The 112,716-nt window shown below is 39.0% G+C and overlaps 4 protein-coding genes across 19 annotated transcripts; 2 read left to right on the top strand and 2 right to left on the bottom strand.

Annotated features, from left to right (window-relative positions):
- Window positions 1–23,803: 23,803 nt before the first annotated feature.
- cybrd1 (cytochrome b reductase 1) lies at window positions 23,804–31,700 on the bottom strand. Of its 3 annotated transcripts, none has more exons than XR_014030340.1 (5): window positions 31,191–31,700; window positions 30,000–30,208; window positions 25,201–25,355; window positions 24,674–25,067; window positions 23,804–24,239 (listed from the first exon to the last, which is right to left on the bottom strand). XR_014030340.1 is itself a non-coding variant. In XM_081368425.1 (4 exons), the coding sequence occupies exons 1-4, from the start codon at window positions 31,375–31,377 to the stop codon at window positions 24,806–24,808; spliced, it is 813 nt and encodes a 270-aa protein (XP_081224551.1). In that variant the 5' UTR covers window positions 31,378–31,700; the 3' UTR covers window positions 24,454–24,805. The 3 variants fall into 3 exon arrangements, 1 of the variants encoding a protein (XP_081224551.1); XR_014030341.1 differs by having other exon boundaries at window positions 23,805–24,265; window positions 24,657–25,067; XM_081368425.1 differs by lacking the exon at window positions 23,804–24,239 and having other exon boundaries at window positions 24,454–25,067.
- A 70-nt stretch (window positions 31,701–31,770) lies between these two features.
- Window positions 31,771–43,062, bottom strand: dcaf17 (ddb1 and cul4 associated factor 17). Of its 4 annotated transcripts, none has more exons than XM_081368420.1 (14): window positions 42,412–43,044; window positions 41,398–41,501; window positions 41,207–41,297; window positions 40,990–41,126; window positions 40,766–40,844; window positions 39,086–39,175; window positions 38,632–38,739; window positions 38,436–38,541; window positions 34,789–34,931; window positions 34,354–34,463; window positions 34,094–34,181; window positions 33,797–33,877; window positions 32,190–32,345; window positions 31,771–32,106 (listed from the first exon to the last, which is right to left on the bottom strand). In XM_081368420.1, the coding sequence occupies exons 1-14, from the start codon at window positions 42,556–42,558 to the stop codon at window positions 31,987–31,989; spliced, it is 1,560 nt and encodes a 519-aa protein (XP_081224546.1). In that variant the 5' UTR covers window positions 42,559–43,044; the 3' UTR covers window positions 31,771–31,986. The 4 variants fall into 4 exon arrangements, 3 of the variants coding, with proteins under 3 accessions (XP_081224546.1, XP_081224548.1, XP_081224547.1); XR_014030339.1 differs by having other exon boundaries at window positions 31,772–32,106; window positions 34,081–34,181; window positions 42,412–43,062; XM_081368422.1 differs by lacking the exon at window positions 32,190–32,345 and having other exon boundaries at window positions 31,772–32,106; window positions 34,081–34,181; window positions 42,412–43,062.
- mettl8 (methyltransferase 8, methylcytidine) lies at window positions 42,463–51,472 on the top strand. 2 transcript variants are annotated; one of them, XM_081368423.1, is made up of 10 exons: window positions 42,463–42,653; window positions 43,440–43,575; window positions 45,125–45,216; window positions 45,294–45,547; window positions 46,145–46,194; window positions 47,066–47,126; window positions 48,157–48,296; window positions 49,953–50,059; window positions 50,632–50,697; window positions 50,800–51,472. In XM_081368423.1, the coding sequence occupies exons 2-10, from the start codon at window positions 43,454–43,456 to the stop codon at window positions 50,955–50,957; spliced, it is 1,050 nt and encodes a 349-aa protein (XP_081224549.1). In that variant the 5' UTR covers window positions 42,463–42,653; window positions 43,440–43,453; the 3' UTR covers window positions 50,958–51,472. The 2 variants fall into 2 exon arrangements, with proteins under 2 accessions (XP_081224549.1, XP_081224550.1); XM_081368424.1 differs by having other exon boundaries at window positions 42,546–42,664.
- Window positions 51,473–52,098: 626 nt separating this feature from the next.
- tlk1a (tousled-like kinase 1a) lies at window positions 52,099–103,341 on the top strand. Of its 10 annotated transcripts, XM_081368410.1 has the most exons (24): window positions 52,291–52,623; window positions 75,401–75,522; window positions 77,379–77,450; window positions 81,432–81,470; window positions 82,323–82,401; window positions 82,702–82,745; window positions 83,862–83,887; window positions 84,279–84,345; window positions 84,468–84,563; window positions 90,369–90,455; window positions 90,994–91,086; window positions 91,276–91,386; window positions 91,650–91,786; window positions 93,182–93,370; window positions 93,889–93,955; window positions 94,780–94,877; window positions 95,134–95,215; window positions 95,307–95,398; window positions 96,862–96,951; window positions 97,045–97,214; window positions 97,562–97,697; window positions 97,779–97,890; window positions 98,045–98,152; window positions 101,786–103,335. In XM_081368410.1, exons 1-24 carry the CDS (start codon window positions 52,491–52,493, stop codon window positions 101,924–101,926), a joined length of 2,391 nt encoding a protein of 796 aa, XP_081224536.1. In that variant the 5' UTR covers window positions 52,291–52,490; the 3' UTR covers window positions 101,927–103,335. The 10 variants fall into 10 exon arrangements, with proteins under 10 accessions (XP_081224542.1, XP_081224545.1, XP_081224539.1 ...); XM_081368414.1 differs by lacking the exons at window positions 83,862–83,887; window positions 84,279–84,345 and having other exon boundaries at window positions 52,291–52,334; window positions 52,484–52,623; window positions 101,786–103,341; XM_081368411.1 differs by lacking the exon at window positions 83,862–83,887.
- Window positions 103,342–112,716: the final 9,375 nt, after the last annotated feature.

Raw genomic sequence — 112,716 nt, 5'->3', positions numbered from 1 at the left:
ATTTTCCCACCTAATGACACACACACACACACACATACACGATTTTCTGTCACATTCACAACACACTCTGTATGCCTTGCTGCAAGAGCGCATTGTGAGTGATGGCTCAGCTAGCTCAATGGACTATACTTGCATAATTCAATTCAATTCACATTTATTTGTTTAGCGCTTTCTTCAATACACATTGTTTCAAAGTAGCTTTACGGAAAATGTATGAGTCCACATTAAAATTTTGAGTGATCTGTTCTCAGAGGTAACTGTCTAAGTTATGTATTTCAGAAATGTACATATACAAAATCACAGTTATCTAAAAATGTATTAAGTTCACCCAAAAATTAACATTAGCCCATGATTTACTCATCTTCAAACCATCCTAGAGTTATTTTAAAAAATGTCTTGTTCAAAGATGAAACCTTGTGCAATTCACACACAGATGTATTTTACTGAATGTCCTGAAGTTCTCCCTTGAAAAAAAACTTTTAAAACAAAATGGCCTGTGCTTCCCTCATAGCTGTTCTCGTGTTCTGTTTCTCTGTCGGCTCTACAAACGAGAAAATACGACATTTTTAAAATAATTTTTATTATCCATATATTTATTTCTTTTTATATATTTAAAATACCCACTGCATAGTAAATTAAACCATCTTACACAAACATTGATTCACAGTCATTTTTTATATTTATTAATAATGTATGTCTCACCAGTAGTCATAATTGATAAATGTATTCACAGGAACTCATAAGCAATTCTATCATCTTTTAAAGGGGTCATGAACTGGATTGTTTTATTATTTTATAATGTTGCCTGGGGTGCCCTTATAATGTTAGTATGATTTTTACATCAAAAATTGTCATAATTTATAAATAAAAGCCATTTTTCCAAGCCTGATTTCTGCCTCAGATTTGAACGCTCCGTTTTAAGGGGCGTGTCTGCTGTGAGACTGCAGTGCAATCGCCCACTGCTGTGATTGGCTGACATGCTTGCATATGAAATAGCTAGTATTACATGAACTCTCTCGAAAACTTTTACTTCGTTTTTACTATTACAGCTATCGAGATAACAAATCGTGAAAAGTATCGTTTAAAGCATTATATTTAAATCTATTCCATCACATGAAAGGTTGCAGCATGATGAGCACTGAGCAGATGACAGACAGTCTGTTGATCGCGTGAATAAAGATCTTATCATTGCAACGCAATTTTTGCACTCTCACAAATGCTTACACCAAATCACAATGCAAACACGATGTGAATACACAGTAAGAGCTTCGTTGTGTAGTGTAACAGTGTCATTATTTCATCACGAGTTTGGTAAGTGTCCAGATAAGCTCTCGCGGCTCGCGCTGTGCTGTTTGATTGACAGCTTGGGCGAATGGAAAGGGATCGTTCTTTGATCGCTTTCTGTACGTTAATTTAATAACAGTTTAAAAAAGATTATTTTCATAATACTACGAGAAATTATGTGAAGTTGATCGTTTAGTCACTGATGCATAAACAGTATTGAACGATTTTAAGAGAAAGATATCTGAACTTGAATAATTACACATCAGAAATCACTGATCGCAGATCAGGCATTAGAGTACACATGGTTACTTACATGTTGCTGGCAGATCCGTGTCGGGAAATTGTGATCGACTCACTGATTTAATAAAGTTTAACCATGCTGGAATCCTAAGGAAGCTTAATGCAGACTGTCTTCTTCCACAAACAGGCGCTGCACAATATTTTGTAAACCGCATGTTTATTGCTTGGAAGTAGCTCGATCCGGTTTAGCAATCATCATGTCGTCCTATGTTATTTAGCATGTTTGGGCGAATCGGTGGGCGGGGCTAAACAGGCCGTGTTGAAGTAGGCGTTGATCTTCTTTTGTGGAGGCGGTGTTTTATCCTCTTTGACGTCATTGTTCCCCACTTTGAAAAATGAGTCGTTTGCTGAGCCTGATGTCTATAAAAGCTTTTATTGGACTAACAAGGTAGTTTTCAGTTCTGAAACTTACAGGATATTATTATAGTATGATGATCTCTTATATGTCAAAAGCTCAAGGAAAATTTGATTTCTCAGTTCATCACCCCTTTAATTATATAGTCTTCTAACATGTATATTGATAACTGATCTATATAAATGACAGGATTGCTCATGAAATCATAAAAACTGAAGCCGCCATATTGGTATTCCCTAATTTGAGGGCCGGAGGAGAATCCTTTGTTTAGTTTTCTTTCTGTTCCGTCACTGGACCCACAGCTAGCGGTGCCCAAATGTGTATTCTTCTTCCCTGTCGGCAAGCCTGTGTCTTTCCCTGAGCAGAGTCCACTCTGCCATCTCTTGAATCCCCCTAATCTCCACATGTTACCTCCCTGCGGGCAGATGTGTTCTCTGTAACTTTCCTTTCTGCTTGGAAAAGGCAGGCTTTCCCAGTGTTATCCAATAGTCTCAGAGGAGCAGCAGTGATCGATCTTCTCTGCGTAAAGCCCTGGCCCATCCCCCCCCCAGTAGGTACGGGGGGATCAGGTGGCTTATGCAGAGCACTGGAAGAGGCAGCAATAGTGGTGCTTTAGTAGGGATCCCAATTCGTCAGTCGTTCTGACATAACGTCAAACGTGACTGACTGAAAGGGAACATCTAGGTTACTATTGTAACCCTCGTTCCCTGAAGGAGGGAACGGAGACATTACGTCCCGTCGCCACAATTGCTGTACCACCGCTGAACGGCCAGGACACACCGTCTCCTCAGCGGAAAACTTGAAGTGGGATCGCAGGGCAGAGTGGGTGATGCAAATCTCGCACACCAGTGTGCATCGGCTAGATCCCAATTCATCAGTCGCTCTGACATAACGTCTCCGTTCCCTCTTTCAGAAATTAGACATTTCTTCAATTGCATGCAATGGTATCACATTTCACAGTGGCTGTTTCCAAACAAAAATACAAAATTAAACTTCCAAAAATGCAAACGTGTGTGCTTTATGGAAATGTGTATCGGGAGAGACTTCTCCGCTAACCTCAAGGGGCTAAAGAAAGTTTTTAAAGAAGGTTAGCCTTCACAAGTGTAGTGGGTTAAACCCCTGAACTGGTAAGGAGAAGGTTACTGGTTCGATCTTCGCAGCCACCACCACCAGTGTGTTACGGATACAGACACAGGAGATGATGGTGAATAGTGAGTTTATTGACAATAAAGGTGCAGGGATGAGGTGAGCAGGTAGGGAAAGTCCAAAGGGTGATCGCTGGAGACAGGGAGATGAGTCCACATAACACAAACGAACAAGGTCGGAAAAGGAGCTGTGGTGAGGATTGTGCCTTTACAGTGGGAGTGATAAGGGTGATGATGAGGTGCAGGTGTGTGTGATGATAGATGATGTGCAGGTGGGGATCAGGAGGGATGCTGGAAAGTGTAGTGAAGAGGATGGTGGCTAGGGTGATCTGTGACACAATGTGTCCTTGAGCAAGGCACTTTTTCTCCAGGTTGCTCCGGAGGGTCATCAATCTAATAAGTGCATTTTGGATAAAAGCATCTGCCAAATCCGTAAATGCAAAAGTGTCTGGGAGGGGGGGGGGGCGTCCTGGAGGCTAATGAGGTCATGGCCCATATGGAGCATGAAGCCTCCAGGGCGGTGCTGGTTCAGGCGGCCATGGCGGAGCAGGACCTTCAGGCGGCCATGGCGGAGCAGGACCTTCAGGCGGCCATGGCGGAGCAGGACCTTCAGGCGGCCATGGCCTGCAGCCTCCTCACTGTTCTGAGCTTTATGTGGACACGCCATCCTTTTATCGCCCACATCTCCACACTCAAAACACTTCATACTTCCAGAGTTTGCATACACCATGTACGCCTTTCCTTCATGCCATACTCTGAAAGAAATATCCAATTCCGGCTCATTCAAAAACATGAACGTCTGCCTCCTAAACGACATTTTATATGTGATGATTTAAGACTTCCCAGTGAAGTCTGTCTCTCGATGTGTTGCACGTTGTCCCTGGGCCGAACAGATGGGGCAGTGCAGGCGGTGTGTGGTGGTGTTGTGCACGCCACCTGTGTGGTGGTAGCAACATTGGAGGTGGATGTATGTCCGCCCAATGTTACTATTTCCGCACAAGTCGGTGCGAGTGTAACTTCAACCACCTGTGCTGTTGAAGTACTCTGCATTTCTGCCGTGTTTAAAGCTTCTGCCTGCTCGATTGCCTCCGTACTAATTTGGCTCTGAAAATTTCTACCCACCCAACCAGCAGCTATCTCAAAGGCCTTGGGCCATTCTGTGTGATTGTTTTGTTTGCGGATGTTCTGCAAAGCCTCCTCTATCAGGGTTTCATAGTGCTGTTCTAGAATCAGTTGAGTGGTGAACGACCAGTTTTTGGCATTGCCTTCGAGCATCAAGCCAACCTGCTCTCCGGGGAATGCTTGCCTAACCGTGTTTGTGAGCAGCGTGAGTCTCTAGAAAGTGATTGGTTGGTTGTTGGTCACTTTTGGGGTCACTTTACTCAAATGATGCACTAATCTGATGATATCGTAAAATGATTTGATCGTGCTTTTGAGTGCTGGTTTTGCGGGTATGTAGTCATTACTCTGTGTGAACCTACGGGAGTTGAGCCTTCCCTCGAATCTGTCTTTTTCCCGAGGGAATTAGCGAGGGGTCCTGTCGCTTTTCATCTTTTGTATTGGTGTTTCCCTGTCTATAGAGATGTTTATGTCTCTAAATCTACCTCCATGGTTTATAAAGGAAACCTTTTTGTTTCCCTGGTTAGAAGTTGTTGAGGAGGAGGACCCAACAACGTCCTCAAAAAATTCACACTCTGTGTGGTTGTGGAGATTGTGGTCAAAATAAGGAGTTCTATTGTGTTGTTCTCCCCCTCGTTTCTTCTTATTTCGTTTCCCCCTATTTTTTGTGGGAGGCCTGTATGGGCCTGCGACCACTGCACGATGGTCAAAACCACTGGAGATCTGTTTGGACCTCTGACCAGTCTGAATTGATCATTGTGGAAAGCAGCGAGTCTATGAGAGGAACCAGGCCTGGGCCCTCTAGATCTGCTTGTGAACTCATGCATGTCATGACCATCTCTTCGGTCATACATGTGTGTAGCCTTGACTCTCTCTCTTCTCCTTTCTCTTGAGCTCTCTTCTGGCTCACTAGCCAGGTGTATTTGGGTTAAAAGGTAAATAATTATTTCTGTTGAAAACTGGAGAACTACTGGAGAGTCTGAGTCTATTTAGTGGAGTGTTTATTTGTCTCACACAGCCTCTAAAGACATCCATGCTCTAGGCCTAAGTGCACTGAGAAAATAATAATGTGAATGAAAAATAAATTACAAATAAAATGATCAAACAAGCCTTTCGCAACGTTTCGGTATTTATAATAGCCTATCTTCTTCAGGCAGGCTTTATATAAAAAGATAAAGAAAATGTAATATATATTTATTAATAAGATAGTATTTTATAATATATGTAATATTTTTATGTTATTATATTTTTATAGTGTTTCTTGGGTTTGTAATACAGCAGAGTGATTTCCGTGTGCCAGCACATTCTCCAAAGTTAAGTGTGAGTGAGCGCGCGACCCACTTAAGTGAACTGTGCTGAAAAAAAAAATGTTTTTCTGAAGTGGCCAAACCAGTCAAATCCAACAATATTAATCAGCGAATTGTAAGTAGGCCTATATGATCAGTAACAGATGTATAAAAGATGTTTGATGAAAATGAATTTATGAGTTACGTACACGAAGTTTTTGTGTAAGTAGGTCACTCCCCAGCAAACACAGAACGTTGGCGCAACGTAGCCAACCTTCTAACAACGTTTTAACAACATGGCCAAAAGGTTGCTATAACTACGTTGTGTAGTGAAGGTTGTTACAGCGTTGTCACAATGTTGACATTAAACCACCGTTCAGGGCCATTGCTTAAGGTTGTGCCTAGGGTGTCAGGACAACCACTGGACTACATAATGTACTCGTCACTGCCCTGAAGCGCGAAAATCAGCCTTTTTAATTCCAACCACCTGTTGTTGGGCTCATTGTGTTCTCATTCATCATCGAGCAAGGATACGTGAGTATTGCGTTTAGCCTACCTCAGCTATCAAACACAATCTACAACTTTAATTTCTAATGTGATTAATGTAGCCTCGCTCGCACTGTTTAGTTTGTCATTTGATTTTTCCGCTATTTAGTCTCATTTGTTTCTTTACTCCTCTGGATTTGTGGATGTTTCCCCGGTGACACCGCCTTTCGCCCTCTGTCTGCCAAACAGACCCGGTTATGTTCATTAAATGTTCTGATCTGCCTTTGCTTTTTATGTTTTATTTATTATACTTAAAATAAATTTGTATATTCGTTTATTTCTTTTTTTTTTCTTTTTTTCACAAATGTATGACTTTTGGAAGTGCAATTTGATTAAATGCAGTTTTAATAAAGTTGAATTAACGAAACTTTGTGTCATTTTTACTCTTCAAAGTGTAGGCTACACTTGCAGGTGTTGATAGCCCTATTAAATAAAAATATAAACAATAAACGATAAAAGTATATAATTATCTAACAAAATGCACCATATAAAAATATTGTCAGAACGTCGTCTCTCAGTTGCTGAATGTCGCGCAGCAACGTTGCTACAGCCCTGTCGCGTCTTACAATTCTACGTTGTTACAATGTTGCGAGCACGTAGACAGCGACGTTGCCATAGCAGAAATGCAACGTGCCAGAGACGTTGCCACAACGTAAATGTGTTTGCTGGGGGTGCTTCTCAATATCCCTCCTCGTCTCCTCTCTCCTCCGTCCTCCATCCTATGACCCGGAAACCGATCGAGCTCAGCCATCTTAAAGGACATCTCAATTCTCTAATTGCACCGCGAGGAGTCGAGGATCGAGGAGTGAGGAGGCTTCCTGAGGAGTCATGAGCGAGGATACACAGGTGCATCCTATGCGGAAGAGTTTTATCGACTAAAACGTGACGCACGTATAAATTCTCCTTCCCCTTCACATTGGTCACAATAATTTTGATTTATACTTTACTTTTGCAGTTTATATAAACCACACATCTCACATATTTCAACAGGGTATCTTTCTTTATTATTATTTATTATGAATTTCTTAAATAAACAAATTTCAACACCATGAGGGCAGATCCTCTGAGCGCTGCTGATGACGCGGTGAAGTGACGCTCGAGTGATCAAGTATTCCAATGTATAAAAAAAAGCTTTCATTCGATCCCTCCGTCCTCGCGTCTTTTCCTTGCAGCCTTCCCTCGCATCCTACAGGGGGCGGAGCTGAGACGCGAGGAAAGGAAGCGAGGAGAGGAAACGAGGATGCACAAATAAGAATTGAGAAGCACCCTGGGTCTCTCCTCGTGCACTGGAAAAGCGACGACTGGAGAGACCATGAAACAACATATTTCACGAGGGAAAATGGTAATATAAAATCGATTTCTGGTTACAATTGTGAAATAGTAACTTGAACATGTAGGCCTACCCATGATCGTGTTTAACAATGTTAGTGTGAGAAAAAGTGTATTTAATTTTAAATACTGTTTTGAATTTGATATGTAGGCTACCTACTTTTTTTTTTTTTTTTTTTTATAGGCTACTTCCCTCGAGGCGACGATATCGGATGACGTCACGGCCATCGATCGTCGTGTGGAATGTTGTTTTCCGATGGAAGTGCCTCAAGAGGGAAAATTATGATGTAAAAATAAATTACTGGGTATAAATGTATATAATCAGCCTGAATATGAAACCAAGATCGTATGTGAGTGTTATAAATCAATTATATTTTACATTTTATAAGAATAAAATGTGTTTCCCTGGTGGGGGACGATATCGATAACGTCACGTCCATCGATCGTCGTGTGGAATGTTGTTTGAATAGCCTGATCCTTTTTAATAAGAAACTGAAGAAATATACCAATGTGAATGTAAGGAGCACAAACAGTTCATTTAATCCATGATTAGGCTACTCTAGGCTACTAAACAACATTGTAGGCTATTGAATGATATGAGGTTGACATGAATATAAAATAAAATATACAATTCATCAAATATACTTCATCAATCTATCATGAGTGTTAACTTAATAAAGTTTTTATGAATATTTGTTGTTAAGACCACATGTATTGGATGGTATATGAACATAAATGTATAATATATGTAGGCCTACTTTTTTATTTATTTAGTGCACCAAATAAGCTTTGGGTTAGGCTATATCATTTCTATGTTAGTCCATCTATTGCACATGTCAGAAAATAACCAAATTATGTTTTATTTTGTCTGTCTTTTTACATTTCCAGAGTGAAAATGTAATTGTAATGTAGTTATGATTTTTTATTTGTATATATATATATGGCAAGAACCAGACCAAGGTTACGGACGCACGCCTCCCCACACTCCACTCCTTTTTTTTTATTAGAACCCCTCTCCACTTCTGCCCTCCCCTGCCCCCGCCGTCAGTTGTTGTCCTACTGACGGGCCAGCTCATCTACACACCCCACTATCCCTGTGTTATGTCTTCTAGGGTCTAAATGAAGTCTAAGTGCATTAAAAGAGGTGCGGCGCAGGGGGTAGAACTTATTCAGGACCACCTCAAGCACCACCCATTTCCCTACCTATTGATTGATTATCTGATTGAATGTGTGATATGAGATGTATTAAGAAGAGGTGGGGGGCAACAGTGCAGGACCTCTGCAGGCCCTCCACACAGCACACCTTAATTCTTAAATAGGAATGTGAATGTTGGCCATCTAGCATGAGGAGCATTAAAAAGTGAGGTGTACAGAGTAGAGCCGGCCCCAGCAGTTGCAGTGGAGGAGGAGGTCCGTGGAGGCGCGGTGAAAGGGGAGGCATGTTCTCCCTCAAGGTAAACGCCTCCCCACACTCCTGAACTTTTCCTTGACCCGACCCCCTGATAACCATTTCACGAGTTCACACTTACAAATAAGTCATATAGCCTACTGTAGAATAAATGTTATGCATATTTGGCGTGCTGTCCGAGGAGAGGGCTCCGGGCTCGGTTGTTCAGGTCAGTGCAGCGATTACCAGACTCAGAGTTAGTCAAACAGTGATACAGTTCAGGATCTGCAGTGAGTATGATGTCTGCACACTTCCCAGTGAATGAGGAGATCTGCAGTGCAGTGTTGGAGGAGCTGCTGGGTGGCACTGTTGAGGAGAGAAACACAGCAGAGGAGTGTGAAGCTCCTGCTCCCCCTAGAGTCGCGTGGGGGAACAACACCTCAGGTGCACAGCACACACACACACACACACACACACACACACACACACACACACACACACACACACACACACACACACACACACACACACACACACACACACACACACACACACACACACACACACACACACACACACACACACACACACACACACACACACACACACACACCACAGGAGGGTGAAGCTCCTGCTCCCCCTAGAGTTGCGTGGGGGAACAACACCTCAGGTGCACAGCACACACACACTCTCTCTCTCTCTCTCTCTCTCTCTCTCTCTCTCTCAGTAGTTTTTTTAAAATCGGGGGGAAGCTTTCCTGCCACAGGCTGTAAAATGCTTCAATGAATGATAGTGTTTTTTTCTTCTTCTTTTTTGTAGAGTTTAATGAGCGGCTCTCAGTGACGAGTGTGGGGGAATTGCTTCTGCTTTTGTCATTGAGTTTGTGATTTTTAAAATGTGTTTTTGTGTTTTCATATTTATGTACATTATTAGTTTTTTTCTGTGTACGCATGTTGAAACTCATTACAACTAAATTTCCCCATGGGATAGTAAAAGTCAACAAGAACACATAAATATGCAAATTAGATACAGTGTACAGGTACACTGTATTGAATGGGAATGACATTTATGGCCATTTTACCCTCATATTACATAAAGTAAAATGGCATATCAATTCATTCCGTTATATCTTCCATAACAGTTGAGAATCATCTTTATACAAAGTTTGGTTAAAAAAAAATCCTGAAACCTAAAAATTGATTGGTGAATGAAAAATAAATAAATTCTAATGTCATTTCATGTAATTTTATTACAGTCCTGGTGTCCACTACAGAGGACATAGCATAACATATGAATAAAATATATTTTTCCCCCAAATGTTTTCCCCCATTTGTTTTGAACTAGCAAAACAGCTGTACATGAGGACAATCATTCAGTTGTAATCTGTGCTAAGAAATTATAAATACTAAATAATAGTAAATAAAACATAATAAAACATGTTTCTAAACAATTTTGTTGTTTGCAGAAAAGCCTTCAAAATGGAGGAGTGCCTGTGCTGGCATCTTGAGAGTGTGGAAGGCTGGGAAGCATCTCTTCCAAACCAACGAAACCCAAGTGTGTGCTTTTGTGCCGTCGCAGGACCTGCCACACACACCCAGTGTCGAGCCGACAGACCCGCTCGAGTCCAGGCCAACAGCTCCGCTCGAGTCCAGGCCGACAGACCCGCTCGAGTCCAGGCCGACAGACCCGCTCGAGTCCAGGCCAACAGCTCCGCTCGAGTCCAGGCCGACAGACCCGCTCGAGTCCAGGCCAACAGCTCCGCTCGAGTCCAGGCCGACAGACCCGCTCGAGTCCAGGCCGACAGACGAGTGTCTATTATTATCATCACTCTGATTCATCTCCATTTCAGCCTGATGCTTCTGGCTTTAGTTTAATCACTACTCCTGTCGGTTTCTCACCTGATCTCAGGTGTGTTTGCTGCTGGAGTTCAGTCTCATGCTGTTTACTAACATGCTAACGTGTGTTTTTCAGGATCCTTTGAATGTCTTTATGAAGTGGTAAAGAAACTGAATTCCAGAGGTGATCGGAGTGATTATATGGGATTTCGAAACTCGGATAGCCTACCAAAGGAGTTTGTTGCTTAAACTTTTCCCCTCTTGTTTCCTTCTATCTTTAGTCTTTCAGTCCTGACATAAACATCAGTGTTTACAGTTTTGATCAGAAATGTAAAGATTGTAGATGACCATACACACAAACAAAAATGGATCAGATTTCTTACGTTTGCAACAATTTTCTTAATTTTGTAGGTGATCATCAGTTTTATTAAGAAGAGTTGGCCTGAGAAGCTGGTGGAATTGGTAAGTTGACAACTTTATTCTTCATGAAATTCTCCAAGAATCGTTTTTATTAAATTCTAATTTAGTAATTGATAAACCTGTATGTAGACAGTATAAGATATAGTTGAAAGCCTAGAAACATCAGTTGTAAAAGTACATTGCTTTAATTTTTAATTAACTCTTTAAGCCCTCTTTGTGTGGTTTAGACACATTAAATACAATAACTAACTACCAATCTTTATCTCCGGAGGGCCTATTGCCCCCGAGAGACAACCAAACATACTCCACAAGTCACCACCTCCGACCCGCTACCTCTTGTTCGCGCCTCTTTTTAAAGTCCCTTTGTCCGCTACATCCACAGGTCAATGCCATCAAAGCAGTCATGTGATCACCGAAGACAACACACTACACTATTCCCCTTCTAATTCGGAAGAACTTGTCCTCGAGTCAAGGTAGCTAAGGTCCCTTAGCCCAAACTAGTAACTTCCTCTGCAGTGGAGGTCAAGCCATCTCTGCAGAAGGGGTTATGGCATTTCACATAGAAGCTCCAGCATTGTCCACAGATTCAGATGCTAACCCAGAGCTAATTTCCAAAATTGACTGAAGGCACTGACGAACCCTGATGAAGCTGTCAATCCTTCTCTCCCAAGGTAAAGCCAGTACCCAGCAAGCAATAGCCGTCATTTCACTGTCTCGGTTAACTATAGACCAGTCCAGCAATGAGTAACCCACTTCTTGACAAAATAACCTTGAATTGGGTACATGTCATTTTTGCCAAAATAACTTGCGAGCTGAATGACATTCCATCATGTAAGAAACGTCAACAGTGATTACAAGGTGTTTGGTTTAATTTCTTTGACATGTTCTATGCTATTTGTAGCCCACTTGTGGTTGATATCCCATCATGTTACCAATGTCAATAACATCTACAAGATGTAAGTGTCGATTCATGACATGGTCAATCTGTAGTCACGATTTAGCTATTAAATGGCCATTAGACGTCTTTTAAACGCAAAATTGATTGCTGGGTAGTGGCATGGACACTACTACGATACACCATCATCACATAAGGTAACAATGAATCCCAATTCTGTTGGTTCTTATACACAAAAAGTGACAGCATAGAGAGCAAAGTCCTATTAAAACGCTCAATGAGCCCATCTGACTGAGGATGGTAGAGGGAAGTATATGCGTGTTATTAATCTCCAATAGCCGGCATAGTTCCTGAAAAAGAGAAGACTCAAAATTGTGGCCCTGATAAGAATGGAGGCTCAGAGGAACCCCATAACAATAAAACCCACTCCTCAACTAAAACTTTGGCAACTGATCGTGCTTCTTGATTGGACAAAGTACCAAAATATAACGTAAATATTTATAAAAAAATGTATCCATGCTTTCGGGGAGAAGACCCAAGATATCCACAGCAACATGCTCATAAGGGTGAGACATTACAGAAGGACACTGAGGGTTGCGAGCGGGAAGCTTCTGTGAGGCGCAGTCCGAGGACTCCTGGTCTACTTCTTCTACCCCTTCACCCACCTCTATATTTGTGGACAAAATCCCAAATTTTATTCCATCACATAGAGTATGGGCTTCCTCGGTTACATTAATAACACGAACTGGCATAATGTCAGTGGTTACTGCATGTGCCATCGGCACATCACAATGGCTAGACAGAGAAGAACCAGGCTCCAACATACTATTTTTCCTGGTGGAGCTCCCTCAACGGACACCAAAATTATCACTTCCATGCGTGTGGGTACTTTTATCTGCACTGGAACCTATAACAGCTATATAGCTGCACCGAACCTATCAGGGTGTGTCCCGCCACCAGCGAGCTGAGCCTGCCAAAATGGGTGGAGCTACTGACTATATAAGTGGCCCATTTTGCCAATAGACATCAGATTTATTCTCCTTCAGCAAAGACTCACCTTGTCGCTGATCTTCTCCAGCTTTGAAAGCCTTCTCGCTGTCAAACAAGCCCAGCAGCGGAGCGCAGTGTTGTTTCAAATGCCGCGCTCCAACTGTGTTACAGGCAGAGCCCCACTGCATCTCACAGATGAGCACCATGGGTGCGTTTCCTACCTGGGTAAAAACAATGCAGAAACTGCACTCACACAGGGCGGTAGCACTCATTGCGAGAACATGCCACTCTCCTCTCTGTGCTCGCGGCTAGCTTTCTTTTTAGAGAGTGACCCCGCCCCTCGCGCCCTTCCATTTCCCGCCTCCCAGGAACCTTGGAGGAAGAAACGGCGGGGTCAGAGGACACACAAGAGCACAGAGATGAGTGAGCTCACGCAGGCTCAGACCCCGCGTGCCTCACTCTCTCCACATAGAGAGATTTCGCCGGTGCTCTTCACCAAAGCAGACCAGCGCCCCTCCTTTGAAGCGGCTTGCCTCATCTCGTTTGGTGGATCGGAGGAAGACCTCCACGATGACAGCCTGTCATTGGCAGCCTCTGGCCGGACCAACCCTGGAAAGAGCTCACGTGCTTCTCCTAGCCCCCTTTTCAGTTCAGGCAGCTGGAAATTTTCTGATCGCAACCAAAGGGCCCGTTTCGACTCACGCACCCTGGAAACAAATGCTGTTTCAACAGCGACAAAAATAAAGCACAAAAATTCTCAGAAAAAGAGCACTTTTCCTCTTCAAAACACCTGGGCGGCCGGGTCCCAGACACACGGCAGCCCGCCCACAGACTTTATTCAGCCCCTAGTCACTCAGGCCAAGGCCTGGGAAGCCATCCCCGATATTTCAAAATGGGTGCTGAACACAATACAACGAGGTTACTCGCTCCAATTCGCTCCCAGACATGCCGTGGTCAACACATCGGTAAGGAGCAACGTGGCTCATGTCCTCTGCACCGAAGTGTTAAACCTGCAAGAGAAAAGGGCTATCGAAACAGTTCCCCCTTCACAGAGCGAGTCAGGCTTCTACAGCCGTTACTTCCTCGTCCCGAAAAAGGATGGCGGCCTCAGGCCTATTTTGGATCTCAGACACCTGAACAAGGCCCTCATGAGATGGCCATTCAGGATGCTAACAACCAAACAAATCTTTTTGCAGATTCGCCCAGGGGATTGATTTTTGTCAGTGGATCTGAAAGATGCTTACTTTCACATCCAGATAACACCCCATCACAGACCATTCTTGAAATTCACGTTCGGGGGGGGTGGCTAACCAGTACACAGTCCTGCCATTCGGGCTGTCACTGGCACCTCGTACATATACGAAATGCATGGATGCAGCTCTCTCCCCCCTGAGACAGCAGGGAATGCGCATTCTGAACTACCTCGATGACTGGCTCATTCTGGCCCAGTCAGAGGCTGAGTAACAAACTCACAAATCCTGGCTCCTCAGCCATCTAGAATGCCTTGGGCTCAGGATCAACTTATCCAAGAGTGTACTGTCCCCCAGCCAGCGTATAACCTTCCTGGGAACTGTTCTCGACACTGTTCAGATGGGAGCTTGGCTCACGCCAGATCGCGCTCTCTCCATTCAACAGCTAGCTGCTTCGTTCAAAGTGGGTTCTTTCCTCCCCCTCAGAATGTTTCAAAGGGCACTGGGCCTTATGGCCTCTGCATCGTCAGTACTCCAATTAGGCTTACTGCATGTGCTCCTTGCAGCGCTGGCTGAAGCCTCGAGTCCCGGCTCATGCTTGGCGGTCCGGTCACCTACGGATCAGGGTAAACCACGACTGTACCAAAGCCCTGGCCCCTTGGAAAAACACCAGCTAGTACCAGTCTGGTGTAAGCATGGGTCTAGTCTCGAGGAGGTAAGTTGTTTCGACAGACGATCTCAAACCTAGGTTGGGAGGCTCTGTGCAAGGGCAGGCCAACCTCCGACCTCTGGTTGAGCTCGGAGAAAACAACGTTCCCCCCAGGGAATGGTCTCTCCACCCCCTAATGGTTCAACTAATCTGGAGTATCTTCGTGAGGGTAGAGGTAGACCTCTTCAGCTCCCTCAGGCCATCGAACAAATCAGGGAGAACAAGCGTGCAGTCCTTCTAATAACCCCTCTCTGGCGGACCCCCTTTCGAGCCGCTTCAGTTGGCTGACTTAAAGCCATTTTCGCTCAAGACCGCACTCCTGCTAGCCCTAGCATTGGTCAAGCAAGTGGGCGATTAACAAGCGCTCTCCATGAACGCTTCCTGCCTTGAGTTTGGGCCCAATGACTCCAAAGTCGTCCTCAAACCAAGACATGGCTATGTACCCAAGGTGTTCTCAATTCCATTCAGAGCCCAGGTCATTTCGCTATCTGCTCTTCCCCTGTCGGAAGATGATAGAGAATTAAGTCTACTCTGCCCGTTTTATATAGAGCGTTCTGCCCCGTTCAGGCAGTCGAACAGCTCTTTGTATGCTTCGGCGGCCAAACCAAAGGGCTCCTGGTCACGAAGCAAAGATTATCACGTTGGTTAGTAGATGCTATCTCTTTGGCCTATGCCTCAACGGGCCTTCAATGCCCCATAGGCATCAGGGCTCATTCCACAAGGGGCATGGCCTCTTCATAAGCATGGTCCAGTGGTGTACCAATTGAAGACATTTATGTGCCGGCCGGCTGGTCTTCGCCGTCCACATTTGTGAGGTTTTACAACTTGGAGGTGCCAGCTCTGCAGGCACGAGTCCTTTCTATCTAAGTGGGAGTTGGCCTCTAAAGAGCCCAAACCACTAGGTATCCCTTCTGTGGGCTCCGACATCTGTCTGGGCCCCGTTGGACTTCTGACTTAAAGTTCTGCTCTAAGCCTCAGGCCTTGCAGCCTCAGGTGGGAGTTCAGAGCGAAGTCGTCAGCTAAAATAGCACGGCGTGATTGAATTGGGTTCCCATAGCGTCTAGCGATGTAATACGAGTGAACCGGTTTCGAAAGTCAAGTCAAGTCAACTTTATTTATATAGCGCTTTTCACAATACAGATTGTATCAAAGCAGCTTCACAGAATTAAAGGTCCCGTATTATGCATTCATTCATTCATTCAAGTTTCAGCTCAAAATACCCAACAGATCATTTTTTACAGCATGTTTAAATTGTAATTTTTTGGGGCACAGAAAAACGCGCTGTTTTAGTGTGTGCCCTTTAAATGCAAATAAGCTGCTGCTGCACGACCCAGGGGGCAGAGCTTCATGAGCTCACGCTCAGTCTGTCAGGACAATTTCATCTCAAGGATTGATGATAATATCAGAAACTCTCAGTAACGGTGTTCATTTCGAGTCGGACAATAATGCCTACAGAGTCAGAGTGCTGTATAGAGATGAAAGAGGTATAGTTTAGTAGTTTAATTACGGTTATTATAACGTATTTGTCATCTGCTTGTATGTATCCATTATTTATTAATAGCCTACAAGTCTTCTGTCTGAATGATGATCAAACATATACTGATGAGTTTAATAAAGTTTATTGTACATCACACAAAAGATGAAGCGTCAGTTTTACTTCAGAAAATCACCGTAAGAGCTGAGTAAACACAATAAGTTATAAGAAGTGCGCAAGTACATAAACGAATTTCGGTAGAGTTGAGGGAGCATTCCTGTGGGCGGAGGTTAGTCAAAAAACTGTTCTAGTGACGTCATTAAAGAAAGAAGTAGAGGGATGTAGTCCAAACGGGCCGTTCGATGTAGGCGACTTCTGTTAAATAAAATATCTCGCTTGGCATTGAACTTTAAGCTTTATAATTTTACAGATATTATTTATGCTCTAACAGCAACATTACACACTAACTAAAGTTTGAAACATGGGATCACGAAGAACGGGACCTTTAAATAAAATAGTACATCAGTGTTTGTTTCTAGTGTAAAACGTCCACGTTTGGAAAGTCAAGTCAAGTCAAGTCAAGTCATCTTCATTTATATAGCGCTTTTAACAATGTAGATTGTCTCAAAGCAGCTTTACAGAGATAAGCGTATAATTTAAGGTAACAGAGATTGTTTCGGCTTTACAGCAGAGTTAAGTTATTTCCATCTAAAGTTAGTTTTAATTGATTTGGTTCCGTCGCAATGATCATTTGTTATTAAATTAGGGGCCGCTAAGACGACACCATTCTCTCTACACAGACTTTAAACGCGAACCTGTGAGAAACGCTGATGGCGGTCACATGCGCATTTAGAATGGGTTCTATAGTTATGTGCGTTAGAATATACGCAGGTTTGGAATTCCCTACAAGCCAAGCCTAAACAAAATACTTGTCTTTCCTTATAAATTTTGATAAGGAATTTTATTTTATTTGTTGCTTTGGGGTAGGACCGCAAGACGAATTTTCCCGACAACGCCTTATCTGTAGAGTGGTAGTGGGATCCTCCATAGGGAGAGACTAGTTGGCACTTCAGCACTGCGTTGTCATCGGTCCAGGCGAAGGTCCTTCGTCAGATCTGGATACGGCCTGGATCCGGCAGGCTGCAGGAAAAACCTTGGGATAAACACAGACACTAAAATTAGCGTAGATGCCATTCTTCTCATGATGTAACGAGTACATCAGGATTTTTGGGAAGTGTTCCCGGTTCCGGCTGACCTAATCTATGCAGCATAACATTAAATTATAGAAGTCTATAATGTATTATGTGAAAGCTAGGTCAAAGAGATGTGTCTTTAATCTGGCTTTGAACTGACAGAGTGTGTCTGCTTCCCGGACAATGGTAGGAAGACTGTTCCAGAGTTTTGGTGCTAAATAGGAAAAGGATCTACCGCCAGCAGTGGATTTTGATATTCTAGGTATAATCAACTGGCCGGAATTTTGAGATCGTAATAGACGTGACGGACTATAATGCGTTAAGAGCTCGCTCAAGTACTGCGGAGCTAAACCATTCAGTGCTTTGTAAGTAATCAGCAATATTTTAAAATTTATGCGATGTTTAATAGGGAGCCAGTGCAGTTTTGACAGAACTGGGCTAATATGGTCATACTTCCTGGTTCTGGTAAGAACTCGAGCTGCTGCGTTTTGGACCAGCTGTAGTTTGTTTATTAAGCGTGCAGGGCAACCACCCAGTAGAGCATTACAATAATCTAGCCTTGAGGTCATGAACGCATGAACTAATTGTTCCGCATTTGTCAATGAGAGCATATGACGTAATTTAGATATATTTTTAAGATGGAAAAATGCAGTTTTACAGATACTAGACACGTGACTTTCAAATGAAAGATTGGTATCAAAGAGCACACCCAGGTTCCTAACCAACGACGAAGACTTAACAGAGCAGCCATCAAGTGTTAGACAGTATTCTAGATTATTACGTGAGGAAGTTTTTTGTCCAATAATTAGAAACTCTGTTTTTTCAGAATTTAGAAGTAGGAAATTACAAGTCATCCAATTTTTTATATCCGCTATGCATTCCGTTAATTTTGTGAATTGATAAGTTTCGTTAGGTTTTGAAGAAATATAGAGCTGAGTATCGTCAGCATAACAGTGAAAGCTAATTCCATGTTTCCTAATGATATCTCCTAATGGTAGCATGTACAGAGTGAACAGCAGCGGTCCTAATACTGAGCCTTGTGGTACGCCATACTTAACCTGTGATCGATGAGACATCTCATCATTTACTGCTACAAACTGATAACAGTCAGATAAGTATGATTTAAACCATGCTAGTGCATTTCCTGTAATGCCAACATAATGTTCTAATCTATTTAAAAGAACGTTGTGGTCGATGGTGTCAAATGCAGCACTAAGATCGAGTAACACTAATAGAGAGATACAACCACGATCGGATGATAAGAGCAAATCATTTGTGACTCTAACGAGAGCTGTTTCGGTACTATGGTACGGTCTAAATCCGGACTGGAAACCCTCGCAGATATCATTTCTTTCAAGAAAGGAACACAGTTGTGAGGATACTGCCTTTTCTAATATCTTTGACAGAAAAGGTAGATTCGAGATCGGCCTGTAATTGACTAATTCTGAAGGATCAAGTTGCGTTTTTTTAACAAGCGGTTTAATCAAAGCCAGCTTAAAGTTTTTTGGTACGTATCCTAGAGACAAAGACGAATTAATGATATTAAGAAGAGGATCTATGACCTCTGGAAGTATTTCTTTCAGTAGCTTAGTCGGTATAGGGTCTAACATACATGTTGTAGATTTAGATGATTTAATGAGTTTAGTAAATTCTTCCTCTCCTATAGCAACGAATGAATCAAATTTTTCCTCAGGGAGACTACAATGCACTGCCTGATGCGATACTGTAGTAGACGGTTGCATAGTTATAATTTTGTCCCTGATATTATCAATCTTATAAGTGAAGAAGTTCATAAAGTCATTACTGCTGTGTTGCTTGGAAACTTCGGTGCTTGAAGCTTTATTTTTCGTTAGTTTAGCCACCGTTTCAAATAAATACCTAGGATTATGTTTATTTTCTTCTAATAGGGTTGAAAAATAAGCAGATCTAGCAGCTTTTAAAGCCTCTCTGTAAGTAATTGAGCTCTCTTTCCATGAAATGTGAAATACCTCTAGTTTTGTTTTCTTCCAGTTGCGCTCCATTTTTCTGGCTGCTCTCTTAAGGGCCCGAGTGTGCTCGTTGTACCACGGCGTTGGACTATTTTCTTTAATCTTCTTTAAGCGCAACGGAGCAACTGTGTCTAAAGTGCTGGAAAAGAGAGAGTTAAACGTTTCTGTTGTAATATCTAGTTCTTCTAAGCTATCTGAGATGCTGAGATGATGAAACTGATTAGGAAGATTATTAATAAAGCAATCTTTAGTAGCAGAAGTGATAGGTCTCACATATTTGAAACACGGAGTCGGCTTTGCAGCCTTGGCTAAATGCAAATTACACGAGACTAGATAATGATCTGAGATGTCATCGCTCTGCTGCAGAATTTCAACGGCATCCACATCTATTCCGCGTGATAATATTAGATCTAGAGTATGATTACGACGATGAGTAGGTCCTGACACGTGTTGTCTAACTCCAATTGAATTTACAATGTCTTTAAATGCCAATCCCAATGCATCTTTTTCATTATCGATGTGTATATTAAAATCACCAACAATTAGTACTTTATCTGCAGTCAATATTAATTCTGATAGAAAGTACGCAAATTCTTTGATAAAGTCTGTATGGTGCCCTGGTGGCCTGTATACAGTAGCCAGCACAAATCTCAAACGTGATTTATCGTTTACACTATATATTTTTACATTAAGCACCAATGCTTCAAAAGAATTATATTTAAAACTTGATTTCTTAGTGGTTTTGAAACTATTACTATAGATTACAGCAACACCACCCCCTTTGCGTTTCAGACGAGGCTCATGTTTATAACAGTAATCTTGCGGGGTTGATTCATTTAAAGTAATGTAATCGTTTGGTTTTAGCCAGGTTTCTGTCAAACACAGCACATCTAGGTTATTATCTGAAATCATATCATTAACAATGAGTGCTTTTGAAGTAAGCGATCGAATATTCAGCAACCCAAGCTTTAGCATTTGCTCATCTGTATTATAGCTGTTTTTTATTTGTTGAACATCAATTAAATTTTTAACCTTAGTTGGGTTTAAACGTTTTTTGGATTTCCAAATTCGGGGAACAGACACAGTCTCTATATGATGATATCTAGGTGAAAGAGGTTCTATGTGATGGGATTTATCTGACCTTGGTGACGAGAGGCCGCTAGCAGACGGTCGGTTAAGCCAGTCTGTCTGCTTCCTGACCTGAGCCCCAGATTGTCATGTTTGAGCTCTAAGACTATGAGCCATATTACTAGAGAGAAGAGCAGCACCATCCCAGGAGGGATGAATACCATCTCTTTTCAACAGGTCAGGTTTGCCCCAAAAACTTTTCCAATTGTCTATGAATTCTATATTATTAAGCGGACACCACTTAGACAGCCAACCGTTAAGCGAACACAATCTACTAACTATCTCATCACTCCTGCGAACAGGAAGGGGGCCAGAGCAAATTACAGTCCTTGACATCGTACTTGCAAGTTCACACACCTCTTTAATATTAATTTTGGTGATCTCCGACTGGCGGAGTCGAACATCATTAGTGCCGACATGAATAATGATCTTAGAGAATTTACGATTAGCATTAGCCAGCACTTTTAAATTTGCTTTGATGTCAGGCGCTCTGGCTCCCGGCAAACATGTGACTATGGTGGTTGGTGTCTCTATTTTCACGTTCCGTGTGATAGAATCGCCAATAACTAGGGCACAATCATTCTCAGTGGGTGTTTCACTGAGCGGGGCAAATCGATTTGTTATGGTAATCGGAACGGAAGAGTGGTTTTTAGATCCGCGACTAGAGCGATCCCTCACTGTCACCCATTTGCCCGGCTGCACAGGCTCTACTTCAGCCAGAACCGACTCATGTAAAGTGTGCACTATTCTATGCGCATCCAAAACATCTAAAGCACTAGCACTCTTACTATCCTCAATTAAAGTTTGGATGCGTGTTTCTAATTCTGAAATCTTCTCTGTCAACCTAACTGTCTCCTTACATTTATCACATATAAATCCTATATTGTCGACAGAGAAGCCTATACTAAACATGTGACATGAAGTGCAAGTGACAATAACAGGACAAGACATTACTCACCGTGTTTGTTGAGTGATTCTTACTCACCTGAGCTTTTTATGAACTCAAAGGCGCGGACGCGCGAGAGAAAAATAAATAAATAAAATAGCTGAGCGCACGGGTGGCGCGTTAACAGGCTAGCGAATTACTAGCGTTTTGAGCTAGTAGTACTAATAACAAAAGCTAGCGATGTCAGGTTAATCTGAGATGTTGGATAAAATGTAGTAGTATAAACAACTAGAAATGGTAGTAAAATGATGGTTCAAAACAAAGAAATATATGGCTAAGACGGAGCTTATCGCACCGAATCAAACAAACACACTCACAGCAGGCAGCGAGGCAGACAGGAAAGTGAACGTACACGGTTACTCACGTAACCTCGATTCCGAGAATTACTGTGTAGACGGCCGTGCTATTAAGCTTCACGTCCAGGTATTGTCGCTTCAGTCGAATTGTTGAATTCAGTCGAAACCTGATGTCTATGGCGAAATGGGCCGCTTATAGTCAGTAGCTCCGCCCATTTTGGCGGGCTCAGCTCGCTGGTGGCGGGACGCGCCCTGATAGGTTCGCACAGCCACGCTGCCTCACCATAGGTTCGTGCAGTTCCCGCAGCTCAGCCAATCAGCACGCATATAGCTCTGCACTGTGCTGGCTGTGCAGCTGCACTGCATTTAAATATAAAGGCTTCAATATTCTGGAGTTTTCCCATAGCGTCTGGTGACGTAATACTCGTTGGCCTGTGTGACGCAGTGATGTGTTCTATTACATCATTTAAGCTACTGTCAACGTTCTATGCTCGCGCTCATCAGCTAAAGACGAGCAGAATGTTTTTATTTGAATTAGATGCTTCACATGATCAGGTAGAGAACACTTATGGTGGTACTTTCACAGTCTCTTTTGGAGGTAATTAGGGCCCGAGCACCGATGGTGAGAGGACCCTATTGTTTTTGCTCCATTTATTAGGGCCCGAGCACCGATGGTGAGAGGACCCTATTGTTTTCTTCTTCTTGAGAACAATAAAAAAGTGAATCGCTTTTTAAAGGGCCTAAACATGCTCGAAAACTCATGAAATTTTGCACACGCTTCAGAAGTGGTGAAAATTTACGTGTGATATTGGTTTCAGAATTGGGTGGGGCAAAATGGCTCAATTATTGCCCCTACATTTTGCCCTGGCTCTACGTTTCACATACAGGTATGAAATTTGGTACATACATGTAATGACCCAATACCTACAAAAAAGTCTCTTGGAGCATAGCCCTAAACACAACAGGAAGTCAGCTATTTTGAACTTCCTCTCAGATTTTGTGCAGTTTTTGCCATTTCCTGATGTTGTACTTTAACGAACTCCTCCTACAGTTTTGATCTGATCCTCTTCAAATTTGGTGAGTGTAATCTTAAGGCCTTTGTGGCGTTAAATTGCGAAGATCTTGAGTTTTCGTCAAAGGGTGTGCCCTCAGCGGCCTGACGAACGTACACCTAATTTCGGCCTTTTGGTGATATGCATGATAAGATAAGTTCAATATTAATGTTGCTTGCAGTTCCGATGTTGCTAGGCAACCACAAACAGCCTGCAGTAACTCAGGCAAACGATGTACAAACTACCCCAAACTTCACATGTTTGATAAGAGTCCTGTCCTGAACACATGACCATGCTCATATTTGGTTATAGCAATAGCGCCACCTGCTGGTAGCAGGAAGTGTGGCAAATACAAATTACTTTGACAAGGAAGTGTGGCAAATACAAATTACTTTGACATAGTCCTCCTATATTTACATACTGCTCACCCTCCTAAAAAACAGAGTGCCGGGTGGCGGCGGCACGGGTGCGAGGGCCCTTTTCATTGCTGCTTGCAGCTTTAATTTTGTTTTTATTATTGTGCTTATGCAGACCACGGGCCCCCAGTGAAGAATAAATTCTTGTCTGATGGTGGAGATCATATCAACATGACTATTTTTTTCAATATATATCAGCCGTTTATTACAACAAGCGATGCCAAATTCGCGAATGAATCTCTCTTTTGAACTAATCGATCAAACGGGTTTGCAAGGACTAAACTGAATATGAATTATTTGTAGTTGTTTCTCACACCTCAACGATGATGCAGCTCTTTATTGCTTATGGACTGCTCAGTACTGCAGGTAAAGACAATATGATCATTCATAGACATGTTTTGCAGATAATTAATTGGTCACTCATCTAACTATTCTTTTGGCTTCCTAAATAAGGCAGGTTTTATTGTTTTATTGTATGAAGTTTCTCTCATACTTAAATTTCAGAGGGGGAAAAAAACGTCAAATATGCTAAAATATTTAATGATTTTGAGTGTTTCATACAAAAACATCCATCAAATGATACTTTTGATAATAAAAAAATACAAATCTTGGTTTTGTTATGTCCTAACAATTATACAGAAATGTTATTGTAAGTTTTACTTGTTTTTATGTCTATACCAATAGCATATTGCTATCTTAAAACAGAACATTTCAAGCACAATCTTTAAAATATACAAATGGGCCAATCAGGATTAATATAAACACAATGACTGTAATAATGCAGTATAATGTCATTGAACTTAACTAATGTATAGTGTGTTGAATGTTAATATAGTAGGCAACGTACTTTAAAATATCAAAAAAAAAAAAAAAAAACTTTTTAAAGCAGCAGGCAGGGACAGTAGGCTACATGCATCTCTTTTCATACACAGAAGAGATATTACAGCACAATAGGGCTGTGAAATGATTAATCGCATCCAAACTAAATGTTTGTGTTTACATATTATGTGTGTACACTTTGTATAATTATTTTGTATAAATGCACATACATGCATATATATATATATATATATATATATATATATATATATATATATATACACATATATATATACATATATATATATATACACATATATATACATATATATATATATTTTTTTTTTTTTTAAGGAAAATGTTTGAGTTTTAATGTGTTTATAAAATATTTATTTTTAATATAAATTATATATATACATACATATACACACACAGTATATACATGCAGATATTTTGTACATGCATGTGTGTGTATTTATATATACAAAATATTTATACACAGTACACACAAACTTTTATTGTGGATGTGATTAATCGCGATAAATCGTTTTCACAGCCCTACAGCACAAACAGAGTTGTCAGTTTAAAATGTCCTTCAAAGACTTCCACAACAGCAGAGATTTCAGCATTTTGTTTGCTTTGAGATTATATTAAAGGGATAGTAAAATCCAAACTTGTTTCTAAACTCTTCCTTAGAAAAGCTTCATCCAGACTCTTCTGCTTTTCCGTTACGTCTGCGTGTCTCGAGGTCTAGGTGTGTTCTTGTGGTCACGGCTGTGTCCGTTTTGAAGTCCTCTTGGCTTGTGCTGCTACTGCCCACAGATCGTGCGATTCCTTCTGCTGGCCTCTTCCAAGAGGGGCGAGTTGTAATCCAGAGAACAAGACCACCAAATGCAATAACAAGCAGCCCAATAACATTTACTAAAACGGCTTCTGGTGGAGAGTCTTTATAAGCTGGGCTTTTCCTGGAAGACATTACAAACAACACTTAGAAAGAGACCTCTACTAAATGCAAATTTGCTTCGTCTTTCAAAATGCACATGACACAATGTGCATTTGCATTTGTATGGTTTGTGTTGTGTGTGAAGCTGTACTTACAAGCCAAAGATGAGTTTCTCAGTGAAGCCCATGAGAGCTGTGGCAATTACACTGGTGAAGATGAACAAGCCACTGTAGACGTGCACAGGCATGAGAGCTGCACGCACGTACACTGGAGTTGCAGGTATCAGATAGACGGCGATGCCCATAACTATCTAATTCATGAGAGAGAAGAACACATCACACCTCAGAGAGCTCTGACAACATAAATGTTACAAAGACTTATTAAAATATAAAATATTGATACATCGCTATGTGATTAACAAACAATTAAGTTTCTATTTAACCCTTTGAAGGGCTGTATAAAGAACAGGATCTTCTGTCCTTTTGAAGTAAAAGAGTTTGCTGTGTTCTGTAGACATAAGATTCACAATACAAAACTCCCTCCCAAGGCCATCCAGAACATTTACAGAAAAAAAATTGTCCTGATGAACATTCAAATTGGGGATCCCAAGTGGGCCACAAGGGTGGCATGTGCTGGCGGTTTCATGAATGTTAACAACAGCAGAGTCCCTCATTGGATTTCAGCCTGACCTTTGTTGTACATACAATGCATTGGCCAGTGCTGCTGCAACTACAGGGCCAAATCTAAAATAAATCGTCTTTTGAAAAACGAACACTTTGACAAATAAGTTGTTCCAGAGACTCTTCAGAGACCAGAAACAATATAATTTAATTTATATTCTTAAATATAATATAATTGTATTATAACTCGAATTATAATATACATCATATTATAATCGCCAAGCAGGGCATTAAAGGCAGGGTAGGTAGGATTTTTCTAAAAAAAAACATTCCAAATTTGTTTAAACATTCTTTATATACCAATACATAATTAAAATGTAAGTACTCTGAAAAAGAGAGTATAAAAATCGAGTGTCTGTAGACCTCTCACGACTGTAGTAAACACAGCTAATTATTTCCATTCACTCCACCCCCTCCCTTCTGGGCTCCTTCCAAAGCCACGCCCCCAAAACACATGAACGCGCGACGCCAAACGCTCAGGCTCAGCTGGAAGACGCATTTATTTACCTGAGACGAGTGGAGAGGAAGGAGTGCAGTGCATGCAGTGACATCATGTCAGAATCACATGTCATAAAATACCTAACTTTATCACTATAAATATAAACAAATAAGATGGCTTTTAGTACTCACTATCAAGCTAGCATATCGATACTGGTAAAGTTTAAAATATACTTTGTTTGATTCGGTAACAAGCTATATTTATAGGTAACGAGCTATATTTATAAGGCAAAGCTAAAAACAGGTTGCATTGATACACGTTTTTCCATTACCATCAGTTAAACTGTGATGAAGGTGAGTTTCGTGTAAGATTCATAACATATACGGTGTTTTGCATGTAAGAGTTTCCATGATGAAAACATTGTTGATTCTGATGAGGACTACACTCCAGAGACAAGTACCGCATTGTCGGTTCGAGGACAGGTCCGGGGTCGAGGGCGAAGCAGAGGAGGTCGTTCAAGAGTGCGGGCAACCAGGGTCCGAGGAAGTAGTTTTTGCCTTGTTTGCCTTCGCTGACTGCATATGCAGGTGCTTTGAATTTTGAATGCTCTTTCTCTGCCATAATTTTACTCTTCGTAGGTTTCGCGCCTCTCTTGCACTCCTCAAATCAAACGGGTGCGCGCGCATATGGGCAGATCTAGCAACAGGGGTGGTAGCCATGGTTGCGAGAGTGAGTGACAGTCGCCTAAACCAATCAATTGTTTCGTCCCGAATGGAAATAATGAGCTGTGTTTATTGCAGATTAAAACGTCTACAGTCACTCGATTTTTATACAAACTTTTTCAGAGCACTTACATTTTAATTATGTATTGGTATATAAAGACAGTTTAAACAAATTTGAAAAAAAGTTTTTTTTATAAAAATCCTACCTACCCTACCTTTAAATGGAGAAGTGTGACATTTGGTGTGCTACCCAGTGCAAAAAGGGGAGGGGTGTGCTTTTATTTTGTGCCTTTAAAAAAACACAGCTAGGAGTGTCCAGAAGTGTGGCACAGGTAATCACAAACCAAATCATCCTTGACTGGGGTGCACCAACTAAAATTTAATCTGATCAGAGAAGTAAATTTACAAGGAGGGTGTGAAATGATAAACATCAGACAGAAGTACCACAGCCTTTTGCAGGTCACAAGAGATCTGCACTAACTAAATGTGTGAACGACACCATAAAACAGCAAATGCTAAGCAGGCAACCCACAGATCTGGCTGTAATGACAGCAACTTGAAGTAAAGCCATGAGCATTGACCAATTGGAACTCATGACACTACGAGTGATAAAAACTAATGAAAAACACTACGATAAAAACACTACGAGAGATTAATCTCTAATGCTCATATGACACAGCAGACTGTGAAGGCTGAACTGCAAGAGCAGCTTCAGGTGTCACACAATGCACTGAAACAACAGCAATAATTCAGACTTGGTCAATGAAACTTGGTTTCATGTGACAACTGGAATTAAAATTGCAATGGACATGATAATGGAACAAGTAAAAGAATTCCACATGTCTGAATTTGAAGTTGTTGAAAATATCAGAATTAACTGTGGTTCTCTCTGCATTTGTTTCTGTCTCAGGTTTACTTCTGCAAATTCCTCGGAGGACGGATGCCAGGACGGGCCGGACCCAACCTGGATCAAAGCCAGGACAGCAGAATTGTTAGAACCTCGGGAGATGGGTGAAAAGACACCAGCATCATGAGAATTCAGCATCATGTATTTTAATGTTGGGTTCGCATCTCTTCTCTTTAATCCAGAGCTTTTGATGTTTTGTATTGATTATCTTTGAATTGATTATGTAATTGGCATGATACATTTATCTGACATAATAAATTGTTACATTTGATTATTCTAACTGACTTTGACATTATTTTCATTAAAGAGTTAGTCAAACATTCGCTCACATTTAATGATGCAAAGTTATCATTAAAACCTTTTCATTTATGAAGTCAGATGAAATAACGAGAAAATACATATTCAAATGTATTGCATTTAATCAAAAAATACTTTGCCTCGAGAAAAGAGTAGAGACCTTCCGCGCTGGTTGGATGCCGGACTTTGGGCCGATCGAGTGCGAGCTTACAAGGGAGTGCTAGGGAATTCCTGGCAAAGTTTAGAGAAAAAAAATTGAGTTCCCACACCTTGCTTAACCTCAAATTCAAAGGACCTTTCAAGGACTTTCCAGGTCCAATACCCTCAAATTCAAGGACTTGTGGGGAGACATTTCAAGTGAGAGCAAGGTTACACCGTGTTACCTAGTAAGATACATTGTTACAGACATGTGTCAAACACAACTACGCAAAAAAGCATTTTTTTTTTTTTTTTGCATTTTTTTGCCATATGACAGAGATCTGATATTATATTTGTCGTATTTCTGTTTTGCATAAAACTGAAGAATATTCTGTACATCCTAGACTGTATTCTAAAATGATCTGATATTAACTTTTGCATGTTTTTTTATTGAAAAGAGCTTAGGCCCGTGTAACAAGAAGTTTTAAGATATATGAATATGCTTTTAAGTTTTTCTTGCCTCATGGGTTTACATTATTTTAACAAGCAAAGCAATTCAACATTACATTCAATAAAATATTTGGGTTACAGATTCACAAATGTTTTTATGTTTATTGAACACAAAATACAGTCACTGACTGAACATATTTGGGTTTGGTGTAAGCACTGAAAACATAGCCTATCACAACATAGTGCCGAACATTATAAAATATTCCAAAATGGGACATTACCATAAGGCTATGAATGGATAAACAATATTAAAAATTGCATTTTCCAGGCATTATGTTACAGCGGTTTCAGACTGTTTTTGCAATGTTTCACGGTGTGTCTGTGAAAAGTTGAGGTACTATTGTAGTAACGTCATGGCAACGTACAACACAAAGTACCTCACTCAGGAAACAATTAACATAACGTGTAAATGCGCATAACTAACGTTAATCAAGCAAGCTAGTATGCATAGGCCACAAAGTGTTGGCGTAATAACACATTAGCGGACCAGAGGGAATAATAATGGAATTTTTTCCAGAAAACTTCTTGCACAAAATAAATTCAAGCACTTTCAAGGACCTGTATCTACCGGTATGTATGTTTATTTTAAAAAACTTTCCAGGGCCTTGATTTTTTATTTATTTTTTCAGATTCACAAACGTTCAAGGATTTCAAGGACCCGTGGGAACCCAAAATAATAACTAATAATAATAATAATAAATAAAAAACAAGAGTAAATAAAATAAATTAATTGATATAATCTAAAATTTTAATAAATACACACATACATTCAAACATAATACATCTAACATCTAATCATAGCGTAATGCAAAATAAACTCTTTTTTCCTCAAATAATATTTTACAAATTTTTATTATGTAATAAATCACAGTATAAACTTGGACTTTATATATGAAAATATATAGCTGCCTTTTAGGTTGGGGTTCCCTCGCACAAGGATGATCATATTTAGGACATCTAAACGATTGAAAACCCTTGATCTATGCTGATATACGGGGGTCAGCCAATCATAACAAATGTAATTTACATACTGTTAATAAAGTCTCAAAGACACTGTAGCAAAAACAGCCTGTCTCATTTTATTTTACCAGTCAGAGAGTGGGTGGAAAAAGAGTGAAAAAAGGGTGGAAAATGGTCTAAATTAAACTAAATTGCGTAATTGTGACTGTTTTTGATGTAAGTTGACTGGATGCTGCAAATGTGTGTGAGCCCCCTTTGGTTGAAACAGAAGATGCACCAGTGTGTGTGTGTGAAACCATACCTGTGCTGGGTAGAGTATGACAGCAGCCAGGCCGACCCAGCTGTGCAGGCTGTACATATTGGGAATATTCTTTGCATTGTGGAAATCAAACACAGCCACCACAGAAATGACAGCTAAGATGAAGGTGAGAACATGCAGCCCTGCGTGGATAAACTTCATCATCTGCTTGCTGCACCTCCAGGTCCATGGCAGTCGGTACACAACAATTGCTGAAAAAAAGAAAGAAAAAGAAACAAGTGAGCTACATTACGTCCTGTAGGTAGGCAGTTCAGTACGTTTTGTGGTCACGAAGATGAAACATTAACCAATTTTTGGATCCCAGAACGACGTTACTTTCAGGTTCCCAGAACAAAAATGTTTTTTTTTTTTTTTTTTTTTTTTACATTAATAGAACGTTCCCTTTAGGTTAGGGGAACGTTCCCGGAACTTTATTTTGTTTGGCAAATTTTTCATCCATAAACAGATCTTTATTGGCTCACTTCCTACTCTCTCTCTCAAAAACATTTTTTTTTTTTTTTTTTTGATTGAGGTAGACTCATGCTTAAATCTTTTTGTATAACTTGCAATAAAAATATTGATAAATTCCTGAAACAATACTGACGATTCCTAAGGAATCCTTTGTAACGGCTTCTCTCATATTGACTGAATATTTATTTTCTATTCATTTGCCTCTTGTTAGTTGCTTCCCTATAAAACATGTATCGTACTTATGTTCCTCTTTATTGGCCTTGTCTTTTATCTGTCCTCTTCATATAAATATCCTTCATTTAGGCTAGATATGTGACTTATGCTACCAATGTTTTTTTTTTTTTTTAAAGCTCAATGTGTTTGTATTTGCATCTGTTTCTAGAATTTAAAACAAAAGTTCAGTATGTTTTGAGACACAGTCTCGATCGTTCTCAAATCTGTCCAAAAAGTTGCATTATTTTCACTTCTTCTTTTTACCACATAGCGAATGTTGCGCGAACATAACGCAATTTCTATTAGTCGAAAGTCGTCTGTCTGTATCACTAAATCCTCAGAGAAAAAGCATCTCTTTTAAGATAACTAAAATTGTTACTTTGGTTATTTTTTTTGTGGATTAACACATGACTAATTTATGTAGGCTACTGTTTCTTTAAATCGATATTAAAGACTCAGGAATGTGAACCTCTGGTTGCTGAATGAAATGTAAACATTCAAACTCCTTACCGATTCCCTGAAGAAAAATAAACCCGATCACCATTAACAACGGGTGCCAGTTAAACTCAGCCGCTCCTCCGTCCCACCCGAGCCCCTCTCTGAAGTGCAAAACCCATGTTAAAACGAAGGCAATCGACCCAAAACCGACCGCCAACGCCAGAAGGAAGAAAATAAGAAACTGCTTGTAGTTGTCCATCCTCCTCGCAGTGTGAAGAACAGCAGAGCAACGACACGAGGCACTTCGGGCGGGGGGCTGGATCACTTTTGACTTTCTCACCCAAACAAGAGGCTGTGTCTCAAATACTAGGAAGCTGCCTGTCTGGGCAACATTGCCGGGAGTCAAAACGCTGCTTTGGATTGTGCCTGTGATGCCTAAAAATGCTGTCTAGGTAGGAAGCTCACTGCAATCCCAAAAAAGACTTTAGCCTATCCATGCTCAAAATGACTATGATGCTGTCCTGATAGGCAGCTCACTAGGTTTTTGGACACAGACAGGATTATTTCCCACCCCCTTTTTACACACTTTTTTTGTGTAACTCACATTAAAAAGTTATGCAACTTCAAGTTTCATAATGATGACAAGAGCATATCTGTCACAAACTGGTCTTTAATTATAAAGTTACAAGTAAATGTTTTAAGAAAATAACTGAATAGAAAAGTGTAGAAAAGTATATTTTTTTCAGTCCAAATGATAGTGTGCAATATCCATCTATTTAAAAACAAACGTTTTCAGTTCATAAGATGTCAAAAGTGCACAAAATTACAGTCCATTAATAATCAACATATACAGGAATATGAAATGTGCTTATGGTTCATCTGAAGGTCTTCTCTTCATTTTATAAACATGGCAGCAGAAGGTGTTATTTTTCTCCTGGACAATATGAATAATCGTGTCTCTATCAAAGTACACTTCATGACTGTAGGTCTGAAAAACAAACACAGAGGATGTTAGGTTATGACAAATGGAGTGAATGATATCTAAAAAAAAAAAAACATTAAATGTCATACCACATCCCATGGCTCTTTTAGAGTAACTCTCTTCATTAAAATCCCTGTCTTATTGTCATGTAGACGAAGATGGGCTTGTCCTTCATCTTCAGCGTGAGTGGTGTCTATCACAGCCAACAGATCAAGTTCATCTTCGTACTTCACCATCCTGAAAGTCTAGATAAGCCCTCCAAGTTATGTCAAAGCACAAACAATAACAGACTGTCTCAGAGACAAATCACACACTAGACTAGAGTGAGTGAACTCTGCTCCACCGTCTGGGAGAACGGTTCTAAGTACGGTAAGGAACGGTTCCAGTTATATTTCCCAAAAGAGCACAGCATGATTAGAAATTTAATTATAAAATTAAAATGTCATCCTCCGTAACGCGTTCGCTACTTACATCTCACAAGTCTCTACATGCTCCGTTATCACTATCAGCCACACAGTGGAAAATTAATCCATATCTGTACTGGCTGGGCTGGATTGGCACACTTAAACAAAAAAAAACAACTATTTGGCCCGATGGTGGAAAAGTGGCTTATGTTTGAAGGCCTTACATCAGTACACCAGACCCATCAGTACACCAGACCCATCAGTACACCAGACCCATCTGTATCACATGACAATAAAACTTACCGTATATCAGCATTCATTCTTCCACTATATTATTTAACAATTAAGTTTCCAATCAGATGATTGAGAATTCTGTCATCATTTAGCCTACTCCCCATCATGTTTCAAACCCTTATACACTCTTAAAAATAAAGGGGGGTTTCATATTGATGCCACACAAGAACAATGTTGGGTTCCCCAAGAAACTTTCAGTGAACTGTTCTTAAAATAACCGTTTTTTACTAAGGCTCTGTTTACTCCTGGTATTAAGATGCGTTTTGGTCAATCGGACGACACTAAATTCAGGTGTAAATGGGGTCTAAAACGTTTGAGCTTGTCCACTTTCAACCACTTCCACACATTTGACCGGATTGCTTTCGTAGTGTAAACACTCATGAGGTTGAATGTGTTCAAACAGCCACAAAACACCATCTGCTCTCCATCTACTGATCTAATTAGTGAACACTATGTGAAGATCTCTAGCCAGACGGGATTTAAACTTTGTCGACCTGAAGACCCAAGTTTGGTTTGAAGATGAAAAACATACCAAGCACAATGTTCTCTTACCATTTCTGATTTCTAACACACACTTATAGCGTTCGGCTGGTCTTGCGACTCTGAGCAGAAATTAAAACTAGTTCCCTCCGTATGTTTATCCGTCGTCTCCAGATGCATTCATATGTAAATTACGTGAGCTTATTTTGCCCATTAGATCGAAAGATCTGGAAAAAACAACAACATACATTTACCCGTCATAGACCCAAGTGGTTGAAAGTGGACAAAAGAGACGGATTAAAACACCAGGTGTAAACGGGAATGAGTCTCCCTCGTCTAATTGTGACCCGATCAACTTAAACTTAAAAGTGGTTGAAAGTGGACAAGCTCAAACGTTTAAGTCCCCATTTACACCTGTATTTAGCATTGTCCACTTGTGATCCGATAGACCAAAACGCATCTTAATGCCAGGAGTAAACAGGGTCTTAGAGTGTGTGTGGGCTGGTGGACGGCTGTACCTCTTGTGCAGGGTCATCATCTAACACCTGGAATCTCCTTTTCACTGTACGACCAGAAGAGGTCACGATCACCTGAGGTGCCTGTGGGCATGAAGAACCATGTTTACAAATCATCCAAAAAATAGCCTTTTATGCAGTATTGATCTTCTTTTACAATAAATATCAGCTGGTATTTCTGCTGAGTGAGTCTGATGGTGACAAAATCCTACGATTGTCGTTTAAAAAACTATAGAATCAAAATTTCAATAATATTCTGTTGCAACTACAGCTGGTAATGAACCCACAGACAACAATTACACTATTGTCACGAGCAGCGGTGATGGAGAAGTCCGTGACTATCTCACACTTCCGGTCACATCCAGTTTCAGCCATGATCTTCAGAACACTGTAACAGAGAAAATTAAAAACAGCAATTATAGAGAAAAGTGAAACTGGAGAAAAGTGGTTCATCCACACTGTTCCTATGGTACTGTTTATAATAAGATTCCTGTTACACACGCATATTTAATGTGCAACTTTGTTTCTCTTTTGCCATATATAATAATAATCATGCTCACTTTATTGCACTGGGTCCTGCATGAACAATTCGGCCCGAATCATCTGGGTGAAAAAAGATCCAGTCTGCTTCCAGAGAGTCACATTTCATGTCCTGAACACCGCTCTTAGCCTGATGACAGATCATTGGATTATACAGACACATAACAAAGAAAAACAGCTTAAATTAAAAGACACTTGTGTCAATTATTGAACATAAGTGTTCTTTTTCTTAGAACCAAAGTCTTAATTTACTGTGTAATTCTATAAGTAATGTAATTATCAGATAAAGCTAATAATATTTGTCTTGTCTTGCCCTAAAAGTTTAATATGTCCACCATAATAGATAATAATTTCAACCTAAATGCAATATAGAGGTTACACACATTCACTCTCACTGCACGTACAGGATTGTTTTGCATAGGACTATGAACATGTGTATGAATCAGAGTAATCACCAGCTCTCCGTCAGTGATGGAGCAGATATGATGGGTTCCTCGGTGTCTCTTGTGGTTGGGGGTGTAGATGTAGTGCCAGGGATGACCTCCGATCTGAACCCCGTTGTCAAAGTATGACATCTCAAACAATACGGGAGGACACTCTGTAGAGAGAAGTATTAACAACTGGTGTTCATTTTGTAAGCAAATGTTTTTTTATTTAGTCTTAAGGCCCTTTCACACTGAGAGCGATGCTATAAAGTGAAGCGAATCACGGGCGAACAGTGCTTTCACATCTAACTCGAAACAATTGATCGCTTTCGGCTAATTCACACCTGTACGATAGGTGGCGCTGAACGAGAATACATTTTTCCTCATGATTGTATCTCTAAGTCTTTCCATTTCACACATTCATTTACTCTACAAGTTTCCTGATTTACAATATTATCATATAAGTAAGGGATAATGTAGAGCGAGGCGGTTGTTATAGCGAATACAACCCCGACAGGCTGATCAGGACACCAACGTGAAGCGGAGGGGTCTTGAATCAGCCTGAAGGGGTTGTATTCGCTATAACGACCGCCCCTCTCTATACATTATCCCGCTTATTACATGGCTACCTACCAAATAAATCAATAATTTGACACAAAATATTGATTCAAAAAGGAGTTTATTGATTTAAAAACGATTGTATTGCTTCCGCTAAAGAAAATAGTCCGTTCCGTCTCTACGGTTAGAATCCTGCGTCCATAGCAGCACTCTGTTTTTCATGGCAACGGTGTGTTATCCTCAGCAGTAATTTATTACAGAAAGTTTCTTAATTTATTACATGGCTTGGTTGAATTCTAATGTAGAATGCGGTCTGTTATTTCTTGATAACAGACTGCATTCTACATTAGAATTCAACCAAGCTATGTAATAAATTAAGATACTTTCTACACTATGAAAACTGGTAAAACTAAAAAGCTTCTCTCAAAAGCTACAACTGTGAAATTCTTCAGAGTAATTCCAATAATTCTAAATGATGCTAATATAAATTACATTTATATCACAATTGGTGTTTAATGATGTCGGTGTCGTCAAACATTTTTCATCACAGTTTACGTTAACGAAATTAACACTATTGACAACTCATAAGAAATAATAACATTGTACTTTAATTGTACTTTAACAACATAACTTTAATTGGCACATTGTACCTGGCAATTTTTCTCAACTTAATTAAAGAGAGAGGGAGTCAATTATCAGTGATTCAATTGATTCCCTCAGAAACTCTTACACACTTCAACTGTCTGCAAATTTTTTCAGTAACGTTTCATAGTTATTATAGAGGTGGCTAATGAAAAATAAGTAGAAAAATCATTGGATATTTTGAAAAATGAAGAACAGCCTTTTCAAGCAGAATTCTATTTCAGAATTGCAATGACCATGATTGGTCACCAAAAAGCCTAAGAAAGTAATTGGATCATTTTACTGCAAAATATTCCATATAAAAAAGTGATCTATGCCTGGTTTCAAGGCTTAAGCCTGTAGTCCCAGACTAAAAAAACATGTTTGTGTTGTCTTAACTGAAAGCAGCTTGCACTGACTTATCTTGTCAGTGAATTTGTGAAAATATGTCAGTGCCATTGTTTTGTCTCGAGATTCACACCAGTAATGTTTTTTCTAAGGCGTGTTTATAAAAGCTACTTTAATGTCCTAATTGAACTGAAGCCTAATCCTGGCTTAATCTAAGCCCTGTCTGTGAAACCAGGCCATAAAGTAATGTTTTACACAGGCTCAGTTTTTTCATATACAGTCATGTGAAAAAGAAAGGACACCCTATTGAATTATATGGTTTTACGTATCAGGACATAATAAAAAAATCATCTGGTCTTAAAATTAGGTAAATACAACCTCAGATGAACAACAACACATGACATATTACACTGTGTCGTTATTTATTTAACAAAAACTAGGCCAAAATCGAAAAGCCATGTGTGACAAACTAAGTACACCCATACTGCTTCCATAGGAATTAAGAGGGTAAGTAGCAGTCAGACGCTGCTTATCAAATATCTCTGATCATTAATTGATCATCAGCAAGCATGACCACCTCTATAAAAGCAGAAGTTTTGGCAGTTTGCTGGTCTGGAGCATTCAGGTGTGTGTTAACACAATGCCAAAGACGGAAAGACATCAGCAATGATCTTAGTAAAGCAATTGTTGCTGCCATCAATCTGACAAGGGTTATACGGCCATTTCCAAACAATTTGAAGTCCATCATTCAACAGCGAGGAAGATTATTCATAAGTGGAAAACATTCAAGACAGTTGCCAATCTTCCCAGGAGTGGACGTCCCAGCAAATTCACCCCAAGGTCAGAGCGTGCACTGCTCAGAGAAATCGCAAAAAACACACAAGAGCCACATCTCAAACTCTACAGGCCTCAGTTAACATGTTAAATGTTAAAGTTAATGACAATACAATTAGAAAAACACAGGGCAAGTATGGCATGTTTTGAAGGGTTGCAAGGAGAAAGCTTCTTCTCTCTAAAAAGAACATGGCAGAATGGTTTAGGTTTGCAAAGTTGCATCTGAACAAACAACAAGACTTCTGGAACAATGTCCTTCTTTCCAACGGTCAAGAATGGTGGTGGAGAGCTGATGACTTGGGCTTGTTTTGCAGCCACCTGACCTGGGCATCTTGCAGTCATTGAGTAAGCCATGAACTCCTCTGCATACCAAAGTATTCTAGAGACAGATGTGAGGCCATCTGTCCGACAGCTGAATCAGGCCGATATTGGGTCATGCAACAGGACAATGACACCAAACACACCAGCAAATCTACAACAGAATGCACCGGTCCAGTCAAAACCCAGACCTCAACCCGAAAGAAATGTTGCGGCGGGATCTTAAAGGGTTAGTTCACCCAAAAATGAAAATTCTGTCAGTAATTACTCTCCCTCACGTTGTTCCAACCCTGTAAGACTTTCGTTCATCTTTGGAACACAAATTAAGATATTTTTGATGAAATCTGAGAGCTGGCTCACTCCTCCATAGGCTGCTAGGTAATTTCATTCTGCCGGCCCAGAAAAGTTAGTCAAGACATTGTTAAAATAGTCCAAGTGACTACAGTGGCTCAACCTTAAGTTTATCAAGCGACAAGGATCCTTTTTGTGCGCAAACCCCCCCCAAAAATAACGACTTTATTCAACTATTCATTTTCTTCTGTGTGGGCCTCTGATGTGAGTTCACAAAAGCGCCGCGACGCACGCGCGAGAACTGAGAAGATGACGCAGATGGGTCTCGATGTTATGAGCTCAGTGGTAAGAAAGGGTGTTTTGTAGGCTCATGTTATGACCCTGGACTGTCAGAGTGAGAGATTGCACTGTGTTTTCAACATAATGGGAACAAAATATTCCATCACACATGAGGAACGAGGTCCTGAATGTAAAATAGCTAATGGTGAACATAACTGCACAACTTTGACAGTTTCACCTAAATAGATTATGCCATTTTAATTGACACATTTTTAAACATTTGTCTGAATCTCACAATGTCAAGAATGTCATCTCAAAATCTACAGAGACAAAATTAATGAATCAACACTTTATCCATTCCTTTTCAAGACTTTTTAGAGCAAAAACGTTTCTTTTTTTTTACTGTATATAAAAGATCAGTCACCCACCATGAATGTGAATGTTGACCGGGATACCATATGGAGCCTCTCCCACAATTCCTTTTCCACCATTAATCTCACACTGCTGTCCCAGAGCCAATTTCTCAATTCTATACTGAAGAGAAAAGAACACATATGGAATGACAATAAACCAAACAGGGCCAATAAACCAAACAATCACAAAAAGGAATTATGTTTCAATTACCTTATTAACTATGTACTCAAAACTGTAAAGTTTGACATGTTTTGAGCTGTGTGATACAGCTAAGACTCCCTGTGACAGCAGCACATCCACCACCGTCTTACCAAAGACCTGAACATAACATAACATACAGTAACATAACGTAACATAACATGACGTAACACAACATGACGTAACACAACACGACGTAACATAAAAACATAATGTAACATAACATCTTTTATACTGACTCATTCATTTGACAATGCTCATTTGAATATATTTCAATAATAAAAATAGACAATAGAAAATACTACTTATCGAAACTAATATCTCGAAATCCACAGGTTTCACTAAAATATGTAGCATAAGTGGAGCTACACTGAAATAAATTAATTAAAAAGATAGTTTATAAAAATGTATGACATTCCATTACAACAAAAATAGATTTATATGAATGTACTTATGCTGAAATTACTTTTTTATTTATCTCCAGCATTCCTACAAGCTCCAGAGGAAAGACCTGAAATACGGCCACACGCATGAGGATGTTATTATCAACACCAGCCTGAGAGAGAGAGAGAGAGAGAGAGAGAGAGAGACATGAAATAACCATTGAAAAAAGTACCCTCATTCAGATGGTCTTGAAGCTGCAAACAACAGAAAACAGAAAAACAAAGTAAACTTGAATGTTATTTGGCTCCAAGCCCTTATACTACACTTAAAACCATGCAAATATAGCAGGTAGCATATATTGTCAGAACACCGGATCTGCCCATACTGTAGCCAAGAAGATGTTGAGACAGAGCAACACTTTCTCACCAGCTGCCCTATCTATGAGGAAAACTAGGAGGAAATGATATCCAAAATTTGAAATAATTACTATATAGTAGGCGAAAAACAGTATGTGACAAAAGTATGTTCGAATTCACAGTACTCATAAAAGAGTGGGGGTGGGAGACACAGGGTACCTCGCGATACGATACACCATACATGGCTCACGATACCAATAATATCACGATAAAGCAATTCTGCGATAATCAATATATCGCTAGACAATCCTATAATGATACATCACGATATCTGTCTACCTATGAAAACAAAATGCCAGTGAAAAAGTTAAGTGCAGGTTCTCCAGACTTTGCACTTAAACGTGGCTGGGGTATCTATTATTTTTAGGGATGCACGATATATCGCCCACCATATCGGTATCGGCCGATATATGTTCATTTGTAACATTATCGTTATCCGCCCGATAAGAATATTTGGCCAATATATTTAAGCTGATAAATAATGTATTATTTCCTTCAGCTGAGACACTTCAGATGCGCTCTGTTCGCCAAGATGATTCTGAATTGCTTGAAATATGATTGGAATCACTTCAAAAAAGGAAAATTCAGTTAAGTGCAAAATGTCCTGTCATATGCTACATAAAATTATAATGAGAATGATGGCTTTTAAATTTGGGGGACTTTTGTTTTTGTAATCAGGCTCTCAAAAATAATTTTACTCACACTGCTGTCCGCCATCCCATTAAAAACCTCTCTTTCTTAGGCTAGTTAACTTATGTTTACATTTTCCTTATTCATGAGTTGAGCGCCACTTCGAGGAGCCATGAAGTAGTGATGCTGGGAGGAGGGAAATCTATTTAGAGTGCCTTATTTTATTCATTAAAATATCTGGCGCCAGTGAATGAACTCTCATATCGCATGGAGAAGGACATCGATATGTTGTCCCCTATTAAAGAGTTGGCAAACATTCCCCGGATCACCTACAACCTACAAAGAGGATTTATGAATGGCTGTGAAGCGGCATAATTGATGCTGATAATGACAACATGGCAAATGTAGTATATCCGAATTACATTCATACAACACACATTTATACTATATAGAACATACTTTTTAGAGGTTGCAAAGTAATTACTAATTCAAAATAAGTACCTACTCAAGAGAGTATGTGATTTCAGACACATTCATTGTACCTTACTACACACACTTCACTGTAAACAATAGGAATGCTATGGCAATACATTGTAACAATTTTCATGGCAATAAAGCACATTTAAATGGAAAAAATAATTAAACTGAAATAAGAGAGTGACCCAACTGCATATGAAACACATGCAACACAGATATGAGCCTCAGTGGAGCCTGACCTGACGCTGCAGAGTCGTCTGTTTGCTCTGAATGGATTTGACATAAAATGTCTCCTGCGAGGAGTCCCAACCTAAAGATCTGTTAACAAACTCATATTAGTACAACAAAAACACTTCATTTCAGATGTTACGTTAATGAGATTGCTACTTTTGCCAGAAAATGTACTGTAACATGCAGCTAGTTATTATTTCCAAATTATTAGCACTCAAAGAAATGTCGGCACCTGAATTTGAAACGCGAGGAGAGGTAGACCCGCTGTAGCGTTCCTCCAGTGTCAGCCGAGAGCCGAAGTAACCAGTTATGAGCTGTCAGAGCCAACAGACAGGATTTCTGCTCTGAGGCATTTGGTAGAACATTGTCCTGCAAAAAAAAAAAAAAAAAATCAATTACACAGAAAGTAATATGCAAATGAATGATGTTCAGCAGATGATCAGACTTACTAGAGGACACTGGCACAACAATGCGTCTTCAATCTTCTCAGTTTTGGGAGTTTTGGGGAGCTCGTACAGCTGTTCTGGCTCGGGCAAAAGGCTGTGATTTGTAATACATTTGAGCCATATTAAAAGATGTCATATTTTGGGAAAACATACTTTTCCTAAGTATCTTAACCTAATAAAATCAGACAGTTTACCTGCTGTAACACCACCTGTAATTCTCAAAGTATATCCGTCCACTTTCATAAGCGATGAGGGACTTGGAAGTCTTGCTCCAAACCTTTACAAATTCTGTGTCATCCTATAAAGTCATCACATACTTTAATGAAGTAAAATCTATTAAAAAATAGCTAAAAAGTTTGGAAATATTACATTTTTTTTTTAAAGTAGTCTCTAATGCTCATCATGCCTGCATTTATTTGATCAAAAATACAGAAAAACAGTAATATTGTGAATTATTCTTACAATTTAAAATAAAGGTTTTCTATTTGAAAATACTTTTAAATATAATTTATTCCTGTGATCAAAGCTGAATTTTCAGCATCATTCCTCCAGTCTTCAGTGTCACATGATCCTTTAGAAATCATTCTAATATGATGATTTGCTTAAAGAAACATTTCTTATTATTATCAATGTTGGAAACAGTTGGGCTGCTTATTTTTTTTCAGGATTCATTGATGAATAAAAAGTAAAATTACATTTATTTTAAAATTTAATTTGTTTTTTTTTTTTAAAATAAATTCATACTTTTATTCAACAAGGATGTGTTAAATTGATCAAAAGTGATAGTAAAGCTTTATATTGTTAGAAAAGATTTCTATTTTGAATAAATGCTGCTCTTTTTAACTTTTTATTCTTCAATGAATCCTGAAAGAAGTACCACATGTTCCAAAAAATATTAAGCAGCACCAACCAGTTTTCCACTTTCCAACATTGATACTAAATCATCATTAGAATGATTTCTGAAGGATCATGTGACACTGAAGACTTGCTGAAAATTCAGCTTTGATCATAGAAATAAATTATATTTTAAAATATATTACAATTGAAAACCATTATTTTACACTGTAAAACAATTTCACAATATTATTATTATTTTATTTTTTAATCAAATTAATGCAGGCTTGACGAGCATAAGAGACTGGCTGGCACTGTACATTTTAATCAGACTAATAAGAAAATAAAAACCCCAGTATCAAACACAGCATTACTTGGAGAATGATGTTCCTCAGGATCTTAAGGTTTGCTCCCAGTAATCTGCCAGAGTCATTGGATCCACGAGATCGGGATCTTGAAGTCAGGGCAGCACAGCTGTTCTTACTAGTGCGGGGCGCGCACGGGGACGGGAGCGCGCACATGGGGAACGACGAGCGACGACTCTACTCACACCATTCAAATAAAATGCACTGACTACCACAAAACTAAGCGGAATAATCTTCAGAATTGCATCTAAGTGAGTGCTGGGTAAAGTCAACTCTCTGTCTTTTTTTAATACGCAGACTCTGCGTGCTATATAATTATAGCGTTGCTGAAAGTTATATCCAAACCACAACAGTTAATGTTAGCTAATATACCGAAGAGCATCTGCCTCCTATGACTTAAATAGTGAAATATGCGCAAATACATTTCCTCATTTTGCTATTGTTAAAGTTAAAGGTGTATTTTCGTGAGACATTTCTAACATTGCAATTATTTACAGAAATCCTCATATCGGCCGTTTCCAAAACGTTGCAAAATCATAGAATACATTCGTATAAAATCTTACAGTTGTCTGCTTCTAGTGGACATTTTTTGGTTGCTTGAAATTGTAATCAGCCTACACTCTGCTGCTCACATGTGTTTACAAAAGCTTCCGGGTGTACGTCATCTGAAGGCGCATCGTCGCTGTTGCTGGCTGGGAAATGTAGTTTAATGCTTCACATCAGATTCAGTATAGTAGATAAAGGCCTGGTTTCACAGACAGGGTTTAGATTGAGCCAGGATTAGGCCTTAGTTCAATTGGGACATTTAAGTAACTTTTATAAATTTGCCTTAGAAAAAAACATTACTGGTGTGCATCTTGAGACAAAACAATGGCACTGACATATTAAGATATAGGCTATCAGTGTAAGTTGCTTTCAGTTAAAACAGCTCAAAGTCAAACATGCATTTTAGTCTGGGACTAGGCTTAAGCCTCGTCTGTGAAACCAGGTGACAGTGTGTTTGGTTGGTAATGACTGTCATTAATTGCTGTTCTCAGATGAGCATGGAGAAATGAGGAGGATTGTGAAGCTGACCGTCTGTGCTGTGAGGCTGTACAGTGGAGGAAGACCACCTGTCCCGTTAGGAGGAAGAATCCTCACTGACCCCGATGACATCTTTCAGCATAACATGTGGTACAGTCTACAGATGCTTGAGTCTTGTGAACGTGAGAACTGGCATGGTACTCATTTAGTACCATGGTATTGTGATCTGACCTGGTACCAGAAAGGTATTTTACCAAGGAAGACATAAGATGGTTGACATAAAATGAAGTAAATATATATAACATATATATACCAGTCAAAAGTTTGGAAGCATTCATATTTTTTATGTTTTTGAAAGAAGTCTCTTCTGCTCATCAAGCCTGCATTTATTTGATCAAAAAATACAGAAAAAAAAAAAACGTAATATTGTGAAATGTTATTACAATTTCTATTTGAATATACTTTAAAATATAATTAATTTATGTGATGCAAAGCTGAATTTTCATCTGCCATTACTCCAGACTTCAGTGTCACATGATCTTCAGAAATCATTTTAATATGCTGATTTGTTGTCAGTGTTGGAAACATTATATACTACCTTTAAAAATGTTGGGGTCAGTAATTTTTTTTCTTTCTTTTTTTGAAAGAAATTAATTGATGTTTTTTTTACCAACACCAACACAGCTTTATAGAAATGTAGAAAAAAAAAAAGATACAGCTCCCCAGTGATCAAGCCAATGATAACACTGGCACATAAATACATAAATAAACCTGAAACCTTGAGAGCAGAAGCTCAACCGAACCTTCTTGCTGAAGCTCAAATGTTCTGCGTAACGTGAGAATGAACCTCGTTGGTTCTTGAGAAAGTTCAAACATGATGCGTAACACGAGAATGAAGCTCATTGGTTCTTGCAGAAGCTCAAACATGATGCGTAGCACGAGAATGAACCTCATTGGTTCTTGATGAAGCTCAAACATGATGCGTAACACGAGAATGAACCTCATTGGTTCTTGCAGAAGCTCAAACGTGATGCGTAACACGAGAATGAACCTCATTGGTTCTTGATGAAGCTCAAACATGATGCGTAACACGAGAATGAACCTCATTGGTTCTTGCAGAAGCTCAAACATGATGCGTAGCACGAGAATGAACCTCATAGGTTCTTGATGAAGCTCAAACATGATGCGTAACACGAGAATGAACCTCATTGGTTCTTGATGAAGCTCAAACGTGATGCGTAACACGAGAATGAACCTCATTGGTTCTCACACGTCAAGTAAACATGCTTGAGCTTCCGTTTACCAGATCTGATGTGGTGTTGAATGTTTAAATGTGGGTAAAAGCCTAAATTAAATCTGTTCATCATATAAAGTGATCGAGTCTCTTAAGAAAATCTGGACTAAACCGCTCAATTCATTTGGATTATTTTTAAGATCTCTTTATGAACGTGTTGAAGCGTCAAAGTGGTAGATGTGTAGCTGTCAATGGAGGGACAGAAAGCTCTCAGATTTCATTAAAAAGATCTTCATTTGTGTTCTGAAGATGAACGGAAGTCTTAGGGGTTTGGAATGAGTAAATGATGACAGAATTTTCATTTTTGGGGGAACTAACCCTTTAATGAAATTTTAATCATATTTGCAAGAACTGAAAAAGAACAGTTGGGTGAAATGAATGTTCATACTGTGTGCTGTGCCTCAGGGATCATGTGCAGTGGACTGAAGAAGAGAGAGAGAAAGCCCAGCAGAAAGCAGAGGAGAACTCGAAAGAGAAGATTCCTGTAGAAGAGCAATGTAAGTATTCAAAACTCATTAGTGGTTGCCAGCTAGTTTTTCTAGTTTTGTTTCCTTATTGTTTTCTCTCCCATCAGCAAAATATGACAGAGAAGCTCATAAATATTGGGACCGATTTTATGAGATGCACCAGAGCAAGTTCTTCAGAAACCGGAATTGGCTCTTCACTGAGTTCCCAGAGCTTCTCCCTCCAGACGCTGCAGGGATGTGTATGGGAAGTCTGGGAACAGAGTCTGGGAAGGGAGAAAAGCACCAGCCCTGCGGTTCCAGCACATTAACCAGTGAAACGGACACATTCCCTGGACAACATGCTGCTTTTAGGATACTAGAGGTGTTACCGCCATTCAGACACACAAAAAACTAGCTCTTTATTACCAAATAATCATTTCTGATGTTTTAAATCATTTAGGAAGGCTCACTCACACCAAGGGCCATAACGATAACTAGTTGTGATGTTCTGTTTAACAGTTGATAGAGTTTTATAAGGCTAATAAAAAGCTGGCCGAATGTGTTTGTCATTTGTGGTGCCAGCATCACTTTGTCTTATGGTCAGTTTAATAAAACGCAATGTTTCTGAATGTTTAGCATAGCCCTAATGTTTCTGTAATTTTGCACAATTTCTTCAAGCTGTAACAGAATATTTGCGGGTGTGGGCGGGAGAGGAACACACACATTGCGGAGCGGGCGGTAATGGTCAGAGATTCAGCTCGAGTGAGAAACCGTATCATTAAAATCACTTTCAGAACTATTTTTATTCAGATGATAAATGTTAAAAACATTGACAGCCAATCAGAATCCATCCTGCTTTATAGAGCATTTAAACAGCAGACAGCATGCTTAGAATAACAGAACGATAACAGGACTAGTTATCGTTCTTCGTGTGAATCGGCGTTAAGTTTAGGTGATTTTGATGTGTGTGTTTATGCAGGTGGGCTGTGGTGTTGGTAACAGTGTGTTTCCCATCATCAGCACCATCAGGTAAGAGCATCCGCTTTATGTTTCTCATTTTTATTACTTGGAGAAATTATGTAGAAGTTTGTCTTTCAGTTGCACAACAAGCACTGTGAAATACACTACCATTTAAAGGTTTGGGGTCAGTAAGATGTTGTTGGAAACGTTTTTGAAAGAAGTCTCTTATGTTCGCCAAGGCTGCATTTATTTGATTAAAAATATAGTAAAAACTGTAACATTGTGAATTATTATTATTATAAAGCTGAATTTTCAGCATCATTACTCCATACTCTTCATTGTCACGTGATCCTTCAGAAATCATTCTAATATGATGATTTGCTGATTTGTGCATTTATTATTATTATTACAGTTGTGCTGTATAATGATTTTTGGTGAAAACCATGATACATTTTTTCTTGATTATTTGATAAATAGAAACTTCCAAAGAACAGGGTTTATTTTGAAGTAGACATCTTTTGTAACATTATAAATGGTTTTACTGTCACTTTTAATCAATTTAATCCAAATTTTAATAAAATCTCACTGACCCAAACATTTGAACAGTTGTGTAAGTCTTCTGAAGCCGTACAATAGTTTTGTGTGAGGAACTGTATCTTGAGTATTTAAGTTGTTCTTGTGTAATGTAATCTGTATTGTATGTCAATGTTTTCCATGTAATAAGTGTAGTAACCATGTAATAAGCGGAATATTGTACAGTCAGTAATGTTCAGGTCATTATCATTTGCAAAATAGACCCTATTTGGGTGACCTCAAAGCAAAAGCTGACTGCATTATCCCATACTTATTAAGTTATCAGATAAGGAGATGAAAATCAAAAAGTAATAGAAACACTAATTGGCAGTAGCAAGTAAAAGCAGGCATATTTGTGTATTTTTAGGGGCAGCAAGGCGTTTCTGTACTGCTGTGACTTCTCATCTCGAGCTGTTGAGCTCATCCAGGTAAATCACAGTGACATGTCTCTGCTTCTCAGCACATAATTACACCTGCCACCTTTCCATCAAGCAGAGCCCACACACACATCCCAGATACACATTAGCGAAAGCCTCTGAGAATGGATAAAGATGGGGAGGGCAACATATCCTGTTCTCCATCCATATAAGTGACGGCTGATCAGTGGTGTGGGAGTTTGGCTCTGTCTCCTGGTGCTTGATGCTCTTTGGTATGCAGAGACCTTCATCGAATGCCAGCAGCGGAACATATTGAATGGCGGGGGAAGTGACATCCAGCATGCAGCGGCAGTGCTGCATATATGCTTTGATTTTTATTCTAATATAAAAACTAATATCTTTACATTTTGTGAAGAAAATTTGAGTTTGCCTGTGCAAAAGTCACAGCCGTGTTGCTTGGGTGTCGGTCCAAGTAGAGCCTCAGAGTAGAGGTGGTGTGGTGTTCTGGACCCTCAATATGACTTAAAATCATAAATGTTTCTTGAGCAGCAAATCAGCATATTAGAATGATTTCTGAAGGATCATGTGACACTGAAGACTGGAGAATAATGAGGCTGAAAATTTGTTTGAAATAATTACATTTTACATTACGTTTTCAAATAGAAAGCAGTTATTGTATGTGCTAAACCAAGAGGAATTCATGGAACTTAAAATAAATATATGGAAATTTACTTCAATATTTTAATAATTAATTTTGCATTAAAAAAATATGTAGCTTTAATATATAAAATATATAAAGTACAGTTGTATATATCATTGTAGTACTGAATTTAATTTATGCTAGTGTTATTTTTAATACAAGTTTAATTTTTCTGCTTTTTTTCCCCCTTTTGATTCCGGGTTGAAATATGACCTGAACATTTCATTATGAGATTCACCCTAAAAGTAATTTTATTTAGTCTATTTGAAATGTGATTAAAGCGATTCCCAAAGTGTCAACAGCTTTCATATTCAGATAAATGAAACTCATAATGTTTGTTAATTGTATTAGTATACAATTAGTGTACGTTTTCCCTTGCAGGAGCACCCAGACTATGACCCTGCGGTGTGTCATGCATTCGTGCGGGACATTTGTGACCCAACGTCCCCATTTCCCTTCCCCCCTGAGAGTTTGGACATTATTCTGGTGGTCTTTGTGCTCTCTGCCATCCACCCAGCACGGTAATAAAGGTCACACACACACACACACACACACACACACACACACACACACACACACACACACACACACACACACACACACACACACACACACACACACACACACACACACACACACACACACACACACACACACACACACACATACATACACACACACACATTCATTATGTTAACACTGTAACGCACTTGCCCAGCATGCATCTGACATTAGAGTGTTTATATGCCCAGTATCCACAGTGTCCATTACTGCTGTCTCACTTATAGCAGCCATTTCCAGTTTACCTCACTGTTATACCCTTCAAGCAAATCCACCTATCACATGTATTTAATATCTGTAAAACATGAGAACAGCATTAGAAGCACGTTTTTATTTTATCATTAAACCACCTTAATTTTTTTTAGTATTTAGAAGCGTTAATATACAAACTTAACATTTACCAGTCCATAGATTTATGTGGCAGGTTAAGTCAAAAAACATGATTATTTATTTATGTTAAAGCCAGTGTTTTAGCTTTAGAAGTTATCTATGATATCTTCAAACATAAACTTGACAGCAATGATATAGAAACTCTCAACTCTTGAGCAATGTTATGGAAAATTGAGTGTTTGAGATTGTCAGTTTACATATTTCACCACAGCTCTGTAGTATCTATGGCTTTTTGCAAAGGGAATTGAGTGCAGACATGAAACACTTACATATGAAGCTGGAATTGGAAGCTCGCAGAACCATAGACTAGTATATTTTCTCTTTTGTTTGCATTAGCAAAGTGTTTCACGTTTGCTTTGCACTCAGAGATGTTGAACTAATAATTCGACTTGTTCCCTTGTCAGATTCACAGATAAATTACAGAGTTTTTAATACATTCCCTCAAATATAGTTACACAATATTGAGTCTGAGTTATTTATACAGTGCACTTATTACAGGTTCAATCCTTCTAGACTAGAAGAACCATGAGCTGAAGTGTCTTCATCAAGGTTACATGGTGATATAGCTTATAGATAAACCCTGATAGGATTTAAGTCTACAACCTTACTGTTAGAAACTCAGATTTTCAGCCCCTCAATCAGATCCGTCATTTCAGGGAATTGAACACAGTACACACAATTGCCAGGGAATCCCTGTTTTTACATGAGCATTTGCATAAAAATCATTAAAAAATACTATTTGAAATAAAAACTAATAAAAATGACAAAAAACACAGCAAAATATATAAAAACTTTAAAATAAAAATGAATTCAAAATATTAATAATAGCATCCCAGTGATTCTAATACATGTGTTGGTGAGTTTGTAAATGAATTTTCTATAGCAAATTATAATTACACCTTAAATCTGTTTTTAAGTTCTAAATTTTATATAATTGTAAAAACAAAATGCAAATTCTGTCATCATTTATTCACCCTCTTGTCATTCCAAATTCATTATTTAGCAGAATTTCTGAGTTTTTTCCACATACAACAGCAACTCAGGCTGTCGAGATTCATAAAGGATAAAAAAAGCACCATAAAAATGTCGCTATGCAAATTATATGGAGAAATTGCCATTCTATTCAAACTCATGTGATGCCATTTGGAAGCCTAATAGCATCTCTGTTATTATCTAAATATGAATGTGCGTAAAACACCTTTAACCCCTCTGCTTTGCTCCAGCAGAGCTCCAGGAGTGGTGAAGAGTTTGGCTGGACAGCTGAAGCATGGAGGAATCATGCTGTTTAGAGACTACGGCAGATATGATCTGTCACAACTGCGATTTAAAAAAGGTGATTGTCTCTGTTGGCTCATTAAACCCCGACTCAGTCTTTTCATTACCTAATATGTCATGTGTTAGCTGTGAATGTTGAAAACACTGACACAGAGACCCCTCTTTGTATTCTATTTAAAATGCACATTAAACCAGTTTCATTGTATGGAGGTGTGCACATACACACACTAAATACACACACTTTTTCTCTCATGCTCAGTCACATTGGCATTATCTCGTGAACCCTTTTATCTACACTATATCAGAAACATGTTCATTTTAACCCACAGTGGATATAATTTAGCATTGTAATTAATATTATTACAAAGTTCATTACTGCAGTGATTCAGTTTTAATTGATATCCAAATCGTCAATACAATATACAACACAGTCAATGTACAACACATTATGTTTTCTTTCCTTAAAAAACAACTGAATGTGTTAAGCCTCTAATTGTGAAAAAAATACAAGATTAATATTTTGACAAAAATATTAATTTCTTTTCTCGTAGATTTAACAAAACAGCATCAAAACTTGATTGTGATCGATTCTTGAATAACCGTGCATGACCACTGATCCACTTTCCACAGGTCAGTGTTTGTCTGAAAACTTCTATACGCGACAGGACGGAACCTGTGTGTATTTCTTCACAAAAGGTAGAACCATTTCAGCAGATTTTCTTACATATTATTTTTGTATTCCATGCAGTTTTGGCTCGCATAAACACCTATTCATGCTGAATGTCTTGATCTCTACAGATGAGGTTCATCATTTGTTTTCTAATGCTGGTTTGGAGGAGATTCAGAATTTGGAAGACAGAAGACTGCAGGTAAACAGAGGAAAGAAGGTGGTAATGCAGAGAGTGTGGATGCAAAGCAAATACCGGAAGCCTTATCTGATTTCAGCATCTGTCTAGCACACTGAGCTCTACACAAATTCAGCTGCTGAAAGACTTATCAAGATTTGAAAGGACATTACCTTTGTGACAGACCTCAAGTATAGTAAATGATGGAGATGACACTATGAAAACATCAAGAAAGCAATCCTTATGTTTCTTTTAACTTCTGATGTGCCACTATTGTCCTTTGTCAATAGTTCCCATTTTGCAATGAATGCATTGTCTTTGCATTATTAGATATTTGAGTGAATTGTCGTTACGAGTTCTGAAAGTTTGAAAGGCCATTTTACCACTGCATGTCATCAAATAATAATATGATTTAAGGAAAAAGGTGTTTGATTTTTCATTCATGAATATTGTCTACGCTGTATTACTGTTGATTCTCACTGAAGGGCCAATCATTTTATTTGTTCTTTAAACATGTATTTGCTGAGGCTTTTTAATTGTTTGAGATGTACATTGAATATTATTGTTTTATATGTTTGTGATGGCAAATTGGTTTCCAAAGAAATAAATTTGATTTAAAAAATGTTTATTTGATATTTATTTCACAAATTTGCTTCACAGTCATGATAATTATAAGATGTACAAGTATATAATGTCAGTAGGCCTATACATTTATTGCATGTACAAATTGCATTGCATGAGATCACATGTACTTTCATTTTTGATACACTGATTAGAAGCGAATCTATGTCATAGATTGATATTTATAGCCATCTGCACTGCCTGGCCAAAAAAAAAAAGTCGCTGTTTCGATTTGAATAGGCAAATGCTTAAGAGTGGAAATAAAAGTTGTGATGTTATTTCCGTCAAGAGGCGCATACATTTTGGCCAAGATCTTGTATTGACAATGCAAGAGTCCAGCACTCAGTAAAGTCTCCTTCAGCACATCCAAAGACTTACAATGAATGCCAATTCATGTGTGAAAATGATTCTTCCTGCTCCTCCCAACCATTCTCTCACAATCTGAGCCTGATGAAACTTGACATTTCTACATGATTGTTTAAGAAATGAAAAGCTACACACTCCATCAGTTAGGGTTAGAAGAACTGTTGCCAATCATAAAACATGCTAGAAATATAACCACTGCAATAATGATCCAATCATAGACTTTTAAGCATCTGCCTATTTAAATCCAAACAATGACTATTTTGGCCAGGCAGTGTATTTACACCACAGACATAAGCATGTGTGTGATGGATATGATGTTTAGACCGATGGGACAGTAATTTCTAAGTGGCCCCCAAGTCTCTCCCCTCAGCTAATTTCCATGGGATGAGTGTCAAGTATCGCGATAGTGTTTCGAGAGAGAGCAGCTTCATGTCTTCATTTCATCTTGATCCTCTTCAGTAGCAGCAGGCGCTTCTAGACGCACTGCAGAGGGCGATGAAGGTTTGTGTGTCTGTCCCAAGTGTTGACAGCCCCTCCTCCCCCGATGAGAAAAAAAAACACACACCATCATTCACTTAACCTCCTACATTTTGTCTGATGTGTTTTGCGTGGACAGCTGATTGGTGTTTTGCTCTATGATTCTCTAAAAGTGTCTCGATGAGTGCGCAAAGTAACAGTGGAAGTTTGGAGGGGACGCCATCTTGGCTCCAGCAGCAGCAGCGGCTCTCGAGCGCGTCCCCGGCGCCGCTTCCACACACACTCGGCGCGCCGCTCGCACCAGCCAAAGAAGGTAAAGTGTGCTTGTTTTATTCTCAGAAGTTTCTAGTTTTGGATAGTACAAGGACTTTGGTTCAAGGTTCCGTTTGTGGAGTTAAAATTAGCTTACAATTACTCGACCGACTTGGCTTACGAGTTACAGTGTGAGGCTAGCAGGCTGCGGTTGGGTTAGCTCTTTAGCTGGATAGCATTCTTGCTAATTAGCTAGCGCGGAATTGGCTGACAAGCGTGTTAGCCCCTTAGCATGCTAGCGTGTTGGTTTCTCGGCTAGTTAGCCGCCTAGCTTGTGCTGTCAAAATGAATTGTGTAAAGTGGTCTCTGACTGGCTAACTAGCATTTAGCTTCTTAGCTGGTTAGCATGTTAGCCTCATACAGTTGAGGCGAGCACTTTAGCATCAGCATTATAGCTCTTGGCTAATTAGCATCATAAGCTCATACTGTACTACAGTGCAACTGCTCAGGATGAGCTTCAGCAAGTCAAAATAAGAAAAAAGAAAACGTCAACTGGTAATTCACTGTTTTAGAACTTATATGCGTTATGATATTTGGCAATGTGATATCGCATTTTAAGATTACACAGTAAGCTGCCGATTTTGAGGTTAGATTTGAGGTTTTAGTGAGCAGGAGTGAGACTTGGAGACTCTGGTTCATGATGGCAAACAGGGTCGCGCATATGGAGCAAATGGATTTGTTTTGTTTTCTACCCTGGCTTTTATTAACTTTTTTGTATTGTTAAGCCACTTGTTAATTGTTTTGGGAAGTTAGATTTTTTTTGTTGTTGCAGTGTATGTTTCTATGCACATTTTTAATAAAGCACATTTAATGTATCACACATAGAGTTACTCCTAACAGTTTGGGCTTGGTCTTGCTGTAATGGGTGCAAGTTTTGGCATTGTGCCTTATTTAAGGTGTTGTCCACTTCCACACACATGGCATTTAGGATATTATTGGAGTTGTTGGCCAGTTGTCAAGTTGTGTCAGTCTGCACAGCTGACCTTTCATCCTGTCACTGAGCATTGCATCCTAATACTAATGTGTTTGTCTGTCAGCAGACCTAAATGAGATCATTTCACTGTACTCTTTCCATGCTGTTGCTTTTGCATGTGTTGTTTTCATTGCAAAGAGACTAAAGATAAGTGATATTCCCCCGGGGAGATGTTTAGGTGAGAAACTCTCAAGAGCTGTTTAACCGCAAGGATATAGCCTATATTGTGAACAACCACTGGTGTAGCAATGCAAATATAAATTATACAAATTTTCAATAATCAATCAACACATATATATATATATATATGTATATATATATATATATATATATATATATATATATATAATATGCATACACACACATACATTTTATATATGTGTGTATATGTATGGTGAAATAAAGTGATAGCATAAACCCAAAGTAGGTGTTTTTAATTGACAGTATAAGTATGTGTCAGAAACAGGTGGACACTGACTGTGCCTGTGAAGAGCAGAAAGCTAAAATGACATCCCTGCATTGTAAGGGTTCACCCGGGTGCTTGTGCAGGGGCCTGAGAGCAGGAGACCCGTGCAGAATGTCAAGGAAATGATGCCTCTTCACCAGAGAGTGCAAAAAGGACAAAGAGCAAGAGGCAGTATTGAGGATTAGGCTAACTACTAAATCCTTTATTTTTACATGGTTTTTATATTTGAATTATGTTGTCTGTCATTACTTTCTGTCTAAGATGTGGAAATGTAATTTAATTTATCAAGCCTGGGTGATGCTATTAAGCTGCATCTGTTTACTGTAGCTGGATCTCCCAGATGTGTTGTTTTTGAAGTATAAATCGATTATTTAGCACTCTTGAAACACATCCACTGAGTCGGAGGCTGCCCAAAATAGCCTCACCTTCTCCCGTCTGCCACCATTACGAAGTCTAATGATAAACCTCCCCTGCAGTCCTGTTTATGTCCTGGCCTGATAACACCACTGATCTTTGCACTGCCATTTTGTGTCAGTGGGAATGTGCTGGGCATCCATGTTGGCTCTTGGTGCTCCAGAGAGAGAGGGATAAGCCTGGTTAAGACTGCGGCCAGAGAGAGTTTCATACAGCAGTTTCTGCTACAGAGAACTCCTCGCTTCCTAATTCTGTTTTATAAGTCCTGTTCACAGCATGACACTACACAATACGTGTTTTACAGTAACACACCGCTGAAATGTCAAGAGCAAGAGTTCGATAAGTGTTCGGTATAGGGCTAAACGATATGGCCAAAATTGATATCGCGATATATTTTTTAATTTCGGTTGATACGATGTAATTGCGATATCGCTATGAACAATATAAAAGCCTCAGAAAAACTGCTAAGAACGTCCACAACGGATGATGTCTGTTAGGGGTGCGAATTGGCGAAAATGTGACGATTCGATAGTATTGCGATATTTGGGCCACGATTGCGATTCTTAACATATTTCGATACAGCATTGCGATTCGATTCTGCGATATATTGCGATTCATGTCCCCCATATTATTCAAAGGCACTGCAAAAAATGAGTAAAATAAGACTACTCACTTCAAATGTCACATTTAATTCTGTGAACATTATCTTCTACACATTAACTGAAGTGCAAAAACTTTGTCCTTGAACATTCAGGACTTAGGCTATTACAGGACAGGACGTAATTGTTCTCTGAATAGGAGACCTCTCACATGAATGGTGAGCTCCCAGCACATAACTTAAAATTATTTAAATACAATAGAGTAACATAAAGCAGACATAATTGAGTAACATAAACCTGAGAATAATAACAAATAAGAGTAACTTAGAGCTTCAATCAAATTGAGAAAATAAACAAAAATGTGTAGCCTACTGCTAGAGTCCAGTCCTGTTGGCTATAAGGTCGTTAACCAAAAATTAATTTCGGAATATTGGCATTTTTGTTTAGAAAACGGAGTTGGTCAACATGGCCACGCTTTCGATTTGAAAGAAATAATTATTACGGATCGTCATGTAACCGGTTGTGATGGTGAAGCCATTTTCATTTGAATTTGCTGTTGAATGCATGATGACAAAGCACCGCAACAAGCTTGTGGATGTAATACGCAAATGTAAATTATCAGAGTAAACTCTGAGAAAACCAATGGAGAAAACCCGAAAGTAAAACAGATCGTTTTATAATTAAATATTGTAATACTTCACGCTACCGCATCGATATAATTGCGTGCGCAAAATATCGCGATACTAAACAGAATCGATTTTTTCCCCCACCACTAATGTCTGTCTACAAACTTCTGAAAAACGAATTTGCCACGTCTATAAAACCTCCTCCTATAAAACTATATAATATTTTTAGAAATAAAAATGGTACAAATAAATTCATGTTCACCTTTTATTTGTATGTAGCCTTCATACAAAAAAGAAATGTGAAATCACCGTCAAATAAACATAAGACTCTCCACTTATTAATATCTTTAACTTTAAACTATAGGCTGATTATTTATATTACAGAAAAAAAGAGTGAGCAACAACAAAAACGCATGTTGCTGAGGGACATTGTTGAGTGCTGATGACACCCTGAATTCATTCCGATTGATGAATCTGAATGTAGTGTTTACATGAACGCTAAACAAGTGATCCGGTTGATGTGCGCGTATGTGTCACAAGCTTTAAATCGGAATAGATTTTTTTTCATGCCCAAACGTCAAATTTTTGGATGACAAACCAGTCGTCTGTGGATGACAAACCAGTCGTCTGTGGATGACAAACCAGTCGTCTGTGGATGAGAATCCGAATCTGTTGGTGGGATGTTGTCCTGGTCCACTTTACAGACGCTGCAGGAGTGAAAGGAGAATTTTAGAATGACGGGATACTCATTTATGAGACACTTTATTCAACAGGAAGAACAGCTCGTTCCACATGTCATACGTCATTACGCTATTTCTACAGTTAGTGTTATACGTTCCGCGTCTGAACGCCAGAGGGTGTCTCACGCAGACTAGTGCTGTCAAAAGTACCGACTTCGGTACCAAGTCGATACTGAAATTTTAAAATCGTAACGCTTTGTGTGCTGTTGAGCGGAATCATAAACACCTTGGCCATTGTACTCATGCACTCATCAAATATGTCTGTGATTGGCTACAATGATCAGCGCTTCAAAAACATGTTGTAAATATACATCAATGACGCTCTTCAGCGAGTGCGCTTGCACAGATACACACGGGAGTGTTTGAAAACAGGTGTCTAATGTCTATCAGTGGATCGGTCCACTGGCGCTGGTATACGCCTGCTTGTGCTTTCAAACACTACTGCTTTCAAAAAACTTTCAAACACTTCCGTGTGCTCTCAAACACTCTCATGCGTTGATCACTCACACATATCCGTTGAGCTTGTGAACACAATGGCCAATCAGAGGTCTTTATGAATAGGGTTAGGTACCGGAACTGGGCACCGATATGGAACCGCTCCCTATGTAACCTGACCGAATCAAAACACAGATTTCGGTGCCTCATTTCGGTGCCACATAAATGCCTCAGCTGTCTTTTAATATATTTGCCCTCTGGTTCTCCTAAACGGACGTAAGAAGCATCATCACTGCATGTGATCGTTAGTTAACGCTTTGATGCGTACGATCGTTCACACCGGTGTGATTAGAACGTTCAGATCGTGTGATCATCAACTTCTAAATTCAAATCTGCGTTCGTGTGTTGGCTGGCGCTGCAGAGACAGACGATCTCAGTGTTGTCACATATCACAACTATTCAGTGTTTTCAACCACACAAGCTTTATTTTAGGTTTCAGACATTTAAATACACATAAGTACTAGCAAAACAACATTTATAGTTTGTAAAATATACCCTGATGTCTATGGAAGCAATAACAATCAATAACAATCCTTTTAATTATAAATTGATGACGTGTTTAGATACACATTGTGTAGGTAACTATAAAATTTACTCTATTCTTCTCACACTTCACCAGCCACTTTAATGTATTTCGGGAGAAGTGGATGAATTGAGGTGTTGTAGGCCTAAATCTGACTCATTAACTAACATGAATCACGATCATTATAAAGGTTTCTTAAATGACAAAACACATTCACTTGCATGTATTTAAGAATAAAAATATCAGCCAATGACTGAATTATTCATTCAAGAACGTTGTGCAAGTTAACTGCAAGAATAGAGCCGCGAACCTCACATACTTTTTTAAAATCCAGCCTTCAGTTGATCCTGATGAGCGCTAAACATGATGGCGTTCTTCTTCCACAATGGGTTTCACAGCATTTAAGGTGATGCATTCTAAAATAACGCTCACCTTGTGCAGGACATGCAATAAGTCAGGAGAGGTGTCGTATTTGTCCAGAGAAGGAAAAAAAAAATGTGAAAAGAATTGCTGAGATTTAAAGCTGGTTTGTAGCATACCGAATACAGACTTTGCAGTTATTAGTACTGTAGTATTATTTAGTGTTTAATTATTGTATTTGGGTTAGGTGGCTTAGGTTTTAATGTGAATTTATGTAAATTTGTTGTGTTTTGTATTTAGACTACTTATATTTATATATTTACAATTTTAATATATTCAATTTTAAGAATCGTCCACGTCCGCATCGCCATGCATCTAAGAATCCAATTTTTCCCCACCCCTAATGGTTAATCATTAAAAGATCACACTCTCGATTCAAACAGCCATGCAACCTTATTCCCAAATGACAATGATTTGGCTGTGTCTTTAAAACCTTTAACAATTACGATCACAACGGAACAAATCTGCGTTGGCGCTGCCGCTGATCCAGAGCGAGCAGTTGTCATGTATAGGTATGAAAAAGTTTTTCAACCATACAGTCTCATTATTTCTGTTACAAACATTCAGATCATCACAGAAGTACTGGAATAAAAGTTTATAGTTCGGATATAATATGATGTCTACAGTAGTGATCAAAATAGAGTAAATCACCTATCCAAAGTAACTTGACGCTTCAATTGAAGATTGTATCAATTAGGCTACATAGTTACACCAGTAGGTGGTGACAAGTAGTCACTTCAAAGAACTAGCGATGGTGTTGTTGCCTCACTTCGGCTGCTTCTGGACCAAAAAGCTGTGATTGAACACACAGCACAGTGTTTGATCCACACACAAAGTAGTTCCTGTTGAAAGATTTTATTTGCAGTGATGTTTCGAGCCAATGGCCCTTCCTCAGACTTGCTATATCAGACTACAGAGCATCTAACACATGTATAGTAAGCATTATCTTCATTTTACCTCAGAAAATGCTATACCTTTCAACATATTCATATTCATACATATATGACTACAGCTAGCTAATATCACTGTATAGTGTGTGTCATATATGACTTTTGCTCCTCAGACTTCTGATATACTGGGATAGTTGTTTTGGAACACAACATATATCAGCTGTGTCATCCCTCAAGAACATTGTTTTACAGAGCATCTGGTACATGTATAGTAAGTAGCCTATTATCTTAATTTTTTACCTCAGAATGTTATATTCCAACAACATACATTTATGACTGCTGCTAACAGGTCGCTAACATTACTATATACTATCTAGGTCAAAGAGATGTGTTTTTAGTCTAGCTTTGAACTGACAGAGTGTGTCTGCTTCCCGGACAATGTTAGGAAGACTGTTCCAGAGTTTTGGTGCGAAACAGGAAAAGGATCTACCGCCAGCAGTCGATTTTGATATTCTAGGTATTATCAACTGGCCGGAATTTTGAGATCGCAATAGACGTGAAGGACTATAATGCGTTAAGAGCTCGCTGTACTGTGGAGCTAAACCATTTAGTGCTTTGTAAGTGATCAGCAATATTTTAAAATGTATACGATGTTTAAAGGGGCATTTCACCCATTTGAACATTGTTTTTTATTTAAAGTGGGTCATATATGTAGTCGAAATGTAAAAGAAATTTTGAATTTGGTGCCTTTGTGACCAAGAAAAGACAAAAAATAACTTCAGGACGCATTTGTATGAAAGACAACAACTCCCACAATGCACCACATTGCACAGCTCCGCAAGCCACTCCCACTAATCCAGAAAGCGCATATCTGCCTATAAGAGAAATCACTCTTCCGTCTACAAGGCTAGCTACCACCAGAGCTTGAAATTAATTTCACATTCACACAAAATGTCTAGTTAGTTGGCGAACTCATTAGTGCATTACTCCTCGTTTGTATTTCTTTCGAAAAGGTGAATTATTGCATGGTACCTGGATGTTCAGTCAGAACATTATGCGGTGCGAAACTAGGAAACTAGTTCACAACACAAACGTCTGTGTCCTCGTCTGATTCAGAGATTTCGTCCAGGAGAAATTGTCATCGTTGAAATTCTTTGCCGCAGACGGACTCTATCTCTGTGTTCGTAGCGGTTCGTAGTTGCATAGTGAGATCACCGGCGCCACCGGTCCGCCCTAACTCGAGCCAGTCCGGGCTCCTCGTCCGCGGCAGGCAGGGCTTCTGCCTCGGCTGCTCTTCGCTATAATGCGGCTTGTAAAGGTAGCCACAAACACCTGATTCAAGCATCCGACTTCCGAAATCCTCTTCCTCTAGTCTATATCATATTGAGCACTCTCCTCCACTATTGTCATAACTTTACATCTGTCTCCACAGCGCCTGTTAGCTTAGCTTCAAACAAGATGGAGGATATTGCTTTCAGTTTCAGAGAGTAAAGTCCCACCCACTGATCTGTAATAGGTCTGTAGCGTGAGCGGGTCCCGCCCCCTGGGAGAGATGAGGAACGAGTGCTTGTAGTCTCAACAGAAATCCCCCCCTCTTACACTTCCTCCTACAATGACGCAAAATGACGATTTTTGCGTCATTGTAGGAGGACGTGTAAGAGGTAAATAACAGATTTCTCCCGTATCAGGGAAAAATGAAAGAGTGTTGCACGACCATTCAATAGTATGACTGGGTTTCTAACAATGCAAAGCTTAATGCAAATGGGTGAAGTGTCCCTTTAATAGGGAGCCAATGCAGTGTTGACAGAACCGGGCTAATATGGTCATACTTCCTGGTTCTAGTAAGAACTCAAACTGCGGCATTTTTGTCCAGCTGTAGTTTGTTTATTAAGCGTGCAGGGCAACCACCCAATAGAGCATTACAATAATCTAGCCTTGATGTCATGAACGCATTAACTAATTGTTCCGCATTTGTCAATGAGAGCATATGACATAATTTAGATATATTTTAAAGATATATTTAAGAAGGGGTATGTCAAGCTGAGGAGTCCATTAACTGGAAGCAGTGCATTTTCTGCCAGTCTGATGATAAAAAGAAAGGAGTCCTGGTCCAACACCCTAGATTAGAGTCCAATGGTCTCATTCTTCAGGTAGTTCAAGAGAGGGTCAGTTTGAATGATGTGAACTATGTCCAAGTACAAAGGTGACTGCAAAATTGCACACCAGAAACAGTGTGCACAGAGAAGGCAGTCCGGCATCGCTCCTGTAACTCAAGTGCAACTAATAAGGTTGAAATACAATGTGCAAGAGACCACAATGCACATGCTTTAGCTACAGGACACTACACTGCCGAAAAGAAGCAGCACAGAAACGGCTGAGCCAGACCCCTCAACATCTGGTTCTTCATTGCCATTCACACAATCCCATACAAATCCACTGGATAAGTGATGGCATCTCTTCTGCAAACATAGGGCAGAAAGTGACTAGCTCCCTCCAACACTTGGAGCTCTGAAGCAGCACATCTTGAGAGTCCATGCCCAAACAAGTGTATGGGCACAGGCAGCTAGCCTGGTCCTACCAGACTCTCGTAAATTTTATTTGTACAGAGAGTCTGGCCACTCTCCATTGACAAGCGTTAACTTCCTTGAAGGCGGGTACTCTGTTGAAGTTTAAAACTATTGGATCTGCCTAGAGCCACTCTGGATCTGCCATAACCAATCGCTAACGTTTGGTCATGACGTATGTCTACAACTCAAACTAGCGCACCTCAACGTCATCGTTCTCAGCCACTCCCTCTGTTCGCTGATTGGACTGCCAAAAATAGTGAAGGAAAATTAAAATTGAGCGGAGGTACGTAGGAGGGCGGAGCCAGGCTAACAGGCAGCCATTGCTCTGCAGGATCCACAGCTGGATCCTCTGCAAAACGGATACTTCAAACACTCATTTTTGACCCACTTATGCATCTATGGGTTAATGTGGCAAAGTCTTGTAGCTTTGTAACTAGCACCATTGGATTCCCTGACCCTGAAAATGTGGGTTTAGCAGTTAAAATCAACATTCCATCTTATTCAGAAGCCGAGATATTACAAATTAAAGTTTTACGACGGCTATTTTTTTTTTTTCCGCCACATAGACATCTGGGCAAATGCAAACATTGATTTTCTGACTCCTTATACAATAACCTTTCCAAAAATGTATAGTTTAGCAAATCCCCCCAAAATTCCCACAAAAATATATAGTGAACCTGACTATTACTTTCTCTCTTTCTTCACTTTCGCTTTAAAATTCTCGTGCACTGACTCGTTTGCTAAACTGAACTGCCAGTCAGAGTTCCCACTCTCACCGATGGCCCCGACGCCGATTCAACATGCTGTTCATGCATTCAACATTCAATTGGGCAAACTGCTCAATTCATATAAAAAAATAAATAAAAATAGGCTATATATAATTTTTTTTTTATTAGACTGCATGAATTAATGCATGATTAGTTCAGAATCGTGGGAAAATCTAATTTGAAAATAAAATTTACTTTAAACAAAAAAATAATAATTGTGATTCTCAAAATTCAGCTTTACTGTACTAATTGGTATGATTTAGGGCTGCCCCAACTAAAGATTTTTCTAGTTGACTAGTAGTCGTTCATTTAAGCCATTAGTCGACTAATCGCATGTTTATATTAATTTAATTACTAAAATATATATGGAGGAGAATACTAAGCCATAATGAGCGTTTAAAATACTGTAACCGTGATACCCACTCAAGCGCACACATAACGCTTGTCAAAAGTAATGATTATGAATGTGTTGGGTAAAAAAAAAATAGCATGGAGGCATTTTAATTGTTTATTAATAAACTAGTGTTTTCTGTGCTGGTGTCTGCTGCAAAGACAATTTGACAATGCTGACTCGCCATCTCCGCAGTGTAGTGGATGCGTCTATAGAGAGAAATGCACCTTCCATAAGGATTACATGGGTCTAATCAGAGAGTGTTTCTTCATTTAAAAATAGACAATTCAAGCTTTCTATAGATATATTTCTCATGTCTGTGAGGCATGTAGCCTATACACACTGAGTTTCGGTTCGATTATGTGTTTCGGTTCGATTATGTGCTTCGGTTCACGGAGATTGACGGCAGAAAGCGCATCCTGATTTTTATTTTTATTTTACAAGGGCACAAAATTTTCTTGTTTTTGTGAGTTTACACAAATAAAAGTAGTTTGTACAAACAACCCTTTACAGCTTTGAATTACTCTTATCTGTATGCGTATTTTATTTTGATTCCGCTGTTGTCTTGAAAAATGCGAGTGATCGCGCCAGCTCTAAGATTATAACTAACGTTTAATCGACTGTTAGGGGGCAGCCCTGTATGAGTGCTATTTTTACCTTGATGACATATGTTAAAAAATCTTTTTCTTAAAGGGGTCATATAATGCCATTTTTGTACAAGCTAATATGATTCTTTAGGGTCTAAATTAAAAGTTTGTAATATACTTTAATTAAAAACTCGCATTAGTATTGTTAGAAAACACTAATTTTACCTGGTCAAAAACAGCTCTGTTTTCAGCACGCCGTTTCAGTGCATGTGTCTTTAAATGATAATGAGCTTTGCTCACCCCACCCCTCTGTTCTGTGCGTACACCGTTTCTAACACAATAACCACGCGTTGTTCATTATAAACGTGGGATTATTAATTATATTGAGAACGTCGTACATAGAAAACATGCCGTAATGTACCCTGAGTGTAAACCTTAGATGCATTTATCATGAAACAAAACTCAGCCACTGCATCTTCAACGGCTCGGATTTAGGAACATCCAAATGACTGCTGTGTTCCTTATTACATCTAAGAACAGAACACCACAATCGCTTAGACGCCATTCTGCTCCAGCATATCAACAATGGCGGACTACTATGACGGCAGCTGTCACAGCTCGCTCAGGGCGGGTCTTGTGTTGAAACACGGCTGTCACTCACAATCGCGGGAGGGGCGTTGGATATTATGACGTCACAATATCGAACGGCTTGATTTCAGAGAGGGTCAAACATATAAGGAGTAGGGTTGCAAAGGGGCGGAAAATTTCCGGTAAATTTCCGGAAAGTTTCCGGTAAATTTCCATGGGAAGTTAAGCTGGGGAATTTTGGAAATATTCATTACCACGGCAACCGCTTGCGCGTCCACTCTGAAAGTAACTGTACACATAAGAGACGGATAGATACATTATTATGACCGCCGCTAGCGTAGCTAGCGAAAGCGGTCATATAGGGATTGTCAAAGTTTTTTTTTTTTCCCGTCACCTTACTGAATTTTTCGTCAACGATACCAGGGACACCGAAGCACCGGGGAACATGAAATTTGGTGGGTATGTAGCCCCACTAGACTTCTAAGGAAAAATTTCGTTTGGTCCCCGGGGGCCACTCCCCCCCCGCGCTGGGCCCCCCCAAACCCCAAAAAATGCAGTTTTTCCTAAATAACTACCTGAACCGTGGCACCGAGGATGAAGAAATTTTTATGGTATGTTGGTCTACTAGACTTTTACGGAAAAATTTCGTTTGGTCCCCGGGGGCCACTTCCCCCCCCCCGCGCTGGGGCCCCCGTAAATTTTTCGTCAACGATACCAGGGACACCGAAGCACCGGGGAACATGAAATTTGGTGGGCATGTAGCCCCACTAGACTTCTAAGGAAAAATTTCGTTTGGTCCCCGGGGGCCACTCCCCCCCCGCGCTGGGCCCCCCCAAACCCAAAAAAATGCAGTTTTTCCTAAATAACTACCTGAACCGTGACACCGAGGATGAAGAAATTTTTATGGTATGTTGGTCTACTAGACTTTTACGGAAAAATTTCGTTTGGTCCCCGGGGGCCACTTCCCCCCCCCGCGCTGGGGCCCCCGTAAATTAAAGCCCAATTCCAAAAGGATATATTAGTGCTTGCTCCAGACTTTATTTGAGGTGGGAAGAATAATTATGACCGCCGCTAGCGTAGCTAGCGAAAGCGGTCATATAGGGATTGTCAAAGTTTTTTTTTTTTTTTTTTTCCCGTCACCTTACTGAATTTTTCGTCAACGATACCAGGGACACCGAAGCACCGGGGAACAAGAAATTTGGTGGGCATGTAGCCCCACTAGACTTCTAAGGAAAAATTTCGTTTGGTCCCCGGGGGCCACTCCCCCCCCGCGCTGGGCCCCCCCAAACCCCAAAAAATGCAGTTTTTCCTAAATAACTACCTGAACCGTGGCACCGAGGATGAAGAAATTTTTATGGTATGTTGGTCTACTAGACTTTTACGGAAAAATTTCGTTTGGTCCCCGGGGGCCACTTCCCCCCCCGCACTGGGGCCCCCGTAAATTTTTCGTCAACGATACCAGGGACACCGAAGCACCGGGGAACATGAAATTTGGTGGGCATGTAGCCCCACTAGACTTCTAAGGAAAAATTTCGTTTGGTCCCCGGGGGCCACTCCCCCCCCGCGCTGGGCCCCCCCAAACCCCAAAAAATGCAGTTTTTCCTAAATAACTACCTGAACCGTGGCACCGAGGATGAAGAAATTTTTATGGTATGTTGGTCTACTAGACTTTTACGGAAAAATTTCGTTTGGTCCCCGGGGGCCACTCCCCCCCCCCGCGCTGGGGCCCCCGTAAATTTTTCGTCAACGATACCAGGGACACCGAAGCACCGGGGAACATGAAATTTGGTGGGCATGTAGCCCCACTAGACTTCTGAGGAAAAATTTCGTTTGGTCCCCGGGGGCCACTCCCCCCCCGCGCTGGGCCCCCCCAAACCCCAAAAAATGCAGTTTTTCCTAAATAACTACCTGAACCGTGGCACCGAGGATGAAGAAATTTTTATGGTATGTTGGTCTACTAGACTTTTACAGAAAAATTTCGTTTGGTCCCCGGGGGCCACTCCCCCCCCGCGCTGGGGCCCCCGTAAATTTTTCGTCAACGATACCAGGGACACCGAAGCACCGGGGAACATGAAATTTGGTGGGCATGTAGCCCCACTAGACTTCTGAGGAAAAATTTCGTTTGGTCCCCGGGGGCCACTCCCCCCCCCGCGCTGGGCCCCCCCAAACCCAAAAAAATGCAGTTTTTCCTAAATAACTACCTGAACCGTGACACCGAGGATGAAGAAATTTTTATGGTATGTTGGTCTACTAGACTTTTACGGAAAAATTTCGTTTGGTCCCCGGGGGCCACTTCCCCCCCCGCGCTGGGGCCCCCGTAAATTTTTCGTCAACGATACCAGGGACACCGAAGCACCGGGGAACATGAAATTTGGTGGGCATGTAGCCCCACTAGACTTCTAAGGAAAAATTTCGTTTGGTCCCCGGGGGCCACTCCCCCCCCGCGCTGGGCCCCCCCAAACCCAAAAAAATGCAGTTTTTCCTAAATAACTACCTGAACCGTGGCACCGAGGATGAAGAAATTTTTATGGTATGTAGGGCCCACTCTTAAGGGCCCACATCAACCTAGCCCATAATCACTCATTTGTGATTTGCGCCCCTCCCATAAAAAATGAAAATGCAATATTATTCTGCTTTAATCGCCCCTATCTTCAGTGGAGATGTTCAGAACTGCACCATATTTCATGTGTATGATTAACTTGACATCCTCTGGGGGTATCCTCTGCTAAGTTTTGTAGAATTTCATCCATGGGGGGGGTATAAAATCAATTCATTTATGTGCACATTTTGTGACTGTACACTCATCGGCCTGTAGATGGTGCTGTTGAGCGAAGGGTTGCTGGTTTAGGATGATACTGTCACACACACACATGCAGGAATACAAACAAATGCAAGCATGCACACACACTGACATCCACACGCACATCCACGGTTCCATACACACACTTACAAATCCACATGCACAGACACACGAACACACACGCGCACACATACATACACGCACAGACACACACACACACACACACACACACACACACACACAGACAGACATGCACATACTATTACTTTTTTTAGGTATATACATAAACACGCAATACAGCCAAATTACTCCACGTCATTTATTTTTGTGGAAAGCCAGTGCAGGCCTGAGCGGCGGTCATATTTTGTACCGCGATGCGGTACATCTAGTTTAAGGTTATTTCTGTTTATTAGAATATTGATATATGAACTTGTTGTCAAGTAAGCCCTGTTGCGAGCATGTGCGTCTCTCTAAGCTTTCAGTGTGCTGCACTGCTCTAGTTGACTTCTGCACCTTCCCCCCTGAAAATATCACGTTCATTTTGAAAACCTAATTCCTTTTGTGGATCCTCTTGGTCTTTCTTCATGTTTCTTTGACAAATATCAGTGTCTCAGTCTCACGCACGCTGCACGTGAGTTAACCACGCCTACTTATTTACATGTCGCGGTATACACAGAATAAAAAAATATGTTACGGTTGACATTTTCTTCCGCGGTAACGATATATACCGTCATACCGCCCAGCCCTACTTATGTGGTAAATAAAGTTATGCTAGCTTATTTAGCATCTAACTTATCAGCTTGCTATCTACTAGATGGATACATTTGTATGTGATGTTTGCAATTTAAACATTAAATAAATATATTTCCCCATAATATCATCAAAACTTACTTCACTTTGTTTAGTCCACAGGCTCAAATGTGTGCCTTCAATAGTCTTGTGCTTTGGGCTTCTGTACATGTGATGGAGGCATGCACAGTGCCAGTGTGGTCTCAATAGCCATGCAGTAAGCAGTGTGCTATGTGCATGTGATTGAGGAATGGCATGGATATTCAAGTGTATTTGAATGGCATCTGTTTGTTTTAGTCAAGATTATGCTAAAATATACTTTCCTCAACTATATTTAAGTTCCCTATGAAGAGCCAACCCTCAACTTTGAAAATTCCCAGTTTATTCCCGTTTATTCCCATAAATTCCTGTTAATTCCCTTAAATTCCCATTAATTCCCATGGAAAGTTTCCATCTTTGAAAATTCCCAGAATTTTGCAACCCTAATAAGGAGATTAAAACAAAACCACTGGATGGATTTTTATCATGATAGGATGGTTGTGTACAGGCACTGCCAACAGACATTTCAGTGCAATCAACTTGTAAAAGTGCATGTACCATTATATGACCCCTTTAACTGATTGAGATCGACACCAAACCTTTTCATTCAGATCAAAATTCCATTCGTATTATGAAGCTCAGTCAGATGAATTGAGGTGTATTAAATTTGAGGGGAACTGATTATAAGGTTGCATGTACACAGCCATTATAGTTATGACTTCTGAACTTCGAGTTAAATTAGAGCAACTGCTTAAATTAGCCTAGAGCTTCCCAAGAATATGTTCACACATCTGTCCTAGCAGAGGAATCACAGTTGTAGAGAATGGCATTATCTATCGACATGATCCACTAGGGTTTTTGCTAGGGGTGCAACGGATCAAAAAACTCACGGTTCGGATCGTTTCTCGGATCAGAGTCACGGATCGGATCATTTTTCGGATCAGAAAAAAAAAAAAAAAAAAAAAAAAGACAAGATAAATAAACATAAGTTTTGTCTTTTTGTTTATTAACACTTTTAAAATATTACATTAAAATATATAAAATCAACAGTGGGTGCGCGACGGGATGACGTAACGTGGCCATGCTTGATGGGTTTCCACCCATGTCCCGATACCACTTTTTCACTTCCGATACGATACCGATGCCGCAGCTTTGGCTATTTGCCGATACTGATATCAATCCGATATTTTTATTTTATTCTTGAACTAATACTACTAATAATAAAATATATGTATGCACTTTGCTCAATTAGCCACATAAAAACATCTCACTCAAATGGAGAACAAATACTTCTCCAGAGTATAGTCCACAACCACAGTTGATAATGAAAGACTGCCACCCTTTATTCAAAAGGCCTTGAGATATGTTTGGTAATTGTACCTGAATGAATTTAAAATTAAAATAGAACTTTAACGTTATTCTCATCTGAATTATAAATAATTTATTTCTGTATAAAATAATACTACCATTAAAAACACATTTGATTTTCTTTTTTAATCAATGTAGAATGTGTAACTTCAAAATAAACAGATTACTCTGTTTGAGGACAAGAAATGAAAACCAATGCAATATGATGAATGTCCAAAAGATGAGATAATTTTTGCTTTTAAACAGTGTGTGTGTGTGTGTGTGAGTGTGTGTGCGTGTTTGGGTGACAGTTGTAGTTTACAGTTTACTGTTCCACGTTTCCACTGTTCGATCGCGCCCGTGCCTCTCTCTCTCGCTCTCTCTCTCTCTCGCTCTCTCTCTCTCTCTCACACACACACACACACACGCGTCGCATTGCAATCTTGACATCGCAGCCTGTTCATTTTGCTGCGTTCACACGAAACGCGAGTAGAGCGTCAAGTTCGCGTTTAGTTCGATGCTTGAACAGTTTGAATCCTTTCGCGCGTCCAAAGCGAATAGGACGCGCCGCGCGCGTATAATGATAAAGCGAGCTTTTGAAGAGAAATAGACGCGTGTTCCAGGGAAGCCAAAATGCTCCCATACAAGGGATTTAAATGACGCGGGGCGTTCAAGCTCCTCCGTTCCTCCGCTCGCCATGACCACGCTGTGTGTGGACTGAACATGCACACAACTTCTTTCTTTTTTTTTCATAAATCAATCCGCGAATCACGTGTGTGCCGAACCGAAGATATTGATCCGAACGGATCACGGATCAATGATGATCCGTTGCACCACTAGTTTTTGCAAACACAATGTTACATTTTTCTGTCTTTATTTTTGGTAGTATTTGTTTTACATTACATTATACATTAAAAACACGATAAACTACTTGTTGTGCTTAAAGCATGTTTGTACTACCTTTCTTTAAAATACATTGTATAGGCTATATGATGCAATGGCATTCAGACATTTTTAAATGTGACTTAACCGTCCAAATAATTTTTGAGGCTACTGTATGTTTAAAAGTCTGTGTTACAAGGTGACAAAGTTTCTCTCTCTCTCTAAGTGACACTGATTAAATAATCTCTCATTTTTATGAAGGAAGCAATACTAACAGTGTCTGTTTCTGCTCTCATTTAATTTAGTGTCTGAGTTGGTGGGAGTCTCTCCAGAACAGTTGTCATTTACACAGTTGCAATAAATGTTTTATCATGGCTGTCTAAACATAAACTCTATAAACAAGCATCATTAAACACATTGGTACTGTGGGCGACATTAGTCCCTTGAGACATTACTTTTAGAGTATATCAAATTTTGCTTGATGATGTGAGTCTCAGGCAGCACAGCAACATACCATTTACTTATATTATTTGCGGTCTACGCAACAAAATTGTGTTTCTCTTCTAAACTTTTCATTTCTTTCGATTTTATGTAATTCTCTAAATTGTGCAATCTATTAGATTAAATTGTTTAGGGTGAAGTACTCAAATTATTTGTTTACTGAATCTGTTCCCAGCGTGCTTTATTCTGTACTTAATGAGGAAAGTAAAAATGTTGAAAATAAGTAGAATTTTATGTAGAATTTTTGAGTAAGATGAGAAAAGGGGGAGATAGGGTTGTGTTGATAGATATCATGTATCGACGATAGTCAGAAAGATATCGCCGATGGGGATAATTCACTAGTTTTCCTTTTAATGTATTCAATTATTAATATTAAATTAATATTGGACTTACAATTAATTTGCATTCCGTAATTTCATAACGTCATTTACATAACCACACTTGCAACACCACTTGAGGATTGAGGACTCCTCAAAGAAAATGTTTTTAAAGTCCCCCTGTAATCAATAATGTTAAACCCTAAAACTCGTCTTTGATCACCAAAATGGCATTGAAACGCATTGAAATCTGTGCTGACGGCATGGCTGGGTGCTTGATCTTACACACCTGTGGCAATTGGTCTTATTGAAACACCTCAATTCAATAATTAAGATGCGTGTCCCAGTACTTTTGTCCATATAGTTTATATATGTAGTATAATATCTTATTTTATAAAACTTTTCTTTTGACAAAAAAAATAAAAACCCTACGTTCTTTGAACCATGTAAATCATGGTTCTTCAGGTCATTTTAATTACATAGATGACGCTTACCTAAACAACATGTAGTTCTATTCTAATATCAGAATTTTCTGATTGTTTCAATTGCTGATTCCAGTACATGTTTAGAAGAATTAAAATTGTAGGCCTAATGAGTATTTAGTAGTATTAGAGTTGATCTCCCCTTCCTTAACAACCTGCTTCAGCCCCAACCCCAACCTGTCTCCTCCTCCGCCGGTCACGAGTTTGCAGGTATGAATGTTGTTCTCAGTCCCATCGTGTGACGTGACATTTCTCATGTTTCTTTGTGTCATCAGTCTAAGCGTCACGACTCTGTGTCAATGCAGACCAGACCAGTTACTGAGCAGGACTAGTAAAGGAGATATTATGTCATGATGATGTGTTGCAGTGTTAAAAAGTTTGTTTTACACCTTTCTTGTCATTAACACGCAGTGAATTAATGTTTGTGTGTTTTAGTTTGTAATAAGCTGAGACTGGCCATAATTCTGTATCCATTTCTCTCCTGCATGTGTCTCCCCGTGTCCCCTGATGTAATCCTGTAGGCCTATGTCTCAGGGGTGTTGTGTGTTCTCTCCTTATTATATTTGTGTGATCTGGCTTTGTTGATCTCATAGAAGGAGAGAAAAGCTGAATCTGAATGTTTGTGTGTCTGGTCAGCCACCAGTGAAGGAGTGTGGCATCAGGACCTGTATCCGTTTATCACATGCTTGATGTGGTTATTTAATTTAACATTATTCCATATGAGAGTCATTCATTGGTCAGTTTTACATGTATCAGTTTCAGCAGTGCCATCAGTCACTTCCACATCATGCTTACTTTGACATTACACCACTCACTGAATTATCTCTACCTTTTTCTGAGCAATTCTTTCATAATAAGTGAATTATTAGAAGTGAATTTTATGGTAATGAGTATACAGTGTTGTTTTGGGCATCTCTGTTATGTAAAAAGGACTCAAGGGTGTAGACGAGTCCCAGTGGAGGAATGATGCGCTGCTTCATTTTCTAGCTTGTGGTTGATGTGGGGATTCATAAAGATGTTATCTGATTCGGGTAATGTAGTCTAGAGTGATGTGATGTCACCAAGGTGAAGAACATCTCATAATGTTTTACCACTAATATGAATACTGTCAATAGTGATTGCTGGTTAATTACTGGGTAAGTAATTACTACTGGTCAGTGTTATAAGACATTTCACAAAAAGATGTTTGATAGGTTTTAAATGAGTCATGCTGTTTAAAATGAAGACAAACAGTATTGTGACACTTTGTGTGTTTGTCAACATCACATCTCTCCATTAGTGTCACCACCAGTGTCAGTGGATCATGTGTGACTCTCTACTCCTGTGTTTACAACATTCTTGTGGTGGGAGCCAGTGGAACAGGCTGGTGTTACCTGATGGCATTTGTGACATTTAACCCTTTAACTGCCCCACCAAGAAAAAGGCATTTGAATTATTATTATTTTTTGCATTTCTTATCTACTTAAGTCGCTCGTAACCACAATCAATGTCTTTTTGAACCTTTGTAAATGTATATTTTGTCAGCAATTTTGTAATTTAGTCTTGTATCAAATGTCCTTATTCGATAGTTTTTATTATATTTGTCAACCTTATCTTTCCCCCCCCCCATTGTATTCTAATCTTAGTCAAGGTAAACCATTTAGACATTTTAGTCATATTTTACTCACATTTAGTCATTGTCATTTTAGTCACTGGAAATAAGGGTGCTCCAGTCAGGCTGATTATCGATCACTGGAAGCAGTATTGGCCGATACTGATTACTGAGACCGATCACCAGAATAAATAGGCCAACTATTCTTAACAACAATTTCAAGATAAGAAAGAATGAATTGACAACTAATCATTTATTGTGAGTCATTATCAACATCAACTTATCAACTCATTATCGGCATGTGTTCCCTCTTTTAGATGTGATTAGGAACAACTTAGAGCTTACAAATATAGCATTCATGTGAAATAAATAAATAAATAAATAATAATAATTATAATAATAATAATAATAATAATAAAGCCGCTTGGAGAACAGTATCACTTTTGCGGCTTAATGCTGTTTTAATAACTCTTTTTATTATCAAGTAGCCTAGTTTAGCAACTGTGGACTGTATTTTAAGACAATCACCGATCTAGCTGATTTGGACGTTAAGTTTGAGCTTCATCGCTGTGAAGGAAAGAAATGCACTAAAATCTCACAACTTTGCAAATTTATTGTCCTTTTCTGACACCTGGTAGACCGGTGAATGTAGTGAAGCAGTTTTAGGAACACTGGCACGCCCATTGGCAACTGCTTTCTTAACTGTACGGGACTGTGTTTTGCTTCGGGGTTGAGCAGAACTTAGAGAATGGCAGTTTCTTTCAGTTTTTTCCCCTGCGTTTGGCCTAAAACAATGTGTTCGTGGTCATCCAGCTTGAAATTTCGACTACAAACATTTTCAGATTTTCCGTTTCGGCGTTCTCACCGCATTTACGATTCTTTGCAGACTTTAGCCACTGCCTACATCACGCTGGATCCTTCACTGGAAACCAGATGTAACTCACACCTGCTGAAATGTTTACTCTTTTAATTCTTGCACCCGGGAACAATGCAAGTCGACATCATTATGACTGAAAGTTTGCTAAGGAAGTATTTCCAAATAAAACAAGACGCTAGGCTATTTGACTCTGGTAATTGTATCCATGTCAGACTGTTGGTAGTGGCCTTGGATGGCAAAAGGGAAGGCAACAGCCTTTTTTCTGTTTTCTCTAGTCAGGTAGCACTGATTTCACATTTTTCTCTTTCTACTGTATAGCCACGTTTTATTGAAAGCCCATTAAAATTTCAGGCAATCAGACTTTACTTTACTTTACTTTACAGTCTTACTTGTATGATAAAATGTATGTAATTTTAAAGTCTAAAAAATATAAAGCAGACCAGTGATATGTCTATTTCAGCTGCTGCCATTTTGTGACTATTGTTTTGTACACTGTTGGATTATAAGCTACAAACAGGTACGATTTTAAAATCGTTTAATCTGAAATCAATATCTCTTATCTCCATAATTATTAATGTGGCGAAATGTTGTGTAATAAGTGGCATGACTGTACCGTATCCCTTAAATGTCCATCTAGTTTGATCTTGCCGCTGCATTTGCTCTCTCTGCGGAAGTTTTGTGTTTAAAGACCTAATAAAATATTTCAACTCAGATCAATATTTCATCTCTAATTATTTACATCGACACGACAGCCATCAGCACTGATCCTCATCAAGCTCGTCTCCATACCGGCACGATGACTCCGACTTCCAACCAGATGGAACTGGATAATATTCTGAATGTTCTGATTCGATCTGACTTCTGACCTGTAATGCTGACTGAATCATAATCATACACTGTTCGCTCGTTGGCCAGAGGAGAACTGAGCGACTGAGCCTGGGCTCTCCCAAGGTTTTTTTTTTCTCCATTCTGTCACTGATGGAGTTTTGGTTCCTTGCCACTGTTGCGTTGGCTTTTGGCTTGCTTTGTTGGGGACATTTAATATTCAACAATATTATTGATCTGCCTTACTTCAGGTGGACGATGACACAATTTTCTTCTAGAAACAAACTTTGTTGTATTATTTCCATGTTATCACTGTGAAGCTGCTTTGACACAATCTGTATTGTAAAAAGCGCTATATAAATAAAGGTGGCTTGACTTGACTTGGCAAGTAGCCGTGTAATAAGCGGGATAGTGTAGGCTATATCCTGCCGCTTGTTATCTCAGAATAAACCCCAACAGGGTGATGAATACCCTGACGAGAAGCGGAGGATGTAAGCCTTGCATATTGCAGTCTTAACAATATACAAGTTTCACCTTATAATGAACTGTTATGGATTTTCTTGGTCTACTCTCAGCAGTATATGAGTATTTCCCTGTGGTAGAGCTCCTGTGTGATTCCTGCACTGAGCTGCTGTGCTTGAAGACGAGCCATAATGGCATCTCATTAGATGGAGATAATGACAGCAGGGTGAGCCCAGAGGAGCCCACCCGGACGAGAACGCCCAGAGAAACCTCACAGCGACTCTCGCTCCTCCACGCCTCAGGGGCCGATAGAGAGAACTGAGGGTGAGGGAAGGAGTGAAAAGCAGGAGGAAGTGGGTGATTTGAAGGAAAAACAGAGAGAGAAGTGGTAAAGAGGGATGGGGTGTGTGTGCATAGACAGTAATCATGCGAACAATGGTATTTTTGTTCAAATGTCAGTTTTAATGTGCTTGTGTTGGGTGTGCTGCAGCATTTCACTATAGGCTAGTCGTCTTCGGGGAAGTCACATATGTTAACATGCACTATCTCCACTCAACACAGACTGGATATTTTTGTGTCTCTGATTGTAAGACACAGGTCATGAGGCTTAACATGTTTGTGTGATCTAGTTTTGAGTACCATGTAAGCTCTGGGGAATGCGGTACCTGTGTGTTTGTGAACACCTGACCCAGGAGACTGTTACATATGGCTTCATGTGCTTTTTCCTGTCTACCTATATGAAGTGAGCCCAAGTGAAAGCGGTTTACAAACCTCTATAGTGACCTATGTATGCGTGTGTGTGTGTGTGTGTATCACTCAGGTGCTATGGAGGAGCTGCACAGTTTGGACCCGCGCCGGCAGGAGTTGCTGGAGGCCAGGTTTCTGGGTGGAGTCAGTGGAAACACAGTGGGCAGCACTGGCAGTGCTAGCGGAGGAACCAAAGTTAGTAGCCGAGTTTATCACCGGACTGTTATTGTTATATGTGTTGTGTTATACTGTATATGTGTTTCAGACAATGGTTATGTCTAAAGAGAAGGTAGCGTTTTCGTATGAAAGGCACCATTATGCCTCGTGTATGATCTAGAACAAATTCAAGGACAGTTTAGAGCTCACCAAGCAAATATTGACTATTATGCCTATTGACTAATACATTTGTAAATGTATTTGTTTTAACTGGTTCTTCAGATATAATAGACCGAGTGTTTTCATCCAGGGGTCAGCAGCGGAACTGCAGGGATCCCTCGATTTAATGTCCGATTACACAAGTTTTTGTTGAATTAATACATGGGTAAAAAATAACATCACAAAGTCAAATTTAAATATAAGCACCCTTAAAAAAAGAACAAAATCATACTGTGTTTACGCTCTGGATAACGTCAGATGTTTCTATTTATTAAAACAAAAAAAGTGGTGAGAAATGTAACAGTCATATCTGTTGATCTCTTGAATGCAATAGCCAATCAGAGATGTTTAATTTAGTCAGAATCCAGTCACTGCTCAAAATGCATTAACAAATCCTCTTATTCACAAACAAAGACGTAAATAAGCGATTCATTATGCAGTGTAGACTACTTTATTGATTTTTAGGGAACTTTGTGAGATTGCAAACTGAGTGACAGCTTTTTCAGTGATGGTAAAGGGAGCGGTATTTGCGCCCTTTCGAGGCTATATGTAATCCATTTAAGATTTTTTTTATATTTATATGTTGGTAAGAGGAGAGACGGCCAATTACACACTGCAAAATATCGGAAGTGACATCTACTGTACATAATAACACTAATTATAATGAACACACTAATAGAAATTGACATGGTGATAATTAGAACGGGACAAAAAATGGCATGTCAGAATAGATACGCGTGATGTAAATGCAGACTAATAGATTAATAGAAACATATCTGTATCAATCACTGATCTATATAAATGACTGGATCTAAACTGCCACCAGAAGTGTTCGAGCGGCTATGTTACTCTTCCCTAGAGGGCATTATTGATTTACAGCCAAAACATTGACCTAAAACCACCCGATTTGCAACGTATCAGTCACAAAGGAGTAGATTTACGACATATACATGTAAATTAATTGTTACTTCAGATGTTATCTGTAATGTTTACGGTCTTTTTGGAACAGATTAATCAATATATTGAAATGGTTAAAGTGGGTGTGTCTACCGCACACTTCCGACACAGGTAACCGACCTAACACAAACATATATAAAATAAAATATTTATGTGTAAAATATTTTTTAAAACTTAACACAGGCTGAAATGTAAATGTTTCTTTTATGTTGAAGTGCTTGGGACATACATTTTAATGTTGAGACTTCTGTTTTTGTAATCAGGCTCTCAAAAATGATGTAAAATTTGGATTTAGATTTATCGCCCAATATATCGGTTTTCTGCTTTCAAATATAAAGAATTATTGTATCAGCCCAAATGTTTATATCGGCGCATCCCTATCTGGATGCAGACGTGGCTTCTTTCCTCTGGATTCTGCTTGATAAGGCAGCATTTTAAATGTTCATGGAAGAGACTCATGTCTTCCTACTTTCGTAATGAGCTTTTTGAAGAAATGACATCCTGACCGAGAGGTTCATGTCAGGTTACAGTGGACTTCACACTGAAACACACAATTCTCTTTCGCTGTTTGATGTATTCTTGCTTGTACAACTGTCCTCTCCTTTGAGTTGTCAAATCATTAATTCATAACACCTGTTGCATGAATACCTCATATTCATCCGCCTTTACTCTCAGCTGGCTCATCTGCATTGATTCATGTAAATGTTTCTTCTGTACAGACCTTGACAAACAACGAATGTTCCAATCACAGTTTTGGTAGTCTGGGCTCCTCCAGTGATAAAGAGTCAGAGGTAAGTAGTGCTTTTTAATTTTTTTATGTATGATTGTAATCTTTAAACCAAATACTTGTTATATATTGTTGTGGAATTTTCCAAAAAGAATATTCATTGGGAAACAATTAGTGCTGGATATTACAAGACAATACATGTCATGATTCATTACAGTTAGCGATAGACTGATGTTATTGTTGATATTTTATAACTTTAAGATTAACAGCATTAGTCAATAACTTATTGGCCAAATAAAATGATAGTTGAGCCAAAAATGTTAATTCTGTCATCATTTACTCACCCTCATGTCATTTCAAACTCTTAAGACTTTCCTTCATCTTCAAAACTTAAAATGAAGATAATTTTAAAGAAACTTGAGAGATTTCTGTCCCTCCAGTAAAAGTCTGCAACCAAACCTGACATTTCAAAAAGTTCATAAAGACGTTGTAAAAGTCGAGCGCAGAGAGACAAATGCTTTGTATGATGAACAGATTAAATTTAGGCTTTTATTTAGATATAAACATTCATCAACTTGCATACATTGAGCACAGCTTTATTTTCATCAGTAACATCAAATAAACAGAAGCTCAAACGTGCTTACTTAATGTACAAGAACCAATGGCGTTTGTTCTCATGTCAAGCAAATACGGTTGAGCTTCTGTTTACCATATATGATGATGATGATGATGAAATTAAATCCGTTCATCACAAAGGTGTTTGGGTCTCTTCAGAAGACTTGGAGTAACATTACTTCTACAATGTCTTAGAAAGTCCACTGCACTTACATTTTTATCCTTCAGTGGAGGAACCGAAATCTCTCCAGTTTCATTAAAAATAGTATGTTTGTGTTGCGTGTATTTGTTTATATACAAAAGGGTTTGGAACGACATGAGGGTGAGTAAATTGTCTTTACTTTTAGGAGTAGTAGTCATTTGACCTAGTCGGAAAGGCCAATCGATGGCCATTTTCTGCTTTCGAATCTTTTATTAGTGAATTTTGAGTAAGTATTTGTTAAATAAGTGTTCATTGGCCTTCAAGAGTAACACTTATGAACACGGCTTTTATTCTTGGTAATAGACCTTATTCAGGGAGTTGATGTCATATAGAATAAAATGGATGAAAACAAGACTGTGAGGTCTTTATAATGGCAAGCACTGTATATATGGGTTCTTCTGTACTTCTATCCAACACGGCCTTGTTTTCATTCCGGTCAACAAGGTATATTCCCAATAAAGAAGAACTCCATCCTGTTTTGAAGTTACTCATCTTTGGCGAACACCTCAGAAAAGACTTATTTAAAGTACTCTCACACGAAATATTGTCTCTCTTCATTCATCATAGCAACTAGATCATGAGAATCAGCCTTCAGGATGCTAATTTCCATGTAGGCATTTGTGCTGTAGGAGTCTTCTCGCCATTCAAGACGTGTGGCGCTCCTCCTGTAATCAGTGAAGCTGGCCACTCTAGAAGTCTGTCCGTGATTGTATCTGTACAGCTTTTATCCAAAAGGACTGTGAATGACAAAGAAATAAATAGATGATCAGTAAACCGTTAATTGATGCAGTGAAGCATTTGCTCCAAACTGAGATCTATAATGGATATGCTTTTCTAAACTGTTCACGGTTGAGTCCTGATGAAAGCTGTTGTTAATAACTCTGTTCATAGTTCAGCAGATGGTGCAGAGACGTTCTGCTGTGTTTTCTTTGAATCAAAGCGTTACAGAGAAATTGATGCTGGTGTGTGTGTGTGTGTGTGTGACTCAGGCCGATGGGAAATGTTCCCTGTAATGAAGCTCTAGTTCTGTGTGTGCTGAGGGTTGAGCTTCTGCCTCATAGAGGATGCTGTGTCACTGTGTGTGTGTGTGTGTTTAGGTTTTGTAGCAGACTCAAGCTGGGTTGGCATCTGTCATAACCCCCAATAGTTAAACCATCAGCAGGCAAAGCACTACACATGTACACACACACACACACACACACACACACACACACACACACACACACACACACACACACACACACACACACACACACACACACACACACACATAAAGCATCATAGTAAGATGAATTGTCCTCCCCTCCCCCTGCACAACACACCTGCTGTGACATAAATCAGAGCAAGAGGAGGAGGAAGCCAATGAAGCGAGTTATGAAGGGAGAGAGAAAGTGAACTGGGAGGTTGAGAATAAACTTCTCTTGTGGCTGTGAGCTGCTTATTATGCCAGATGTCAGACACCTAGAAACTGCAGACACACACACACACACCTGTCACACACATGCTCCCACTGCATTAGAGCTGACGCACACACCACTTGTCAGACTTTCACTCACATTGCAACATACTCCCAACACGGCACCAAAACCTCCATTAAGGCCCCACCTCAGACTATATACACTAGATTACCCATAATCCCCTGAACACTAATCACAGCCTCCAAAACCTGCAGCCTGAAGCACATGACTCATTTAATGCAGGGTGATTTGCATATTCATGATGGATTTGAATATATGTATCACGGATTATATTTTCAGTGACAGGAATGAAGATTATGTAATCTTCATATTTCAGAACATTTCATGCGCAGAAGTGTCTTTTCTGTAGCGTCTGTCAAACGAAGACAGACAGTTGAAGAGAGTGCATGGAAGTGTCTATATCAAACGAAGACAGACAGTTGAAGAGAGTGCATGGAAGTGTCTATATCAAACGAAGACAGACAGTTGAAGAGAGTGCATGGATTGTTCTCTGGTTGAAGGTTTTTTTTTTGTTTTTGTTTTTTATGCATTGAATAAAATTTGCCTTTGTTTCTCTGTAGGCTCTTCTAATTTGAGCTTTAGTAATTGCATTGCAGTGATGGTAAGCGTGCTTCTGTATGTTCTTGTTCTGAGCTGGTGGCCATTGTGACCCAGAAGTGCCAGTTGTGAGCGTGCAGAACATCAATATGAGGCTGTGCGGCTCGTTAGGGCCACCGTGACATTCTGTCATTGTCACTGAGGGCTAATTATAAACACCAGCATCAGCTCCTGACCCACTCGCATCTGAAACACACTCTCCTCCTCCTCCTCCTCCTCCTCCTCCTTTTACTTATACTTATTATTTTCTTTATCATTTTCATTTTTATTTCTTTCTTTTCCTTATACTTTCCGCTTTTGTTTTCGTTTTCTTTTCATTATCTCATTTCCTTTTTCTTTTATCCGATTTTCTCTTTATCGTGTTCCTCTTCCTAATATTTTCTTCTTTTGCTTATTTTCCTTATCCTATCATTTTCACATTATCATTATGATTTTCCTTGCATTTCGGTCTTTTTGTTTTCCTTTCGCTTGCATTTTTTTTTCCTCTTGTTTTCCATTTCCTGTTCTTTCACTCATTTATTTCCCCCTTTCCTTCCCATTTTCCCATTTTCTCATCTTTATTTTGTTCTTTTCCTCTCCTCTTTTGTTTTCCTTTTCCATTTATTCTCTAATTTCCTTTTCCCTTTACGTCCTTTTCCCTTTTCCTATCCTTTTCTTTTTCCCCTCATTTTCTCCTTTTCTTTTTTTCTTTTCATAATTTTTTTTCTTACATTCTCTCATTTTCTTTTCTCTTTTCCTCATTTCATTCATATATATATATATATATATATATATATATATATATATATATATATATATATATATATATATATATATATATATATATATATATATATATATATATATATATATATATATAAATAAATAAATATATATATATATATATATATATATATATATATATATATATATATATATATATATATATATATATATATATATATATATATATATATATATATATATATATATATATATATATATATATATATATATATATATATATATATATATATATATATATATATATATATATATATATATATAAATAAATATATAAATATATAAATATTTTCCTTTCATTTCTGTCCTTTCCTAATTTTTCTATTCTTTTCCTCTCCTCTCATTCTCTCTTCCTCTTTCTTTGTTGCAGGGATCAGATGGGAAAAGAGGAAGCTCTCCTGCGTATTCAGTAAGTCTCTCTGTCCCAGTCATGTGAGAATTGAATCGAGACATAACTGATGCTTTTGGAGGCTCTCGGTTCAGTCAAATCAACAGTCCTCTCGTTGTTGCAGGGATATGACAGTGTTTCCAAAAATGCACTGGTCTAGCCCACATTAGAGTTTATCATTTCTACAATAACCTCAAATTAAGCTTAGATTGTGAAATTAACATGATGAAGCCATGTATCATATACAAGGCGGAGTTTAACCACATCTATTTTGGAAACTCTCTTTCTCTCCGTCTCTCAGCTATAAAGAGATTAGCATTTTAATCAACATACAGATGAGGCAGCGTTTCTTTTTCTATATTAAGTGCGTGTGTAGGACACCGTTTATCTCTTAATAGTGTTACATCGGTGTGTGTGGGTATCTGTTGCTGGAGTTTGGTGGCAGATGTGGAGGTTTCAGTCCAAGCCAGTGAGCAAGAACTGCTCTCTGATCAGAATGCAAAGATGCCCTTGGCAGCTCACCCCTCTTTGTCTGTGCTGAAAAGAGCAGGATATTTCTGCATCCCATCCCTGGTGAGGGAGAAAATAGACTGTGATTATTGGTCCAGGCCCTGGATTATGCACTCTCACATTAGAGATATTCTTAGAGTCATTTAGACTCAAGAGTCATTAAATACTGTTCAAAGACACACAATGTGTCTCTTTTTACCATGAGCTGATACTCAAAGATTGTACGATTTGCTCTCAGGAGACTTTGAATTTAAATGTGGTGCTCAGTGCTTTGCTGAGGCCAGCGTTATCGTGCATCGAGTGCAAAAGACCTGAATAAATTCATAACAAATGGCGTATGAATGTAATATCTCTCATTTATAGACTCCTGAAAAGAAGCACTCTGAATCATCACGGGGCAGGAAGAGGAAAGCTGCTGACAACCAATCAGAAAGCAGTCAGGGTAAATTCTCTCTCTCTCTCTCTCTCTCTCTCTCTCTCTCTCTCTCTCTCTCTCTCTCTCTCTCTCTCTCTCTCTCTCTCTCTCTCTCTCTCTCTCTCTCTCTCTCTCTCTCTCTCTCTCTCTCTCTCTCTCTCTCTCTCTCTCTCTCTCTCTCTCTCTCTCTCTCTCTCTCTCTCTCTCTCTCTCTCTCTCTCTCTCTCTCTCTCTCTCTCTCTCTCTCTCTCTCTCTCTCTCTCTCTCTCTTAGTATGTTCTTTACGTGTAGCTTAATATGCTTATTCATGTCTTTTTTTCCTCTCAGGGAAGTCTGTCATTCGGGGACCGAAAATTAGTGATTATTTTGATGTGAGTATCTGCCAGTAATTTGAGGGAAACGTATGATACATCTTTGGCATTGGCTTAATGAGAGCGGAACTGACATAAAGTCATTGCAACTTGGACAATATTGTTTTAACCCTCTGATGCTGTTCAGTCATTTTAGACTGAAAAATGTCCTTCTTTTTCGGAATGGTACGAAACTTGGTAAACGTTTTGGCACTTGATATGTCAACACAACAATCATTGACATGATTCTAAAAGGTTAAATGGTCCTGAAAAAAAGTCACACTTGTACTTGTTCGCGGTCAAAAATGACCGCATTGGAAACGAATGGGAAGAGAATTTCATTTAGTGGAAATGTTCAGTACTGCACTTTTTATTTGTTTTACATATCAACCTCAAATTTGAAACACAACTGGTTTAGATTTATGGCTTTGATTTTCTCACAGTTTTAGAGTAAACATGTTTTGGAAAATAGTCTTACGATGCAATTTCCATAATAAACTTAAATTTCCATAACTTTGTTTTTAGTTTCACTTTAACTTTTTTTTCGCTTCAACTATAATCTGCCAAAGGTCTTTTTTTTTTTTTTTAAAGAGACCAAACTTAAGTCTGTGCTCTAAAGCAGTTTAAGTTGGAAGTTTCATTCTCAGGCCTATGCTCAAAAAGTGATTAACTAGTAATAAATTGATAAAATAACCATTTATATTAGTGGATAAATAAATAAATATAAATAAAACTATTCTATAAATATAATTTCGTATCGTAAAATCCCCTAAAAATTCAAAATAGTAAATAAAAAACATTATGAACTAAAATGTAGTACATTCATTTCATTGAAATAAAAAGAAAAATCAGACATTTTTGACCACCTTGCGAGCAGCAAACAGAGGGTTAAAAATGTGAACGCATTTGTAGCATATTTAACATTTTCAAGCAAAACTGAAAATTTGGAACGAAATAATGTAGGGTAGACCTGATTTTTTTTATATTTGTGATTTGATTGGATTGTGAAAAATATTATTATTATTATTATTAAAATACAATTAATATTATTTTCCCACCCAAGCGATATTGTTACATCAAAAGTAATTTTAGAGGTGGAGAAACATTTCATTAATGAAAGGTTTTTCATTTCTTTAGAATAACAAACTGATGAGTCAGACAAAGTAAGAACAACAATTTATTATTAGTCAAATTACATTTATTGAAAATGAAATAAATGGTGTCAGTTTTAATTTGATTCTGTCTTTGTATGTGTATTATTTTTGTGCTACCAACATAAAGCGGCATTGCAAAAAATATTTCAAACTTTTCAAACAAGGTTTCCTGAACTCTCTCCCTGTCTGCCATGGGTCTGATCCAAATTAGAGCCAGTTTTGCTATATTGGGAGCAAAAATTTAACACAATGTCCAAGCTGCTCTGTTCCATGCAGTGAAAGCATACAATGAACAGTGGCTTTCAACCCCCCCACCCCCTCCCCGCTCCCCGCTCCCCAAAACAAAAAAACCTTGTGCAATAAATTTCAAGTCTTCTGAACATCTTGCCTTCTGCCGCAGATCTCAAATCTCATTGATATTATGCACATTAAAACCTCATGTGTTGACGATGCACATGAGCTCGAAGGTTTGTGCACATTTTTTTCTCCACTTCCTCTTCATATGGTGTTAAGTGGAGTGGTGTCTTAATGTTCTTACATAAACAAATCATGTTGCTTGAAATCATGATCAATTTCCTTCTTTCTGTAGTTTCAGGGTGGTAATGGGTCCAGTCCAGTAAGAGGTTTACCGCCTGTCATCCGTTCACCCCAGAACTCACATTCCCACTCTGCACCTGGATCCAGCGTACGTCACACACACTCTCTCTGACCCTGTTTACGCCTGGTATTAGGAGCTGTCTCGACTGATCTGATCACAGGCTGACAGACGGCTGTTTTTCCCAGTAGTAACATGCGTCTGTGAACACTTGATCAGATTTCAAAAGGCGGATCTCTGATTTCACCATTATGTTATAGTGCTGTTTGAGAAGAACATTCACATTGATGCTGCGACAGGGGTGTGTGATATCACGATTTTTTTAATCTGCTTTAAGAAATATGGTATCGTGCTATAGCGCTCATTCTATCAGTTGCAGTTCTGGCGCCTCCGTCTCAACGACACGACGTACATTCACATCACATGTTAACAAAGAGTAGAGTTAAACTCACGGGACACTGCAATTCACAAAAGTTCATTATTTGTATTGTATGTGCTTTGCAGGTTAAACATTTCATTCGCATGCTGATGCGCTGTTCTAACAATAAAACAAAAAATAGCAATAAAAGCCTGTCAAACAGCGCCAAGTCAAGTTATCTTCAGAGTCTTATTGCACTAATACTGTCAAATATTCTGTATGGGTTTACTTAAACACAGTTGGTTATGTCTAAAGTAAACGCAAACATTTGAGAGAAAATCGGATGTGTGTCGGTCTTAAAGTGACAGTAGTCTTATAGTTAGCATGTTGCCGCTTGTCCTGAACCCTTGTGTTACACACTGGTCCATAGTGGACAAAAATGTCTGTGTTAAAAAACTGTCATAAAAATTTGAAGCTTGGGTGCACAGACTTAAGTTTGGTCTCATTTTAAAGAAGACCCGTGGCAGATTATTTTTGAAGCAAAAAGAAAAGAAAAAGTAAAATAAAATAAAAAGTTATAGAGGTTTAAGTTAATGAAAATTATTTATGAACATTATTTTATATAAAATGAATATTTTATGAAACATGTTGAACTCTAAAACTGCTAGAAAATCAAAGCCATAAATCTAAGCAAGTTGTGTTCCAAATTTGAGGTTGATATCTCAAAAAATGAGCTTTCAGTAAGATCTTGTTTGGCCGCAGTACCAATTTTTCCTGTTAGATGCCAGCAAAACTCCACTGGTACACACAGTGGTTGGATTTGTGATTTGCAGTCGAGTTTCTCTCTCTCGAATATTACAAGCATACACACGCAAAACATTTTTTATTACACACATACAAACCACACTCTGACATCCATACACCCACACAATTGTCGCTTCATAATTTATCCAATTGGCTCTATAATATGCCAAAGTAGAAAACAGGAATAAAGTGAGTATTTGCTTTATAGCCCAAACCTGAAAAAATGGCACCATCTGTTAAAAATTTTAATTTCGAAGCCTGGCCAACAGAATGAAAGCCTCTTAACAAATATTGCATCGTTTTATAGTTAAATGGCCCTGGGATTAAAAATTGCAGTTTAAATGCAGACATTTTTGTCCAAAAGGTGCTGAGAGGACCTGCGTGAAGTTGGCCAACGCAAAATGTCGTCAAACTATGCTCAATCGTTTGTGCTCCGTTTGTGCTGGTTTGTGCTGTAAAAATTTTCGTTTGTGCTGCTTCGGTTTTTTAGATATTAAAATAATATAAGGTGGTCATTCTGAGGTCACTCAGCCCCCCCACATGCTCCAAATTCACCCAAAATAGACTCGTTCGATTGTGCTTCGTTTGTGCTCGTTTGTGCCGGTAAAATTTTCGTTTGTGCTGCTTCGGGTTTTAAAATATTATACATTCAATTATTTTTGATGACGTCACCAGCCCCCCCACATGCTTCAAATTCACCCAAAATAGTCTCGTTCGTTTGTGCTTCGTTTGTGCTGGTTTGTGCTGTAAAAAGTTTCGTTTGTGCTGCTTCGGTTTTTTAGATATTAAAATGATATTTTTAGGTCGTTCTGAGGTCACTCAGCCCCCCATATGCTCCAAATTCACCCAAAATAGTCTCGTTCGTTTGTGCTTCGTTTGTGCTGGTTTGTGCCGGTAAAATTTTCGTTTGTGCTGCGTTGGGTTTTAAAATATCAGAAATTGAATTATAGACGATGACGTCACCAGCCCCCCCACATGCTCCAAATTCACCCAAAATAGTCTCGTTCGTTTGTGCTTCGTTTGTGCTGTTTTGTGCCGGTACAATTTTCGTTTGTGCTGCATCGGCCTTTAAAAAATATATATAATATAATATAATATACATTTTTTTTTTTTTTTTACAGTAGCTAGTTGAAGTAACAAGGTAAGACCGAAACGGATTAAATTAATCAAAAGGGGAAAAAATATCAAAAATTACATTTTCCACAAAAAATATTAAACATAAAAAAACCAAAAACAAACAAAAAAAAAAAACATACGCAATATGTAAAAAATTTAATACAAAATAGCCTACAATACAAAATAAGAGCCTTTCTTAAATGAGCAGTGAGCACCAATAATAATTGAGCACAACATCAACATCTTATGATTTCTAAAGAATAATGTGACGTTGAAAACTGGAGTAATGATACAGAAAATTCAGCTTTGACATTACAGGAATAAATTACATTTGAATTATATTAAATTTGAATTATATTAACATTAAAATATTAATTATATGAAAATATATAATCTATTTATAGGCTAATCATTTTTCACAATATCAGCAGCACTTCCAAACTGTAATACATTATAGATTACTTTGTTACTTTTATTTAAAGGAAATTATTTAGAGTAGCCTACCTTACAATAAAGGCCGTCTCAGAATTGTAATGCATTAGCTACTCCAGTTACTTTCACCAAAATAACTACAGAAGTAGAACTTTACATTTCTAAAACAAACGACTAGGGCTGTGTAACAATATGCAATATGAAACCAAAATCCCGACGCTCCATCCACGGACCTTTGTTGCGGTGTGAGAAGGCAGAATCGCGACACACCCCTTCCAACTCCTGAGTCCAGATCCAATGCTACCACATCTTCATATAACTATTATTTGAAGTTAACATTATAAAATACATAGACTTACACCACAAAAACAGTTGAGGATAAATTCTTTAAAATTGGTCAATTCCAGCGTTATGGACGTGACATTTGCAAGTCAAAACTTGAAGTATAAATGATCAGAAAATGCACTTAATACCAATATATTGAAACTGTCTGTTATATATCCATAGGCTTCTCCCTTAATAAAGGAGTCCAGACATTAAAAAAATATCAGTCTACTCATGCGTTTTATATTTAATATGAGGGAAATAGCATGTGCGTTACATTTTTTTTTTTTTTAGTAATTCTGCGCAAACCAAAAGTAGCCTAATACTAGCCTACCCACCGGATGAAGAAGCGTTGTCTCTCCGCAGAACATAAATTATTCATTTTATTTAATTTTTCGTGTTTGCATTTATGAGGAAAAAACAATGTAACGGACGGAGAACTGCGTTACGGACTGACCACTCTGAAAACGACACTAAAAGACTGCTTTAAAACTTTCACAGAGACCTCAAACAGAAAGCACAAAGCCTTTCTTTAAGGTGAAATTCGTTTTGTATTAATTTTATCTTAATTTTAATCATTGTTTCATCTACCAAATGCCAGGATTTAATAGGCAAAATAAGAAGTAAATAGGCCTATATCAGACAATAGATAATCAGGACATAGAGGCGCCGGCACTTGAACTGCAGTTGGTCTCATAAATGAACCGAAACTCAGCGCCTAGACCTACTTGCATCACAGACATGTCTACATTTAAACAGAACAATTCAAAACGAAAGAAAACAGACTGCTCTCTGCTTATGTATGAAATGTGCATTTCTCTGTGGTGCGTTCATGAAGATGCAGGCTGAGTGACCTCAGAATGACCACCTTATATTATTTTAATATCTAAAAAACCGAAGCAGCACAAACGAAACTTTTTACAGCACAAACCAGCACAAACGGAGCACAAACGATTGCGTCTATTTTGGGTGAATTTGGAGCATGTGGGGGGGCTGGTGACGTCATCGTCTATAATTCAATTTCTGATATTTTAAAACCCGAAGCAGCACAAACGAAAATTTCACCGGCACAAACCAGCACAAACGAAGCACAAACGAACGAGACTATTTTGGGTGAATTTGGAGCATGTGGGGGGGCTAAGTGACCTCAGAATGACCTAAAAATATTCTTTTAATATCTAAAAAACCGAAACAGCACAAACAAAATTTTTTACAGCACAAACCAGCACAAACGGAGCACAAACGATTGAGCATAGTTTGACGACGTTTTGCGTTGGGTGGGGGGCCAACTTCACGCAGGTGTTGAGAGGAAGTATTTTGTGTACCTAGTGCAAAAAAAGATTTTTTTAAAGGAAATGGGGATGAAATAGTTAAAATTCCAATAACAATACACACCTGTGCTAAAATGTATGCAGTTGGCATTTACACGGGCAAAGTTATCAAAAAAAACAAAACAAAACTGAAAAAGACAATGTCCATAGGGATGCGCACAGGTTGAGGGACAGTTCACCCACAAATGAAAATTGTCATTATTCCAAACCTGTATTAATTTCTTTCTTGTGCTGAACACAAAAGATGACATTTTGAAGAATGTGGCTAACCAAACAGTTGCTGGTCTCCATTGACTTTCATAGTAGGAGAAAAATATACTATGGAAGTCACTGGGGACCAGCAACTGTTTGGTTAGCCACATTCTTCAAAAAAACATTTATTTTCAACAGAAGAAAGAAACTAATTCGGGTTTGAAACAACTTGAGGGACTAAATGATGACAGAATTTACATTTTAGGGGAACTATCCCTTTAATGTTAATAAAACATCAAAACGTAGAGGAAACTCTTGACTGAGAACTTTAATAGTAGCTTTAATAAGAATCAGTGTATTTATACAGTAAAGTCTGTAGTGTTTTATTTTTATATTTTTTCATTTAATTTCTTTCTTGAATGCTATTGTTAAATACACAAACAGTGCTTTATTTTTTCAGCTACAGTACATTTCATTTGTATGTTGTGTAATGTGTATCTTTGTTCTTATTTTTTAATAACAAAGAAAATGACGAATGTTTTTATCTTCGCCACTTTGGCCTAAATGTCTGCCATTATTTTATTGTGTTACCTTGTAAGGCTATGTTTTTAAAATAGGGACATTAGTTTGTCTGTAATGCTCAGTCACTTGCAAAATAGTAAAACCAACATGAAAAAGAATCGTGATAAAATTGTGAATCGTGATTTTCCTGAAGAAAATCGTGATGTGATATTTTTGCCATATCGCCCATCCCTATTCTGCAAACACATCTGAAAAATAACGGTGTACGCAGTGTGAGCTATGGCAGGAAAATAAAAGCATGCAAGTCTCTGTCAAACTTCACAACCTTCACTGAAAGAGCGCATGCATTTCAAACTGACAGAGCACAGTAGAAAGGGAATGCCATAATTCTGACTAAAATATACATTTTGCATCTCAAATCTCTTCTCCCCTTTTCAACAGCACCATGAACTGGAGTGCGATAGATTGTGTTGCAACCGACTGCATTAATATTGACATAGCGGTATTTAGTAGACTAAATAAAACAATTCAGATGACTAAAACTAAATGGCATTTTAAGCCAAAAGACTATGACTAAAACCTAAATCAAAATTTGCTGTCAAAATGAACACTGCATCCGAGATGTGTAAGTGTAAACTGGGCCTCGCTCTGACTCAGTTCATTTCACTAATTGTGTATCATAATCAATCACGACTCACACACATACATGTCACAACACTTGTATAGTTTCAGCTCAGCCACAATACAAACTGTCTACTTGTGCCTCTCATTACTATGCAGTTTAATCAAATAATGTACAATCTTGTGTTTGATCAGACCCGGCAAAGCAGCTCGTCTCCCACCAGCCTGTGTTTTGGGGACTCTGTGATTTCTTCTAGACTGATGGCAGTCAAGAGCATTCAGGTGGGACTGTCATAATGTACTTGTACTCAAGAAACCAGAATCTCATTAGCTATCATCTTAGAATAAAACCGTAGATTACAACAATCAATTAATCTGATGATTTTGAACTGAGTTTGACACTCTCCTTGTTAAACAAGTATGCTTACTTTTGAAAAGAGGAGTGAAAGCTTCATTGAGGGCAAAAGGTGTTGATTGTGGTAGAAATGAGTAAAAATAGTTCAATAAATACATGATAATGATAAAATAATAAAATGATATGATAAAATAATAAAATCTAAACAAAAGGCATTTTAAAAAGTAGAACAGAGAAGAAAAATGAAACAAAAGCACGCACATCAGTCTCAAAAGTAGAACAAATAAATGACTAATGTGTGGTCAAGAGTTTCCTTGACTGTTTTATGTCTGATCTTCATATATCAAAAATAAAAAAAGTGACCTTGCAGCTTAGAATTACTGTTGTTGAAGAAACACATTTATAAAACAACATAAAAATGTATAGTTGTCTTGAATTGTTTGTTTATATTCTGTTCTTCTGCAGACTGACCTGACGGTGGTAAAACTGGCCACTATAGAGAGCAATAAGAACCTGGACCTGGAGAAGAAGGAGGGCAGGATAGACGATCTGCTGCGGGTGAGAGGGAGAGAAAGAGGAAAAGATGGGATGGGAAGGAGTAACATGAGACAAAATAATTAATCTCATAAAAAATTATTATGTATCAAATTGTTTTTGTGACGTTATGAGAAATCAGCTTAGCTAAAGTAGTTCAGCTTAGCTGAGTCTGATTTTCTTTAATGCATTTTCTCTTCCTCTTCTCCACAGGCAAACTGTGATCTTAGACGACAAATTGATGAACAGCAAAAGCTTCTAGAAAAGTACAAAGAACGTTTAAACAAGTGCATCACCATGAGCAAGAAACTTCTGATTGAGAAGGTGAAGAGTCCTTGTGATATTTAAGAAATCAGTGTTGTAGCATTCTAACAATGACCCAGTGCTGGCCTGTTATTACATATCAGTTATTTGATATGTGTGTATTTAAATTAGCATGTCTTATTACCTCAATATCTTAAATGATTGTGTGTAACCTTTGTAATGGCATCGTTTAACCAAAAGCTTCAAAGTTTAATAGTTTAAAAATGGTACAAAGAGTAAGAGAAGTGGTTCAGATCTTTATACAAGTGTGTGTATTTGTCCAGAGCACACAGGAGAAGCAGGCGTGTCGGGAGAAGAGCATGCAGGATCGACTGCGTTTGGGTCATTTTACCACTGTGAGACACGGAGCCTCGTTTACAGAGCAGTGGACAGACGGATATGCCTTCCAGAACCTCGTCAAGTAAGACCCTTACTGAAGTTTGACAGCATAAGCACATAATCTAATACTAATAGGTAATCTGGCTCTGATAACTTGACTTGTAAAAAGAAGTATACTTTGGGCTAAAGTGCCCCAGCCCCAGTTTTGTCTGTCTTCAGTCACATTTTCACCCATCTCTATAGTAAAGGCTTGTTCACACCAGGGACGAAAACTACAACTTAAGTTTTTATAATTGGTCTTACTCATCGGGAAAAGGAAATACACCAAAACTTTAAAGATAACAACAATTTTAGAAATTTAGAATTTTTGAAAAAAAAATATTCCAGCTGATGAACGATAAGAAAATTGACAGCCAATCAGAACCCTCCTGACTTTAAAGGATTGGTTCACTTCAGAAATAAAATTCCCTGATAATTTACTCTACCCCCACATCATCGAAGATATTTGTTTTTCTTTCTTCAGTCGAAAAGAAATTAAGGTTTTTGAGGAAAACATTCCAGGATTTTTCTCCATATAGTGTCTTCAATGGGGTCCAACGGTTTGAAGGTCCAAATGTGAGTTTCAGTGCAGCTTCAAAGGCTCTACACGATCCCAGCCGAGGAATAAGAGTCTTATCTAGACAAACCATCGCCATTTTCTAAAAAATATATATATTCTTTAACCACAAATGCTCGTCTTGCATTAGCTCTGCGATGCACCATGCTTTATGTAATCACGTTGAAAGGTCACTTGGGTTCTGGTTCAAAAAGGTAGGGTGAAAAAGAACAGGTTCGCTTTGTAAACACTATGTCGGTACTTCCGCCTGCGTCACACGTGATCGTTCAATGTGATTACGTAATGTGTGGCGCATCACAGCTAGTGCAAGATGAGCATATGTGGTTAAAAAGTATATATATATATTTTATTTTTTTAGAAAATGACAGATTGTTTCACTAGATAAGACTCTTATTCCTCGGCTGGGATCGTGTAGAGCCTTTGAAGCTGCACTGAAACTGCAATTTGGACCTTCAACCCGTTGGACACCATTGTAGTCACTATATGGAGAAAAATCCTGGAATGTTTTCCTCAAAAATCTTCATTTCTTTTCGACTGAAGAAAGAAAAACATGAACATATTGGATGACATGGGGGAGAGTAAATTATCAATAAATGAATTCTGAAGTGAACTAATCCTTTAAAGAGCTTGAGCATTTCAAGCCACAAACAACACGACTGTTACAAAGAAAACAGAACATTATCGACCGTTGGTGTGGATGCAAATATAGTTGTTATAGTTATCTCTATTGTTATCGTTCTTAGTGTGAACGGGCCTCAGGTCTCTTGTAGATCTGTCCGTCCATTACAGATTTCACTTGATTACAGAATATAAGTTGTACTATTGCCTATATGAGCTGTTTTTATTGCTTTTTTTATGCAGACAGCAGGAATGGATCATTCAACAGCGTGAAGAAATCGAAAGACAGAGGAAATTGTTAGCTAAGAGAAAACCACCAGCATCCAGCAGTTCGCAGTCGCCCAGCACCAACTCTGAGCCGAAACAACGAAAGACCAAGGCTGTGAACGGTTCTGACAACGACCCCTTCCTCAAACCCAGCCTTCCACAGCTGTGAGTGATGCAATACAACCTCTGTTATCCACACACTCAACGGCCTTCCATGGTTTACATGCTTCACTAACATTCACACCAACAAGTCGCTGATTTGATTTTCTAGAAATGATCCTTAAGCAGATGTACCAAGAATAAGTCAAAAGTTTGGACACACTTGACTAACATATTTCTGAAGATCTTACAAACCTTTTGATCTAAATGATTCTGTTTAAATGCTTGGAAATTGTTTTGTTGGTAATTATTCAAATCTGAATTATTTTAAAATCAATAGCAGTTTATAGTGTGAAAAATGGCAGGACATGATTTATTAGGAGCCAAATGTAAGTTTGAAGACATTTCTTTCCACAATATGAAAAATAGCCTGTTAAGTGGGCAGTGTGGCGAGATCTCATAAGCTTCTTCAGAATCTTGTGATTGTTTCAAACTCATTTGACAGTCAGAGCATCCTTACCCAGTACATGTACGGAGGTTTTTTTTAGTCCTGTTCCCCTGATGTTCCTCTGATGTTCCTGCAGGCTAACATTAGCTGAGTACCACGAGCAGGAGGAGATCTTCAAACTGAGACTCGGCCATCTCAAAAAGGTCAGTGGCTCCTGAATGATTCAGATCCTCCTGCATTTCAGAACAGGTTCAAACTGGGGCTGTCAAAATGAATGTGTTAAACCATGCGATTCCATTTTTTTTTTTTTTCAATTTAATGTGTTAACAATATTTAACGCACCGAGGCAGCATCTGTTTGTGTCATCCATTAGCTAGCATTTAGCACGCTCTTATTCATGCAAATGTGCCAGATCATGTGCCATAAATTGTTATTCAATTTCTGGATATTTCCGACCTGTTAGATCAAATATTTAAAATATACTGTATGTTGTTTCTACACTAATTTGGAGATTAAATGTGAAATAATTATATATATATATATATTAAAAACTTGCAATTAATTACCAATTTTTTTTAGATTAATTAATTTTTGTATTCGATAGCACTAGTTAAAACGTTTAAAAAAGAAAAGATGCTTCCTGTCTGTGTTTCTGCAGTGTAGAATAAAGACATTAGTCCTCTTTTAATGTGTAATTATGAAGGTGCCAGAATTTATTAATTTACTTGAGATCTGGGGCTGGTAAGATTAATGTTTTTGAAAGGAGTCTCTAATGCTCACCAGTGTTGCATTTATTTTATCAAAATAAAATAACAATAATACGGTGAAATGTTATTACTGTTTAAAATGACTGTTTTCTATTTGGATATATTTTAAAATGTAATTTATTCCTGTGATCAAAGCTGAATTTTCAGCATCATGTCTTCATCATTCTAACATGTTGATTTTCTGCTCAAGAAACATTTGACATTCTTATGGAAACAAAATGACACGCATGACTTTCTTTTCTTTTTTTGTGCATTTGTAGGAGGAGGCAGAGATTCAGGCAGAGCTGGAGAGGTTGGAGAGGGTGCGAAATCTTCACATCCGAGAGTTGAAAAGAATAAACAATGAGGACAGCTCACAGTATGTACCGACACTGATGACATCAGCCTCTGATCTCGTATTTCCTTCCATTTTGTGTCTTTTGAAGTGGACATTGACTCCTCGTATTAACAGCAGTTTCATGAGTTCACTGCCTGTAAAGGGCCCGTTTCTACACTTTTGTTGCGTTTTCTAAAATGTTGTCCATTTATTTATTGTTTTTCCATGATTATTTTCCACCAACCCTTCCTTTTTCTCCTTTCTCTTTATTGTTGTTTTAAAAAAAAAACTTTCTTAGATTCAAGGACCATCCCACCCTGAACGAACGCTATCTGCTGCTACATCTGCTCGGTCGGGGTGGTTTCAGTGAGGTCTACAAGGTATCTTTACCCCTCATTTATAACAGAGCCTGATTCATGCTGACCTTTGAGAAAGAAACGGATCATTTGAATTCATCATTCTGCTCTTCAGGCGTTTGACTTAATTGAGCAACGGTACGCTGCTGTGAAGATTCATCAGCTCAACAAAAACTGGAGAGAGGAGAAGAAAGAAAATTACCACAAGTACGTTCCTCCTCTTTGATGCTGTTCTTGTTAAATACATCAGTGGCATGCTGTGCATCACCGCAAGAAATGAAGTAGATTTCAGAGTGTGAATTATGCACTTTAACTTTATAGACAGGGTTGACATGATTAATTTGATGGAAAGGAAAATACATGTACAACCTTTTCAGTATGTTCAGCCAACAAAACATTGGAAATATATCTTTCCAAAACATTCTCAATAGACAAAACAATGCAGAAAACATCTGTTGTGAAACGACATTTAACGGACTGTACGTCTATCCCTCACAGCCTCGTTTTCATTCAGATATGCACGACAGGCAAAAACAATTTTTCATGCAGTGCTCAGTTTTGGGCTAGTTTACTCCTTCAATATGTGTTCTTTCAAGCTGCTATAAAGAAAACGTTGAAAATATACATTGAGATGTTTATTTTATTACATTTTGTTTACTTGCGGCAGTAAGTTTCTCCCGAATTTACCAGGAAGTTAGCATTCCAGCGCGACACGCCGATCTCCGTCTGTTTACTGAAGTCTGTCATGACCGGTATCGTTGTAAAGCTCAGAGTCTCCTGCACAACGCTATGTAACCCAAATATTGCATTTCCTTTCTATCAGTAACCAATCATGAATGTCCAAAGGGGGATTTAAAGCTATTTAAATCTTTAACTGCCGTTTTCTTAAAATGAGTTTTTTGTCATACTCCAGTACAAACATCTCAGCCTATGTAGCACCTATGTACACCAAACTTTCCAGTTATACACTTAGCAGTATTCTGAAGATATTTTCAGAGGGATTTGTTAATAAATCATTCCTGGCCTGATTTATGTGACATTTTAATCAAAAAAATATGGTGAAAATCGATTTTTTTAAGGCTATGGACAGTATATTTTAATTTCCTAGGTAATGAAAGCATATATCCTGAAATCCCTCTGAGTTTTTATTTTCATCTTGTGTGTAAACAAAATGAAAAAAGAATTTTGCATCTGGCTTTATCATATGGTCAGATCTATCTACCGAAAATATATGCAAAATTGTGCATATTTAATGAGATAATGCCTAATTTGCATAATTAAACATATACATTTCTAAAACTTGTAATACATTTTTTTTATATACTTGTGTAAGTAATCAGCTGAGGAAGTTTCATGGTGATATCTATTATTTTAAAATTGTACCCTATTCACCTGTAGTGTCTCGCCTTAAGCTGCATTTAACCCAAAACATTCCTTTAAGGATTGCTTTATTTTTAGAGCCAATTATCTCTTATTTTGTATGTGCGATTGATATGTGGCAGGCTCATATTGGGGTGTGGGGACAAATGTAAGGGTGTATTTCCATGCCTATTGGTATTCTGTGCAGAACTTGAAATGTCTGGAAATTTAGTCCGTCTGTCTCTCATGACGCTGATCGCCTGGGTCTCACCTCTGTTGCCCATGGTAACCCGTGCCTCTCTTCTCCGCAGACACGCCTGTCGGGAATACCGAATACATAAACAGTTGGATCATCCCAGAATAGTTAAACTGTACGATTACTTTTCACTGGACACAGACACGTGAGTTCCAGCCATGCAAATGTCACCAATCAACTATCAAAACGCATCAGTGAGGTTGGACGCAAGTTACATTAGGTTGTCTGTTTCCTGCAGGTTTTGTACGGTTTTGGAATACTGTGAAGGAAACGACCTGGATTTCTACTTGAAACAGCACAAGCTGATGTCTGAGAAAGAGGCTCGCTCTATCGTCATGCAGATCGTTAATGCTTTACGATACCTGAACGAGATCAAGCCACCCATAATTCACTATGACCTCAAACCTGGTGAACACACATTCTCTGTCTTTAGCTCTCTAACACTCAGATATGCTTGACTTTCTGCCTGTATGTCACATGACCTTTCAGAAATCATTCTAATAGCTAATTTGATGCTCAAGAAACATTTCTTATCGATGTTGAAAACCTTTGTACGGCTTAATGTTTTTGTGGAAATCATGATACATTTTTTTTTTCAGGATTATTTGCTAAATAGAAAGTTTAAAAGAACATTTAAAAGTATAAAAAATATCTTAACCCCCCCCCTTATTGTGCATACTTGAAGGGTATAACAAAGATAATCCAGTTGAAGGAATCCATGTTCTTGTGTTTTATCTTTGTGTGGTTGTGTACAGGGAATATTTTACTGGTAGATGGAACTGCATGTGGCGAGATTAAGATCACAGATTTCGGACTGTCTAAAATCATGGACGACGACAACTACGGAGTCGATGGAATGGACCTGACATCACAAGGGGCAGGCACTTACTGGTAACGCTCGCAAATACACTCATATTCCGGCTTTTGCCTTTTAAAGTATGTAGCTCAGTTGTGTCTTGTTGTGGCTGTAAGGTACCTCCCCCCTGAGTGTTTTGTGGTGGGTAAAGAGCCTCCAAAGATCTCCAATAAGGTGGACGTCTGGTCTGTCGGGGTCATATTTTTCCAGTGCCTCTATGGAAGAAAGGTGAGGAGCAATTCTCGGAATAAATGGGAATATTATCAGTACCATTTACAAGTTACAGAGTAATAGGGGGAATACCTGTCATTTTCCATCTGTAGAACTAGGTCATGTTATTACAAGCTAGCATAACCATGCAAATTTGATTTTGTTTTTCTAGCCATTTGGCCATAACCAGTCCCAGCAGGACATCCTGCAGGAGAACACCATCCTGAAAGCCACAGAGGTCCAGTTTCCTTCCAAACCTGTTGCCAGCAACGAAGCCAAGGTAATCAGTAATATAATAATCAGTAAATAATATTGATTGAAGGTTTATTGACATGCCGCATCACAGCAGTTTCTGTAGTGTGACTTGTTAACCAATGAATTTCCTTTTCCAGTCTTTTGTGAGAAGGATTATTTTTGTTGAAATAGGTTTTTACACATAATTTGTATATCCTTTTTTAAAATGATTTTATTAATCACTATTATTTTTTAGCCTATTTTATTGCTTGTATTGTCTTATTTGAGGCCCCCCTAGAGAACCCCGGCCACCTGTTTGAGAACCACTGATCTAGAACTATTCTAAACTATTTTTATAAATTATTATGCTTGCAGTTGTTATTAGCTGACATTAAGAGAGACACTATTGAATATTAGTGCTTTTAATAATTTGTCTTTACTGAAAGGTGATTTTTAAAAATGGTTAGCAGTTACAGCACCTAAAATATCTAAAATATTGATGAAATGTCCATGTCTCTTGTTACTTGTCAATTATCCACATGCAGTAGTGTTAGATTAGAAAAGCCCCATTCACCAGCCCCACCGGGGGCTTTGTCACTACAGGGTCTAAAATGGCCGGTCCAAGTGTTTTTACTCTAATATGTTTTGGCAGACTGCACATGTATCTTTTAAAAATGAGATATATTGATGGTAAAATTATTAGTTTGGAATTAGTTTTCTAAAAAAGTAATATTCTGCTTTTGGAGAGTGTTGTTATATAAATTACAGCAGTGCTAGTGCTTTAAATCATAACCCTCTATCAGAAAACTATTTAATCTCATACTGCCGAAAAACTTCGAAACGTCATTCAAATCATACAAATAATATTTTTTTTGCCCTAATAATGAGCATTATGCAGAGAAAAATGTAATATGAACTTTATCATTACTAGGGCTGTCACTTAACGTTCGAAAATCGATTGCACAATCGATCGGACCAACCAACACAAGTTTCGAAAACGAAAATAGGGAATCGATTTTAACGGTCTTTTCTCGGAACGCGTCCAGCTCTTCACGATACGCCCATCACGCGCATCACACAGCAACTCTGACGCCTCATTCGCGCCGCAGGAATTTTTTAAGCGCATAACGCGTCTTTGCATTTACTTAACATTGAAATCACCCGCGCCTGACGCGCTATTCGCGTCCGGTGTGAACACCATGACAAACACACATTATACTTCTGCATAATGTTTCTATTTTTATTACAAAAATGTGAATTCTGCCGGTATTCAGACAGTCTCATACAGATACAGATTCAGGCTACGGTCAACAATCGCCTACGTAGGCAACATTTGTTTGACTTTTCTAACCGTAAACACAGGCACGTTGAAGACTGCAGTAATGTTTTTCATTGATGTTATGGCAGTCCACTCTGCTTATTGCTTTTCGAGAATGTTGCACTCCTGTTTGTCATTGTGCACGAAACTTCACGCCAATAAATCAACAGGAATATTTGCTGATTTGTGCGCGTCTCAAGCGCCCTCTTTACGTTCGTCCTAATGCCTGTTAGTTGTCCGTGGATTTGCCCATATTTGGCGTTTAAAATGGAAACGTCTTTAGACATGAAAAATCAATTTTACAATCGATTCAATGAACACATATGTCTCAAAAATCGAACAGGATTTTTTCACAAAAGTGACAGCCCCTAATCATTACTGAACCGCTCATTGCATCATATAATTAACAAGAATTACCAATGTGTGAATCAAATTCACTGAAACTGCCAAAATTATATTAATATTATATCCATGTGTTTGGTTTCAGATAAATCATATATAACTGTGAAATTCTCTGTCTTATCTGCATTCAAGATAGGTGAAGTTTGAGCTCCACTGACACATTGGATGTCGCTCCCGAAAGTCGTTCTTCTTTTGCATAAAATTATACGTTTCTCAGCATTGTGTCTCTGGACTTGCCTTCATCCCGTCACACACAGTCACTGTCACCCATTCAGCCGGAATTCACCATTTCCCCCTATGAAATTGAACGAGATCATGTTTTCTTTTTCGCTGTGTGTTGCTGCTATGGAATATATACACAGATGATGAGCCAAAACATTATGACCACCTGCCTGATATGCTGTTGGTCTTCCGTGTGTTGTCAAAAGACCTCTGAATGTGTCCTGTGATATCTGGCACCAAGACTTAAGCAGCAGATCCTTCAAGTTATGTGTGTTGCAAGGTGGAACTGCAGTGGATTGGACTTGTTGGTCAAGCACATCCAACAGATGCTCAGATTGAGATTTGGGGAATTTGGAGGCCGGTTCAACACCCCATGAGGATCATGATCCTCAAACCATTCCTGAACAATGTGTGCAGTGTGGCAGAGTGCATTATCCTGCTGAAAAAGCCACTTCCACCAGGCAATACCATTGCCATGAAGGGGTGTACCTAGTTTGCAACAATCTTTAGGTAGGTGGCATGTGACCACATGAATGGCCAGACCCATGGTTTCCCAGCAGGACATTGCCCAGCGCATCACACTCCCTCCACTGGTTTGTCATTGTCCCACACTGCATCACTTCCCCAGGTAAACGGCACACATGTACACGGCCGTCCGAGTGATGTAAAAGAAAACGGGACTCAGACCAGGCTACCGTCTTCCACTGCTCCAAGTCCAGTGGACAGGGGTCATCATAGGCTCACTGACATCTACACAGTCTCAAACGCAGCGTGTGTTGTGACACATTCCTCCCATATAGCCATCATTAAGACTTATGCCACAGTAGACTTTCAGTCGGTTCGGACCAGACGGGATAGCCTCGATGAGCCTTGGGCGTCCAACACCCTGTCGCCGGTTTGTGGTTTGTCCCTTCTCGGACACTGTGGGTAAATCCTCACCACTGCTGACCGGGAGCAACTCACAAGCCTTGCCGTTTCAGAGACACTCTGACCCAGTCGCCTTGCCATAACAATCTGGCCCTCGTCAGAGTCACTCTGATCTTTATTCCTGCCCATTTCTCCTGCATCCAACACGTCCATTACGTGAACTGATTGATTTCTTACCATCTAATCTACCCAGACCTTAATATGTGTGGCCTTGTTAGGAGATGATCAATGATATTCGCTTCATCTCTGACTGATCATAATGTTTTGGCTCATCAGTGTATGTTTCCAGACTATTGCCCCAATTCTAAAATATAATTTCTAAAAATAAATGTATCATACAAGCCAAGGGAGCAGTCAGCCAGTGCAGCCAAAGGTTTAGTGATCATTTTACACAACTGAATGAATTCAAGGCACACATTTTCATTACAAAATACTTTGACCGTAAGCAAGTCTCTCTTGAACTTCACTAAATGAACGAGTGTGTGCCTCCATGTCACTCAAAACAGCAACAGATCCCTAGCTACAGTATTCTGGCAAATTATTTGCCAACATAATAGCATACATAGTTAGAATGTGACATGTTAACAGTTGAAATTTAGGCCCTGTTTACACTAGTGCATTTTTGTTTTAAAACGCATAACTTTTGCTACGGTTATGCCTGGCGTCCACACTACTCCATTAATTGCTGTTGTGGCAAAATATCAATTTTTTTATATTAATCAGCATATTTTCACATTATTTTGAACAAAAAGTTATGGTGTCCTTGAGTTTTTGCGTATGTAATCAATGGCATGTTACCGTTTTGTGTAGGCCTTCATCCGCCGGTGTCTAGCCTACAGGAAAGAGGACCGGTTTGACGTGCACCAGCTGGGCAGTGACTCCTACCTGCTGCCTCACATAAGACGGGCCAGTTCGTCAGGAACCCTGGCCCCAAACTCAGCCTCCTATTGACAACTTGCACTGAGCGCTCTTGACTGACAGCCCGACTGGCCAGCGTCTGATCTCCCTACCCAAGAGCAGGGTGGGAACATTTCCAGGCAGCCATAAGGAAAAGAAGCTGGCTTCCTCAGCTTGAGGAAGTTTGTAATGAATTATTGTGCTTTTGCAGCAGCGAGATTTGGGTTTACTAAGAAAAGTGTTTCGGAAGCAAATGAAGAAAAATAAAGCATGAATATTTAGACATCTAGAGAATGTCACAATAAAGTCATTGAAGAAAAATAATGCCTTCTAAGGACTCAATAGGGCACAACTACTGTCATTTGGTTTTTCCCATGGTTGCCTCCAAGTTCAAAGAGGAGAGTCCTGGAAAACCACTATCAATTCCCATGGTCTCGGCTGGGTTTCAGTAAATTAAGGATTTCTTTGAAGAGCATACATTCAGAGTTACTGTAACTGGCGTGCAAAGGTTTCATTTTTCACTCTGTAGTAATGTTATGTGGTACAGACAACAGTGTTAGCTTTCCTTGCTTTGTTCAACTAGCTATGAGAATGTAATTCTAGCATACAGAGAGGCTACTGGCACACTAGGCCCAGGCAGCAAACTAATGTTTAATGCACAAAATAACCAAATGTAGATGAATGGCAATGTACAGAATCCTATGCAGGACAAAAATAAAAGAATCCCCTCTGGAGAATTCATGTATATTTGTTGTACAGGACCTTAATTTCAGATATTAACTTTCAGCAGATTCATCCTGCACAGAGGTTTAACATTTTGCCCCTTTTTTTTTTCTTGTAAATTTGGTTTCCTGGTGTGTTTTTTTTATTTTTGCTGCTTTGATGTTGCTCTTTTTTCAAACCGCTGTATAATGTACTTTGGGTATAAATTGTACAGTCCTGTTAAAAGAATTTCAAATAAATGCCAGGAAGCTCCATTTACTGCAGTGTATTTGGTTTAGTGATGTGAATTGCTGTTCTGTAGCGCCACCCACTGGCCTTCTAAAGGAAAGCTCTGTGCATGTGACAAGTCAGAGTTAATCGAATGCAAAATACATGCTGGCAATGGCATTTTATTTCTGTAAATTTGAAATTATTTTCTGTGGGGTAGGATAAGCCACACCTGTACCTAGTAAATTTTAAAGTGTCCATCAGATATGTAATGGAAAGGTGTTTTTGTGCTAAAGATATGTTTTTGCATATAATTTATAAATATGCAGGTTTGTCAAACATGTTGGTGACTTGACATAAAAATATCAATGATTTAGAAAAAAGAAAAGAAAAAAAACCACTGTATGTATGTAGGCCTCGTCCACACTTCAAAATTTATCATTCATGTTCTTATGGTATTGGATTAAAAGGGGCTTGTTGTTCTAATAGAATGTGCCATTAATAAAAAAAAATCCATATTTTGATGGATTTTACAAAGCATTATGCAAAGCAAAGAAAATCACCATTGACTGAGTCTTACGAAAAAAGTATGATCAGACTTGCATAACTTGTGGCTGATTTTTAACCATAAACCACATTAGTTTTATTTTTTACAGATTATGAGTCTAACTCCCAGTTTCACAGACAAGGTTTAAGACTAGTCCCAGGTTAAAATGCATGTTTGAGCTGGTTTAACTGAAAGCAACTTGCACTGACATATTTTGAGGCACGTTTATAAAAGCTGCTTAAATGTCCTAATTGGACTAGGGCCTAATCCTGGCTTAATCTAAGCTCTGTTTGTGAAACTAGGCCAAAACAAATTAGTCAGAAATTGCTTAGACAGTACCACATAATAGAGACCGATACACTCTTAAAAAATAAAGGTGTTTAGAGGTAGCTCACCCTGAGCTCATGACAATTTCATGAAACGTTTGTATTCTATAAACAATACAAATGATTAAAGTCCGCGTGAACCGGAAGTTGCAAACGACTTTTCTCCAGTGTTGTGACGTATTTCCCAGTGAAACGGAATATTGAACAGAGGGCAGGGTTTTACTCTAGCGCTCCTCCTATCCATCTCTCACTCATTACAGACTAACGGTTTGAGGCGAGTGGTTAAGCGTTTCCCAAACCAAGCCGTCAAACCTACGTCATCAGCCATTCCAGACCGGAAGTAACTTTTCAGATTTACGATTAAAGATTACGACGGCAAACCATTTTTTTCTGTGTATTAACTTGCACGGATTAATTTTTCACCACAAGACTATAATATGCGCTAACAAAGTAAATAGGGTACATTTTGATTTCAGTTGGACTTTAAACATTTTAATCAGTACACACGGTTAAAAGGACATTTTTGATATTCACAAAAGTTATAATATCCTTGTTCTAGTCAAGTGTAGTGGAAAAATTTGGTTTGAATCCTGTTTGTGATGCCAAACTAGGTTGGTTCAAGTTTTCAGTTTTATTGATTAAGCACTTTAAAAACTTCAATGTAGACCATAGGGATGTACAATAAGAACAAACTTATAAAATTTACCAATTATATAAAAACATATAATCAAAACAGATTCTTAATCACTATGCTTTAAATGCTAGAGAAAAGTTTTAAACTTGATAATTGACGTAAGAACTATAACATTGTAGCAGCAATAGAAATAGCACTGTCATATTTCTTTAGGTTAGTAAAAACATATTTAAATTTAAACTGTAGAGATCACACTTCTCTTTTTAATTTTAGTTCTATTTCGTTACGACCATCAGAGGCAGTGATTCACAATGGATGTTAGTATTGTTGCTATAACAGTATGTGACAAAAGTAGTATGTCTGAATTCACAGTACTCATAAAAGAGTAGGCAAAACCACCAGATGACCTACTACTTCCGGCGAGATTCTGAAGTGTGCATACGATGGACACTTTACTATCCCATGAGGCCACAGGAGAGGATTTGTGAATGGAGGTAAAGCAACACAACTGATGTTGGTATATAGGTCACATGATAATGACAACATGGCGAATGTAGTATGTCCTGATTACATTCATACTACACACACTCATAGTATATAGAGCGTTTTAGCGGTCGTAAAGTAATTACTTATTCAAAATAAATACCTACTCAAGAGATTATGCGATTTCGTGCGCAGTCACAGTCTACGTAATAGTAACAGTCATCACATGACCTGGAATGTCATGCGGATCTCCCCTATTTAACCCCTTGATAGCCAGCAAACTGTCCCTTCAATCTTCCCGCATACATGCAAAGATGGTAGGTAAAAAAAAAAGTTCAGAGTACCTCAGATTCCGTCTTTCACAAACATTCGCGTAATGCGGACTGAAAGACAAACATTGTCCCACTGGATGCTTTAAGTGCACCAGTGGATGGGATGCTCCTAGTGGCACCAAATTGGACCAGAAGACCATGGTTCCCAACGTTATTTAGGCTTCTCAATGGGTAATCTTGGAGCCTTCCTGGAGACAGGACCTTCTCCTTGAGCTACAGGGACAGATTTGGCACCCAAACCCACATCAACCGCAGCTCCGTGTCTCAGAGGAGTAGGAAATAACTATTGAGGACTTGTGAACTAGAATACAATCCTGAGTTCTAGAGCACCCTCCACCAGGAATCTCTATGCTTGTAGGTGGAAGCTTTTCACAAATTTGTATAGACTGGGAGGGAAGATGCCAGAGCATTGCTCGACCATTGCGCCCCACTCAGACTGTTAGAGTAAGACTACTCATGGGGCCTTAGGCTCAAAAGTGTGCTGTGTAAGTGATCTGACAATCAGACTATGTAGCATTGCAACCTTAAGTATGAAGACAGCATGCCTCAAAGCCATAACGTCAGCTAAGCGTGTTGGTGAGCTCCATGCATGGTCAATCAGTACATCTTGAATGCTCTGAAATGTGGATGAAACAATGGTTACCTTGTGGCCCAACCCATCACTTCTCCACTCAACATTGTTTAGGAACCAAGGAATTGAGTTGGTAGCACTTAATCCTCCTATGTCAGACACACGAGTCGGCAATCAAATTGAATGACTATGCCCAGTGCTAGCCCTTTTGGCTTTCTGAAAGCCACAGAGAAATACAACAGTCAGACCAACTCTTCCACTGCTATTGTAGGCCAAAAAAAATGTCAGCCTCTGTCAAATGAGAGTGGTGGAGGAGTGGTGGAAGTCATCACCTACTTGCAAGGTCAACAACCTTACCTCACCAGCAGGCATAAGGTGCCGTTCAGTAAGAAGTATCTCCACATCTTAGGCAGCATTGAGGTGTTTCCATCTAACTGACATTTTTGCAGCGGCTAATTGTTATTTTTAGGTTGGTGATAGTCATCTACTGATATATTCTTCAGATACTATAGGGTTACCATAAACCCAAAAACAGAATGTTATAGTCCACTGTAAATTTGACATTTTGTAAATTCAACTTGACTGGACAAACTATAAAATAAGAACATGAAGAGAAAGTCACTAATTGATTGAAGATGACAGTTTTTAAAAATGCTTACACACTAAAAGTGGTACTTGAGGCCCATTTAGCCAAACCATTCACTCATACCTAGTGTGACCCGAGGTGTCAACTAGTCTCTCCCCTGTGAAGACCTCCTTCCCTTCACCTCTGTACAGATAAACGTTGTCAAAATATTTCCGGTTCGCATGGAATATATATGTGTGCAGGAGTGTAGTCTTTCTCTACAAATTGACCTCAACAAACTACTTTTCTAGCCTTATAAATTCATAATACAGATTTTTTTTTTATCGCTTCCGCGTGGACCCGACACCCGATGGTGTCGTGTTAGCGGCCCCTAAGTCAAGTCAGCTAATGATCTTTGCAATGGAAGTGATTCGATCAAAACTAACTTTAGCTGGACAATAACTTTATTCTAGAGCTGCTGTAAAGCCAAAACAATGTTACTTTAATTTCCTATTATCACTGTAAAGCTGCTTTGAAACAGTCCATATTGTTAAAAGCACGATATACATGAAGGTGACTTGACTTGACTTGACTAACTTTTAGCCTCCACACACATATTTATGAGATTTTATAGTTTTGACCTTCCTTCCAGTGGTCTCTTGAGTACTCATGTCCTGAGTTGTGCCCGGACAAGTTTCACACCAGGGCAGGCATTAGTCAGTGTGGCGCAGTGTGCATTTTGCTCCCCTAAGTTTCGTCATTCGACGCAGCATAAGTTCCCTTGAAAGGAAACGTCTCAGGTTATGAATGTAACCATTGTTCCCTGAGAAGAGACACTATTGTGTGCCGGCTTACCTTAGCAGCTTCCATGGTGCGCCGTCACACGCTACATCACGACGCAATGCCAATCAGGATTGGACTAGTTTCACACGTGCTTCAGTTGCTGTCTTGCTGAGGCGTTCCCCAAACTGTCATCATTCGACTCAGTGTCTCGTTCCCTTCTCAGGGAACAATGGTTACATTCGTAACCACATTTGCCGGTTGTTTAGTAATTGTTCGTGGCAATTTCGGTATCCATACAGTCGGATTAACGCAGTTCACGTGGGTCCCGGCTCAAAAAATATGGAAATCCGTATATAGAAATATAGAAAAATCACATCCCTGTTAGACACGAATCGTTGTCATTTAGGAATGAGATAATCGTGCAGCTCTTTTGCACACACAGATAACAATCATGTCACCTCACTAAATATAGGCTATAACCATCTTCTTTTATGACTGACAGCTACATCAGACTCTGTGTTGTGCATGTTATTCTAGAAACCTCTGTCCTAAAGTTATGATGTAATGTGCCCTGAAGGACGTACTGAAAGATGGTGGGTCCATACACTGTTGCCAGGTTCTCGGATGTCAAGACATTTAAATGACACAGCCACATGGACACGGGACAGGAAGGACAGCAGATAGATAACAGGGACTTCATAATCTTCTCCTGGAAGACTGATCATACTCAGAGCCGGACTCAGTGCTCCCTCTTTGGAATCTGCAAGATAAAATAAAGAATTCAAGAAGATTCAGTCAGACTTAATGTTTTGTTGAATCAGACAGGCAATCGCCAGGCAATTTACATTTGAATAAAGAGGCCAGAGTAGGAAATCTCCAGAATGTCTCATTGATCAAAACTTTTCCTCAGCTCCTGACAGCATTTCACTCTCTTTCCAAACCTGAACAGGCCACTTTCACTTTTTACAATAAACAAATAAAATCTCTGCATAGAATGAGAATGAAAACAGTCAAATACATATGAGAAAGTAAATATGAAAAGGTGAGTTTACAAAAAGTTTGCAAAGCTTTCTAACAAGTGTGCATTTTAATAGCTAAGAGTGTATAGTTGAGAAACATTACATTTATTGTAGTGTTTCTCTATATTCTCTAAATAGAGCAATGGCTGAAACAGTAAGAGTTAATGAAAAGAAACTCTGTAAAGACAGAGTATAACTGCACACTCACCTAAGTATTTTTATTATTTCCAATGTTTAAGGAGACAAGCAGCCTTTGTCATGGTACAGAATGACAAACAACTTCTTACAAAATGGAGAACACCATAAATAGAACATACAATGAATCATTGATCTCACTTGTGAGTATTGTTGGTTCTATTTATGATGATCTCTGTTTTGTCGGAAGTTGTACATTAAAATTACTTGAGTGTGCAGTTATACTCTTTATGAAGAGTTTCTCCATTTAAAACCAATTTACAAGGCCGTTTGTTAATTACAGTGCTTGAACAATGAAAATAAGACAAGTCTGATAAATTTCATGAACACAACTTTATGAAGTTATGGACAGTCAGTATTTGTGAATTGTTAATAATGTGCTGTGTGTGTATTGCATGGCCAGAGAACCCATAGAGTTTGCATGATTACCCAAGTCCCCCAGCGTTAAAACTGAACCATGGAGCAATGGAAGAAAGTGGATTTTCTTGTCTGAAGAATCCTGTTTTCTTTCAGATCAGGAGCGTGGCCGGGCGTGTGTGCGTTGTTTACCTGGGAAAGAGATTGTTGCAGGATGCATTGTGGGAAAAAGGCAGGCCGGAGGAGGCAGTGCTGGGAAATCTTGGGTCATGGCATTCATGGATGGTACTTTGACACATGCCACCAACCTAAATATTATTGCAGACCATTCACCCCCTTCATCACCCCTAATGTTGTGGCTAATCATTATGTGTACAAGTTGTGGGCAAAAAAAAAAAAAAAAGGTGAATTACAGGAAACAAATATATTTATTTTTTGCGCAAAAATTAGCCTATGCCAGGATCGGCCACTAGATGCCCAGCTGCAAAGTCATAATGAAGTGAATGCAGTGCCAGGTTTGAACTTACAACCTTTCTGTTACCAATTTAGATGTCTCACCACCATCCATCAATCCCCCTCCTATAGTGTGAAATGAATGTTTACCATCGGACTTATAAAGCGGCTGGTGTTAATTTTCCAGTGTTTCTATTTCTATTACAGTTCTGTACACACCTGATGGACTTTTGAGCTTGTGAATTACTGACCAGCAGACTGTCGACAATAATAAGAGATCAGTGTGTCCAGACTCACACTCTTGACCAAACAAATTGCTCCTGAGGCCTGAAATTGTTAACCGTAACAATTGCTTGAAGAAATGATGATGCTTTTCAAAGAAGTCCCGTTTCAATAATAAATCTTACTTTACATAACTGATTAGGCATGGATAATAATGCAGTAATCATTATGAACGATTGCTGAATGACTAATCAGTCAATTATGGTTAACGGTATAATTTATCAGGACTGCACAAGACACCCATAGCCTATGCAGAAAGGATTAACGTTACAGCCTGATTACACTGCGATGGAGAAAGTGATTTAGGAAGGAACAAATAAAGGAGAGAACGACAGGGACAGCATATTTTTGTCAATATCATCATTGTTTCAATTGCAGGGTTCAGCACAAGGTGTCTGTCAGTATTTACCAGGCAGCGACAGAGACAACGAAAGGACTAGCAGCCGCAGACTGGACCACTTGAGGGCGCTGAAGAGATTGGCTGTTTCTGAAATGCAATAAGAGCTTATGGTTTGCTGCATACTGCGCAGTACTCAATGATGCCTGCTGTATTTTTAATAGTAAGTGCCATTATTCCACTATAAACGTTGTAAATAGTATATAATTCCTGTCACATGACCTCACTATAGCTTCTGTAATTCAGGGTGGCTTTCAGTTGTTACAGATTTTCACCTACTGGCTTTTATTATAAGACATTAAGTCAAGTAAAATTGCAAAAGGACCAGATCTCTGTATGTAATGACGTTTTATTTTAAGTGTAAAAATGAATAGGCCTGCCTAAATAGGAACCCATTAGTATAACTAATGTACACAAATAATATATACAGTATATATGTTTTTTTGATTTTATGTATTGCAATTAATTCTAAGGGAAACATTCAACAGAAGTCCTCAAAGGCACTTCAAAGAATATCAAGATACTTTTAGGTTACTGTAAAAACAGACATAAATTGTAAAGAGGCTATCTATTTTGGTTTGGGTGGTTATGAAATGGCAAAAGCGCATTTGTGTGAAAGCTGCCTTGGGTATAGAGGTGTCAAGACAGAGCAGACGGCTGGTATTTCTCAGTCTACTGCCCATAGTCTGCACAGCACACCTGAGGTGTGTGTGTGTGTGTGTGTGTGTGTGTGTGTGCGTGCGTGTGTGTGTGTGTGTGTGTGTGTGTGTGTGTGTAAAGGAACAGAGCCAAGCTTATTCTTTCCAATGCGGCTCTAAGTTTAACAATGCTTGTAATTGGAATTGATGGGTGAAGAAGAGCTCTGCTAAGACTGAAGGTAATGTAAGAACTTCTTTGGCTGCTTTCCACAAGGTTCCACATGGCTTATCCATTTGACATTATGGGGAAATAACATTTACAGGTGTACCAGTATTTCAAACAGAAAGAGAACAAAATTGAGTTTCGTTGTGTTTAATTAAAGGGATATCACCCAAAAAAATGTATTCTGTCATCATTTAGCCTACTCCCCCTTGTCGTTCCAAACCTGTAAGACTTTTGTTCATCTTCGGAACACAAATGAAGATATTTTTAATAAAATCTGAGCCATTTCTGTTCCTCCATTGACAGCTATGCAACTACCACTTTGACTTATTAAAAAGGTCATAAAGAGATCGTAAAACTAATCCATATGAATTGAGGGGTTTAGTCCACATTTTCTGAAGAGACTCGATCGCTTTATGATGAACAGACTTAGTTTAGGCTTTTATTCACATAAACATTCATCAACACACACATCAGTTGTGGTAAATGGAAGCTCAGGCATGTTTGCTTGACGTGTGAAAACCAATGAGATTCATTCTTGTGTTACGCAGCACGTTTGAGCTTGTAAGGCTCGATTGGCCCAGTGGAGGCATCCAGTCAGCGGGTGAAGGTCTTTGCGTGTTACTGTCTTTCCTCGGGGCAAAGTAATTTGATTAAATGAAATACATTGTGATTAGAAAGTACATGACGCTGAGAGCCTCGGCCGCTCTCAGCATCACGGGCTGATCTGAGGTACAGAGCCTCTTGTTGCATTTTATTATATAGACAGAAACTTCTTTAAACATGGAAACATTTGCTAACAATGAGAATTTGCATTCGGAGTTAACACCTTTCGAGAGCAGGAGGCCATTTGCCTGGAAGACCCACCCTCCTTTGTGTGCCAGTTATCTCTAAACTCTTAAAAACCACATTACCTTTTGGTTTACTTCTTTGGGAATGAGACCTTTGTACCAGCCACACTGAGACATTTCAAATGATACCAAACGTGTAATACTGTATTATAATTATTCACATTAAACCATATAGATTGTTGGGTGAATTTCAGGTGATCTCTAGCCTGGGTTTCCCCATACTGCCTTGCTCACAGCGCAATTTTATTCACGCTGCTAGGCAGTCTGGACACCATGGACCAAATTTTCCCCTGAAAAAGGGAACCAATCACAGAACGGGGAGGGAGCAGCAAGACGATGACGACACCGAAGCAGTTTGTTTATATCTATGGATCCAACATGGAATCAGACTCGACGTTACCTTCTACCCTCATGTTTATCTTGCACAAACGGTAATATTCGCTAAACGCCATCGTGTACAAATAAATCTTTGACCCATCGTCTTTTTCCTCGTCGAATTTCTGTCACTCTACATACGTCATCTGGTATAATTGAAGCGATTGGCTATGAGCTACGTACAGGCGCATTTGATAGACATTCATAGCGCCCAATAAACGGCTCTGGGCATTCGTAAACCACGCCTCAAATACGAGAAAATGAACACGTAGTTCCCAGACCAAGTCTCAAATGAGACTTGGTCTGACGTTAGCCAGGCTAGGTGATCTCAGCATGATCGAAAGAGGGAATGGGGGGTCAAGGGAAAAAGATGTAGATTAGGATTGCTTAGATGAGACTTGCGTCTCGAATGATGGTGCTAGTTTCACAAGAGAGAGTTCAAATGTTAATTTCCAGAAAGGTCCTTTGTCTTCTCAGGGAGTGGTTGCTCCTCAACCAGACTGCCCAGCATTTTCTAATTTCTCCAAGTCTTACAAGATTCACGTTTCACGTTTGAGCTTCTGCAAGAACCAATGAGGTTTGTTCACAAGCAGGTTCGGTTGAGCTTCTGTTTATGTTCGCTGATCCATGTTTAAATGTGAATAAAGGCATAAATTAAATCTGTTTATCATATAAAGTGATCATGTCTCCTCGGAAAATTTGGACTAAACCGCTAAATTCATATGGATTAGTTTTACGATCTCTTTATGAATTTTTATAAGCAACAAATAAGTGGTAGTTGTGTAGTAGCTGTCAATGGAGGGACAGAAATCGCTTATATTTTATTGAAAATATCTTCATTTGTGTTACAAAGATGAAAAAAAGTCTGGAACGACATGAGAGT

This window comes from Scardinius erythrophthalmus (genome assembly GCF_964197995.2).
Source record: "Scardinius erythrophthalmus genome assembly, chromosome: 6".
In the NCBI taxonomy this organism is placed as follows: Eukaryota; Metazoa; Chordata; class Actinopteri; order Cypriniformes; family Leuciscidae; genus Scardinius; species Scardinius erythrophthalmus.
The sequence above is the reverse complement of the archived record's forward strand: the minus strand, read 5'-3'. Positions and strand labels throughout refer to the sequence as shown.

Excerpts from the sequence above, each read along its gene's own strand:
- cybrd1 (XM_081368425.1), bottom strand. The coding sequence starts at position 31,377 with ATGGACAACTACAAGCAGTTTCTTATTTTCTTCCTTCTGGCGTTGGCG. Across the intron at positions 30,209-31,190 it reads TATTTTTCTTCAGGGAATCG|CAATTGTTGTGTACCGACTG; the intron begins GTAAGGAGTTTG and ends TCTTTTTTTCAG. Across the intron at positions 25,356-29,999 it reads TCATACTCTACCCAGCACAG|ATAGTTATGGGCATCGCCGT; the intron begins GTATGGTTTCAC and ends CTCATGAATTAG.
- dcaf17 (XM_081368420.1), bottom strand. The coding sequence starts at position 42,558 with ATGTGCGCGCTCCCGTCCCCGTGCGCGCCCCGCACTAGTAAGAACAGC. Across the intron at positions 34,464-34,788 it reads CCATCACTGACGGAGAGCTG|GCTAAGAGCGGTGTTCAGGA; the intron begins GTGATTACTCTG and ends ATCTGTCATCAG. Across the intron at positions 33,878-34,093 it reads CCGCTGCTCGTGACAATAGT|GCACCTCAGGTGATCGTGAC; the intron begins GTAATTGTTGTC and ends TCATGCCCACAG.
- mettl8 (XM_081368423.1), top strand. The coding sequence starts at position 43,454 with ATGAGGAGGATTGTGAAGCTGACCGTCTGTGCTGTGAGGCTGTACAGT. Across the intron at positions 45,217-45,293 it reads GATTCCTGTAGAAGAGCAAT|CAAAATATGACAGAGAAGCT; the intron begins GTAAGTATTCAA and ends CTCTCCCATCAG. Across the intron at positions 46,195-47,065 it reads CCCATCATCAGCACCATCAG|GGGCAGCAAGGCGTTTCTGT; the intron begins GTAAGAGCATCC and ends GTGTATTTTTAG.
- tlk1a (XM_081368410.1), top strand. The coding sequence starts at position 52,491 with ATGAGTGCGCAAAGTAACAGTGGAAGTTTGGAGGGGACGCCATCTTGG. Across the intron at positions 84,346-84,467 it reads CGATGCACATGAGCTCGAAG|TTTCAGGGTGGTAATGGGTC; the intron begins GTTTGTGCACAT and ends TTCTTTCTGTAG. Across the intron at positions 97,891-98,044 it reads AGTGCCTCTATGGAAGAAAG|CCATTTGGCCATAACCAGTC; the intron begins GTGAGGAGCAAT and ends TTGTTTTTCTAG.